Here is a 144,179-nt window from a genome sequence, read left to right as displayed (position 1 = left end):
GAGGTCAGATTTGAACTCAGAGAGATGAATCTTCCTTTCTCCAGGCCTGAAGCTCTATCCACTGTGCCACCTAGCTGTCCTACACTTACAAGCACTCAACTTTATCTGTGCCCTTGCTGTTTTTTTATTGTTGCTGAATCATTTCAGTCTTCTTTAACTCCTCATGACCCTATTTGAGGTTTTCTTGGCAAAGATACTAAAGTGGTTTATCACTTCCTTCTCCACTTTGCCATTTTCTCCATATTGCCTCCTAGAAAGTCTGTAATTAGGCAGGTATTAAAAGTATCACTGGACCCTTATACTCCATGTGGCAGACCAGAAATATTTATTCATTATAATTATATACTGTATCACTCTCAGCAATACTTATTGCAAGCCCCAATCCCAACATCTAGTCACATATATGCCATATAAAGTGATGTATTTAGGGGAAATCTAGGAGTTAAAGCAGATATAGTTCTGGACTTGGAATCATGTGAACCTGAGTTCAAAGCCTATTTCATATGTTTTCTTCTTTTTAATTTATCTTTTATCTTTTAAATTTTTAAATTTCAAATCCTCTCCTTTCCTACCTCACCTTCCCCTTAATTGAGAAGGCAAGGATATATTTATATATATATATATATATACATATATATATATATATATATATAGAGAGAGAGAGAGAGAGAGAGAGAGAGATCTATATGTATATATATATATATATGTATGTGTATATATATATAGAGAGAGATTATAATTATATATATATATATATATACAGTCATGTAAAAACATTTTCTATATTAACCATGTTGCAAAAAACCTGCAGACCAAAAAAAAAAAAAAAAAGCCTCAAGAAAACAAAGAGAAAAAATGCTTCAATCTACATTCAGACTTTCAGACTCCATCAGTTCTTTCTTTGGAAGTAGATAGCATTTTTCATCATAAGTCCTTTAGAATTGTCTTGAATTATTGTATTGCTGAGAAGAGTTAAGTTATTCACAGTAGACCATCACAATATTATTATTACAGTGTACAATATTCTCTTGGCTTTGCTCACTGCACTTAGCAAAAATCCTAGATTCTTTTTTGAAGTGATTCTGCCTATTGTTTTTTTATAGTGTGGTTATATTCTATCACAATCATATATCATTATTTGTTTAGCCATTCTCCAATTGATGGGCATGCTCTCAATTTCCAATTCTTTGTCACTACAAAAAAAGTTGCTTTAAATATTATTGTATATTTAGGTTCTTTTATCTTTTATGTCTATAGGTTTTAAACCTAGTAGTACAATTGCTGGGTCAAAGGATATATATAATATCCTTTGGTTGGATCAGTTCACAACTTTACCAATAGTGTCACTGTGTTCCCATCTTCTCTCCAACATTTGTCATTTTCTTATCCAGTCATGCTAGACAAATTGGTAGGTGAAAGGTGGTATCTCAGAGTTGTTTCAATTTGTATTTCTTTAATCAATAGTGATTTAGAGATTTTTTTCATATAACTACAGATAGCTTTGATTTCTTCTGAAAACTGCTTATTCATATCCTTTTACCATTTATCAATTGGAGAATGACTTGAATTCTTTTAAATTTAACTCAGTTCTCATAATATTCAAGAAATGAAGCCTTTATCAGAGAAACTTGCTGAAAAGTTCCCCCACTTTCCTGCTTACTTTATAACCTTGGCTACATTGGTTTGGTTTGTGAGGGGGGAAATTTTTTTTAGTTTGATGTAATCAAAATATTTCATTTTACATTCTGTAATGCTATCTCTTGTTTGGTGACAAATTTTTTTCTTACACATAAATCTGAAAGGTAAAATATTCCATGCTCCCCTAATTTGCTTGTGATATCACCTTTTATGTCTAAATCATGTTCCCATTTTGACCCTATAGCAGTATATGGTGTGAAATGTTGGTTTCATATGCTTTCTGAGTATCTCTGGGCAAATCACTTACCCTTTGCCTGTCTTAGTTTCTTTATGTGTAAAATGGGGATAAAAACAGCATTTACCTGACAATTATGAAGATCAAATGAAATAACTATAAAAATAATTTTGAAAAATTTAAAGTGTTATATAAATGCTAGCTATTATCTGAGAACCTTAGAATAAGAGAAATTGTAATCATTGTGTGTCTGTGTAGGAGATGTGGTGCTTATTTTTGTTTTCACAAATGAGGAACCTGAAACCCAGGGAAATGAAGCGGCTTGATTAGGCAAAGACCACCCAGCAAGTTAAAGGAAGTGTTCTTCCCCAAGTCGTGCTCTCCCAACTCCCATTCCAGTACTCCTCCCATACACCACAATGCGTCTAACTTTACATACTGCTATCCTGTACTTTTAAATGTAATTGACACAAATGAAGGCCTCAGATGGTCACCCATCTGTGCAATTATGGAAAATTCCTTCTAAGAAGTAAGAGACTGAAGGTAGGGAAAAACCAAGCATGGGGGAGGTGAGCATCAGTGCTGTTCCAGCTGTCACTTTCACCACCTGCAGGCTATTAGTGAGAACACAAGGAACATTTGTTACTTAGAAGATGAGATGAAGAGAAAAGAGTGAGAGAAAAATAAAAGAGGAAAATGTGAAGGAGAAACAGGAATGACATTAAAGGAAAGACCAGGTCTACAGGATGAGGAAAATGACAAAGGCGACTGATGAGTTGTATTCATTCTCTCACACTGCTAATCCTTGATATTTTCATGGTATTTTTTGATTCAACAGAATTTTCCCATAAAGGAAGGCAATAGGCAGTCATCACTGTCTTCAGATGGAGAAATGAAAATATGAAAATTGGATATATTGATTTTCTCAGAATCCACAGACATCCAGTAATCGAATGAACAAAACTCAGATATTCTGACTCTTTTCATTCTCCTCTTTCAGGACTATGCTACCTTTTTCATTGTTAGTAATAAATGATTCCTTTTCTAGCAGCCAAGTAGGACATCCTTTTCATCTGCCCTCACTGGGCTGCAGAATGACATTTTCTATTGTTGTCCTGAACAAATCTTAATATAATACTCAGCTGCCATTATGTTTTATTAGAATCACACTGAAGCATCACAGAATCTCCAATACCAGAACCCTGGTAGTCATCTATACTAACCTGTATATATAACTGGCACATACCCAACAAGGGGACACACAGCTTCCAGTAAACAATTCCTATGAGGGATACCTACAAACAGCTCTGAGAGTTTGTATTTAGGAGTACTTCTAATTGCTGGAAAGATTTTCCCAACATCAAACCTCAATTTCCCTCTTTTCTCTGTCTTTATTTGAAGACCACTATAACATCCTCCCTGTGTCATCTCTTCTCCAGACTAAATATTCCCAATTCCTTTACCTAATTTTCATTAAGTCATAATCTTGGGACTTTTCATCATCCTGATTACCCTTACCTGGACCCACTCCAAATTCTTCTTAATCAATATTCTTCTTAAGCAATAGCACCAAGAATTGACCATAAAACTCCAGATTTGTTCTGATTAAGGTATAGTACAGAAAGTTTATCTTTCATCTTCTGAAAGCTACATCTATTTTGCTCCAATCCCAAATCACATAAAAAATAAGTTTTTCACTACTATAGTCATACTATCAACTCATATTGATAGTCTATATAAACTCCCAGATGTTTTTTTTTCTGATAAATTGTTATCTAATTGTCTTCTCAGTCTAGTACTTGTGAAGTCAAATTTTTGATCTAAGCATAAGATTTTACATCTTATGTTACATTTCATATTATTAAATCAGTTTCATGTTTTAACCTATCAAGGTTTTCTTGGATCCTGATATATCATATAAGTTATTGCTCCCAGTAGTACATCATCTGCAAATTTGGTCAGCATGGCATGCATTCCCTAAATATAAAAGCTTAAAACAACATAGGGTCAACCACAGATCTCTGGGATGCTCCACTGAAGACCTCCTGTCAAGTTGACATTGAATTATTAATAGTAAGATCCATCAATCAAATAGTTCCAAATTAAAGTAATTATATTATTGTCTTGTTCACATTTCTCCATCTTTTCCAAAGGAATAATACAAGTTACTTTTCCAGGTTAGATTTTCAGCATCACCCTAATTTATTAGCTTAGTAGACTACCATAGACCCCCCCCCCAGAAATTATGTCTTGTTGGTGGGGGTGCACAAGCTGAATCGAGACATTTTAGGCTATTTACACAAGGTCCCGAAAGGGTTCACCATAGAAAAATGCCTACTATGAATTACTGCATCTTATTGTTAGTCTATTTCAGCATTTGTACTGTTAACTATAAGGAATTCTGCATCAAGCAAAGCACAATGAAGCTTTCCATTCACCATGCTAAGAACAGCTGGACCAAATTAAATGTTAATCAATTTCATTTCATTTGATGCATGGTGGAAAGAATGTTCCAAATTAAGTCTCTCCACCCAGAGATGTTCCTGACCCTGGATGAGTGTGTCTTTACCTCCCTCCCTACCGCTCTTAGTCATGTGTACTAAGAGAGACCCTGCCAAATCTCTCAATATAATGTGGTGAAAAGAGCTAATCCCAATTTTTCTGCTACATGGGAAAGCAGCCGAGATAGAGGTCATTGTAACCTTTACTGTGCCAAAATACATGGGGAGTTGGATGTTTAATGAATGGGACTGCAGAAGATACCAAAGCTGAGTGATATTAACAGCCTGTAGTCACTCCAGCAATCTTTGTCCTCTCACTTACCTATAGTACTCACCTATCGCTTTGCTCTCTCCTCTTCAACTCTGAGTTTCCCAATCCATCAGCTACTCATTGACTTTCCCACAACTCTCAAATCATGCCATTTCCCCCCTTTCTGTCACTATATTCTTCTGATGACATGTCTGTGAGGAGTATTTTTAGGGTGGGGAAAGAGAGGTGGATCTGTGGCTGGAGACCTGAGTTTCTCAGATCCTGAAGGATAGATAGAGGCTGACTGGTATAATTGTGCCTGTCCAACCTGTGTTAGTAATGTGCAAGATATTTGTACAACCTCTGTATGTGTATGTGTGTGTGTGTGTAAGAGAGAGAGAAAGAGAGACAAAGACAGAGAAATGAGAGACACAGAGACAAAGACATAGAAAGAAAGAAAAACAGAGAGACTGAGACAGTGACAGAGAGGCAGATAGATGAGAGAGACAGAGAGATGAGAGAGACATACAGATAGACAGAGACACACAGAGAGAAACAAAGACAGAGAGAAACAAAGAGACAGAGATGGAGAGAGACAGAAATAGAGAGAGATTTGGACCCAGAGACAGAGCCTAAGAGACAAAGAGAAACAGAGAGACAGAGACAGAGAGGGAAAAAAGGAATTTCATCATAGAGAATTCCTAGATGAGAAAATTCCTTTCTACTAATGCAAACTAGCATGTTCTCTTCAATTTATAGCCCTAGCTAGTGTGTATCAGTCAGTCCTTAAATTAGAACTCTTTCCTTATCAACAAAGTGAATCCTTTTCTTCTTGACTCTAAAGTTGTGTCTCTATGCACTATTCCATGTTGCCTTTTATATATAAGTATAAATGACACACAGCCTTGGGGTTGGAAAGAACTCACACTAAAAGGCCTGTGTCTAGAGCCAATCCTGGGGATGGGGGAAGGGTAGCATGATCCCAAGGATCATTAGGCTTCTCTTGCACTCTTCTGGCTTCTTATACCCAGCCCCAATATTTAGGAGAAAATCTCTTAAAGATTTAGTTTGGCTCATGCATCTTGTGGAAAGGCAATACAGAATACAGAATAGAATAGACCAAATAGAGATTATTTATGCTATTTATTTGTTCACCCCAAAGGAAATGTAAAAAAAAATTATAAACATAAATTGACAAATGCTAAAATCAGATATGGTAACTCATCAAACATTTACTTTCCTGGGAGTTTGATAGTTAAATAGTTCAAACTATTCAATAAGCATGTCAATTTTTCATTGGCTTGGCACAGTCCATGCAACTCACTTCAGGTCTAGATCTTCTGTTGAACTTAGGAGGTTGGCTCCAGGAATAAAAACATCTATCTCAGAATCTATGTTTAATCAAGGTTCTGCATTTATTACAATGGATCATTCAGAGCCTGAGAGTTCAAATGAATATTCCCTTTAGTAAAACATATTCATATACCATTCTCCCCATCCCTCTGCACAAAAAACAGTTTTCAAAATAATTAGAAGCAGCCCAAGAAAATAAAAGCAAGTAAAAGTCACCAATAAGAAAATTAAAAGCAGTTAGCAAGGAGGTTCCCTAGGGTCTCAAGAGATTTCCACCAAATGACTAAAAGCCCCAAAGACCCACAGTTAGATCCTAAATCAATCCATCTCAGGACAAAGTTAATCTAAATTGCCATAGGCCTGTGCTATAACTTCATTCATAATACATCAAAATAGTATTATATGACTGTAGGACATTAACTCAAGTCTCCCTAATTTTATCTGTGTCCTGTCCCACAATGCCCCAGCACACACACACACACACACACACACACACCTTTTCTCTTTCCTTTTCCCTCTCCTTCTCCTTTTGCCTCTTCCTCTCCCTCTCCCTCCCTCCCTTTCTCCCTCCTCATCTCTCTCTTCATGCACTTATTATCTTTCTTTCTTCTTCTTCCTCTTCCTCCTCCTCCTCTTCTTCTTCTTCTTCTTCTTCTTCTTCTTCTTCTTCTTCTTCTTCTTCTTCTTCTTCTTCTTCTTCTTCTTCTTCTTCTTCTTCTTCTTCTTCTTTTCCCTTTCCCTCTGTCTTTCTCTGTTTTTCTCCTCTCTCCCTCTCTCTCTTTCTCTTTTTTTTCTTTTCTCTCCCTCTTTCTGTATCTGTTTGAATATCTCTATGTCTGTCTCTTCCTTATACACACACACACACACACACACACACACACACACAAGCTTCAAGATTTTCCTTTCACACATACTAACTGTGTAACTCTGTCATTTAATTTCTTTGAGGCTCAGTTTTCTCATCGATAAAATGGAATGGAATGAGTATTTATTAAGTACCTAGTATGTGCCAAGCATTGTGCTGAGTTCTTTATAAATACTTTCTCATTTGATCCCCATAGCAACCCTGAGAGATAAGTGCTGTTATCATCACCATTTTAAGTTGAGTAAACTGAGGCAGACAGCTGTTAAGTGACTTGCCCAGAGTCACATAGCCAGTGAGTATCTGAGGCTGGATTGAACTCAGGTCCCCCTTGCCTCCAGACCTTGCACTCTATCCATTGAAAAATGGGGATAACAAAAGTGCTTATCACACAGGGTCAATGAAAGGATCCAGGGAGATGATCTGTCTGTTCCTCTTACTAAGAACAGAATTGTCGATGCCCTATTTTCCCATCCCATGTATCGCTTGGATTCTCATGCTTTTTCAGGAGAAGGCTGAGACAGCATCCACAAGAGTTGTTTCGTAAGAGTTTATTTCACTTTCTAAAACACCATTGATCTTTAAAAAAAAAATAGCTTTTATAAGATGTGGGTCATTTCATTGCATTACAGATCTGTATGTCCTTGGTCCTAGTGCAGTGAAAGAGAGGTCATAGGTGGTAAGAAAGAACCAGTTTTAATACTGGAATATATGATTGTGCAAGGATCAGCAAGAATTAAAAATAAACAGAGAGACAGAGATTATCTTTCTAATCACAGGGACATCCTCAACTAGAGGAGCAAAATAAACAAAAGAGATTTTATTGATACATTTTGTATAACCTTCCCAAGCAAGAAATATAGATATGGATTTCCCTAGGGAGATAAGTCAAGAGTCCTTAAGAAAAGGGATTCATAGAAGAAAGAGAATACCCTTGCTGAGGCAGTCTTACCCATAATATACCATTCAAAGTTGGAAAGGATCAGGAAAAAGAGAAAGATGGCTGAAGAGAAGATCTGGTCTATGAGAAGGTGGGGACTAGTTAAGAGGGAATAATTAACTCTGCTCCCCACCATAACCTCTACCACAATACAACTGCTAAATATGTAAAACACTTTGAAAACCTTAAAACCCTACATAAATATGAACGGCTGCTGTTGCTGCTCTCAATGTCCCCAGGAAAAACTCTATAACTAGAAGCGACAGAACTCATTCCTTTCTCTTTCTTGGTAAAAGGGATATCCTTTCCAGGATAATAAAGTAATCCCTACACTGGGACCTAGAATGAAATCCCAGGACTAGACAAATTACACATAGAGACATACACACATATGTGAATATGTATAAATACATACATGTGTATGTACACATACATATTTATCCCCAGAGAGAGATTATACATACATACACAAATATATATATATATATATATATATATATATATATAATGAATACATGTGTATTACATGAGGCAGCTAGGTTGCACAGTGAAAAGAGTGCCAACCCTTTAGTAAGCATTAGTAAGATTTCTCTTCTTCAGTTCTATTCTGGTCTCAGACACTTCCTAGCTGTGTGACTCTGGGCAAGTCACTTAACCTGTTTGCCTCAGTTTCCCCATCTGTAAATTGAGTTGGAGAAGGAAATGGCAAATCAGTCTAGTATCTTTGCCAAGAAAACCCTGAATGAGGTCATAAAGAATCAGATTGAACAACAATTATATGTATGTATATCTGTATATACATGCATATACAGATATACATACATATGGATACCATATCCATCTAGTAATCATCTATCCATTTATATATCTATTTTTTTCATCAATCCATCTATCTGACACTTTTTGTCTTCAAGGAAATTATACTCTTTTTGGATACTAGTATGCAAACATCTTACTCTGGCTTTTTTTTTTCCTGAGGCAATTAGGGTTAAGTGACTTGTCCAGGGTCACACAGTTAGGAAGTGGTAAATGTCTGAGGTCAGATTTGAACTCAGGTCCTCCTGACTTCAGGGCTGATGTTTTAGCCACTGCGCCAGCTGCTCCAATCTGACTCTTTTAAAAATTTCAAAAGGAACAATATATAGATTAATTTGCTTCATGTACCTTATGGCTGTAATTCAATTAAACTGCCCCTCATTAGTCTTTGATAGTTCATGTCTTCATGGCTTTAGGGAAAGATCTCTCATAACTGGGCTCATTAATACCCAAGAAAAATACAAAAGCTACCTGTAGCTTTCCCAACTTAAAGAACCAACTCATGTACTCTGCTAATATCAGTTTGAGTAGAGGCCTTCCCTCCAAAGTCAAAACCTTTAGGGTTAATGGGGTTTGGGAAATATATGTTTATGATTCTGATTACTGCTGACTTTTACTCCACTGGGGACTTTGGATTTGGATGATGGGCTTATACTAACCATATCTAATTGTGGTATCACTCTCCTCAGACAGAGGCTGTTGATTATACATCTTCAAACTCTTATTTCTTTCTCTCTATAAGAAGCATTTTACAGTATACTGAATTGTTAAGTCATATCATCTCTGAGTAGGGAGTTACTGTACAATTCGTATCAGAAGAATGAATATCATTTATATCATCCTTATCAAAAAGATGTCCATCCTCTTCTTGAAAACTTCCATTGACAGAGGATACACTATTCTCCCACCATTCAGGCAGCCAGTTCTGCTGTTGGACTGAATTCTAATTATCACAAGTTTTTCCTCCTTTTGAATTTTAATCTACTTCTTCTTAGATGCCATCCATTGGTTCTAGTTTTATCAGGGCCAAGCAGAAAAAGATTAATCTCTTTTCTATATAAATTGAAATAAGGTTCCCCAGGATACTGTGAAAACATGATCCAAGAGAACAAAATAGACAATACTAGGTGAGATGAGCTTGCATTTTGTATATTCCAATATTTAGTGTATTGTATAGCCTATAAGAAAATGTTTTTCAGCTAAAGTAAGTTTACTGCCTTTTTCTTATTAAGGAATAAAAGCATAAGTATTATAAAGACAGAGACAAAGACAGAGAAAGACAGAGAGATACTCTTTGGCTTTGAACAAATATTCTCATTTTAATTCAATTACTGCACCCAAAAGGGAGGTGTACAGAACAATCTTAAAACATTGCTAAGAAATGATACAAAGTGGTCTCTTGTGCTAACTGCCTTTGAGAGTTTGTTTTACATTTTCCCATTTACCTCATCTACTTAGTTAAATATTCTGGAAAGCAGACTTATGCTTGTATGGTTTTCTTCAGTGATTCACACTCTTATTAGGTCACATTATTGGCTGGCCCTACCTCAATTGTTATTATGTGAAGTAGGATTGAGCAGGGGTTGAGAAAAACAGCCATGCATAGCTTTTCCAAGTATGTCAAGGGAGGGTCTGCATGCTGAGCCAAAGAACACCTCAGAACTTCTCATGTGGGAATAGGCTTTGACATTTCCCCCTTAGCACATTGATCTTTTTTGAAAATCCCATAGCAAATAAAGAATTGTATATGGTTGTAGAAGAATTCCAGAGTTCTCTGTAGTCACACAGATGCACAAACACAAATACAAAACAAATAAGGAAGAGACTTTTCCAAGTAATTTCATAAAGCAAAGAATTGTTCTCAGTAATAATAGTGATATTTATTGTCATTATTATCAATTATAATGTTACTTACAATTAACAATGATACTGTGCTTTATGATATGTAAAGAACTTTTATATAAAGACCATTCAAATGCAATTTAATTCAATAAATTTTTATTGAGCATTTACTATGTTCCAGGAACTAGTCTTAAGTACTGGGGGCACAAAGACTAAGACAGTCCCTTCCCTCAAGGAAATTTTATCTACCACAGAGGGAAAAAAGGGAAGTAGGAGGAGAAAACAGTTTAATGTATAACACAAATCCCAAATATGGACAAAATAGTTGTGGTTGGTTGTTGTCCTTTATTCTCAAAGAGGATCAAAATGGTATCACTATGTTAGAATCAAGTTAGTATATTTGACTGTGATTGATTAGCTATTATGAGCTCTGAATGCTCTGCCATAGGTTGCACACAAACAGTTCCTATGAATATTTGGGGCAGGTTCTCTAACTTTGCACATCTCATGTTTCTTCTGAACTAATTCAATTCTCTTTTGTTCATAGAACACAATATCTGCTCTGATGAGACCGCCGTGCTGGGTGGTCCTGTGCCAATGTCTCCCATGTCAAACAATTAATTCTAAAATTCTTAAAAGAGATATTGAGAGTGTCCTTGTATTGCTTTTTCTGACCACCTTGTGAATACTTACTCTGAGTTCTCCATAAAATAGTTTTTTTGGAAAGTGTACATTTGGATTCAAATTATGTGGCCAGCCCAATAGCTGTGCTCTCTGCAGTACAGTTGGAATGCTTGGCAGTTTAGTTTCAGAAAAGAACATAATGGATAGAGCACTGGGCCTGGAGTCAGGAAGATCAGAGTTCAAATCCAGCTTGAGAGACTTAACTATCCTTGTGATTTGAACAAATCACTTAACCTGTTTGCCTTAATCCACTGAAGAGTGAAGTGGCAAACCACACCAGTATCTTTGTCAAGAACATACATGGAAGTATGGTCCACAAGTTCATGAAAAGTCAGAAATGACTGGAAAACAATGAAATCTGTTAACTACACCATGAATTGTGTGATAGGTAACATACAACTGAAGAAATCAGGGAAGATGTCCTGTAAGGAGAAAGTGGAGTCATTATGAAACACTTTTGAGCTATGATGTGAAGGAAGCTAGGAACTCTATGAAGAAGACATATACTACGTGTAATGGGTATTTGATGCTTGTCTAGAGCATGAGAAGATGGAAGTCCCCATGTGGGAGATCCTAGGAACCTGCTTTTGAATAGCTGAAAGTAGTCTTTTGTCATTGTCTACATTGCTATACTACCCATGACTTTAAATCTGCTTGTCTCTTCCTACATTGTACAGAATCAAAGGACTGGTCACTCATCATGCTGTCAGCTGAAGCAATGGAGAAGAGCCTGAGAGCTAACTACTCCTCTCCTTGGGTTCTGTGGCCATAAGAGAAAGGCTTAAGGCTTTGGACTGTTTCATTTATCCTTGTCAGTTTTAGATGCAAGGTGTCGAATTCCTGTTCTGGGAAGCTTTCCCCCAGTTGCTACCCTGTATCTGTGAGAATGAAAATGTCCATTTCCTATGGGGATACCCAAATCCAATAAACATTTATTAAACACTTACAATGTGCCAGGCATTGTGCTAATGTCTGGGAATACAATTTATAAAGATAGTCCCTGCCCTCAAGGAGCTTACAGTCTAAAAGAGAAAGGCAATACACAAAAGGAGGGAAGAAAGGGGAAGGGGGAGATTCCAGGGGATATCTTGTTCTAAGGAGCTAAAACCAGACAGAGCAACAGATATTGCATAGAGTGAGCTCCAAAGTCCAGTGTCTGCCCTCTATAAAGGAAGGCTTTGGGAAAATTTGAGACTCTACCCTTTTTAATCATAGGGTAAAGGAGGCTGGGGGATGTTATATGAGTCCAGGCTTGAGTTAGAAGCATAGTGGTGAGATTGGAAGTAGCAAAAGGCATGTTATTCTTCAGGCAGAGCAGCTGCAGAATGGAGTGACCATCTCATTTCACCTCCATCTTGAAAGCCCTCATCTTGATGGCTCTGGACATCACACTTGTACTAGATGAGATGGAATAGCATCAGTGCTATATAGAACTAAAGAAGGAGATTAGATTGCCAAATTGCCAAAATACCCATTACATAAATATGGAGAACAGCCTATGCAAAGTTCAAGAAGTAGATGATAGAATGCTGAGTTTGGGTAGCATCAAATAGGATAGTTTAACTAGAATACGCATAAGGGAGAGTAGTGACAAGTCAGAGAAAATGGAGTCATTATGAAAGACTTTATATGCCAGGGAAGTTTTTATTTTAACACCAGAGATATAGGAATCATTGAAGTTTCCCAAGGAATTACATGAGCATTCTTGTGCCTTAGGAATATCAATTTTGCAGCCACAGAGGGGATATATTGAAAAGAGGAAATACTTGAGGAAGAGAGACCAATTTAGAAGGTTATGAAAATAATACAAGCAAGGGGGGAAGATGGTCTGACCTGGGGTGGTGCCTGTGTGAGTGGAGAGAAAGGAATGAATATGAGAAATGTTGTAAAGGTAGAATCAATCAACTTGACACTAATCCTAATACATTAGTAAAGTATTAGGATAATGCTAAGATTTTTAATCTGAATGACTAGAAAGATAATGGTATACTCAAAAATGGAAGTTAGCAAAAGGGATAATCTTTATGGCAAAAGATAATGAGTGTTTTGGACATTTTGAAATTGAGATGCCTATAGCATATATCACCATCTTTCTTGGCATGGAGTATCCAATGATGAATTTTCATCAATGAGGAAAGTCTTATGGAAATGAGCCTGAGTTTTGGGTTACATTCAGATAAGAAAACTGAGTAGACAAATAAGTTGCCTGAAGTCACAAAGCTAGTTTAGATTTGAGCCCAGGTCTTCAAACCTGCTTTCTTTATTCTACCAATTTGGCTTTAATGTTACCATAGTAATGCTTTGGGATTGTTCTGTTCTCATTCACTTTGGACTGTACTGGGCTGCAGACGACAACAACATTTAGTCCATTATTTTTTCCCCTCTGTTGTTAAAAATAAAAGGTAATAAATAAATGGATGCTTTTAAAAAAGTGAATAAAACAATAAATATTCAATATATGGGAGGGAACTATATCACATTATTGAGAACAAAGAAAATCTAAGAGAGTCATTTTCTATTTTGTATAGATTGTCATTTCCATTCTTTGTTCCCAGGTTATTACTTATATATTTATTATTACTTATATATGATTATTACTTGTGTTCTTTGAAATCTTAGCTATGACTCTCTCCTGTCTTCCCTCTTCTTACTGGACACAGAAAAGGTTTAGCCAGATTTTCGGATTTCAATGATTATCACGGAGGTCTCAAGTTACAAGCATATATGTATGTATGTCTATGTATGCATATGTAATATTCTATACATAGCATTATATGCTATATATGTCTGTATATACATGAGTATGTATATTTACATGTTAACTTATATATGTGTATTAAGCAGATTTTACAAAGATCCATGAATCTGAAATTAAGAATAAATGAAATGTGTTTTACCTATATTGGATTGCTTGCTGTCTTGGGGAGGGGGGAAAGAGAGAGAGGAAAATTTGGAAAATAAATTTTGTAAAGGTAAATGTTGAAATTTTTTTTTAAAATTGCATGTATTTGTAAAAATAAAATACTATTAAAATTAAAAAAGCAAAAAGAAATTGAATGAATGAGATTCTAGGAGTCCATCTGTACACAATATATACAAAGGAAATATCTTTATCCAAGCATGTATTGAGTACTTAATGTTACCTAAAATGTTGTAGATGATACAATGAAGTAAAAATTATGGTTCTTGTCCTCAAAGAACTTATGTGAGGAGAGAAAATATGCTACATTTCACAAGAGGATAATGGATTCAATTTAGCCTTTTCCTGAATCATCATTATGAACATCAATTACTATACTAAGATGAAACACAGTGCTACTTTCAGGAGCTAATGAGCTTAAAGGGATATTTTCCAGGACACTCAATGGCCTCAGATTGCTGTGTTCTTATTGGTTTTTATGTTTTCATTTAATAGTTTGCTGCTTCCTTCAGTCAGCTATCCTTTCTAGCTTATATCAAGGTACCTTCCTGTAGTGGCCCTTTTATTCCCCTAACTTGCTTCAGGTTTATGCACAATAGGTTTGAAAAGCAGAAAAACAAACATTGTTTAGAATAGTGTGCAAAGAAAAAACATGTAGATGCTGTGTGAGGCTCTGTTAGGTTCTTCTTTGAGTTGTGAGGTTGAGGTTTAGCATGAGTAAGATGTATTTTTGAGGATTTTTTGCTTCCTTCCTATTTCTCCACTGTATTCAGATAGGTGAGGATTATAGAGCTTGACTTCCAGATGGATGAAATGTTACTGTAATTCACAATTTTTCCCAGTACCTACCCTGGCAAAGACCCACACCCATCTTTTCACATCTTTTCACTCAGGACCAATATTTTTTCATTTTAAATCCACAGCAAATATTCACTGGTCCACATAACTTGATTACCAAATACTGAACTTTACTTTCTCAAAACCCCCAAATTTTTAATCAATCTTTTCAAATAACAAAAACCCCATTTTCTCTACTTTTTAAACTCCCTTCTCCCCTGTGGGGAAAAAGAAAAAGAAAACTCTTCTAACAAATATACATAGTCAAAAATATTAACTTTTAAAAATACCAACTCTAAGTTTTCCTTTTTCCAACATCTTACTCCTTCCCCTCCTGGATCCTGGATCTTGGATCAGTGCTACTGTCAGAAGAAAAAACAGTAGAGAATACAGGCATAGAACAGTTTGAATTTTGAATCAACCTTAAGTCTTCCCTGTTCTAGTATTCTGTTCTTTCCCTCATGCATCCCAACTGTTTTTCAAAGCTACTGTCAAAAGGAAAACAGTAGAGAATGAAGGCATAAGATAGTTTGGAGCTTGAATGTTTCTCTGAGTTATCTCTGCTTCTGGAATAGCCCAACTTGTGCTAGACAGGGAGAGGTCAATTTAATACACACTTTTTTTTTTTTCTTTTGATCCAGACTAGTGAATTCATTGGTATCGAAAGCTCCCTCTCCCAATACAGACCAACAACTTTTCTGCAATTTAGTCTTAGACAGTTGCCTGGAGGTACTGGAAAGTTAGATGATTTCCCCAGAGTCACACAGCTAGTATGCATCTCAGGTAGAATTTAAACCTACATATTCCTGATTTCAAGGATGGTTTTCCCCTGCTACACCAAAACTGTCAAACATATGACCTATAGGTCATAGGTGGCCCATAACACTCCTGAATGTGATCTGAATCAGATTCAAATGTATTTGGGAAATACATGAGAAAATAAATAAAAATACAATAAAACATACATACTACTACATTTGAAAACTAAGATGGATACATACAGAGATTCTTATATATAGATTGTTGTTTAGTCATTCAGTCACATCTGTTCTACATGACAAAAATCCATGAGATTGGAGTAGTTTCCATTTCTTTTTCTAGATTGTCCCCATTTTACAGATGAAGAACATAGGAAATAAGTGATTTGTCCAGAATTACACAGTTGGTAAGTTTCTCAAGCTGGATTTGAACACAGATATTCTTGACTATTCGAATGTTGTGTTTTCTCCACTACACCATTCTACTGACTATAAAATACTGACTCCTTTTTATCTTTGAATCTGATACATTTACATCACACTATCCTGCCTTTCTTAGAGTTTTCATAGGGTTCTATATCTGTGATGTAAAAAAGACACTGCTTTTATCTGAATTCAAGTTCTAACTCAATAGGCTTGTCATGTAACCTCACAGACCCTTAGCTTCTTTGTCTATAGAATGGATAATAAAAATACTTTTCAACCTTGTTAAGTGGTAAGTGAAAGTGAGCATCAAATGAAATTAGCATTATACAAAATTACATTGCTGTATTTTTAATACCCATACACAGAGAACAATTCTCATATCAGTATAACTGTCCCCTGAATGGGCCAATATGTGAATCCCTCATCAGTAAATCCCTATTTGCCCAGGCTGGGAGTATTGGCCTGATTTTGATAATAAATGATGCTAATATCCATAATATCAACACTGGATATTTCTTTTTTATATATCATAATAACTTTTTATTCTTCAAAACACATGCAAAGATAGCTTTTTAACATTCATCCCTGCAAAACCCCATGTTCCAAATTTTCTTCCCTCTCTCCCCCTCCATTCTCCCTGTCCTAGACAGCAAATAATCCAATTTAAGACAGCTTAAAGATATGTAATTCTACTAAACATATTTCCACATTTATCATAATACACAAGAAAAATCAAACCAAAGGGAAAAATGAGAAAGAAAAAAAAGCAAACAACAACAACAGCAACAACAAAAGGTGAAATACTATGTTGTGATCAATATTCAATTCTTAAAATCCTCTCCCTGGATGCAGATATCTCTCTCCATCACAAGTCTATTGGAATTGGCCTGAATCACCTCATTGTTGAAAAGAGCCAAGTCCATTTCTGTTAATCATCATATAATCTCATTATTATATACCATGTTTTCTTAGTTCTACCACTTCACTTAGTATCAGTTCACGTAAGCTCTCCAGGCCTTCCTGAAATCATCCTGTTGATTGTTTCTTATAGAACAATAATATTCCATTTCATTCATATATCATGACTTATTCGGACATTCTCAAACTGATGGACATCCCCTCAGTTTCCACTTTTTTGCCACTACAAGAAGGGCTGCTATAAACATTTTTGGACATGTGGGTCCCTTTCCCTTTTTCAAGATCTCTTTGGGATATGACCCAATACCGAAACTGCTTAATCAAAGGGTATACACAGTTTGATAGCCCTTTGGCCACAGTTCTAACTGCTCTTTAGAATGGCTGGATTCGTTTACAACTCTACCAACAATGTATGTGTCCCAGTTTTCCCACATCCCCTCCAACATTTATCATTATCATTTCTTGTCATCTTAGCCAATCTGAGAGATGAGAAGTAGAGCTCAGAAAACTTCCTTTATTACTCATATTAGTCCTTTCAAAGAAATCTTGATTTTAAAAAATTGCCTCTAGCTTTGGGAGTGTCAGGCTGTACCCAATTATGCCACCTAGGTTCCCTTCCAAGTCCAGGAGTTTGAGGAACCTAAGCTCCAACAGGCAGAGGCAGAGCTGAAGAAGGTAGATAAAACTATTGCCCTGTTTGAGAAGGTGCTGTGAGATCTGGAAACAGCTCCCCAGCATCCCAACCTCCCATTATTGGGTGGAGGGTGGCACTGCATTAATAAAATAATTTGGCATGAACTTTAAAAAAATTTGTTTCTGAAAAAAATTAGCAAATCAATTTTTTGTTTAGTCATTTTTCAATTGTATCTCTCTCTGTGAATCCTTTTGGGGTTTTCTTGGCAAAGATACTGAAATGTTTTTCCTTCTCCAACTCATTTTACAGATGAGGAAACTGAGGCAAATAGGATTAAGTGACTTGCTCAGGGTCATATAGCTAGCTAGTAAGATCTGAACTCAGGAAAAGGTGTCTTCCTGACTCCAGGCCCAGCTGCATCACTTAATTGCTCCCAAATCAATCATTTAGTATTATCTTTAAGTAGCACCAAAACTTTCCCCAGTATCAGACTTCCTTGCTAGATAAGGATAGATAATGATTCAAGGAAAAAGATTAAAAGGAGATCAGAATCTATTGAAATTAAAATTGCATTATCAACTGATTATTACAATAGCTTTCTAATAGGTCTTCCTGTTTCTAATCTTTTCCAACTCCAGTACTTCCTTTCTACCCCACCAAGATAATCTTTCTCATGTCATAGATTTGGTCAGGTCATTACTATGTTCAAAAATCTCCAATGGATCCTTTTTGTCCCAAGTAAAGTTCAAGCTCATTTGTTTCATATTCAAAGTGCCCCATAACTTGATACCTCTCTGCTTTTCCAGCTTTATGTCATCTTATTTTCTGCAGTTTTTGAACTCAGCCAAACTGAACAAATTTGCCTCCTGAACATAATCTTCACTCTTCCTCTTCCATGCCTTTGTTCACATAGTTCCTGATGCTTTGAAAGATCTCTTTCCTTTCCTTTATTTAAGAAATACTCATTCCTTAAATATCAATTCAAAAACTCACTCTTTCCATGAAGGCTTTCCTGATCTTCCCAGCTGTTAAGAGCTTAACCCCAAAGATCTTACATATTTTTTGTTATTTTTGCCTTTATCTTAATGTTCAGCTTCTTAAAGAATGATTCATAACCTCATATGGGGTCTCATAACTGAATGTAGGGGTCTTAAAATTATGACTTATTATCAGCAATTGTTTGATTTATATATCTATTTTACATACCTATATACCCAAGGTCACAAAAAAATTTTTCAAGTGAAAAGGGAAAACAAGTGGAAAAAGTTTAAGAAGCCCTGAAATGCACTAACACTATAATCTTGTGTACTGCAGTAGTTTGTTTTGGGGATTTAGTTTCCAGCTTGTCTGTAAGCTCCTTGAGGGGAAGAACCACAATTCACCTAAACTTTTTATCTCCTCAGTTCTTAGTCAATTTCTTCATATCAGATAAATTTCTTGTTGTAAATTTGTATCTGACAATTCTTTTATTTCAAATAGCAATATAGCAAATGAGCACAGTAGGTCAGTAGGTGACTCTTTAAAAAATAGATTTTTGTAGGTATCTTAAGCTTTTATGTTGCCTGCATTTGCCCTAGACCCCTACTTTCTACCCCTCCCAAAAAGCCTTCCTTCTTAGAAGTAATTTTAAAAAAAGAAATCCAGGAAGAGAAAAAGTTCAGCAAAACTACTCAATATATATTTTTTTTAAATCTGACATTATATGCCATGTTCCACACCTGTGGACTCTTCATGTTTAAAAAGGAAGGAGTGAAGGAAGTAGTCTCCTCTTATCTCTTCTTTAGGACCAATTTTGCTATTTACAATTACAATTCTGCAACATTTATTTTTTCATAGTTTCATAATAGTTATTCTTTCTATTTAAATTGTAACCGTCATAGTGGATATTGTTTACTGGCTCTGATTACTTTTCATAGTGGATATTGTTTACTGGCTCTGATTACTTTACTTTGGATGAGTTCATGTAAGTCTTTTCATGTTTCTTTGTGATCAACTTTATTTGTCATTGCTTATAGAATAATTACATTCACATACTTTTCTATGTTTTGTTTGTCATTTTCCAATTGATGGTTATCAACTTTGTTTCCAAATAGTTGACCCTATTTGGGATTTTCTTGGCTAAGATCCTGGAGTAGTTTGTCATTTCCTTCTTCAGTTCATGTTAAGATGAGGAAAGTAAGATGTGAAAACTGAGGCAAACATGGTTAAATGACTTGCCCAGGGTTACACAACTAGTAAGTGTCTGAGATTAGAGCTAAGCTCAAGAAGATGAGTCTTTTGACTCCATGTCTGGCACCTTATTCATAATACCAGATAGCTACATGCATACACACACCCAGAGAGCAAATATTTTGGATTAAGGAAACTTTCTTTTAATCAATGACCTCCTTGAGGTATATGTCAAATAATGAAATATCTGAGTCAAAGTACATGGACATATTTATCTACATAATTTCAGATGATTTTCATAAATGAAAATAGCTTCAGCAGCGATGCATTACTGTGCCAGACTTCATTGCCTCTTCAATACCGATTATTCCTATCTTTTGTCATCTTTGTTACTTTTCTGCGTGTGAGGTAAAATCTCAAGGTTGTTTTGATTACCTTTCTCTTATTATTAGTAATTTGGAGCATTCTTCAATATGGTTGCTAATAGTGTTCATTTTCCCCCCAGAGAATCATTTGTTCATATCCCTTGTCCACTTATCCATGGTGAATGGCTTATTAGGAGACTATATTCAATGGGTAACTGTGCTATATGCAATAAATCAATAATAATGAGTAAAAGGCTTCTTTTGTAAAGAAAAGGCATTGAATCCTGGAAAATCCAGGGCTAAATTAGTTCAAAGAAACATTTTTCTTTACATCCTGTCTCATTAAGAGTTTGGTTTTATTCTGTGATTGCCCACTTCTACACCCAGATCTCTAGTACTTGGCTTTAAGTTCTTCACTTGAATTAATGCTCTGAGCCCCATCCCTTTTGTATCTTGTCCTCACAACCAGCTGCTACATTATTCACATGATATCCCATTGTAATGGGGTTGGGGGTGAGGCAGAAAACCAATTTACTTAAAATTGAAATGCAGCATAAAATGATAAAAAGACATTCATTATCTCAAACATTTTCAACAGTCCCAAACCAAACTACCTCCCATCTCCTACAGATAGGGATGTTTTAAGCCCAATCTTGAGGGCCATTGTCAACCTTCCCCTCCCCCTTCACTTTACCAGCTCAACATAGACTTTAAGGGAACAGGTCAACAATGAGTTAATAATTTACCCCCTCAGGTGCCTATGAAAGGTGCTATGTCTGGGTCACTGATTCTAATTACTGAAGGAATGTTGAGTTTTCAGGGTTCTGTTATTTCAACTGTACTTGGACCATATGGCTGATGGCTTGAAGGGCAGGATACCAGAGTCTGATATTCTGATATCAGCAGGCATGGGAAAGATATCAGTGTTTGCAAATTGAGATAATAGTGTCACAACCTCATTGATCAAAAGCCTGGGGAGGACAAAAAAGCGGGGAGGGAAGAAAGAAGAGAAGAATATTTCAATACCTACAAACCAAGGAAGTGATAGAGGGAGAATCCCAAATCCAGCAGTCATATTTTTTAATTCTTCCTCAGCTTCCTCAGAAGTCAGATATACTGTCCCCAGCAACCGCCCTGGGACAGAGAAAACCTTTTTGATGAGTTTACAGTATCATTCCTGGAAAATTGGAGCACAGTGAGAAAGATAGTATTGAAGTCATGTCACAAAGGGCCACTTAAAAAATCTCAAAACGTGGTATATAATTCACCTTGAAAAGAAAAAATTTTAAAGAAAAACTATCACCACTATCTTCAAGTATTTAAAGGGTTGTCATATATTATATTATTATGTAGCATTTTGCAGGTTAATAGGATCATACATTTAAAGTTAAAAGGGACCTCAGTCTGTGTAGTACAATCTCTTCATTTTATAGATGAAAAAAACTAAATGTCAAGGAAAGATAAAGAAATTGTCCAAGAGTAGTAGAGCAGCAAATGTAGACTCATTAGAAATAGGAGCTGAAGTCCTTTTTGTAGTGGCAAGGAACTGGAAACTGAGTGAATGCCCATCAGTTAGAGAATGGTTGAATAAGTTATATACTATAACTTATATATAATTAATGTTATGGAATATTATTGTTCTAGAAAAAACAATCAGCAGGATGATTTCAGAGGCCTGGAGAAACTTACTTAAATTGATGCTAAGTGAAGTGAGTAGAACCAGAGAATATTATACATAGCAACAGCAAGATTATATGATGATAAATTCTGATGAATGTCTTTTTTCAACAATGAGGTGATTCAGACCAGTTCCAACGGTCTTGTGATGAAGAGAGCCATCTGCATCCAGAGCGATAACTCTAGGGACTGAGTGTGGATCACAACATTGTATTTTCAGTTTTTTGTTGTTTTTTGCTTGCTTTTTTTCTCATTTTTTTCCTTTTTGATCTAATTTTTCTTGTGCAGCATGATAAGTGTGAAAATACATATATAAGAATTGCACATATTCAATATATATTAGATTACTCACTGTCTAGGAGAGGGGGTAGGGGAAAGGGACGACAAAAATTTGGAACACAAGGTTTTGCAAGGGTGAATGTTGAAAACTATGTTTAAATGCATTTTGTAAATGAAAGGCTATTGTTTAAAAAATAAAATAAATTTTTAAAAAGAAATGAGAGCCAAGAATGAGGATGAGATGATATAAGAGAAGAACTAGGACAGACTGGATTCCCTAGAGAGAGCCTTCTAAATGTATACAGCCTCTTAGAACAGAAAGAACCAAGGCATAGAGGAAAGCAACTGACTTCTTTCTCTGATGGTTCAGAGAGTTATGTGGATTGTACAGGTCCCTGGGAAAAGTCAACACTTGTACGAATTACTTCTGTTTCATTAATTAAATCTGTCCTATATTCAAGCTCATGATGGTTGAATGCTTACATAGCAGTTCAGGGACAATCATTTCCTTTTCCTTTTATTGGGGATTCTTAGGCACAAACCAAATTCTGATATTTTCTTATGAAATCTGGTTTTTAAATAATCTCATCCTAAAGAATAAATGGGTAAAGTAGCAAATCATAGATACAATTAATAATTTCATCCAAGAGAATGACAATGATGAGACAACATACCAAAATTTGTGGGTTGCAGTCAAAGCAGTAATAAGGGGAAATTTTATATCTCTAGAGACTTACTTGCATAAAACAGAGAAAGAGAAGATCAATGAATTGGGCTTAGCTAAAAAAGCTAGAAAAAGAGCAAATTAAAACCCCCCAATCAAATACTAAATTTGAGATTCTAAAAATAAAAGAAGATATTAATAAATTTGAAAGTAAAAAAAAAAACTATTGAATTAATAAATAAAACTAAGAGTTGGTTTTATGAAAAAACCAACAAAATAGATAAACCTCTGGTAAATTTGATTAGAAAAAGGAAAGAGGAAAATCAAATTGTTAGTCTTAAAAATGAAAAGGGAGAACTTTCCACTAATGAAGAGAAAATTAGAATAATAATTAGGAGTTATTTTGCCCAACTTTATGCCAATAAATCTGAGAACAAATCTAAATCTAGAAATCTAAATTTCTAAGTGAAATGGATGAATTACCTACAAAAATATAGGTTGCCCAGATTAACAGAGGAGGAAGTAAATTGCTTAAATAGTCCCATTTCAGAAAAAGAAATAGAACTAGTTATTAATCCCTAGGATCAGATGAATTTATATGTGAATTCTACCAAACATTTAAAGAACAATTAACCCCAATACTATATAAACCATTTGAAAAAATAGGGAATGAAGGACTGCTACCAAATTCCTTCTATGACACAGACATGGTACTGATAACTAAACCAGATAGGACAAAAACAGAGAAAGAAAATTATAGACCAATCTCCCTAATGAATATTGATGCAAAAGTCTTAAATAAAATATTAGCAAAGGAATTGCAGAAAATCATCCCCAGGAAAACATACCATGACCAAGTAGGATTTATACCAGGAATGCAGGACTGGTTCAATATTAGAAAAACTAGTAGCATAATTGACTATATCAACAACCAAATTAACAAAAACCATATAATCATCTCAATAGATGCAGAAAAAGCATTTGATAAAATCTAACACCCATTCTTATTAAAAACACTAACAAATATAGAAATAAATGGGCTTTTCCTTAAAATAGTCAGTAGCATTTATTTATAATCAGCAGTAAGCATCATATGTAATGGGGATAAACTGGAACCATTCTCAATGAGATCAGGAGTGAAACAAGGCTGCTCATTATCATCATTACTATTCAATATTGTATTAGAAATGCTATCCTTGGAAATAAGAGATGGAAAAGAGATTAAAGGAATTAGAGTAGGTAATGAGGAAATCAAATTATCACTCTTTGCAGATGATATGATGGTATACTTCAAAGAACCCCAGAAAATCTACTAAAAAACTATTAGAAATAATCCACAACTTTAGCAAAGTTGCAGGATACAAAATAAATCCACATAAATCATCAGCATTTTTATACATCACTAACAAAGTCCAACAGCAAGAGAAACAAGGAGAAGCTCCATTTAAAATAACTGCCAATAGTATAAAATATTTGGGAATCTATCTGTCAAATGAAAGTCAGGAACTATATGAGCAAAACTACAAAATACTTTCCAAACAAATAAAGTCAGATCTAAACAATTGGAAAAATATTGAATGCTCTTGGATAGGTCTAGCAAATATAATAAAGATGACAATAGTACCTAAACTAATCTATTTATTTAGTGTTATACCAATCAAACTCCCAAAAAACTATTTTACTGACCTAGAAAAAAATAACAACAAAATTCATCTGGAAGAACAAAAGGTCAAGAATTTCAAGGGAACTAATGAAAAAAAAAAATCAAATGAAGGTGGCCTAGCTGTACCAGACCTAAAACTGTATTATAAAGCAGTGGTCATCAGTGGCTAAGAAATAGACTAGTTTATCAGTGGAGTAGGTTAGGTTCATAGGACAAAATTGTCAATAACTATAGCAATTTAGTGTTTGACAAACCCAAAGACCCCTACATTTGGGATAAGAATTCACTATTTGACAAAAACTGCTGGGAAAATTGGAAACTAGTATGGCAGAAATTAGGCACTGACTCACACTTAACACCATATACCAAGATAATATCAAAATAGGTTCATGATTTAGGCATAAAGAATGAGCTTATAAATATATTAAAAGAGCATAGGATAGTTTACCTCTCAGACTTGTGAAGGAGGAAGGAATTTGTGATCAAAGAAGAACAAGAGATCATTATTGATCACAAAATAGAAAATTTTGATTATATTACGTTAAAAAGTTCTTGTATAAACAAAACTAATGCAGACAAGATTAGAAGAGAAGCAATAAACTGAGAAAACATTTTTACATTCAAAGGTTCTAATAAAAGCCTCATTTCCAAAATATATAGAGAATTGACTCTAATTTATAAGAAATTAAGCCATTCTCCAATTGATAAAGGCTCTAAGGATATGAACAGACATTTTTCAGATGAAGAAATTGAAAATATTTCCAGTCATATGAAAAGGTTCTCCAAATCATGATTGATCAGAGAAATGCAAAATTAAGACAACTCTGAGATACCACTACACATCTGTCAGATTGCCTAAGATTTCAGGAAAAGTTAATGATGAATGTTGGAGGGGATGTGGGAAAACTGGGACACTGATACATTGTTGGTGGAATTGTGAATGGATATAACCATTCTAGAGAGCAATTTGGAACTATGCTCAAAAAGTTATCAAACTGCATACCCTTTGATCCAGCAGTGTTTCTACTGGGCTTATATCCCAAACAGATCTTAAAGAAGGGAAAGAGACCTGTATGTGCAAAAATGTTTGTGGCAGCCCTTTTCATAGTGGTTAGAGATTGGAAATTGAATGGATGCCCACCAACTGGAGAATGGCTGAATAAATTATGGCATATGAACACTATGGAATACTATTGTTCTATAAGAAATGACCAGCAGAATGATTTCAGAGAAGCTTGGAGAGATCTACATGAACTGATGCTAAGTGAAATGAGCAGAACCAGGAGATTATTATACACGGCAACAAGAAGATTATACCACAATCAGCTCTGATGGATGTGGCTCTCTTCAACAATGAGATGATTCAAACCAGTTCCAATTGTTCAGTAATGAAGAGAATCAGCTACACCCAGAGAGAGAACTATGGGAAATGAGTGTGGAGCATAACATAGCATTTCTACTCTTTCTGTTATTGTTTGCTTACATTTTTGTTTTCCTTCTCAGATTTTTTTCTTTCTAGATCCAATTTTTCTTGTGCAACAAGATAATTGTATAAATATGTATACATGTGCTGGATTTAACATATACTTTAATATATTTAACATGTTTTGGAATACCTGCCATCTAGTGGAGGGGGTGGGTGGAAGGAGGGGAAAAGTTGGAACAGAAGGTTTTGCAAGGATCAATGTTGAAAAATTACCCATGCATATGTTTTGTAAATTTAAAAAATTAATTAAAAGAAAATGAAAAAAACCTGGTAAGAATAAAGTACAACTTAGTGAGAAGATTTCAGAGTGAATTCAGGTATCCTGGTGGAATGAAGAAGGAACTCTCTGAAGCCCTCCCAAATTCCCCTCCAGACAACTGGAAAACTGCCTTAGAATTGATCCAGGAATATGAAACCATCTTACTAGCCAGCAAGAAAGGTCTGGAGCAACGACAGTTCATAGCTGATGGCTTGCAGCAAAGCTCCAAGCCTGGGATAATCCACCAGTGAGGCCCCACCTTCCTGTAAACCAGCTTCCCCCTAGGCAAGTGAGCAATCTATGAAGCTCAGCAAGGCCATTCCCAGCATAAGCCACCAGTGACCCTATTGCTGACCAGTTGTAAAGCCCCATCCTGGTGCTGTCCAACAGAAAGACCTTCATTGGGGCTAATCAAAGAGAGAGGTCCTGTTTCCATAGGAACCAGCAGCAGGGCCCCACCCCTGGGACAGACCATCAACAAGATCCCTCTTCCAGGGTCAGCCACTAGAAAGACTTTCTTATCATGGCAACAAATCAGCAAGGATCCACCTCTGGAGCAGACCAGAAGCTATACCCTACATCCATGGGAGACCAGAATGGCCTCCCCCACCTTCCCTCAATCAAGGTAAAAGGGAAACCTGCCCTCCAGAAAAAGCAAACGGCTAATTCCTGAAGTTCAGTGAAAGTCATAAGTGAAGCCCAAAGCCTCAGAACAAAAAACTTGGGTCAGTGCAGGGCCAGAGCCCAACTCTTGCATAAAAACACCAAATCACACAAAAACCAAACAGAAAAATTAGTTAAAAGCAAAAAAGAACTTGATTATAGAAAGTTACTATGGTAATAAGGAGAAATAAAGCACAGGCTTAGAAGAGGATAATAGTGTCACAATCACTACATGTAAAGCCTCAAAGAAAAATGTAATTTAGTCTCAGGCCCAAAAAGAATTCTGAAAGAGTTGAAAAAGAATTTTAAAAAGCAAAAGAAGTAGAAGAATAATTGGGAAAAGAAATGAAAGTATGAAAGAGAATCATGAATGGGAAAATATAAATATAAAATATAAATAAAACTTTACTGAGGAAAATAGTTTTCTATAAAAACAGAATTGGCCAAATGGAAAAAAGAAATAAAAAAGCTCATTGGAGAAAATAATTCCTTAAAAATTAGAATTGAACAAGTGGAAACTAACAACTCTATGAGATATCAATATAATAAAAACAAAATAAAAAAGTAAAAAAAAATAGAAGAAATGTGAAATTTCTCATTGGAAAAAAAACTGACCTAGAAAATAAATCCAATGAAAATAATATAGCAAAATAAAGGGGTGAGAAAGAAAATTGCCCTGGAAGAAGAAGGGAAGTAGAATGAGATAAATTATTCCACATAAAAGAGCCATGAAAGAGTTATTATAATGGAGGGAAAAATGGAAGAGTGTGACAGGCAAAGTTTAAACCTTACTTTCATCAAAATTGGTTCAAAGAGGAAATAACATACAGATTAGTTGGATATAGAAATTTATTTTATAAAGAATATTGCCATAAGGTAATAAAAAGGAATGGGGATAATAGAAATGGGAGGGACAACTTATAAAAGGGAGGGTATATAGGGGAATGTGTTGATCAGAAGTAAAATTCCTGTGAGGAGGGGAAAAGTGGGGACCAAGAGAAAGAAAGAGAGAGAGAGAGAGAGAGAGAGAGAGAGAGAGAGATAAAAGAGAGAGAGAGAGAGACATAGAGATAAAGACAAGATAAAGGTAAGCAACTGGAGTGGAAGCACTTATGCTTCCGCTGAAGTAAAGAAAGCAGGAATAACAATCATGATCTCAGGAAAAGCAAAAGCAAAAACAGATCTAATCAAAAGAGATAAAGAAGAAAACTATATCTTGATAAAAAAAATACCATAGACAATGAAGTTATATCAATACTAAACATACATACACCAAATGGTATAGCATCTAAATTTTTGAAGAAATTGAATGAGTTACAGGAGGAAATAAATAATAAAACTATGTTGTGGGGGATTCAACTTCCCCCTCTATCTAAAAAATGAACAAGAAAGAATTTTTTTAAATTTTTAATAGCTTTTTATTACAAGTTATATGCATGGGTAATTTTACAGCATTGACAATTGCCAACCTTTTGTTCCAATTTTTCCCTCCTTCCCCCCCCCCCACTCCCCTAGATGGCAGAATGATCAATACATGTTAAATGTATTAAAGTATAAATTAAATACAAAGTAAGTATACATATCCAAATCATTATTTTGCTGTACAAAAAGAATTGGACTCTGAAATATTGTACAGTTAGCCTGTGAAGGAAATCAAAAAATGCGGTGGGCAAAAATATAGAGATTGGGAATTCAATGTAATGGTTCTTAGTCATCTCCCAGAGTTCTTTCGCTGGGTATAGCTGGTTCAGTTCATTACTGCTCCATTAGAACTGATTTGGTTCATCTCATTGCTGAAGATGACCAGGTTTATCAGAATTGATCATCATATAATATTGTTGTTGAAGTATATAATGATCTAGTCCTGCTCGTTTCACTCAGCATCAGTTTGTGTAAGTCTCTCCAGGCCTTTCTGAAATCATCCTGTTGATCATTTCTTACCGAACAATAAATAATATTCCATAATATTCATATACCACAATTTATTCAGCCATTCTCCAATTGATGGGCATCTACTCAGTTTCCATTTTCTGGCTTATAAATAAATTAGAGGAACATAGGATAGTTAATCTCTCAGACCTGTGGCTACAAACATTCTTGCACATACAGGTCCCTTTCCCTTCTTTAAGATCTCTTTGGGATATAAGCCCAGTAGTAGCACTGCTGGATCAAAGGGTATGCATAGTTTGATAGCTTTTTGAGCATAATTCTAAATTGCTCTCCAGAATGGTTGGATGTATTCACAATTCCACTAACAATGTATTAGTGTCCCTGTTTTCCCACATCCCCTCCAACATTCCGCATTATCTTTCCCTGTCATTCTAGCCAATCTGACAGGTGTGTAGTGGTATCTCAGAGTTGTCTTAATTTGCATTTCTCTCATTAATAATGACTTGGAGCTTCTTTTCATATGGCTAGAAATAGTTTCAATTTCTTCATCTGAAAATTGTCTGTTCATATCCTTTGACCATTTATCAATTGGAGAATGGCTTGATTTCTTATAAATTAGAGTCAATTCTCTATATATTTTGGAAATGAGGCCTTTATCAGAAACTTTGACTGTAAAAATGTTTTCCCAGTTTATTGCTTCCCTTTTAATTTTGTCTGCATTGGTTGTGTTTGTACAAAAACTTTTCAGTTTTATATAATCAAAATTTTCTATTTTGTGATCAGTAATGATCTCTAGTTCTTCTTTGGTCATAAATTCCTTCCTCTTCCACAGGTCTGAGAGGTAAACTATCCTGTGTTCCTCTAATTTATTTATAATCTTATTCTTTATGCCTAGGTCATGAACCCATTTGGACCTTTTAACAAGAAAGAATTTAAGGAGTGAATAAAATTCTGGAAACATTAGATATGAAAGATCTCTAGAGAAAATGGAATGGAAATAGAAAGGAATATACTTTTATCTCAGCAATATATGGCACCTACACAAAAGTGACCATCTATTGGGACATAAAAATCTCACAAACAAATGCAGAAAGGCAGAATTAGTAAACTTATCCTTTTAAGATTATAATGCAATAAAAATTACATTCAATAAAGGGCAGTGGAATGGTAGATTAAAAATCAATTTGAAATTAAATAATTTAATCCTAAAAACAAGTGGGCCAAAGAATAATTCATAGAAACAATCAAAATTTCATTTTTTAAAAAATGACAACAATGAAACAATATATCAAAATTTATTGGATATAGCCAAAGTGCTACTTAGGGGAAAATATATATTTGTAATTGCTTATATCAATAAAATAGAGAAATAGCAGATCAAAGAATTGGGCATGTAACTTTAAAAAACTTAGAAAATTAAATTAAATTTACACAATTAAACACCAAATTGGAAATTCTAAAAATCAAATGAGAAATTAATAAAATTGAAAGAAAACCATTGGACTAATAAATAAAACTACAGACTCCCAGAATTTGGAATAAAAATTCATTATTTGACAAAAACTGCTAGGAAAACTGGAAAGCAGTATGGCAGGAATTAGGTACAGACCAACATATCATACCATATACCATGATAAAGTCAAAATGGGTACATAATTTATACATAAAGAAGGATACCATAAGCAAATTAAGAGAGCATATAATAGTTTATTTGTCAGATTTATGGGTAAGGGAAGAATTTAGGACCAAAGGAGTATATTACAAAATATAAAATAGATAATTTTGATCATATAAAATTTAAAAGTTTTTTTGCACAAACAAAATCAAGGAAACAAAAGTTATAAGGAAAGCAAAAAACTGGGAGAAAATTCTTCAATAAGTATCTTTGAGAAGGCCTCATTTCTCAAATATCTAGAAAACTGACTTAAATTTATAAAAATATGATTTATTCCTCAATTCATAAATAGTCAAAAGACAGGAACAAGCAGTTTACAAACAAAGAAATCAAAATTTTCTATAGTCATAGGAAAAAATGCTCTAAATCATCATTGATCAGATAAAATAAAATTAAAACAATTCTGAAGTACTACCTCACATCTGTCATAGTGGCTAATATGACAAAAAGGAAAATATTGGATGTAGAAAGGAATGTGAGAAAGCTGGGACATTAATTACTTTGGTCCAGAAAAAAACACTGCTAGGAATCCTAAAGTCATCCCAAAAAAGGGGAGGAAGGATCTATTTGTACCAAAAAAAAAATATATATATATATATATAGCAGATCTTTTTGTGGTGCTAAGAAGTGGAAATGGAAGGAATGCATATCAATTAAAGAAAGACTAAACAAGCTATGGTATATATGATCGTAATGGAATATTGTTCTGCTATAAGAAAGGGCAAAGCAGGATAATTTCAGAAAAAACCAAAGACTTACATGAACTGATGCATGGCGAAGTGAGCAGAACCCGAAGAACACTGTATACAATGACAGCAATATTGTTTGATGAAGACCTGTGAATGACTTAATTACTCTCAGCAATACAATGATTCAAGACAATCCTAAAGGACTAATGATGAAGCATATTATCTGCCTGCAGAGAAAGAACTAATATTGTTTGAATACAGATTGGAACAAACTATTTTAAACTTTTTTTCTTTTAAATCTTCTTGTACAAAATGACTAATATGGAAATGTTTTACACAATTGTCCATGTATAATGTATATTGGATTGTTTACTGTCTCAAGAAATGGGGAGGGGAGGGAGAGAGGAAGGGATATATTGAATTTAAATCTCAAAAGTTTAAATAAAAATGTTAAAAAGAAATTAGGAGGGGGGGAAGAAGTGAGATCTCAATATATGGTATTTATTATATGGGCTTTCTTAAATGAAAATTTAGCTCCATATTTTGAATCCACTCTTATGCTGTGTATATGGCAATTATTTTTTCTTTTTCTATTTTGTACTTAAATCTTAAATAAATAAATAAATAAAGAAGGGAATTCAGACCATGTGAGCTCAAAGCTCTAGTTCTGAGTCATGGATTACACTTGCTTTATATATTTATAGATAGATACAGATTTTAAAGTACAAAAATGCAAAATTATGTAAATTTGCACTACTATTTATGCAAAATAATAGCTTTCCCCAGCCTTATTTGATACAATTCAATAATCTTAAATCAGTCTTCTGAATTCAATGTGTAAATGAGTGCAAATAATTTTCCAAGATGACTTTCCCTAAATGAACTGACTTAAAAACAACAATAATAGGTATAGATGAGACTGGAAATACATTTTTTAAAATGATAAACTTAATAACCAACAGCAAAAATAATCAAATATATATGCAAAATAAGGAACAAAATTATACATAAAACCCTTAATGCATTATGCTGAATAATTTAATAAAGTAGAACCAAACAACCTTTATAAAAATCTTATCTCCATGTCTATTAATAGTATGGACAGAACCCTGAAATGTGCATAATTAAAGCTCTGGCAAATTCTATCAAGCTGGTAAGAGTGAAAGAATGTTCTTTATCATAATAAAATGGTTCATAAACCATGTCACTGGTCAAGAGCAGAATTGCTAAGTACTAAGAGAAATCACTAGTAGGTGGCCTTTTATATGATGAATAAGGGTCATGGCAAAATAGCAAACCGAAAAAGAAGAAAGAAAAAGGACAAAATGGTCCTCAATCCCTTTCCCTTTTGCAATAGCAGAAGCCCAGAGTGATGCAAAAGAGAAATGAAGGTACTAAAAATTACATTGTTTTTAGACCATCTATAATCATTAACTTAATTGTTGGCAAATTCCTTGACCAGTGATGGGAGTGAGAACTAGTTGGCATAGGAGTTAGAGCATTGGTACTGGGGTCAGGAATACCTGAGTTAACATCTGGTCTCAAATACTTATTAGCTGTGTGAGCCTGAGAAAATCACTTAACTTCCACTTGACTCAGTTTCCTTAATAGTAAAATGTACACAACAATAACATCTATTTCCCAAAGTTGTTGTGAGGATCAAATGAGAAAATATTTCTTTTTAAAAAGTACTTATCATAGTATTGGCATGGAATAAATGATATATAAATACTGGCTATTATTATTTATTCTACAAGAACTGAATCATGTCAGTATTGACATTCTTGCTATAAACTGATTGAATAGAAATAAAATAGTTTCCACTGTATAGAAGGATGGTTCACAGGTTCTCCTTGGAGACACCAGTAAAAGAACTGGAAAAGTTGGCTTTGACTTGTGTCCAAAGGCAACAAGAAATATTTCTTGGGACAATAGCTCACGTCATCTTGCAGGGCTGATGCTGAGCATGAACAACAAGGCTACCATGAATCAATCAACAAGCATTGATCAATACCTATTTGTGATTAAGTTTTTATATACAAGACACACAGCAAATAATTGAAGCTTATGCATCAAATTCTAATGCAGATATAGCTAGAAAATACATAATTTCTTATCTGACAAAACAGGGTCAATTTTGTTTTTTTGTGAAATTTCTGAGTTTCTATGTCAAGTGTTTCCCTAGTGCCTTCTTAATAAAGTCTTCATGATATTCCTATCCAATACACCAAATCCATTGGTGGGGTAGGAATAATATGCACCAAAGCAGAGGACCGATGGTTTCTTCAATGTTCAACCCCAACCTAGAGAGAACTTATTCTGTCTGGTTAGCCAGAAGATAAGTTGTATGAATCACAATAATAACAATAATGTAGTAGTAGTAGTAGTAGTAGTAGTAGTAGTAGTAGTAGTAGTAGTAGTAAGAAGAGAAGGAGAGGAAGAGGAATAGGAGTAGTAGGAAGAAGAGTAAAAGAAGAAAGAGATGGATATGGAAGTAGTAGAATTTATATACATCTATATTTTTATAGAGTCTACATTTTCTACTTCGCTTGGGACTAAGAAAAACTTATTTCTTAGGAGAAATTCTTAGGGAATCACTTCCCAGAAGACTATGTCTTACTCCATATCATGGTGATAGCACCTAGTGAAAACTGATCTGGTGAAGGTTCTCTGCAACATGGGATGTTTAAAAAGTTGAGATTGCAAGAGCAGGGTGAGTATTGTCAGTACTAAGACCAGGGTCAGTAGTCATGGAAGAGACAGAGAGAATTACCTGTCTCAAGGAGGGGTAGCAAGTGATTCAGGTTTCACCATGAAATCCTAAACATCAGGATCTTGACTTTACAGCAGGAAGTACCTATTCCTAATTGCTATGAAAATGGAGCACAGACTCTAGCAGTCAACCAAGCCAAGATAGGAATACTTTCTAGATAAGGTGTTTACACTGAGGTACATGAACTTGTTTTTTTAAAAATATTTAATAACTCTATTTCAATATATTTGACTTCCATTATAATCCTAATATTGCATGCATTTAAATTTTTTTTCTGCTAAATATGTAGGTTTCACCAAACTGCCAAAGGGGTCCATAACACACACAAAAAATTAAGAAAACCCAGTGTTGACCACTGCACTGAGATTAAATGGGAAGTAAGTAGACAGAGAAGCTTTGAACTCTTAAGTTTCACCCTTATCTTTACTTGATTATCGTCTTCTCTTTCTGTGTTGAGGGCTAAAAAGGATGAAATAGAAAGCTGATGTGCACTCCCTGAAGTTGCGAGAAAGAGTAGCTATTTGTATAAGGGTATGTGGGGAAAGGTAGGGAAGGAGGATACAAACATTTATGAACTGCCTACTATATGCCAGGTATTTTGCTAAGTATTATATAAATATCATTGGTTATTACCTGACTCAAACCCTATTATTTACCTTGCTATCCTCTTTTAAATAAATGCCTTTCTGCTTTTGTATTAATGTATCATTTAGTATTACCTTGTTCAGAGATATATTAGTTGAAGCTTAATATGAGTATCTGAATAGATGATGATCCAAACAGTATTCCAAATCTAGATATAACCAAGAGGAGAGAAAATGACATATTTATAGGACCTGAAGTTAATAATAAAATAGGAACTATGTCTGTAATTTCAATGAAGAACACTAAGCTCCCAGTGAGCAACTCCCTCTACTAATAGAGGCAAACAGTTCTGCAACTTGAAGTCTTAGAGAGCTGCCTAGGGCATTGGTGTCAAACTCAAACAGAAACAGGGGCCATTAATCTGTCCATGGGGATTTCTTCTGCCTGTTGAATATTGACTTGATTTTTAAATGTAATGCTATCTATGTTTTTATTGTGGGCTTATTTATTTTGTCAAATACTTCCCAATTATAATTTAAACTGGTCTAGGTGCACTTAAGAATGGTCTCTATCTAGACAACTCTCTAAAACTGTCAGTTGCAGTCTTTATTGGTAGAAGAAATTCCCTATCCCAATGAAATAATGGGTCCAATCCAAATCAATCCAGTCTTGTATATTCAATAAAGGCCTGGCCAGTGAGGGTCCAGGGCTAGAATGACTGTGAATGCTCTGGATCATGACAAGTCTTTCCTATTCCACATTGCCCTACATTTCCAGAGGCCAGATTGATCAACCCAATAGGTAATGGCAATAGGAAGATCCTATCCTACATATTTTCAAGACTGGGACTGTCTTAAAGATAAAGAGAACTCACCTTGTCTGGCTTCTGGCTAGGCAAAGGGCAAATTGTTTGGGTCAAAATAATATTTGTGTACTCTTAGAAAATCATTTATAAATATATCTATCTATTTATATATCTATATCTGTAGATATAGATATATAAATTGGCTTGTAGGAGGGGGAAGAAGAAGGAAAGAAGAAAGAAAAGGAAAGAGAGTAAGAAATTGTGAAAGCTAACCAAGTTCTTTTCAATGTTGGTCATTCACTTTTGGTGTTCACTTTCACTCAACTCTCATCTGAGACTCCAAGAAGCTGTAGCATGTACCATAACCACACTCTGTGAAACCATCTCAGTAGATGAGCTAAATCAGGTTGAGAATAACTGACAGGCCTCAAATCTGTTGGTGAGTTAAGGGGATGTCTATCTTAAACATGAAAATTTTCCCTAACAGAATGGCTGAAACTGTTCCAACAGTCTTGATGGCAGCTAAAAGCAGGCACTACAGAGTGCTTAGAATTTGGTCAGATATAAAAGACAAATGCTAAAGACAAATGCTAAATGCATCCCTGGCCATTGCCAGTCACCTTGACTTTTGTCCTGCTATTGAACTTCGATGACTCTAGAAGAGAGAGTGAGACTGATGGCTTTGTGCAACTCTGCTTTTTTAAAATCCAATTCATACACTAATCAAGACATCACCAGCAACAGGATTGGTCTTCTTTAAAAACAAAGCACAAACAACAATAATATTTGAGTCCATGGACTCAATTTTTCCTGTTCTTTGGGACAAGAGAGACTTTCTCCGAGGGGAAATTCTTGGAGAATCCAAGGGACTCTTGAAACCCCTGTGGTCAATTCACATATATTATCTCCTATAAGGAACTAACTCACCTGTGACCAGAAATACCAAACTTTAGGCCAAAGTGACCACCCTAAATGAAAATAATGCAAGACTTCAAGCCAAGTTACATTCGGGAGCAAAGTGCTTATTGGATTCTCCCTCAGGAACACCTGTGTTCTGCTGTATATCTTTCTGGGTTTGTTGCCCATTTGAATATGCTCTCTGACCATTGGTCACATTAGAGTACTCAAGTACCTTCTTTGAGATCTTAGCTTGTAAGGACCACTTCTTAACTAATGGATAACCATCTCTCTTAACAAACTTTAAAAGCTTTCTAGGAGATTTTAAATAATTCATTTAAGATGTAAAGGGTCCGATAGAGGATCTGCTAGTTCCACCAGGGAAGTGGCTGAATTTCATAGGATTATATTCAATCACATGTGTGGAGTTTGAAGGGACCTTACAGGATCATCTTGTCTAGACCATATTTTTGTCTGTTTTTATTTTGAAAAATTTTTAAGTTAGTTTTTCTACTTAATAGTATTTTATTTCTTCCAATTATATATAAAGATAAATTTCAATATTTACTTTTATTAAGATTTTGATTTCAATTTTTTTCTTTCTCCCTTCATCCCTTTCTTCCTCCCTCCCCAAGGTGGCAAGCAATCTGACATATGTTATATATATACGAGCATATTAAACATATTGCCACATTAGTCATGTTGTAAAAGAACAATCAGAACAAAAGGGGGAAACCACATGGAAGAAAAAAACAACAAAAAAGTGAAAATAGTATGTTTTGGTTAGCATTCAGATTACATAATTTTTTTGTATGTGGATAGCATTCTCTGTTGTGAGTCTTTTGGAATTGTCTTAGATCACTATATTGCTGAGAATAGCAAACTATCAAAATTGATTATTGCACAATGTTGCTATTACTATATACAATGTTCTCCTGATTCTGCTCACTTCAGTCAGTATCAGTTCATGTAAGTCTTTCCAGCTTTTTCTGAAATCTGATTGATTGTCATTTCTTATAGAACAATGGTATTCCATTACATTCATATGCCACAATTTGCTCAGTCATTCCCCAATTGATGGGCATCCCCTCGGTTTCCAATTCTTTGTTACCAAAGAGACAAAGAGAGCTGCTATAAATATAGATTCTTCCCCTTTTTTTAATGATCTCTTTCACATTTTTAAAAGACGAGAAACTGAAGCTCAAAGAGAGAGAAGTATATATAGATACTCAGGATACTCAGTAACAAAGATATATATGTGCCCATGTGCCCAATCATAGATTGGTTCTGGGGAGGAAAGAGGAGAGAAAGCTTTTTTTTTTTTTTTTTTTTTTTTTTTTTTTTTTTTTTGCTGCAAGGCAGTTGGGATTAAGTAGTCACACAGCTATTAAGTATCAAGTGTCTGAGGTCAAATTTGAACTCAGATCTTCCTGAATCCAAGGCCCTATCCACAGTGCCATTTAGCTGCTCCCTATCTTTTTTTCTTTTATTCGTGCATAAATTGGATTTAAGTGAGGCAGAGTTGCATGAAGTGGTCAACCTCACTCTCTTTTCTAAAGTCACCACTGTCCAGTAATAGAACAAAGTCAAGATGGCTGGTGATGACAAGATGCAGTGGATGTCTTCCCGAGTCTAACTTAGCTCTAAGTGCTCCACAACATCTGCTTTCATGACCATTGGAACAATCTGACCATTCCATCAGGGAAAGTCTTTACATGCTTGGGATAGACACCTCCCTAACTCACCATATGGTTTGAAACCCTTTGGTTACCTTCAAACTGGTTTATCCCATTTGCTGAAATGGTTTATCATGATGTGGCCACTGTGCATGCTATGGCTTCTTGGAGCCAATGTACACTTGCAAAAAAACATTTTATGGAAAATCACACAAGGTAAACACTCAGCACATGGTCAGTAAAAGCCATACAAAGGCACTCGCCAGGTATCTTTTAAGCACTTTAGAATTGATTATATGACATAAAAGACACTGGCATAGGACCATCCAGCGTGGCACGCCCTCAACAGAGAAGGTGCAGTGTGCTATGAGCAAAAGAGAATTGAATTAGTTTAGAAGAAATGTGAGATGTGCAAAGTTAGAGAATCCACCCCAGATGTTCATAGGGACTATTGTGTTCAACCTGTGGTAGAGCGTTCTGAGATCGTACTAGTCTGATCAATCAGACACACTGTAACTTGACTCACATGGTGACATCATTTTGGTCCTCTTCAATAATGAATAACAACAACCAATCACAACTATTTTGTCCATACTATGGATTTATCTTATACATTTATCTGTATACACTTTGTTCTCCCCTCCTATTTTCCTCTCTTCCTTCTGCAGTAAACATGATTTCCTTGGGATTGTTAAAGTTAGATGGGACTAATAGATTTTTTTTATAATTGAGGAACTATCTTTTGCCAGAGAGATAAAATGGTTTGTTTGATACATTAGAGATAGCAAATGGCAGAGGAGGGATTTATCTCAGGTCTCCTCAAAAAGTCCCTAATCTCATATGTAGGCAATCTCCAGGCACCCTCTCCCCACCCTAGAACATCTCAGGGTGTCCCAATAGGGAAGATAGATAAGTAAATGAATCTCTTTTACAGGGTTTTCTCCTGGGATATGAATTTAATAGGTGCATGAATTTAGAACGGAAGGGAACAGCATTTGTTTCTCAGAACCATACAAAGAATAAACATGAGCCCATTTAATGCAGGGTCAATATTTTCTTCACTTAAACCATGGGACCAGCTGCATAAGGAAAACAGATATGTGAGTGGAGGATCAGGGGCAATACACCATAACCAGATTTGAGAGAGAAACAAATGGAAGTGTCTTTTCAGCTCTAATAGAGAATAGTGCCATGTGGAGTGGGCAAGCCCTCCCCGCATGGGCTCGTCAGTTTGCATGGATTCAATTGCATGAACTTTTTTTTTTCAAACATTGATTTGATTATTCTTAAAAGTTTTATTGATGCATCCTGTTTTTATTTTTTATAATAGTCACTTCCAATATACTGCACTTTTCCAAGTGAACCCTCTCTTATAATAAAAAGTTATGTAAAATTGACCAATTTCTCTGAATGTGTTAGATTGAAGAATAGTAGTAGATAGTACTAGACTTAGGACCAAGAAGTTTGAAACCAGACTCAGAAATCTACTAGCTATGTTATACTGGATAAGTTACTTAATTTCTGCTTCGGTTTTCCTCATCTATAAAAGTGAAGATAATAATAGTACCTACCTCTCAGTGTTGTTGTGAAAATAAAATGAGATATTTGTAAAGTGCTTTGCCATCCTTAAAATGCTATATAAATACTAACTAGCCAGTAGAAATGGTAGAGGTAATAGTAGAAATATCAACAATTGCTTCAATAGCATTATGACTTGCTTTTGGGTTTCCAGATACTTTTGGTAAAAGTTCTCTGACAAACACTAGTCGCCAGTGCCTTCTCCAGTACCTTTTCTCTGCTCATAAAGCTACAGAAATGCAAGCTAGGTTAAGAGCTCATGAGGATTCCAATGGATCAGGAAAGGTATAGATAGATGATTGAGAGTAGAGGAGAGTTATACACAATCACAAAGAATCCCTGATTTATAGGATTCCTCAACTTCTATCCCACTTTATTTCTCCATTCTGAACACAATCCTAGCATAGACCCTGGCTCATAGAAAGCACTCAAAAATTACATTAACTAATTGATAATCCTCATCACTCTCTGGTACCCAGAGACTTTTTCATCTAATCCCTGCCCTAAGAAGGTTTATAGGGAATTAAAAAGGAAATATAGCAGAGTTCCAATAGTAATATACTCAGACTCACCAAAGCCTTTTGTTTGGAAACCTATGAATTTAGGAAAAGAGGGACTTTTCTCTCTCAAGCTAGCTCTTCTCCTGACCTGGGTTCAAATCACACAACTAACATTTATTAGCTGTGTAATCATGGGCAAGTCTTTTGCAAGACCTTTAACCTACTTGAGTTAGCAATTCTCAAGGACTCTATGATGAGGTTATAGTTGAACTGCAGTTTGCTTCAGATGAAGGGCCTCCTCACCACCACAGAATCATATTCACAGCTAGCAAAATAAAACAATAAGAACAAAAAACCCTACAAAATTTAGTAAAAAGAAATTCCAAGAAGTAAAAATTACCAAAATAATCATGTTTGACCCATTAATCCCACTGCTGGAAACATACCCCAAAAGAGTTGGCTTCCTTTAAATTCTTCTAAAATCTCATCCTCCACAAAAACCCAGTCCTTATTAAATCTGGTGACTTTTCCTCTGTTGATTATTTTCAATTTATGCTGTATATATCTTGTCTGTACATAATTGTTTGCATGTTGTTTCCCTCATTAGACTGAGCGCTTTGGAAAAAGAGATTGTCATTTACCTTTTTTTGCATATCCTCAGTACTTACCACAGAGCATGGCACATAGTAAGAACTTAATGAAAGTCTGTGACAGACAAAATAAAAAGACAAATTTTATGCTGAGAAATTTGCATAGCAACATTATATTAATTACATTTTTAAAAAACTGGAAATAACCTGGGTCCAATAACAGAAGAATGGTTAAACAATTCATATTAATGTAACAACGCCAAAATGCAATCAAGACTAACAAGCATGAGGAAAACAGAGCTACCTGGAAAGATTTTTGTAAAATTATGCAAAGTGGAAAAATTGGGGGGGGGGGGAAATGTAGTACATACTAATTAGAAGTATGTAAGGGAGAAAGCAAATGACAATTAATAAACAAAGACTTCTAATGATGATTTAGAGAGAGTGATTCCCAAAGTATATGGTTACTTTATGCACCAAAACTAATTTCATGTACTAGTAAATTAACTAAGATTCAATAATTAGTAATCATTGACTAAGTTTTTGTTGCTGTTGAGTTGCTTCAGTCATGTCTGACTCTATGAATTTGAGGGTTTTCTTGGCAAAGATACTGGAGTGGTTTGCCACTTCTTTCTCTCAGATGAGGAAACTGAGGAAACTGCATTAAGTAACTTGTCCAGGGTCACACAGCTAAACTAGTATGTGTCTGAGGTAGAATTTTAACTACTGCAGACCTGGCTCTTTATTCATTGTCACCTAGATGTTCTTGATTAAATTTAAATTGATTGTGCTGATGAGCAATATTAAATTTCTAATAAAGTCAATTAAAAAAAAAAAGAAATGCTTATATTCTTTGGTGCTATGGGAACAGTAAATACAATTTAAAGCATAGTCCCTACCCTCAAAGAGTTTATAATCTACAGTTGAGGATACACTACTCAACACAACACAATAAACAAGAGTAAAAATATTTTTCTAAAATATATGCTAATTCTGATAAAGAAGATAGATGCAGTAGTGCTCAGATAAAGAAAATCAAGATGGATTATAAGCAGCTGGTAGGATTTAGATAGGAAAAGGGGAAAGAGTCATTTTGAGCATGGGAGTGGGGAATAAAAATGAAAGTATAGAGATATAAGGTAGCATAATAGGTTTAAAAGCTTAAGTTTAGGCCCACATCTAGAGTTTTTCCAGAAGAGGGAAATAGGAAGTACATTTTATTCAATATAAAATACGAATCAGGTATGATGCAGGCATTTATTTCCTACTCATGAAGGAAATAATAAAATACAAAAGATAGGACTTAATCAGGAGAAGTTTAGCATAACAAAAATAGAGGTATATGCTGGGGAGTAGTAGAAAATTAAGTTGGATAAGTAAAGTGGGACAAGAAATGGAGGCTCTAAAACAGAGAGTTTCAATGTGGGATGATGATGATGATGATGATGATGATGATGATGATGATGATGATAAAAATGATAATGATAATAACAGCTAATATTTATACGGTACTTTCTCTGTGCCAAGTATTGTGCTAAGTGCTTTACAAATATTATGTCATTTGATCCTCACAACAACCCTGTGAAATATGTACTATTATTATCTCCATTTTGCATTTGAGGAAACTAAGGTAAATGAAAGTTTAATGTCTTGTCCAGGGTCACATTTCTATTACTAAGCCTCAAATTTTCCTGATTCCAGACCCAGTGTGCCAGCTACTTGCCTCAATCAATGAAAATAGAGACACACTGAAGGTTTTTGAGAGGGAGGGTTAAGGAGCAAGGAATTGTTATTTAGGAAGGATTAAACTGCTGAGCTCTGCTGTTCAGTATGGATTACAGAAGGAAGAATCTGGGAAGAAGACTTGCAAAAATTCAGGTATAAGGGAATGAAGATTTATATTTAGATATTGGACAAGGAGAACAAAGGAGAGACAAGAGAAATAGTTCAAGGGAAATATTAACAGGACATGTAGGATGAAGGACAGAGAGAAGTCAAAAATGAATCAAAGATTTTGACTTTTGGAAGACTGAAGAAATGTTTATGTCATTAACAAAAAAAGTTAGAGGCAAAGCAATAAGCATTTATTAGGCATTGCTAAGGGCTGGGATGTGGGAGGTGGGAAATGACAAGCAAAAAGATATTCCCTGCCCTCAGAGGACTTATAGTCTAATGAAACAAGACAACACACAAGAGGAAGCCATAAGCAGAGGTGGGGTGAGGGGAAGGAGGTACTGAGTGAAAGTATGGTGTCCAAGTCTACAAAGTCAGGAGCAAAGCCAGGATGGGAATTAAGATTAGCTAGTCTGAGTTCCTCCCAAAATGGAAGCTTCCCAACTGCTTCAGTACCTCTTGTGGCTCAGAAATCAGATTCATAGCTTTAGTACCATTTTCATTCTTGTTGTTTAGTCATTTCAAGGTCTTCATGACCCATGTGAGATTTTCTTGACAAAGATACTAGAATGATTTAACATTTCCTTCTCCAATTCATTTGATAAATGAGGAAATAGAGGCAAATGGGGTTAATTGACTTGCCGAAGGCCAGTTTGTGTGAGGAACCAATCTAGTTAGACAAAGAGAATGGGTCTGTAACAGAAGGGCCTTTTAAGAGAAGTGGGTACAGTGTCCTACTCTATTTGGTCCTGAAGTGGTTTATTATTGCTGGACTTTATATATGCAAAGTGCTTTGTTGTTTGTCCTTCGTTTTCAAAGAAAGACCTATTACAATACCATGGTGATATCTTGATTTCTTTGTGTGTGTATTGGATTCAAGTGAGGTAAAGTGCACAAAATCATCACCTCATTCTCTCCTTGAGAGTCAACACACACTAGTGACAAGACAAAAGTCAAGATGGCTAAGATGGCCTTGGAAGCCTGGTTACGGACAGAATGCTAAATTTGACAGGTAAGTAGTACAGTTTATAGAGAATCATGTCTAGTGAATAGAGAATCCTGTTTGGAGTCAAAAAGATCCAACTTCAAGTGCTCCCCTCTGAATCTGAACAAGTAAATCAATTAATCCCTACAGTTTCTTCACCTGAAAAATGGGGATAATAAGTATGGACAGATAACAGTTATATTGAAATTTCCATGCTTATTTCATTAGATGCAAGACAACTCCATGAGTTAAGTAATGAGGAATATCATTATTTCCTTTCTACAGATAAAGAAGCTCAGATTCTTAGAAGTGACTTGTATAAAGTCATATAGTTAGGAAGGAAATAGAACTAGAATGAAGCCAAATCTTTTTCCTTATTGTTCCTTTTCCAATCTTCCTTGCTATTTACAATGCTGTCTATACACTGGGTAGACTTTATCATTAAGATGATGATCTCATGAACTGATATTATCTTAAAAGTGAGAGAATATTGTGAAGCAGAAAAGGCAGAGAATTAAAGACTGAATGTGAGGAAAAACCAGTGAAAAGATAATGGGATAAAGAGGAGTCACTAAAGAAAGAAACCAAGAAGTAATAGTAGGAAAATTAGGATAATATGGCATCATGGAAATCAAAAGAATAGAGTTTTCCAAAATGAATGTATCGTCTACAGTGACAAACTCATTGTGAAGTCTTTCCTTAGCATCCCAACTAAAATCATCCTCCTTTGAATTCTCATTTTTTTTTCATCCAAAAAACATTTTTTATTGGATATCTACCTAGAATATTTATTATCATAGTATTCAGATGACACTTATACATGACCTTGTATTGTATACACATATCTCTTTCTCCAGATTGTAAACTTTAAAAGGTCAAGGACTGCTTTATTCTGGTGTTTTTCCTCCTCCATCCCAGGCTTTACCATGCAATAAATGTCTGTTGATTAACTGACAATTCAATGTAACTAAGAGGTGCAAGAGAATGAGAACTGGATAGTGAAATCATCACTACCTTTAAGAGAGCAGTTTCAGGAACACAATGGAAGCAGATTGCAGGATGTTCAGGAGGAAGAAGAAACAGGAAACTGGTTGAGAGGTTTTAACAGGGAAAATTATGTATACAGTACTAAATGTGACAGCGGGGCCAAGTGAGGGTTTTGTTGTTGTTTAAATACAGGAGAATACCTTGCAAAGCAAAGGAAAAAGAGCTCCACCTCTCTGGTGGAGAGGAGCTATGGAAGATGCTGGAGGGGTTGGCATAATAGAGGAAACAGAATCCTCTCAGGAGCCAGAAGGGCATAGGCTTAAGGGCACAAGTAGATAGTTGTATTACTGAGTAGGAGGGAGGGACACAGCACTTTCTGAAACTGGACGGAATGGTTAAGATGAGTTGAGATGGTGATGAGTTAAATGTTAAAGCTCTTACAAAATGGTATAGTAAGTATAGTAGGAGAGATTTTCACCTTTTCCTCAATTAAAGGAGAGAAATGATTCTCCAGTTATCCCCCAAACTAGCTACAGAGCTCTCCTCCCGCTTTCCATTCCCTCACCTCTCCCTCTCTCTCTTCAGTCCATTTTCAGAGGCACCTCCCTCCCAAGCCCCACTGCAGAGGCCCCTCTCCCACTTTGGCCCCAGCTGCAGAGAAACCTCTTCTCTCCCTCCCTCAATCGTTCCCCGAAGTCGAGAAGCACCACTTCTCCCCTTCCAAAGGCTACTTACTCTCCCTGTCCCCTCCCCGCTGCCTAGGTTTCCAGTACCCTCGGGTACCGCCCACCTGGCTGCCTCTGCGGGCGCCCCGGGATGGGGGAGCTAGGTTGCAGCAGGAGGCTCCGGAGTGGGTGGGAGGAGGATATAGAGGAAGAAGGGTTTCTCAGCTTCGGGTCCCCTTTTCCCCACCTTTCCTCCCCTCCTTTCCTTTGTTGCCCTTAGCAGCACCCTCACCCACCCACGCAGGAGTCTCTTTTGGGGTTCGGGAGCTTGAGGGATGGGGATGAGTTGGGTTAGGGCAGGGAATGAGACAGGAGAACGAAGGGGTAAGCGACGGAATCACTGAAGCTGAGCGGGGGAAGAGGAGGAGGCAAAGAAGGAGAGGGAGCCGAGAGCTGTGGGGGCAGCTGATGCTGATGGGGGGAGGAGGATGGGGAGGAGCTCCGCGGGGTGGCAGTCAGGAAGGGAGGGGTCTTAATGGGGAGGCGGAGGGTGGAAGAGTTTCTCCTCCCCTGGAGCCCCGATCAGATTTCCTCTAGAGGCAGAAGAAAAAGCAAAGATCCCACCTTCACTTCCCTCTGCCTGGCCCGAGTGGGCTCGCCTTCTGCCTCTCTGTTCTGCGCCGTCCGTCCGGGACCCTAGGAGCCCCAGGATGGTGAGGGAACTGGCGGGGCTCCGACCTCACGGCCGGCCCGCCCAGGGTTCTGGGGTGGCTGGGCTCAGGGGAGCTCCGGGAGAGGAGAAAGGACAGGAAAGGGGCAGCGGGAGGAAGTTTGCAGAGTGGGGATTGGTGTGTGTGTGTGTGTGTGTGTGTGTGTGTGTGTGTGTGTGAGTTGGGGGGAGAGCTGCATTTCTTTTTCTCTCTACCCCCACCCCACTACACACCAGTCTCCCCATGATGCGTTCTCTTTCGCAGATCTGGAAAAGCCTGCCGGTGCTCGCCTTGGTGGCCGTCGCCTGGGTCCACGCTGAGGTATGTGAACTGCCCCCCAGTCCGGCGGAGCCACTGGAGCCGCTGCAGCTGGGTCATTCCTGCGGCTGGCTGCGCCGCCCCGGGCTAACCCTAAAGCTGCAGCAGACTCCGTAGAAGTGAGGTGGGAGGGAGGGGGGAGAGGAGGATTGAACGAGCGGCCCCTCTAGGCTGCGTGTGCCTCCTGCTCTTGGGAAAGTTTAGTATGAACCCTAAATTGGCAAAAGTCGGCCGGACAGAGGAAGACGGGCACTCGAGCGCGCACACATAGCATTAACATGGAGGGAGAGGGAGAGAATCACCAGAATCCAAAAGAGAGCGGAGGAGGTGTCCCACATGCCGCCGAGCTCCAAAAGGCATCTTGAACTGCCCTCTCAATGGGGAAGCCTTCCTTCTCCATTCCCCGCCTCCCCCATTCCTAACCGCCCGCCAATATTATCTGCCCACAAAGAAAAAGCTAGGCTGAAATGAAAGAAAATGCCTCTCTTCTTTTTCCGGAGGTGAAAAAGTTCTTTCTGAAGTGAGTTAGATTTCCTTGAGATTGTTTCCCTTCCTGCTCATTGTGCAGGAGTGCTCGTTCCCTTTCTTCAGTTTAGTATTCACGTCTCAGATATTTACAGGGGCAGACTTACACCCTCCCAAATACCAGAATGAAAGTGATCCCTTAAAAGCATTGACTGCATGAATGTTAGTGATATATCTCTTGTATTCACTTTGGGGGCTCCAGGATTATCAGTGAAAGTGTTTCGGAACTTTTCTTTTTGCAAATGTTTCCTTTTGAACTTTGAGGCCCCTTTCCTGTCATTAGGAACCGACAGACCCTGCCCCCAGGAGCCCCTTCACTCATCCCTCATGAACTCTAAGGTTTATTTTCCGAAAATAAACAATATTCCCGGGGGGCTCTGGCGTCCAAGAACAAGTGAAGTCAGAAGCCAAGTATTTGACAATTACTACAGAAAATGTGGAAGGAATTAAAAAGCACGAACCCAGTTACATGAGGGAGAGAAAATGGAATGTGCATTACAAAAGTAGGTCCCTGGTGGGTATTTCTTTTTCCTTCATGTTACAGCTTTGCTCCACCCTTCTTCAAATCATTTCTTGACTCTGCCCAGAAAATCATAAGCACAGATGATTTGCTTAAGACAGAAAAGTCTTCAAACTCGTTCTTAACCTCTTCTCAGTTATCTCGTTGATTGAACTAGAAAAGAAAATGAACAATGCAAGGCATAATCACTGATTTGTAGTGCTTGACCCAAAGTAGCCAGTGGCTTGAGGTCACATATGAGTGACCACTTCTGATTCCACTGTCTGTAATAGAAGAATCCCCGATTTTCCGACAAAACCTGGTGATTTCTTGGGGACTTTGAAAACAAAAGCAACTGTTGCCAAGAAGCAGATGTGTTTAAATTAGTTTTTCACCAAGCTTAAAAATTATTATAATGGATCTCTGCATTTTCTGGCAAATTCTTAGGATCATAGATTTAAAGCAGGAAGTCTGTCTCTGCTATGTCGCTCCACCCACCCTCTCTGTGTTCCTTTTGAGAAATATAGAACTATTTATGCTGTCCAGGCTGCTTGTTCTGTAATTATTATGCTATTCAGAAAATCTGAACTGTTCTCCCAGAGTGGCAGTTTCCTGACAGAGCTGAAAAAGCATGGAGAATTGTTAAGTCTTACATATTGTCATTGTTGAGTTGTGTCTAACTCTTCATCACTCCAGTTAGGGTTTTCTTGGCAAAGGAACTGGAATGATTTGCCATTTCCTTTTCTAGGTCATTTTACAGATAAGGCAAACAGGGTTAAGTGTCAGGCAGTAAGTGTCTGGGGCTAGATTTGAATTCAAGTATTCCTGATTCTTGGCTTCTCTCTATCCACAGCACCACCTAGCTGCCCTAAGTCTTACAGAAGTCATTCTTAAAATGCTTGGGGGTAAAAAGGAAGTAAAAAGAAGAGATATTATGAAAAAAGAAGCTAAGACTTGAAAAGTGAGGGTGGTTGCATAAGAGTGAGGCTCTTAGTGAAATGTATATGAAAATAGGTAAGAGGTCGAGTAAGAAGTAGTGACAAAAGATATAATTTTATAAGCCTGTGCTTATCCCTCTTATCCATCAGTCAATTTCTTAAAGTGTCAAGTACTGAATGACATTAGTGCAGATCACTTCTAAGGATGCCTTTACTAGGATGGACTTGAAATTAAAAAGACAAATATGTTTTTGTTTTTATCCATGTTCTTAATGATAATGAATCATATCTCTTTCATGCAACAGATCAGTTGTCTCCATGTGGCATCGATTTGTTTAATGCACCTTATAGTTATTGGCTGTCATGATAGAGGGGCAAAGAGGTTGAGTCAATAGAGAACCCTTCTTAAAAGGAGGAAAACCTTAGTTCAGGTCCCACCAATGATATTGACTCTGGCCAAGTCATTTAATGATCCAGGGAAACTCTCCCAAATTCTGAATTAGAAAAAATATTTTTAGTATTTTGATAATGTGTTTCTGTGCTTAATTTTTTTTTTCTGAGAAGAGGTTCATAGATTTGACAAGATTGGCAAAATTGTCCGTAACACAAAAAAGAGTTTTTAAAGCTTTGGAAAGTCACAAAAACTTTTTTTCCCCATTAACTAACATAGGAGTGATGTTTTAGAATGTTTTCTTGGGAAATATAGGCTGTGGGTTTTTTGAATGGGTTGTTTGCTCCCTGTCTTTGTCTTACCTCTGAAAAGTTTGAAAGATATTGCCTTGTGAAGACTAAGTTAGCACCCTGGATACCTTAGAATCAGCCAGAGTCAGGATAAGCAAAAGTCCTTGATCTTTATTCTTGATCTTTTGGGATAGCAGTCAGGGGAATGGACACAAGAATTTCCCCACCTCCTTTCTCTCTCCCCACTGCCAAAAAGTAACTCTTGCTTGTCTTACTCCACCTCTAATCCCCTCTTACGATTCTCTGTCTATACCTACCAATCAAGCCAGCACCGAATAGTAGGGTGGGCCATTTTCCAAGCATATGCTAATAGAGTATTGTCCAATAAGTAATTAGCCTTAGGTGCTCGGTTGTCCAAGGGCATCTGTTCCCTTTCAGCCCTTTACATTGTCTGACCAAGGTGAAAATATATTAATTTAAAAGGTATATCATAGGATCATAGATTTGAGGACATAAGGAACCTTAAAAGATATTTTCTGCAAAATGGTACGTCTTTACAATTTTGCAGATGATTGAATGAAAGCTGAATTCTTTCCCCAAGGTCATGCAGGCAGCTAGTAGAGCCAAGATTCAAATCCATGGCTTCTGGCTCCAAATTTAAGGTTCATTCTGCAATACTATGCTGCATTCTTAAATCCTAAAGCAGGGCTATATAGTGGTTAGAGTCAGGAATTCGATGTAATATTTACTGGCTATGTGTTCTCAGGCAGCCAGAGCCTTAACATGGGCCAGACAACTCTCTAGGATCATAAGTTTGAATATGGAAGACCTTCCAAGTCCTCTGATTCAACTCTTTGATTTTACTGTTGAAGATAGTGAATCCCAAAGAGGTTAGGTGATTTTCCTAAAATCATACAATTATTAAATGTCTGAGCCATAATTTGAACTTATGTCCTTGTTCACTGACGGAATGACTTTGGTTCAATTCTTCCTTAGTTTCTAGCTATCAAGTCATAAATGAGTTATGCTCTTGTGGTGGGAGTTCCCATACTGGGAATTCCTGGCCATGGCAAAATCCCAGGAGGAAAAAAAGGCTATTAGCCAGTTGTGAAAAAACAGGAAGATGGTTTACTTTCAAAACTAGAAAAGATCTCCAGGTCTGGGAAGGGTGATAACTAGGTTTGATCATTAGAACTTAAAAGTGCTCTAATGATACACACATTAAATTCTGATACTTTATCCTAGGGTTTTGCACATTGTTTTTGTTCAGTCATTTCAGTTGTGTTTAACTCTTCACCATTCCATTTAGGCTTTTCTTGGCAAAGATACTGGAGTGATTTGCCATCCTGCTCCAGCTTATTTTACAGATGAGAAAATTGAGGCAAACAAATGACTTATTAAGGTCACACATATAGTTAGTGTTTGAGGTTAGATTTGAATTCAGGGCTTCCTGACTTTCCAAGCCCAGCTATCTATCCACTGTATCAGCAAGCTGCTATGTTTTGCACATAGTAGATATTTAATAAATTATTTAATTAATGAATCAATTGGCTATAAAAACTGTAGCTCACAAAAAGTTTTTGAGGAAGAAAAAGATTTGGGAGGGGTAAGGGAAATGATACTATTTCGTATTCTTAGCCTCTTTTTCACAAGGCCCCAGTGGATTTCTGCTGATTACACAACTCATTTTCTGTAATTCATTCCAATAATGTACTTAACCCCACCTAGCTTCCAGCTGATCTATCAATTCCTATATACTTTCTATTGCCCAGCAAATCATACACCCTTGGAACTCTTTAGAATGTGTGTCTGTTCTCTGGTGATTAATCATCAAAGAGGAAATATTCCATAATATTGTGGAAACAGGGTTGGATTTGGAGTTAGCTAACCTAGGCTTACATCCTGGTTCTGGGGCTGAGTGACTGTGAGCAAGTCATTCTCTCCTCATCTCCAAAATGAAGGGATTGGATTAAAGTGATTTCCAAATTTAAATCTGTGATCCTAGGTAGCAAGCTGAAGTAGCTGCTTCTAGTAAAACTGCCAGTTGTAATGAGTACAGCCTGACTGAAGGACATGTCAACCTTGGTGAGTGTCATTAGTTATTAGCTGCCCTGAAGGGTTTTGTGGTTACATCTGCTCTAGGATAAATTCTCAGTCTCAGTCTTCTTGAAACTCAATTTTATCAACTCACCTAAAATGGAAGGGTTTTACAATAAATTTATAATCCATAAGTGGCTGATTTAAAATTCAAGAATATAATAAATATATTAATTTTCAGTGAGACTTGACCTAAGAATCAAAATTTTAACACAGCTCCCTCTGCACTCCTTATAAATTACCCTTTCTTTTTCCAATACTTTATACAGTACCTGGAATATAATAGGCAGTTAATAAATGCTAGTTGACTGACTTTATTCCCTTTTTTGCTCTCTCCCCTCATGGTAAACAAGTTTTAACAGAAAATCAGATGAAAGACTTGAAGATTTCTTGCTAAGAATTAAATCTGATAAAAGGGAAATGAATTATTTTTAAGACCTATTTGTAGGGCAATCAATTTATTAGCAGATATTCTGAAGCCAGAGCCTGTACTAGGTACTGAGGATAGAAATATAGATGCAGACAGTCCTTTCTCTCAAGGAGATTAACTCTATTAGGCATATATATGCTTACAGATAAGTAAATATTTATATAGAAAATAGATACAAAATGATTTGGAAAGGGGCAATAACAACTGAGAAATCAGGCAAGGTTTCTTGAAGAAGATGATACTTGGTTTGAACTCGGAGGAGCTTCAAGAGATGGACACAAGGAAAAAGGGCATTCCAGGCGTGAGGGACATCCTCTGCAAAGGCATAGAGGAGTATAGGAAACTTTAAATTGGCCATTGAAGCTAGTATATAGAAATAGGCTACTGTAGCTAGCATATAGAATGTATGAGGGGGAATAAGATGTATTCAGCCTAGAAAGGTAGGCTTTGACCAGTTTGAGAAAGATTTCTAATGCCAAACAGAAGAGTTTATATTTTGTCCTAAAATCAGGAAGGAATCTTGAAAGCTTCTTGAGTAAAGGAGTAGCATCTATACATTAGAAATGTCCATTTTGAAGCTGTATGGAGAATAGTTTATAGAGGAGAGAGACTGGATGCAGGGAGACCAAATAGAAGATTATTAGAATAATTTAGGTGATGGGGTGATAAAGGCCTGGACTGGGGTGATTACTATGGTATGAGAATAGAGGAGGAAAGATGCAAGAGATGTTGAAGGAGTAGATGAGACTTGTCAAGTTATTGAGGAAAAGGAAAGAATTTAGGATGATCCCAAAGCTACAAACTTGGCTTACTGGAAGAATGGTGATTCTTGCTTTAAAAATAGTGAAAGTAGAAAAAGAAGTGGGATTAAGGAGAAAGACAGAATTAGCAGAGTTGGAGGTAGCTATACTATGCCTGTAGATATTTGGAAATGTGTATCTGGAGTTCAGGACAAATTAAAGTTATTTAAGAAGATGACAGTTGAATAGGTAGGAACTGAAGAAAGGAGGAGAGGCCCCAGGATAGGGGCCAGGAATATAGCAATGCCATACATGAGTGATGTGCCTACAAAGGTGTGGGAGAAGTTTCTGTCAAAAAGGTATAAAGTACATTACCACAGAGCAATGTCCAAAAGTGCAATGAAGTTAAGAAGGATGAGGATTGAGAAAATACTACTGGATTTTGTAATAATGAGATCATTGGTTACCCAGGAGAAAGCAGTTTTGATTGTTTGTCAACCCAAAAACCATTTTGTAGGGGAATTAATTGAAAAATGAGGGAAGGTGCAAAAGTAGGGACAATGAATGCAGACTACTTCCTCCCTCCCCCAAGGAGTTTAACTGTGAAAGGAAAGAGAATCCGGGCAATATTTTGAGTCTGATGAGTCAAGTGAAAGTTTCTAAGAGCATAGATTTAGGGCCAGAAGACATCTCAGAGTACAACCCTCTCATTTTACAAATGAGGAAACTAAGGCAAAATATCTTACCCAAGGTTTCATAGTACTGTATAGCAAAACTTTGGTTTGATTTGAAATACACTGACTCCGTATCTAGTACTTCCTATGTGCTATTCTGTGCCCCACCCTGTGTGTGTGTGTGTGTGTGTGTGTGTGTGTGTGTGTGTGTTTGTCTTAAAGAATGGGGACAGAAATATATTCTTCTTAATATTTAACAACAGGCTCTCCAAAATTTTTGACATACTTTTAAGTTTAACCTGCATCATTAACATTTTCTCCATCACTTTTAAAAATCTATACAATTAACAAAACTACAAATCAAGCCCTGATTTGTAGGTTTTTTGATTTCCAAGGTATAAATGCTCACATTGAAAATTTAATAATTAACTTTGGAGCCAGTATGAGCTGACTCCAGAAAATATTTAGAGGTTGCTGGCAAAACTGATACTCTTCAGCAGCATAGAAACAACTGAACTTAGTACCTAATGAGTTATAATTCAGGATAAAACATGTGAAAGGCAGCCTGAAATAGTGGATAAAGAGCCAGTGTTGAAATCAATAAGACTTGGAATCAATTTTTACCTTTCCTATATATTAACTGAATGATCTTGGGCAAGTCAGTAGATCAGGCAGACCTAGACATGTTTGTAAACAGAAAGGAAAGGAACCCATTGATAGGAAGAATTTGAAAATCCTGGAGAAAGAAAACAGTCAGAGCTGAAATCCAGAGGAGATGGAAATGGATTAGTATTAGCAAGGAGAAGAATCATCTTATTCTGAGGAAAAAAGATTGGCAAAGGCAGTAGTATATTGTTGAGGTCTAGAAAAAAAATGATAAGAAAATGGAACGAAGAATACAAGGGTCAAGGACAGTGTTAAGAGCCAGTAGGTTGTATCAGGGGCCACTAAATGGCAAAGTGGATAGAGTACTGGGACTGAAACTTTACTTCCTGAGTTCAAATCTGGCCTCAGACACTAACTAGCTGTGTGACCCTGGACAAGTCACTTAATCTTATTTGCCTCACTTTCCCTGTCTATCCAAAAAGCTAGAAAAGGAAATGGAAAAACACTCCAATATTTTTTCCAAGAAAACCCCAAATGGAGTCACGGAGAGTCAGACATGGCTGAATAACAACAATAGTAGTTATATTAGAAAAAGCTGAAAGATTAGAGTCAGAGGACCTGAATTTGAATCCTGGATCTGCTCCTTACTGTCTTACCTTGAAAAAGTGATTTCAAAGCTCTGAATCTCAGCTTCCTCATGAGTTCTGTCCAGGGAAAGGAAACCACCATTAGGAAATTGCTTATTTTAACTCGAAGCCTGAATGAGTGAAAAAATATTTATTAAGTGCTTACCACATACTAACTAGAAACATATGTTCTATGTAGCAAACTAGCAAGATAGAGTCTGCCATCAAAGAGCTTACATTCTGATGGGAAGAGAAGATAATAATAGGGAATCTCAATGGGGACCTGGTGGAAAGAGGATGACCCAAGTGCAGGCAGGAGAGTTGGGAAGTGACCAAGAAGTAAAGTAGAGCAAGATAAGGCTTACCTAGCTAGGGTCCCAAGGGTAGAGTCTAGGATCCAGTAAGAACATGGTAAAGAAGATGACTTCCAGAAAAAGCATCTATTTCTACTAATGCAGGTGGGTATCTTCTGGACTTCTTGATCTTAGAGTTTTCTTGGGGCATTGAGACATTGTTTCTTTCCTAGGCAGCTAGTATGTAGGAGAGGTGAAAATTTATTCTAGATCTTACTAACTATAACACTGCTTCTCTATCTCTTATCTTATTCAGGCTGCTTTTCATGGCTTTTATACTGAATCCTTTTTTGGGGGGGTGGGGGGGAGAGGGGGCAAAGCAATTGAAGTTAAGTGACTAATCCAGGTCATACAGCTAAGAAGTGTTAATTGTCTGAATCCAAATTTAGACTCAGGTCCCCCTGACTCCAGTTGGTGCTCTATCCACTGTGCCATCTAGCTTCCCCTTTATTCCAAATTCTTGGTGCTAAATTCTGCTATTTCTATGTGTCTAAAGAATGTCAGTTTTACCAGTTTATTGCCTTGGGGTAAATTTTCAGTCACTCCACCCTAGTTAGGACTTCACTTGGCTGATCTCTGTGGTCCTTCCCAGTTCTAAAATCTATGATTCATTTCAGCCATTTAAAAATTTCAGAAAGTTGCCCCTTCATCATTTTAGGGCAATGGAAGTTAAAGTATAAGGACAAAGAGAAGAAATGCAAGAAATGCTGATGGGGTGGAAAGACTTGCCAATTTATTGGACATGGTATTGAGGAAAAGGAAAGAATTTAAGATGATTCCAAAGGTACAAATCTGGATGGGTGAAAGACTGGTAATTCTTTATACTATCTTTTATCTTTAAAATATAAAGATTATCTTTACAATATAAAGCCATTCACCCACTAGGGGGGAAATCATTCTAGGGCTATACACAAATTTTAAAAAGCAATTTCACTGAACCGGGCAGGGGAGGATAGAGAAAGCACTTTAAACATTTAACTCACCATTTAATTTGAGAAGATGGAACATAAAATGGTTTTATTGTTTGTTGCCTTTACTAAATACACTTCAGTTCCATATTATGGGTAGTTAAGGGAAAAGAATGGCAGAGAAAGAAATAGAGAAAGGGGGAGAGGGGTGGAGTAGTGGAGGGAGATGAAAGAGCTAGGAGGGGAAGAGGGACAGCTGAGAAAGGCAGAGCTAGGATGCTGTGCACAGAACACTAGTCTGAGAAAGGAAGAAGCCTGGGTTTTCGTCCAGCTCTGTCTCTTTCACTGACAGGGACCTAAACTGCAGGATCTAGTTCTCTACAAACCCCTCCTCTTTGCAGATATAATATGGCTCTTTCAGGGTATGTTGATTCTGAGCCCCTGTTGCCTCCCTGGGGGAAACTAGAGAAGGGAACTATCTTATTTAATTAGACAAATATCTTCTTCAAAGAGGAAGTCAGATGAATAAATGTCTTGGTCATTCACTACCTTCCCTTACTGCCTCCCCCTGACAACACATGAGTGTGCATGTGCACACTTATACACACACATTCATGCAGAGGCAGATGTATTTTATCCTGCAAGACTTTCTGACTTCTTCCCTGTTTTCTTTATCACTCAGTGACAGTCATGTTCAAGATCAGTCTAAGGGAAAGGGATGATCTTAATGAGAGTCTGGCCTTGGGACTTCCTAGTAGTCCTTTTGGAGAGGTGGATTGCAGTTTAACAAACCATCATTAAGACTAAAGCAAATTCCAATTTCTCTTTTTCCAATTCTTTATTCCAGAATACTAAAAACCTTTTCAACCATGAAGAAAATAATTCTTCACATATTTCCTGTTTTCTGTCTACTATTCACTTTTAAAAGGTTGAGTTTTATACCAAATATAGATGACCCTTCTGCAGAGAGCCCTTTCTGGAAGACCATTATAGAGCTGCCCAATAGCTACAGGCTGCTGAATATGTAAATCAGGTAATCAGTCAACAAGTATTAAGTTCCTACTGTATGCTAGGTATTAGAGAATTTTGAAATAACTTATCTCTGCTCTCAAAGAACTTAAATTCTATCAATGGGAAATAAATGCAATTGGACTTTGGGGAAATGGAAGGGCCCTTACTATTGGAAGAATCAGTAAAGGCTTTTTGTCAAAGTTGGAGCTTATCTGTGCCTTCAGGCACAATAGGGATTCTAAGAGGCAGGTTATAGAAGGAGGTCATTTCAGGCACTGTATAGTGACTCAGGTGTGAAGAAACAGGAAGGAAGCTAATGTGGCTGGATCACAGTAAGGACAATGTGGGAAGCATAGTAGTAAGATGACTGGAAATGCAGGAAGAATCCAGATTAGAAAAGACTTTGAATGCTTTATGAAGGGTTTTATATTTAATCCTATAGATAATAGGGAGCTACTACTGTTTATTGAGAAGTGAAATGGCATGTTCAGACTTGTGTTGTAGGAAAATCACTTTGGTCGAAGTGTGGAAGATTTATTAGACTAGAGAGAGACTTGAGGCAGAAAAGCCAATTAAGAAACTATTTTAATAGTCTAGGTAAGAAATGATAAAAGCCTGGCCAGGCTATAGCAGAGTTTTATTATTTAATGACTCTTGGTCAGTCATTTCAATAGTGTTTTCTTGGCAAAGACACTGGAGTGCTTCACCATTTTCTTGTCTAATTCATTTTATGGATGAGGAAACAAAGACAAACAGAATTAAATGACTTACTCAAGATCACACAACTAAAAAGTGTCTGGAGCCAGATTTGAATTCAGGAAGATGAGTCTTCCTGACTCCAGGCCCCACACTCAGTCCTCTATCTAGAATATCAAGAATACTTATTAACAAACAGACTAGTAATAATTTCTCCTCAATTTCAAGTTATAAAACTGCATTTCTAAACTTTTATTCCTAAAATCAGGATTATTATGTTCCCTGAATCTTCAATGATCTCATTCTTAAAAATGCCTTCCTTTTTCTATTCTTCATGCTACTAGCCCCTAAGAGGCCACATTCTAGAATTAAGAGATGACTGTAGCTTGGACAATATGAAATGATTGGCTGCTTGTATAGGCATGATTCTACAAGAGGTTCAAACCAAATTACATAGATCTGTTTGTATTTTATGGTAAAGATTTTCTCAGCAAAGAATCTAAGATCATTATAACCTAGAAGACAAGGAATATCAGAATTTCACAACTCTCTCTGTGTTTTGGCTTTTAATTCTTGTGTCCACACTTCTAATTTATCCAGTTCTCTTTTATTTCCACATTTCCTTTCCAGATGTGTCTTATATCCTTTTTCCTGGCCACCAGGAATCTTTGGAAACAGAGAAAAAGTTAAGCAAAACTAACAAAAAGACTGTATCTAATCTACCAAACATTCTATACTGTGTCCCTGTGTACTCCCATCTCTCTATCACAACATAATCTCCTGACCAAGACTGCTCATTCCTTTATTTATCATTCAACTTCCTTTTAATTTGTTGTTGTTGTTGTTTAGTCATTAGACATGTATATTTTTCTATTGATTCTACTTACTCCCCCCAGCTTATAGGCATTTTCCTGTGCTTCTCTGAATATCTTTTATTTTCATTTTTATAATATTTTAATACACTACTAAATTCATCACAAAATTTGTTCAACTATTTTTGAATAACTTAGAACCTACTTGGTTTCCATTTTTGTTATTGCAAAAAAGGTGAAGTTTTAAATATATTGGTTTATATGAGGCTCTTCTTTCTGTTTTTGACCACCCTGGGGATACATATTTAGTAACTCAATCACTGTATCCAAGAGTGGTGATTGATTGGTGTCTTTTTATCACATAACTCTAAATTGCTTTCCAGAATAGTTGTACTAATTTCTGCCTGATCCCATCCAGGCTTTCCATCTTCTTACATCTTACTTTTTCTTAGACTCTATCAATAACAAGTTGGGCAATTCTAACAACAGTATATTAATAAGCCCATCTTTCCATAGTCTCTCCAACATTGAAGTATTTCCATCTTTTTGTCATCTTTGTCAGTTTGCTACTTATGAGGTCAATAAGCAATAAATATTTATTAAGTGCATACTATATTTCAAGATATTGTACCAAAAGCTGAGGATACAAATAAGAAAAAAGACTGCTTCTACCTTCAAGGAGCTTACAATCTAATAGAGAAGATAATATTCATTTGGAGCTGAAAAGAGGTAGCAGGGGGCTTGCCAGAGGGTACCCCATGATGAAGTAGAAATTAAGCAGAGCAGCTGATAGAAAAAAAAGTTAGTTGGAACATCTGGAATCCTCTATAAAGGAAGGCTTTGGAGGAATTTGTTGCTCTGCTCTCCATTTAGAAGGTCTTCTTCAACCATAATATGCTTTGATTCTCTGGAGTCAAAAGGAGAATCAGTTCACTATCATATAATACCAGAACAGAAGCAATTAGGACCAAGTAGCTGTAGTGGGCAGAACCCACAGCTCTCTCCAAAAACCCTTGGACCAACGGAAGTTATGGTCCTCTTGGAAGCTAAAATAGATTTTCATTCTAATTATTCCTTGTGGTTCACTGGGAGCGAACTGCCCAAAAGCAGTCTTAAATTTCAGTTATCTGAACCCTCTAGTGGTCAGTGAATGTTTTAAAATGATATGCCTATACAGTTTCAGAATTGGATTGCCTTTCTCTCCTTGAATTGATTTAAAGAAATTGTAATACATCCCTTCATTCTCAGGTGTACAAAAATTAAGCAACAAAAAGAGCTGGTATTATTCTAGGTCAGCTGTTAAATATTTAACTATAGAATCACGGACAACTAGGCACTCTCACCTATTCTACTTTGCTTTTCTTTAAAGTTTTTTTCCTTACTGACCCATTCTATTTTAAATTGAATCCTTCTAAATAACAAAGAAAAAAAATTAAGCAGAATCAACTAACAAAGTTATCACATCTGAGGGTATATGCAGTATTCTGCAAATGTAGTCATCCACCTCTTCACTGAAAGAAGGAAGGTTTGTTTAATCTGTTGTTTACATGTCCCACTTTTCTTATAGTGAAGATCAGAGGAAACTGTAGGATTTAGAACTGGAAAGGTTGTTTGATATAACACATATGAAATTATTTGTAAATAATAAAGCATCATACAGATAGGAAGTGATATTATAATTGTCATAAATATTTTTATTATGAGTTCTGTTGTAAGTTAATAATATCTAACTTATAATCAAATCATGAATTTTAAAAATAGTGTTAATATATGAAGTAATATATCAATACATTAAAATAATGTGATTCAGCAATAATAATAGCATTTGAGGATGGTTAGAAATTTCTACTTCCTGTTTCAGTTTCTCCTTAGACTCCTGGTTCACCAAACAGCTAGAGCCTACTCCGCCCCCCCAAAAAAAGACCTGCATATTAATTTTGCATTTATTCTGTATACAGTATACAGTATGCAATATATTCTGTATACAGTATACTTATGTATTCATACTGTCTCCACCAAAAAATATGAAGTCCTTGATAGCAGAAACTCTCATTTTTGTCTCACATCACCAGTGTCCTGCACAGTATTGGTCATGTATTAATAGAAACTTAATAAATGTTGTTGATTGATTGACCTCTGTTTTCAAGGCTTTCATTACTATATTCTACATATCTCTTCCTTTATTAAATTCATCATAAGTTTTAATTTGCATTTCTCTTCTTATCAGTGATTTTAAGGCATTATGATAGAGTGAAAATAACCCTGCAATAGCAGTCAGAAATACTGGAGTCTATCCCTTTTGCCATTGCTAACATTATGTGGGACACATTTTCTAAACTTTTGATTGCTCATATATCTGATGAAGGGGCTTAGCTAAGTCATTTCTAAAGTTGCCTTCAGCCAAACCCTAACAAGTTCATTCAAACTGGAAAGACTTCAAATAGGTCCTGGTGATGGACTGTATGCTTGTCATCCAACCCCTAGCTGGGTTTGGAGAGATTCCTTAACAGAATGGCCAAAAAAAGATCCATTTTTTTTTTTGTCCACAGCAGCTCTCAAAGACCATTGAGTCACAGAGGGTTTCAATCCATGTTTGTGGAAGGAATTCTGATGTGGCAAAATCATAGGTCCTTGAAATATTGAAGTCTAAAAAGAAAAGCCAATGTTCTTTCTTTAATACCATCTACATTTTAGGGAGAACAGTGAATAGAGGGTCTTAAACTTCAAATGTTCAAATGCTGCCTCAGATACTTAAGCTGTATGTCACTAATCAAGTTATTTAACCTTTATCTGCCTCAATTGTCTCACTGCTAAAAATGGGGATAATAATAGCACCTTGGGATTGTGAGTTGAAGCTGATAGAGGAAATTGCTTACTGGGAACTCCTTCTAGCAAAAATAAATCAATAAAATCAAAACAGGGACTTTTGGCACCACATTTAGCATATGCTGAGGACTTAAAAAATAATGGCTGACTGACAAAACAAAGATTGTATTAACTACTTCTCTGTTGTTGTTTGGAAAATATCTTGAAAGTTTTATGGTATACATAAATGTCAGCTATTATTATCAACAGGGCAGCCGGGTGAGAGAGCAAATAGAGCATCAGACTTGTAATCAGGAAGACCCGAGTTCAAGGCACTTACTAGCTATGTGACCCTGCACAAGCCTGTGTGCTTCAGTTTCTTTATAAAAATAGCTGGAGAAGGTAAATAGTAAATCAATATCTTTGCCAATAAAGCCCCAAATGAGGACATGAAGAGCCAGGCATGACTAAAATGAATAAACAACAACAAAATTATTATTCCTATTTAAGTGATGACTATGGTCAGAGTGCCCAGATAGACAGTAAGTTTTCTCTTCTCCTCCAGCTCCACATAAAGCAATAACCTTCCTAGTTTCTAGAGCAGTTTGAAGTAATAGACACCTTTGCAATATTTTATGCACAACAATCAATACTCTGGGTCAAATATTTATAACAAACCACTTATGACTGTATCTTTTATTAGGTTGGAAAGCTGCCTTTGGACCTAGGCTACTTGTTTGGACCAGAATTTATATAGAACTTTAATATTTGCAAAATAATAATGCTGGCATTTATACAGCATTTACTATGTTCCAGGCACTGTGATTACTCTACAATTGTCTCATTTGTCCCTCAAAACAACCCAGGAAGATGGATGTTATTTTTGTCCCCATTTTTCAGATGAGACAACCTAGGCTGAGAGTGGTTAAGTAATTTTCCTGGAGGCACACAGCTAGGAAATCTTTGCAGGGGGATTTGAACTCAAGTTTTTCTGACTTTAAGTCCAACACTAAGGGTCCTCTCAAAACAAACAATGGCTGCTGACTGCATAAACTAATAGGAGGATCTCTGATTCTACCAGCTCTGTACAGATACCAACAGGATTTGGATATAAGCCTGAAAAAAAGTAGCTGGAATGAACAGAGTTAGTGGACTTTATGCTGCTAGTCCACAGAATAATTACTTTTAGGCAAGGATCCTATCTTCCAAACGTGGGGCATTTGGGAGCCAGAATACTTTGCTTCCAAGTCACACTTCAGATCTGGGAAGCTCATTAGAGAAATTGCTTCCATTAAATGTGCTCCACCTTGGCTGGTCTTGTTCCTCATTTTCTCTCACATTTTCCTGATACCCAGGATACTGGCACTCCATAGAAACTGTTGGCTTTTTTTTTTCCAAGCAGAGCTGGAAGTTGTGAGAGTTTTTCAACATGTCTGCTTTGCTGATATAATAGAGTTAAGACTCTTATCTCCTCTTCCAGACCCAGACTCAGAAAATTCCACAGAGAGATTCTGAATATGCCTTTGCCTCCAACTCAAGTCTTTGTGGCTCCAAGGCAGGCTCGCTATCCATTGTGCTCCACTGCCTTGTGAATAAGTTATCAACATCCATAGTAATAATAGCTACCATTTACTTTAAGGTTTGCAAAGTGCTTTATAAATATTCTTTCCTTCTATATTGAGAACAACCCAAGCAGTAGGTTAAAAAACTGAGGCTGGTCAAGTGACACATGCAAAGTCACGTAGCTAGTTAGTAAGTATCTTAGGCTAGTTTTGCCTTCAAACTATTCTAATATCTGGTCCAGCCCTTCATCCTTTGTACCACCTAGTTGCCAATATACAGTATATAATGAGAATCAAAAAAAGTGTGTGTGTGTGTGTGTGTGTGTGTGTGTGTGTGTGTGTGTGAGTGAATGAATGAATATCCATCCAGGAATAATGCCAATGAATGCTATGTAGGTGCTGGAATTGCTAGAAAAGGATTAATCCCACAGCTATTAAAAAATCAAATCATGAATGAAGATGAAAAGGAGATCTGAAATTCTGGTTATATATGACCTTTCCTTTGAATCTTCAACCTTGTTATCCTTCCTCTAAGGATCATAAAGAGTTTCTGGCATTTAAAATAAAAAAGAGCATTAGAAGACTTATGTTACTTTCTTTCATGCTCCAAAAGATTTATGACTTCATCAGTCTAGTTATTTTCTCCACTGAGACAGACAACCATCCCTACCCTTGTTACCTAGTAAGAATGTCTTTATGAGTTGCTTAGGCCAGCAAGGAGAAGCTAGGTGATGCAATAGATAGAGTACCAGGCTATGGCCAGAACTATAAAGACTCATATTCTGGAATTCAAATTTGCCCTCAGACATATTAATTCACTATGTGAATCTGGGCAAGTCACTTATCTCTGCTTCAGTTTCCTCATCTGTAAAATGAACTGAAGAAGCAAATAGCAAATCATTCCAGCATCTTTGCCAAGAAAACCCCAAATGGCGTCATAACTGAACAACAAAAGGTCAGAAAAATTCATGATTTAATAATTAATCTTCAGGGCAGGGAATATTTCCACATTTAACTAAACTGGTCCTCAAATCACAAATATAATTTGTTGTTGATCCCATATTTAGAACTCATTTCCGCTTAGGTGGCCAGATGGCTTGTGGATATAGCATTGAATTCAGATGGTATTCCATTCTCTTTCCAGAGATTGGAATTTATCAGAGGGTCTTGTAGTGCCTTGAGAAAAGTGAGTTCTTTGTTCAGATAGAAGTCTTTTGGCTTATTATTGACTCACCACCTTAATCCTTTCATTAAGTCATCAACAAATATTTATTAAGTCCTTCCTATATATCCAGAATTGTGTTAAGTACTTGGAATACAAATATAAGCAGGAAAAAATATATCATTCCTGCCCTCAAGAAGGTTGCATTCTAATAGAGAAAGCCAACACCTAAAAGGAAGTTGAACAAAAGGTTGGATTGGGGAACAGGAAAAGATGAAGGCACTCTCCATGGAGGAATGATAGAGAATGTCTAGAAGGAGAGAGAGGAGTATAGTATGAAAACTAATGAAGGTATGACTGACTTGGGAGCCCTCCTTTAAATGGAGGATCTTAGAAAAGCCAGCCAGTCAGAGGAAGGGGCCACAGGTTTGGAGAGTCTGGAGGATTGGAAATCCAATGGTGCAGAGTGAACTTCCAGATTGAAGAAGTTTCTTTGACATATAGAGAAAGTCCAGGGGAGAATCACCAGTGCAGGAGAAGGAGAAAAGTCCTAGCTAGGCAGTAAAATTCACCGAAATCCTTTGATACTCAGAGCATGTGTTGAGTACTTTGGAAAATTATACAGGAAGCAGCTAGGGAGGAGGAAGGGGCAGCAAGGTGGCTCAGTGGATAGAATGTCTGTCTTGGAATCTGTAACATCATCTTCCTAATTTGAAATCTGGCCCCAGACATTTATTGGTTGTATGATCCTGGGCAAGTCACTTAACTTTGTTTGCCTCAGTTTCCTCATCTATAAAATGACCTGGAGAAGGAAATGACAAACCATTCCACTATCTTTGCCAAGAAAATCCCAAATGGAGTCATGAAGAATTGGACATAACTGAAAATGACTGAAAAATAGTAGATGAAACAAAAGACCTGATCTGCATATCCAAATTATTTAAAATTTAGCAGAGTATTATTTGTCTTTAAAATATTTGTTATTACAGTGATAAGCTATTGGTATATTTACAAAATTAACTTTTTTCTTTGTGGTCATTTATTTTTCCATAGGACTTTCCTTTCTTTCAGTAGTGAAACACTGTGAGCCAGCTTGAGAAGCTGATTATTTTATGCATTATGCAACCCTTTTACTTCTCATCTGTTTAAATTCTACACTTTGTCTTTTGTCAGCTCATTGGTCTTGATAGTACATGCCAGAGGCTGAAGAACAAATGAGGTAAAGGAAAAACCCAAATCAGTCCATTTTACAATTTAGCAGTCAGTCAGTCCCAAGTATACAATAGACCCACTATAAGACAGGCACTGTGCTAAGTCTGGGGATAAAAAGAAAGTCAAAAGAAAGGCAATTTATCCATTATGCTGCGTAGTAGGGATTGTTTTAAAAAATAGGGATGACCTTGGAAAAGTGAAGAAAATGTATTGCATTTCTTTTCCTCTCATGATATAGAGCCCTGGTTCTAAAACTGTGGTTTGCAGCTCCACGTGGGCTCTTGTAACTGAATGTGGAGGCTGAAAAATTATGATTTATTATCAGTAAATGTTTGAGTTATATACCTATTTTATAAATATAGGTACCTGGGGTCATGTAAAAAAATTTTTAGGGGAAAAGGGGTTGCAAGTAGAAAAAGTAGGACTGTGGGTGTGAAATATTGCACATGTGGTCAGTTCATTTAATGTGTTGGTTGGATTTGCTTCCCATCCATATTTTGGGTTGTTTTAATGCTTGCTGCAGAGGATGGTTCATAGGGTAAAAAGTGGAGGGGTATGTATATTTAGAAAAGAAAGTGATATAAGAAGATATCAATGATTTTTATGCTAATTTAGTAGAGGAGAAAGTTTGAAATTAAAATGAGACTTAAAGATGTGTAGATTTCAGTTTTTTCTTCCCTGTCTTCTCTCTGAGGTTCCTCCCCTATAAATTATGGTTAATTGAGAGCTAGTCTCCTCTGTAGTCCTCTTCCTGCTTCTGAGTATGTATATGTTCCAAGATTTTGTTCTGGGCCTTCTCCTTTCTTTTCTCCTTTGGCGACCTCATTTACTCCCATAAATTCAGTTATCACTTTGAAGTTGACTCCCAAATCTACATATCCAGCTCTAATTTTTGCTCCGATCTCCAGCCTCACATCTTCAGGGGCCTGCTGGACATCTTCACCTAGATGTCCCACTAGAACCTCAAGCTCCGCACATCTGGTTGAACTTATAAATTCCTTCACAATCTGGCTTAGATTCTTTTTCCTAATTTATTTCATATGATTCTTCATCACATACTCTATATTCTAGACAAAATAGACTACCCGCCCTTCTCTGTACAGGATGTCCCATCCTGGTACATTCTCTATGTCTGGATTGCCTTCCTTTCTCACTTCTATTCATGGATGTGCTTGGAAAATTTTAGCAACCAGTTCTTCAAATTGGGACAGTACATTCTGAAGTGTAATTTGCGTTATTTTTTTGGTGACGCAGTTGGGGTTAAGTAATTTGTCCAGGGTCATGTAATTTGCAGTATTAACATTTTATCCATCACTTTCTTATGTCTAAACAATCAAAAAATAATCAATTAAGCCCTGGTCTGTAGCATTTGCCAGTGGTGGAAGTATAAATACTTACACTGAAAACTAGTTGACTTTCCTGAGCCACCGTTGTGAGCGGACTCCAGAACAGCCACTTCTATCTCTGGCAGTGTCAACTCCCTTATAGTTTAGGTCAAGCATCATCTCTTTTTTGATATTCATTATTCCCTATTTTATTTTATACACTTAAAAATATTTAGAAAAGGGGTCCATAGAATTCACCAGATAGTTAAGGGGACCCATAATCAATTAAAAAAACAGAAGAAGAGAACAGTTGCCCCATAGCTATCCTAATGATTAGCAGACACTGAATTTGAATTTTAGTATTTCTGGATTTGGAAGCACCAGTTCTTTTGTTTTTTACTGACTAGTAGTCACTACCCACTCCTAAATTATTTTAGAGATACTTTATATTCACTTACCCGTATATCAGTCTTCCCTTCCTGGGCAGTTAGGTGGTATAGTAGATAGAGGACCTGGGCATGGAGTCAGGAAGATTCACCCTCCTGACTTCAAATCTAGCTTCAGACATTTACTGTGTTACCCTAGACAAGTCACTTAGCCCTGTTTGCCTCAGTTTCCTCATCTATAAAATGAACTGAAGAAAGAACGGGCAGACCACTCCAGCATTTTTTCCAAGAAAATCCCAAATGTATCATGAAGAGTCAGAGGTGACTATAAAGTGACTGAACAATAATTTCTCCTCCTTTCTCCAGTATGCAAACTCAAAGAGGGCAAAGCTTTTTTAAAATTTTTGTCTTTATTTCCCCCATGCCTAACACATAGTAATTGTTTAATTAAGGTTTATTAATTCGAATTGAATAATGAGATGTAGCTTATTCTTTTTAGAGAGAGTAATCACTCTACACAGAGGGACACACACACATCCTCTAACTGCCCCCCTTCAAGATTCCTGTAAGCTGCCATTAACACACATAATGGCTTTTATATTGGCAGCACAGTCATGGCAAGGCTCTCTTGGGGAGCTAGCTCAAGAGAGTTATCCAATAAATCTCCATCCACTGACGGGGTTGGAGGCTTCCATGTCATCTCTTCCCACACTCTTTATATGCTAATTTAGCAGCCATCACCAATATGCTGTTCTGGGGATTAAGCCTGAATTTATGGGCTATAATATGTTCCCTGAATAATAGTGGACACCATTTAGGACAGCATTCTTGCCAAAAAACAAGCCATGTGATATGGGGCATCAAACAAGACACTTTGCGGGACCCAGTCTCCTTTATGTAAGCCCTGTAGTGGAGTGTTCCTTAAGGTTGTTTAAGAGAAAAGTGTCTCTGACTCTCTGTTATTTATTGCTCCAAGATTTAAGACTTCAGAGAGTGAGAGAGACTTATTCTCTGTTTCTTCCCACAAGAGTAATCACATAGTAGCATTTGTTGTGCATTACTTGTGTTCTGAATGCCCTATTAGCCACTATTGGAAAGAGAGAGGAAGTAGAGGATAACTGTTTCTAATGGCACTTCCATTATCATAGCCAGTGCTGATTTTTCAGCTTTCTTGGAAGTAGATAAGCAGGCAATATTCATGAAGAGTTCTGAGCTTTTCCTGCCCAGTATTTGGTCGGCTTTTGGTGACCTCATCTTGGGTTCACTCCAGGACTTTTGTAGCTGCTATGATATGAAAGTGTAATCTGAAAATTGATTTGGGCCGATTCAGGGAGGATCAGGCTTCTACATCAGAAATTACCAAAAATTCCCATGATGCTTAGCCATTCGGTAGCTTTATCAGGAGTATGATGACATATAGTATGTTAACTAGAACAGGGTGAAAGATGAAATATCCCTTGCCAACTTGAAAGTCTGATGGCTACCACTGCCTGACATCCTCTTCTCTGGAACTAAATGATCCTTTCCAAAAACTCAGGGCTATATCAGCAGGATAATGATTATAGTCTCAGAGCCTTAGGAAAGCTCTTTGGACCTAGGGTTATAATAATAGACAACTAAGTAGTCCAGTGGACATAGTATCGCATTTGAATCAGGAATACTTGAGGTCATTATCTCAGTCACTTGCCAGTTTGTGATCCTGTGTACGTTATTTTACTTGTCTCAGCCTCATTTTCCTCATCTGGTTCTCAAGTCAGTGGACCTGTGTTCAAATTCCACTGTGGCTCATAAATTTAGAGCTAAAAAAGGATCTTTGAGGACATCAAGCCCAACTCCTATAAAAATGGAGGTAACAGTAGCACCTATCTCACAAGGTTGTTGTGGATATAAAATGAGAATATATATATATATATATATATATATATATATATATATATATATATAATATTACTTTGAAAACTCAAAACCACATAGGAAAGCTATTTATTATTAAGAGATATCATTTCGGGGCAGCTAGGTGGCATAGTGAATAGAGCACCAGCCCTGAAGTCAGGAGGACCTGAGTTAAAATTTGTCCTCAGACACTTAATACTTCCTAGCTGTATGACCCTAGGCAAATCACTTAACCCCAAATTGCCTCAGCAAAAAAAAAAAAATTATATATATATATATGTCATTTCTATGGATAAGTATGGCAAAGTAGACGGAAAATTAGTCTCAAAATTAGAAAGACTAGGATTTTAGTCTCATCTCTAAAATTATCCTAATTTTGTGACCCTGAACAAGTAAAGTAATTTCTCAGTGCCTGCTACCAATTCTAAGACTATCATGTTGCAGAAAAATGGCTTATCTGCATTGGGAGTTCTCAATATCAATGAAATCACAGATATTTGTATATATGTATATTTATGACCCTTTTGTTGTTTTCTTGGCAAAGAATGGTGTACCATTTGTTGCTGTCACTCATTTTATAGAAGAGGAAACTGAGGCAAACAGGATTAAGTGAGTTGCCCAGGGTCACATAGCTAGTAAATGTTTGAGGATAGGTTTGGACTCAGGGAGAGGTGTCTTCCTTACTCCAGATCCCAGTACTCTATTCTCTAAGCCATTTAGCTGCTACTCCAAGAAAGAGAGATACAAAGACAGATTTATGTATAATTGATATGTATATATCTCTTTAAAGTTTGCCCAATGCTTTACATATGTTATTTTATTTGATCCTCACAACAATCCTATGAAACATATGCTATTATAATTCCCTTTTTACAGATGAGAAAACTAAGGCTGAGAGTAAAGTAATTTTCCAAGGTTACATAGTAAGTGTCTGGAGCAGAAACTGAACCTGAGGATTACTGATTCCCAAGTCTTTTCCTACTCTATTACACTAGAGGGATACACCATGTGATTTTTAATTTGTCTAGTCAGTCACCAGCTAAAGTGCATTCCTTAATATTTAACACCAAAATGGCGTTATTTTCCTTCATCTTTATGCATTCAAGATTCAAAAAGCATTTCTTGAGTGACTCTTAGGCGCTGAGAATACAAAGATAAAATGAAGTATCTGTCCCTGCCTTCAAGAAGCTTATATTCTACACCTTGTGCCCATCTCTATCTTCAATATTCCTTTCTCAGTTTACTTAAACTTGTTAACTGGTTTCTTCCTTTTCTTGTGTCCCCTTCTGAGGTCTTCCTGTTTTATCTCTATCTGTTAACAAAAAGCAATTAAAATTTTATTAATGCTTTTCCCTAGAAAAAGCTTCTGCTTAGAGCAGTGTTTTCTAAATGTAGACTGTAAAGGACCCCAGAAATGGAATTATTCCAATCATCATTGCCAATTCTAAGATTCTCATTAATTTATGGAGGGCTATTTACTCAGATTCTAAAGCCTTATCAAACACTGGTTTATCCAGGGCTTAACTTCATTCAACTTATAGGAATTCTACACTCTCTGAATGATTGATTCAATTTATTGTATTCCAGCCACAGAATTGAATTATTCCAATGAGGTATCATGATGGAAAGAGCATTGTAGAGTTCAAATACTCTCAGACACTTACTAAATGTATGATTTGCAAGCCTTCTAAACTCTCTATGCCTTGGTATTCCTGTTTCTTAAATGGGGATAACACATGAGAATTAAATGAGATGATAGAAGTGAAGTATTTTATAAATCTTAAAATCTTTTATAAATGCTGCCTACTATTATTATTATGCATGTTCGTATGTATCTTTAGCAACTCTCTGCCTCATTTCATCTTCCATAAAATGAGGATAATGATAGAATAAGATTATTGTAAAGATCAAACTAGGGCAACTTAGGTGGCACAATAGATAGAGGATTGGACCTAAAGTCAGGAGACTTTCCTGAGTTCAAATCCAGCCTTAGATACTTACTACCTGTGTGACCCTGGACAAGAGACTCAACCCTATTTGCTTCAGTTTCCTCATCTATAAAATGAATTAGAGCAGAAAATGGAAAACCACTCCAGTATCTTCACCAGACAACTCTAAATGGGGACCTAAATGAGGTCACAAAAATCAGACATAATTGAAAAATCAAATTATATAAACATAATTATAACAAATATAACAAATTATATAAACATATAAACATAATAAGGATCAAATTATATAAAGTGTGTGAAGAGCTTTGCTATCGTTATCATTATTATTATTTTAAAAACTATAAAAGGCAGAGGAAGAGAGCAAGCTTGAATCAGAAAAAGCTCCAAAAATATTATCTTCCAACTGCCCTCTCTTTTTTTTTTTTTTTTTTGGCTCTCTCCATATCTATAAATTCTAACCAAATTACAGGAGATTGAGAGGTATTTAGTTTATAAACAACAAAGGATAAGTGGATCCTTTTTGAAATCTCGTCTTGATGGTCCCAAATTTTTACCTATGTATTTTTTCCACCAAACCAGTATCTTCTCTAAATTTCTCCCTATATATGAGTTCAATCCTGATTCCTCCAATTAATGTATCAGTGAATGTTACTAAGCATCTATTCTGCCACAAGCCCCTGATGTGCTAGTCAGCAGTGGCATCTTCTGAAGATGGAGAATCATGGGAGAAGAAGCAAAGTGAGGAAAATTATAATAAGAATTTATGAAACATCTCTATAATTCTTTCCTATTTTGTTTTTGTCTTTTGTTCACTTCAATTTCCTCTGCATTTTGTATAGAGAGCCTTTTACCTTCATTGGCATAAAGCCAAGATTTGCTCAAGGGCAGGCCAGGAAATAGTCCTGAAAATTGCTGAGGATTTCAGCTTATACTGGAGGCTGTTCCTATTTCTCTTAATACATACCACCCACGGTTCTTTGCTGAATGTGAACTCCAGGAAGTGTATTCCTTCCTTGTGTTTGCCAATGTATATGTAGTAGCTATTTCACAGGACAAGGAGTTAAAAGACAATAAGATTTAGTGGAAATGACTTTGGCTCTTATCAATGAACTTGGGTTCAAATCCCACCTTGAGTCATAGATTTAGACCTGGAAATGAGGCCCTTAATTCCAACTCCTTAATTTTCCTCATGAGGAAACTGTAGTTTGACTCAAGTTAAGTGACTTGCTCAGAATCTCAGAGGCAAGATTACTACTTGGGTGTTTTTGAATCCAGGCCCCCACCATGTGTATATATGATACTACCTGTATGAATCTGGGCTTCAGTTTCCCCATTTGTAATGTGAAAAAGTTGACCTAAATAGTCCGTGAGGTCGTTTTTTATTTTATATCTATGTTATAGTTATGCTTTATAGACTCTTTTTCCTTATTCTTTTCTTCCTTTTTTATTTTACTGTTTCTTCTCTTGTCTTTTGTTGTTCTCTATAATCTCCTCCTCTCTTTTCCTGTTTCAAAGTAAAATCACTGTGATGTTGACTTGTCTTGTACTGCTGCAAGGATGGCAATCCATGAGCTAAACTACATTCACACTCAACATAGAAGCTTGGATTTTAGGAGATATGATCTGGAGTTATACAAGTGGGGAAAACCTTGAGTTAGCGCTCATCCTTAGTTCTTATTTTTACTTACCCATTTGAAGTAAAGGACATTTTTTCAAATTAGAAGTAGTGACTTTGCAAGCAATTGGAGAAGACTATTCACAAGAAAGAAGGAAATAAGCATTTATTAAGCACTTTCGCTAAAGTGACAGGCATTTTACAAATTTATCTCATTGGATCCTCACAAAACCCTGAATTTATAATTATTGCCATTACTATTCCCATTTTACATATAAGGAAACTGAGACAAACAGAAGTTAACTAATATATTCAAATTACATTTCTAGAAAGTGTCTGAAGCTAGATTTGAACTCAGATCTTCCTGACTCCAGGCCCAGCACATTCTCTACTGAGCTACCAGCTGTCTCCAAAAATGTATAATAAAATATGATAGACTATAATAGAATAGAAATATAGAATAGAATATAGAAAATTTATAACAGAATAGAATATTAACATGTGGTTTTCCAAATATTGCAAAGAGAATCCTTATAGTGACTGCTGTTTCTATTTGAGTTTAACATCACTGACCAGAATGATCAGCTGATGGAATGATGGGAAATTTGATTACTTTAGTCATCTTCATCAGTGATTTGGTTTAACTTTGGAACCCAGAGCACTTCCCTTCTAATTGCTTGACAAAATGGATCCACTGGAAGAGGAAATGGTCAAACAATCCAGTATCTTTGCCAAGAAACCCCAAATGGAGTCACAAAGAATTGGACATGGCTGAACAAATAAACAAATCTCCCAAAGCTAAAATACATAATAATTACATATGGTGGGATAGTGGCCTGGAGTCAGGAAGCTTTATCTTCCTGAGTTCAAATCTGGCCTCAGACATTTACTAGCTGTGTGACACTAGATAAACCCTGTTCACTTCAATTTCCTCATCCGTAAAATGAGCTGGAGAAGGAAATGGTAAACCATTCCAGTATCTTTGTCAAGAAAACCTCAAAAGGGGTCACAAAAAGTCAGACTGACTGAAAAACAACTGAACAACCAGATGTAGATTTGCTCTGCCACTCACTGACTATGTGACTGCAAGTTACTTGGTCTAATTGCTAGTTTCTTATTTGGAGCACAGAACTAATGGAACATATATCTAGAGTTACAAGAAATTCCAAAGACCATATGGTCCAGTCCTTTCATTTACAGATGAGAAAACTCAGACCCAGGTTGATAAAGTGATTTTCCTCAGGTCACACAGGTAGTAAGTACATCAGAGGTGGGATTATAGTCATGGATAGGGCAGATCGATTGGGATAATGGATGTGAGAATACTCTGCAAACTATGTAATAATATTCCACCACTTAAAGGAACCATTAAACATATGTTGGTTATTTTTCAGTCTTTGGGAATACATACTCTAGGAAGTAGGACTTATTCAAGAATTCAGAAAGGAAGTTCCAGATTCCAGTAATTAGATAAAATATAGTGGACACTTAATTTGGAGCCAGGCAGCCTGGGTTTAAGTTTTGGATCTCTTATTTAACTATCTATATGATTTCAGGCAAGTCATTGAGTCAGTCTCATCATCAAAAAATTAGGAGATTGAACTGGATAGTCTCTAAGGTCCTCTCCCTTCCAGCCTTACATTTTATTATCTTTTCTTTCTGATCTATGAGCAGATTCTTCACTTAACTCCAACAGCTAAATTCCAGCTCCGAAGAATATTTTCACCAATGAACCCTTTGCCCTGAGGCTTAAAAAGTTATGTCATGTGTTTGTATTAGCTGAACAAAAACCAAGCATGTTTCCTGGCTGGTCGGGTTCCCTCTTCCCTGATCTCTACTCCTTTGGGAGAGGCCAGTTATAAAGTCTAGACAGTGTCTGCTTGGCAATATATCCCTCCAGTTCAACCAGCATAGTTAATGCTCTCTGAATTTAGTTATTTTCCTGTTGCTTGTTTCTTCAACACTGTTAGCTGTGCTGGAGATACCTCATGGGATTGGCAGGGGTTGTACTCTGTAGAGGCAGGTGGAGTTAATTTATGATGCTCTGTGAATTCAGTAAGCCCTAAGAAGTATGAAGTTTAAAAAATAGCAGCAATGCTAGCTGGGACTGTTGTTGAGTTTACAGAGATCCCTGATGTGAGCTGGCTTCAAATAAGCCTCTGTTTGTCAGCAGGAGAAGGGCTGAGCTAATAAGCCAGGGGACAAAGTGTTGAGAAGCTTCAGTGTGGTGTGGTAGAAAGTCTTTAGTTAAATTCAATTCAGCAGACATTTAATTAAGTACCTACTATGTGGTACCCTATGAGCAGCTAGTGCATATAATGTCAGGCCTAAAGTCTTCCTGAATTCAAGTCTATCCTCAGATGCTAGCTGTGTAAATCACTTAACCCTGTTTGCCTCAGTTTAATCATCTGTGAAATGAAGGTTTTCAGCTAGATAGTCTCTTAAGATTTCTTCCAGTCTGTGATTTTGTGTTCTGCTAGTGCACTAATGTGGATGGGAATCTGAAGCCTTGAATTCTGGCATCTGCTCTGGCATTTGGGGATCTTGGAAGTCTTTTCATTTCTCCAAGCCTCAGTATTCTCATTTGTAAAATAAGAATTGGCTAGATCTTAGAATGGCCTCCTAGAGCTAAAGGGACTTTAAAGGTTTTGTATTTCAGTTCCTTGCTGAATCAGAAACCCCTCTGCAATTTTCAGCCTCCAGTGCCTTCTGAGGTGGTCTCTTCCATGTTGAGATAGCTTTAATTGGTAAGAAGCTTTTCCTTACATTAAGCAGAAATTGGTCTCTATGTGATGAATTCCTTTTGTTCTTAATTCTGCCCTCTGGGGCCAAGCATAGCAAATTTATTTCTTTTTTTTCATATAATAGCTTTTTTAATACCTAAAGACAACATTTAGGCTCCCATCTCACTCAAGAATTCCATTCTCTGGATTAAATTATCCTAAATTCTTTTAAAATTTATCTTCATATGGCTTCACATTTTATTTTCCCTCCCCTGAATGCCTTCTAGTTTGTCAACATCCTTCCTAAGATGTGTCATTCAAAATTAAACAGTATATTCCAAATGGGTACTGACCAAGGCAGGGTACAGTAGGACTGTCACCTCTTTTGTTCAATATATTTTGGGAAAGTGTGTCCATGGTGTGTGGTTAAGGAACCATGAATTGGCATTAGCATTTTGACTGATGTGTCATGTTATTTTTCATTCAAGCCTGCCTCTTCTTGACCCCATTTGCAGTTTTCTGGGCAAAAATAACAGGGTGGTTTGCCATTTCCTTCTCCAGTTCATTTTACAGATGAAGAAACTGATATAAAGAGGGTTGAATGTCTTGCTCAGGGTCTCACTCAGCTAATAAATGTCTGCAGTCATATTTGAACTCAGATGAGTCTTCCTTAATCCATGGCCAGCACTCCTTCCACCATGCCATTTAGCTGCCTCCATTCTATGTCATACTTTTGATTTAAATTGAGGGCTTTTATGTAAATAAATTGTTGGGTAACGCTTCTCTACCAGTACAGTTGTTTTTTGTTTTTTTTTTTTTAATCCAAGTGTAGGTCTTTATATTTATGTTTATTAAATTTGATCTAATTACATTTGATCCAACAGTTTAATCTGCTGAAGATTTTTGAAGTTTCCTATTTTGTCATCTAATATGTTAATCATCCCATCCAACCTTGTGTTATCTCAGATTTAAACAGCATGCAAAAATCTATGTCTTCCTTCAAGTCATTTATTTAGATATTAAATGAAAATGGAACAATAGTAGAGCTCCATAATATTGCTTCAGAGATAACTTTCCAAGTTACAAAATCATAGTTTTAGAATTGAAAGAGGAATGTTAGAAGTAATCTAGTCTGGAAGTATAAAACTAGTGACTCACAAAATTCCCCAGTGCTGCTAAACCAGATTAAAATGGAATTATAAAATGTTTAATAAAATAAATAAAAATATAATACAACACGAATAATGTTAATGTGTGGTTTTCTAAGTCAATATGCAGCAGCAGGGATCTGTTTCTATTTGAATTTGATACTACTGATGTAGTCCAAACTCTTTTTGCAAATCTGGAAACTGAGACTTAGAGAGAATAAGTGATTTATCCAATCACATATATTACTAGTACCAGAGGTGGAGTTTGAATTCAGTGGACTTCAATGCTCAGTTAAATCACCAAGGACTTATTTAGCACTTATTATATGTCAAACACTATGTTAAATGCTGGAAATACAAAGGAAAGCAAAAATAGTATCCTCTGAAGGTCACGTTTTAATGCTAGTTCTGTTTCTACAGTACCAGTTAAAAATGGATTCATTGATTATCACTCTTACAGCACCAGAGTGCCTGATACATAGTAGCTGCATAATAATAATAACTAGTATTCATATAGAGCTCACTATGTGCCAGATACTGTAATAAGCACTTTACAAATATTATCTCATTTTATCCTTGCAACTCAGGTGGATAGGTGTTATTATCCCCATTTTCCAGTTGAGGAAACTGAAACAGACAGATGTTAAGTCATTTGTCCAGAGTTGGACAGGTAGTAAGTTTCTAATTCAAGTCTTCTAGACTCCATATCCAACACTTTATCCACTGTACCATCTAGTTGCCTGATAAGTGTTTATTGATTAAATGGATTGAAGTCTGCTTGCTGAACCCATTTTAAATCCACCTTAACTGCATCATCACTCAGACTATATCCTTCCATGTGTATGCAGGGACATCATGAAAGATTTTACCAAAAGCCTTTTAGAAATCCAGATATAAAGTATCTCATCCTTTATAAAGTGGAGGAATCAACAGGGGGAAACTATTCTGTGTCTGATGCTCACCCAAAAAAAGAAAAATTGGCTGTTGAGGTGGAAATTATAAGAACCTTGGGGAAAAGGGACCATTCTATCTTGGAATTTGTAATAGAAAAGGAAAATTAAAGGAGAGGAAAGGCAAGAATAGTCTGGCATTCATCCTACTTTTAGGGAGAACAGAATTCAAAGGGTTCAGAGGAAATATAGGTAGTATCTTATGAAGTAAAATTTCATAGGGAGAGAAATTCTAGGGAGTATGGAAATCTTTTAAGAGTAAAATTCTGAAGACATAAAGAGAAATAATTCTGATGAGGAATTTAAAAAGCACTGTCTAAAAAGACCTATGGATGCACAGAGACCTTAGGAACAAACTTAGATTTTACAAAGGGACGTACAAAAGAGGGAGTAAAAAGCAGATCATTAAAGAGGAATACAAAAGCATGGAACGGTCTCATAAGAATAGTATCAGAATAACTGAAGTTCAGAATGAGTCTGAGAAAGCTAAAGATAACCAAAAAATGGGTTTTTAAAATACTATATTGGGGAAAAAAGAGGAAGGTAAAAGAATTTAGACCATTTCTGGAAGTAGATGGGATCACGATAACTGACAATTAAGGAAAGACACAGTGGTTCATCTCTTAATTTATTTTCTTTGTTAAAGGGAATAATTTTAAGGATAAAAAGATAGAACTGGATAATGGGGAATTTGTTACCCAAAGTAAGAAAAAAAAAAAGGTAGTAAGAAAGGATCTAGATGCTCTTGATTAGTTCAGGCCTGGCAAGGGTATGAAATTACCCAGCTGATATTATTTGCTGAATCATATTCATTTATCTTTGAAAGCAGAGAGCTGAATATGTAAAGGGCAAGCATTATCTTGATTAAACAAAGAAAGAGTCACAGAGACAGAAAGGGACAGAAAGAGTGATAGAGAAGAGGGAAAAGAAGAGATGGGAGAGAGAAAAAGGAGAAGAGGGAGATAGAAGGGGAAAGGATGGGAAGAGAAAGAGAGAGGCAGTCAAGAGAGACAGAAAAAAAAATGGGGGCAAGAGATAATGGAATCTGTAACCTATAGATTAAGGAACTGAATTTAATTCTTGGAGAGGGAGGGAAACTAGGATTTATTATTAAAAAGATGGTTAGTTGACATATAGAAAAGGGAGCAATGATCATAAATGATTTCACTAGGGGCAAATCATTCCAGATTAATCTTGTTTTCTTTTTTGGATATAATATTTGAATTGAGAGATCCGAAAAAGGCTATTGATCTGGTATAATTAGATTTTAGCTGAACATTTGATTAAGTCTGTCATGTTATAGCTGTGGAGAAATGTGGGCTTCATGATAGGATAAATCAGGTGGATTTGAAACTGATTAAGTGGTGGGAACCAGAATTCTCAATCATTTTGTATTCATCTATTTTTTTCACATTTTTATCATATATTTAAATGAAAGAATAGAAGGCATATTTATCAGGTGCAGAGAAGAAGAAATGCAAGAGATCCTAAGATGAGAAAATTATGGTATACTTACCAGGTTTGCAGATGCCATAAGAGAGGATTTAAATAGTGATGAGAAAGTAAACAAATGAATAAAACTTTTATCTAGCTATGTGATATTAGTTGAGCCATTTCATTTATATTTTATGTAAAATGGAGAAGAGACTAAATGACCTCTAAGGTCTTGATCATCTCTGACATTCTCTGATTCTGTGGTACAGTATCTATGATTACCTCTGTTTAAAACTAACAATCCAAAGAGAAGCAACTAAAAGTAGTTCTGACCCAAACTGAGGTTCGAGAGTGGGGGTCAAAGCAGCAAACAGTCTATGTCTATTCCCTAGAACTTAGTATATCTATGAGGTGATTATATGGAGAATATATCCATAGAGACTCCTACTCTGTCACTTATTCTCCTCTCCCCTCCTCCCCTATCAATACCTTATCATCTCCAAGATGAAATATAAAATCTTCTGTTTAGTGTTCAAAGTCCTTCCCAACTTACCCCTTCCTACCTTTCCAATCTTCCTATACATTAGACCCTCTCACCCAGCCCAATCTTCACTATAATTTGTATTCCAGTGTCAACGGCCCACCTTCCTGCTGTTCCTTGAACAAGATCTCCCATTTCCCAATTGTACATTTTTCCTGTCCCATATTCCTGAAACACTCTTCCTCCTCATCTCTCAGTTACTAAATGAATGCCCCCATCTCTTTAGGCTCAGGAAAATATTAACATCTTTTACCCAACAGAAAGGTTTTAAAAGAAATAACACAAGCAAAACATATTCTCATAGAAACCACAGAAAAGAATGTGGTCTTTAGATTTCTTTTTCAAATCACTGTCAAATTATTTGGTCTACTTCTTGATTTCCATCTCACTACCCTGTTTTGTTGTTATTTCCATAACAGGCATATAGAGCAAGGCTTATTTTCATCACTGTAATATTATTCTAATAATATTTTGAAACTGATTTATGCATTTTTTTTTAGAAATATGACAAAGCAGAGGCAATCCTGTCGACCAGAATTTATTTGAATAGGTTAAGTATATTGTAAAACTAAAGAGAAGCAATTAAGTCTATGGCATAATCAGTTTATATAGTAAAATTAAATGGTCATTACCTTAAAAAGAAGTAGCCAGAGAGACTCCTGATCAGCCCAGATGTGCCCAATTAATCTCATCTCTAATGTAACTTTAAAAAAAATTACCTTTTGTTTCTTCCAAGCAGTTCCCAGATCATCCCACTTAAATTCCCCTTCCCTACTACCCCACCATCAGAATGAAATCTCCCTTGTAACAAAGAATTTAAGGGAAAAAAATCTGACAATATGCTTTATTCTGTCCTAGTAATCCTCCTGTTGCACTATTATGTCCTCCTCTTCTCTCCTTCTGATCTATTCATCCCTTTGTTTCCAGGGAATTCATATATTTTCTCTTGTCTAAAACCATCATTGGTTTGTTCATGAAACAGGATTTAGCTCCCTCTTAATTCAGTTTTCATTTACAGTTCATGTACAGTTATACCTCATTATACATATTTTACTCTGCATCAATCCATGTAATTTTCCCCATGTTTCTTGAATTCCTCATATTTATCTCTACATTTCTCCTATTCTTAATGCAAAATTAATACACCTAGTAATAATTATCATGTTCACCATTGCTCCTGATCATGGCCTAATTTCCTATTTTTATAAGAATCACAAAAATAAGGGGTACTTTTCTTAGATTGTTAATGCTTTCTTTTGTGTATTGGTTCACAACTGCCTTTGCTGCTTGTTTGAGATTCTGTACTCATTTACAAGAATTTCTCTACATTCAACTTCTTTATGAATGTCACCTTTCAAGAGTTTATGTAGAAAATACAGTTCCTGTGTCTCCCATTAAATTGTAAACTCTTTGAGGGGAGATAATGTCTTTTGCCCCTTTTTTCATTCCCAGCTATTAGCATAGTGCCTGGCACATGGTTGATGCTTAATAAATGTTGATTAGTTGATTAGCACAGTGTCTGACATCCGGGAAGCATGTAATTAATGCTTGTTAATAGAATGATTGATTATTTAGGGGACAGAGAATGATAGATTCAGAAACAAAATATACACATGAGTTTTTATCTGAGGATCTTGGAATTTATTGAAGAAATGTTTGGAGTTTTTGTTTCCTTCTTTTCTTCCACACTCTCAATTTTTTTAGGTTCTTTCTCTTCTTTTATGTATCCTTGACCTCAAATACAGCCACATACTGAGAAGTTCTTCTCTTAATTTAGTTTTTCATTTTTAAGGTTAAGGCCTCTCCTCAAGGCTGTAGTCGTAACCAATATAGCATTCAATAGCAAACTCCCATCCAACATTAGCCAAAGAGTCTGGCTGATGTTCAATGTAAACTGACTCACTTGGAAAGACCCACATTAGGTGTAAGCACACCTTTGATTCTATGATTTTCTTTCTTGATTGCCTTAGAGGAGAAACTAAAAAGCAGGACTCAGGGTAAAGAGAGGGGAGTAAAGAAGCCTGGAAAGATTTTTGTGTGTGTTGATTTGCACTGAAAATTAACTGGGCCTTCAAATTAAGGTTGGCCTGGTGATGTAGATGAACTGTAACCTTTTTGTATTCATTATACACAAACTTTTTGGTGGAGATTTTTGTGTTGTTTTTTTTTTTTAATTTTTTAAAGCTTTTTTTATTTTCAAAACATATGTGTAGATAGTTTTCAATATTCACTGTAGCAAAATCTTGTATTCCAAATTTTTTTCCCTCCCTTCTCCCACCTCTTCCCCTACATGGCAAGTAATCCAATATATGTTAGACATGTGCAATTCTTCTATATATATTTCCACAATTATCATACTGCACAAGAAAAACCAAATCAAAAAGGGAAAAAATGAGAGGAAAAAAAGCAAGCAAACAACAACAAAAAGTTGAAAATACTAGGCTATGATCCATACTCAGTCCCTGTAGTCATCTCTGTGGGTGCAGATGGCTCTCTATATCACAAATCAATTGGAAGTGGTCTGGACCATCTCATTGTTGAAAAGATCCACATCCATCAGAATTGATCATCGTATATTCTTGTTGTTACCATGTACAATGATCTCTTGGTTCTGCTCATTTCACTCAGCATCAGTTTATGTAAGTCTCTCCAGGCCTTTCTGAAATCTTCCTGCTGGTTGTTCCTTATAGAACAATAATATTCCATAACATTCATATACCATAACTTATTCAACCATTTTCCAGTTAATGGGCATCCACTCAGTTTTCAGTTTCTGGCCAATACAAACAGGGCTGCCACAAACATTTTGCCCATGTGGGTCCCTTTCCCTCCTTATCTTTGGGATATAAGCCCAGTAGAGACACTGCTGGATCAAAGGGTAAGCCCTTTGGGCATAGTTCCATATTGCTTTCCAGAATAGTTGAATCAGTTCACAATTCCACCAACAATGTTATTGCTGTTCCAGTTTTTCCACATTCCCTCCAACATTCATCATTATCTTTTCCTGTCTTCTTAGTCAATCTGAGAAGTGTGTAGTGATTTAATGGAGATTTTAAGATATTTCTGTGCCCTTCAGTTTAAAAGTTGAAAGGTTATGCTAAGGACCCCCATTATAGGCCATCTCCTGTTTCAGACAAAATATGAAAATCATGATGATGTTATCATATAGATAAAAGTAAAAACGGCTTTTTTGAAATAGAGATTATTAACATGAGTGACTTCATCATATTCCAACTTAGAAAATTGCATCCTACTTCATATCTTTTTGGTATTTCAATCAAATAAATGAAGCTTTATCTCCTGTCCTAAAGTTGATGCACATTATTATTTTTAAGACTGGAGAACAACTGTGCTCCTCCTCTCTGATGGCTGCACTTCAGGAACAGATGCCTCTTCATCCTGTTACAACCTTCTATGCAATGTAAATTGAATGTATGGTTTATTGGGCTCCATTATAGTATGGTCCATAGTTATTGCAATATCTTGAGGGGAAGAGACTTGCTCATTCTCCATTGATTTACTGTTTCATTCTAGGTAAAAAGCCTTTTCCTCTGCCAGACTAGATTAGAGAGCTGTGTGTGTGTGTGTGTGTGTGTGTGTGTGTGTGTGTGTGTGTGAGAGAGAGAGAGGGGGAGAGAGAGAGAGAGAGAGGGAGAGAGAAAGAGAGAGAGAGGTGTATGTGTATATATTGGGGTAACACATACTCAAATATGACAATGGCAATTCTCAAGGGAATCATTGACATTATCTCTGGAGGAGAGGAAAAAGTCAGAGATTAAAAGTCAGTGGTATTCAGACTAGGTAGTGAAGCATATTAAAATAGTTCTGAGCTTAAAAGTAGGTTAGAATAGGACATATGAGGAATAAAATTAGTTTTTAAAAGTTGGTAGGGATGGTCCATAGGGATCAGCATATCACAGTTTTATAGCTGGACTAGACCTTAGAGATTGTCTAGTCTGACCTCCTTATTTTGGTTTTTAACTTTTAATATTTTGATTTTTTTTACATTAATAATTTCCACAATCATTCATTGTGCTTTCTTGATTTATTTTGGTTTTGTTTTTTGGAAACCATTTAGAAACCTGACACTAAAAATGGAGAGCCAAAAGCAAACGCCAACTGCAGCCCCAGTAGTCAGTCTCTGGGCAGTTAGGTGGCACAGTGGATAGAATGCTAGGCCTAGAGTCAAGAGAAATTTGTCCTCAGATATTTTTTAACTATATGACCCTGGGCAAATCACTTTATCCTGCTTGCCTCAGTTTCCTCATCTGTAAAATGGGCTGGAGAAGGAAATGGCAAATCACTACAGTATCTTTGCAAAGAAAAACACCAAAAGTGGTCACAAAGAGTCAGACGTGATTGAAGCAACTGAATAACAACAGCACCAATAGTCTGGTAAGGGGCAAATAATACCTAAGAGAGTAATTTAGATATTCTGAGGACAAGCTGATAACATCTGCATTCAACATACAACCAGGCAGTGAGTGATCTTTTAAAACTGAGTTTATGTGTCACCCAGATCTCTAATTAAAAAGAAAATATTGTCTAGTCATTAGTCCCCGCTGTGAGCTTCCAAGAAACCTCATTGATTCCTTGATCCATTTCTGCCTATCCACTAAAGTGCACCAAAAATTTTACTTTGAATTTCTTAGAATTCTCTTACCCTTGAAGATTAATCTGGAGCCATATTGACCCTCCTGGAAGAGCCCTGGATTAGATCATAAGTTTGTGCCTCCCTGACCAGCATCTCAAGGGAGTTGCTTAGTTCTTGGGGATACAAGGTTGGAAGAAAAGCACTAAAATAATAGCACTAGTTGTATTCCCTAAAATCTTTTTTTTTTTCTAATTCTCATTTTTTTTTTTTGAGAGAAAGCACACACTTTCTCTTTTTCTATGTTAAGTTATACAAAACATTTTTCCATATTAGCCATGTTATAAAAACAAAAACAAAAAAGCAAGGAAAATAAAGTGAAAAAATGACATTCAATCTGCACTCAGAGTTCATCAGTTCTCTCTCTCTCTCTCTGGAAGTAGGAAGCATTTTTTATCATGAGTCCTTTGGAATTATTTTGAATCATTGTCTTGATCAGAGTAGCTAAGTCTTTCAAGGTTGACCATTGTTACAATATTACAAAAAAAAAGTACAGTGTTTTCCTGGTTCTGTTTGTTTCACTCTACATCAATTCACATAAGGCTTTCCAAGTTTTTCCTTCTTCTTTATCACTTCTTATAGTCCAATAGTATTCAATCACAATCATATACCATAATTTGTTCAGGCTTTCCCCAACTGATAGGCATCCCCTCAATTTCCAATTCTTCACCACCACAAAGAACTGCTATAAATAATTTTGGACAGATAGATTCTTTTCCTTTTTCCTTTGATCTCTTTCTAATATAGTAATGGCATTGCTATAAATCAAAAGTATGCCCAGTTTGATAGCCCTTTGGGTCTAGTTTCAAAATGTTCTTTGGAATGCTTAGACTACTTCACAAACCCTCCAACAGTGCATTAGTGTTTTTCCACATCTCCTCTAGCATTTTCCTCCTAATCTTCCTTCAGGCAGCTCTTGTAACAGTCTTCTTTTGGCTACAAGAATAGAATCAGACAGGTTGTAATCTTCCCCCCCTCTCTTTTACATCTCAACTCTAAACAAGCGCTCTAATAATGCTGGGCTGCTTCCGTCAGACTCCTCCATATTCTGATACTCTCAGCTCCAAGCCAATTTGTAAATGGCCTCAAGATTGACAGAATGGTAAAAATATCTTTGCTCTTTTCCTCTACAGTTGGCATTTCTGTCCTAATTGGGCACCCCTCCCGACTTAAGCATCTGCACTAGATGGACGATACATTTTACTGTCTGTTCCCATATAAAACTAATTTCTCGTCTATCTCTCACCTGTCCAATCTATCCAAAAATTGTTTTATTGCCTCAGCATGAAATGTTAATGATTACACTACACTGTCAGTTGCTAAGTCTAGAGAAAGCAGAAGCACTTAGAAACGTGAAAGCAATCTTCAATCCTGCTTGCCAGGTATCAATCAAACAAAAATTCTCAATCACATTGTCATTTTTCCTGCCCACTCTATCATCCTGGCAGTCTTATCTCTAAGTCACTTCTATAGCAATGGTGGCTAAGGGATAACCCAGTCTTATTAGTTTAAATTAGAGGAATAAGACACTAGTACTGAGCTTTGATTTGACATATAAAATGTCCACTAGCCAAGGTAGATATCAAAAATCTTCTAGAGAAAGAGTTAAGTTAAAAGTAAATGAATGAGAATATAACTAGATGGTGCAGTGGATAGAGCACTGGCCCTGGAGTCAAAAGGATCTGACTTCACATGCAGCCTCAGATGCTTGATACTTACTAGTTGTGTGACTCTAGGCAAGTCATTTAGCCCTATCTGCCTCAGTTTCCTCACCTGTAAAATGAGTGAGAGAAGAAATTACAAACCACTCAGCATCTTTTCCAAGAAGACCCTTAATAGGGCCATGAAGAGGCAGACATGACTGGAAAACTGAACAATAAATTCTGCCTTGATAAAAATGATTATGTCATTTTTATTTTAAGTAAAACCACACATACACACACACACACACACACACACACACATATGCAAACTTGGCTTCAGAAAAGAATTGAGATAATATACCTTCTTCCCTTTTTTTGTAGAGTTTAGTGAACTATAGTGTAGAATAATGTCTATACTATCATACAGTTGATAATGTTTCTTGGTTTTTTTTTTGAACTGCGTTTATTCTCTTTTTTATAGTTGATTACAAGAGATGGCTCAAGTAGAAGGAAATGGTTCGGAATATATTCAAAATAAACTAATAAAACATAAGTAAAAATATATATATTTTAAAAGCCCTCTCTTGAAGAGCTTAGTTACTAATTTAAGGGTTCTTAGTCCTTTTTATGTGTCAGAAAGAACCCCTTTGGTTATCTAGTGAAACCTATGAACCCTTCACTCAGAATAATGTTTTTAAATGCAAAAATTATAGCATAAAAATTACAAAAGAAATCAATTATATTGAAATGCTGTTGCCAATTTTTTTTTTTAAAAGTTCATGGTCCTCTGATTATCTGAGCTTACTATTACTAATAGGCTCATTCCCCAAACTCTCTGTCTCTGCTACATAAACCAAAGGGTAAAGTGAATATAGTTATCCCTTCCACATCATGAATTTCCCATAATGGTTTCAGCATAACACAGATTGGCAGAAGAAATTAAATGGGAATTTTGGGGGACTTTTGAGGAAGCCATAAGTGAAATGCAAAGACCAGCAGATAATACATAAAAAGTTTAGAAACTCAGGAATGCATGAAGTATACATATAGTATCAGTATATTTTATCTTTTAATATCACAAGTACATACAATTTCTTTTTTAAAGTTAAAATAAGATCAAATGTTAATTCTTTATGTAAAAATAAACAAGCACATCCATCTTTATTATGTAAAATTTGTTTTCATCTTTAACAAATAGTAAAAATTATATATACCAAAGAATTTCTTTATGATTTATTATAAAAATTAAAATAAGTAACAAGTTAAAGTTTTCAAAAAAATAATTCAAAAGCCAGCAGATAATACACAAACGTAGCATTTTTACCTAACATTGACCTGCTCACATATAGACTATGACCAGATACTTAATCCCAATTTTACAATTAAATAGTATAAGCACTCCATAAGAGAAAAAAAAATTAGACTTCTTCTCTAGTAGGAAGGGAAAGGGTCAAAAAATTTTATAAGAATTTTTGGATCATGGGGGTACCCTTAATCCCCAAAATGTGAAAGGGATTATTATAGCATAATGTGATGATTGCATTAACTGTGACTCTCCCTTATTTCACCATGCACCATAGAATCCTAAACTTGAGAGAGGTGCTAGAGATCAATGTGCTTGATTCTCTTATTTTACAAATGAGGAAACTGAGGCTGGTAGAGAAGAATGATTTGCTCAAGGTCACACAGCTCAATCAGCTGAGAGTAGAATCTAGGTCTCTTGTCTGGTGCTTATTATGTTACTTTATATTTCCTCCCAAAGGAAGCTTGTCCCAAGAGGAAATAGTACAGTCTTCTATTATATATAATACTCCTTTATCTAATTAGCAAAGAGATGGAAACTTCCAGAATGAAAAATGCTTCTATATAAGTACTTTACTGTGTTTTTAAACTCTTATAACCTTTTTCTTAGTGATCATTTAAGGTAGTTTATCCCTAAAAATCAGTGTGTAGGATCTCCATTATATTCCTTGGGAGCCACGACAAAAAGAAAAAAAAAAAAAAGAAAAGAAAATTCTTTACATTTTGGTGGGTTCTGTTTGAGGGAGTCTCAGGGGATTTTGGTGCTTTGTAAAAGCAGAAACTTAGACTATAAAAGTCCAGAGTACCTGGCAGTTTCTCATTGGTGGACCTTTTGGCAAGTGAAGTCTGATTGGCCAGCACAGTTTGTTTTCCAGCCCTTTTCCCCCAGCTGTGACTTCACAGCTGCTGCAAAGAAAGAATGTGGGCTGAGAATATCCTAAGAGAAGAAAATGCACTTGATTCAACTGACTTTGATTTTTCAAACCACCAAAAATGTGTGTAGGTGATGCTGAAAATAAGAGACAGAGACAAATAATCAGTTGTCTAAAAAAAGGGGGGGGGGGGAAACTTTATGGAATATGTATTTACTTGGCCAATTTTTTTCAGGGATTTCTGTGCCAGAAAAAAATCAAAACATTAGTAATAATATGTAGTAATTGTTGTTCAGTCATGTCTAACTTTCTGTGATCCCATTTTGGGATTTTCTTGACAAAAAAATACTACCTGATTTGCATTTTCTTCTCTAGTTCATTTTACAGATGAGGAAACTGAGGCAAACAGGGATGAGTGTTTTGCCCAGGGTCACATATCTAGTAAGTATCTGAGGCTGGATTCTAACTTGGGAAGATGAGTTTTTCCAACTCCAGGCCTGGTGCTCTACCTATTGTATCATCTAGCTGTCTATACTATTGGTTCAGGTGAACTCAGAAAACATTTCTGTAGGGCCTACAATGGTAGCCCTCCTCTCAAGAAGTTAATGGGGAAGTATGTGTAAAAGGTAAGGGGGAAATAATAGAAAACTATGCTACAAAGGAGAATGAATCAAATATAAAGAAGAGATTCAGATCACTACTATGCAAACTTTGAAGAGGAAAAACTCACTTTTACTGATGAGATTATGGAAACCCTCATGGAATAAGTGACATTTGAATTGAGTCCTGAAGGAAAGTATTTCAACAAACTGAGATTAAGGGAACAGAGAAGTCTACTGTAGGCATGGGAGATGACATAAACAAAGGTACAAGGATGGAGAGTGGGAGAGTTTACCCAAAACACAGAAGAAATTAAGAGGTTTATCTAAGGCTGGGTATTTACTTGCCAAATAGACTATGACCAGATACTTAATCCCAATTTTACAATTAAATAGTATAAACACTCCATAAGAGGAAAAAAGCGAATCTAGGATCAAAACTGTATTCTTGTCAGACATAGTGGCACATGCCTATAATCTGTGCTAGGAAAGCTGAAACTGGTGGATTGCTTGAATTCATGGTTCTGAATTGCACTAAGACTGAATCTGGGTGCTTACCTTAAGACTGGTGCTAATATGTTGAGCTCTGGGAACAGAAAGCCTCTAGGCTGGTTAGTAAGAGGAAAAGTGGTCCAAGTTGGAATAGCTGGGACTTCCCTATTGATCAGTGGAATTAGGCCCTGTGTGAGGTAGACCCAGAAAGAAAGGAAGAAGAAAGGAAAAAGGGAGGGAAAGAAGGAATGATGGAAGGAAGGAAGCTAGAAATGAAGGGAGGAAAGAAGAAAGAAAAAAAGAGGAAGAGAAAAAGGGGGAGAGAGAGAGAGAGAGAGAGAGAGAGAGAGAGAGAGAGAGAGAGAGAGCAAAGAGGAAGAGAGAGAGAAAGAAAGAAACCAGAGAGGAAGAGAAGAAAGGAAGGGGGAAGGGAAGAGGAAAGATGAAAAGAAAATAAATTCTTCTGTTTCAGTGGATAATGATCTATTCATTATTTTTCAATAGGGGAGTATGATATCATCATAATAGTACATTAGAAATATCACTTGTGCAGTAAAGTTGAGGTTAAATAGATGGGGGAAATTGGAGGCAAGGAAACCAAATAGGAAACTATTACCAAAATATAACTGAGAAAAGGACCAGGATTTGAATTGGGAGATGGGAGTAGAAAGGAAGATCTGAATGTGAGAGACCCTTTGCAGGTCAGAATTTGTCACTGAATTGCTATGAGGATTGAGGAAAGGGAAGTCAAAAATGACCCAAAGGTTATCAGTCTCAGACACTGGAAAGTTGTTGATGCCAGAAATAGAGGCTCTACAAATGGCAAGTTTAGTGGCTGATGGGATAACTAGATGGAGCTTTCCAACAAGAAATTAGATCTACCCTCAAGAAGGGTTTTTACATTAGGAATTATCTGAATACTACTAATAATAAAATCTCTGTGATTATCTTACTCTGTGACTGGGGTCAAGGTTCTTCATCTCTCCAGACCTGTTACTTCATCAGGAAAAGGAAAGAGTTAGATTAGGTGACTGATCTCTAAGGTCCTATCAGGCTTCAACATTCTATATTCTGATTCCAATGCTTCATCTTAGTTGTGTTTATATATGCTCTCTCCAAAACATTCTGTTCCATAACTTACTGGGGGTGGGTGGGATGAGGGGAAGAAACATCAATCTCTCAATACTTAAATAAGATCCTTAAGAGGCTTGGGCTAGACCTAAAGAAGGGAATGGAATAACCATTTATTAAGCACCTACTATGTGTCAGGCACGTTATAAATATTATCTCATTTGAAACTCAACATAACTCTTTCTATTATTATCCTTATTTTGTAGGAAACAAAACTGAGGTAGAAGTTAACTAAGTGGCTTGCCCAGAATCACATAACTAATAAGTGTCTGAGACTGGGCTGAAGCCTTTTCTTGACTGGAGGTTCAGTCACCTTAAGATAGGCTACTTGCAAGAAAGGTATTGAATAAAAATGGAAAAGTCCAACCACTCTACTTGTACTTCATTTCTTGGACTTGTATTGGTGTTCATTGCCACCAAATGAATAATCTATGACTGTGGGTGAGAATATAGGGAAAATGGAAACCCATTTCTAGGAATGATTTATATGAGTTTGTTGGTTTAAAATATTAGCATATTGAATGATTTCTTTCTCTAGAGGGAATGTCTCTCTATGGTAAGCCCTTGGAGAACAGGATAGTTCAAGTAAATAATAAACATTCCTACTTACTCCCATTGGTCAAGCAAAAAGCTCACACAGTCAGATAGTTTTGGTTAGATCTCTGTCTCCACTGTTATTTACCCCTTATGCTCATAGGCATGTCAGTAGGGTTGTTTCCAATACCACTCCAAGTTCATACATCCACTCAGTGAATTATTTTTCAAAAAGTCATAGTTTTAGAGGGAAGACATGTTTAGAAATTTTTAACCTTAAATAAGATAAGGCAATAGAATCAGAGATTCATAGATCATAGAATTGTTGGGACTGGGAAGGAACTCAGAGGTCATGCATTCATACTTCCACACTTTATAAATGAGGAAGCTAAGCTTGGAAGAAAAGAAAAGTGATTTGCCCTATGTCACAGATGGGATTAAAGTTAAAGAGCACGAACAAGTTATTGGGGTAGCACCAAATAGAGACCTCAGACACTTACTATCTAGGTGACCCTGATCAAGTCGTTAATCCTGTTTGCCTCAGTTTATTTATCTATCAAATGAATTGGAGAATAAAATGGCAAATGACTCCAGTATCTTAGCTTAAAAAAAACTCAAATGGGGTCACAAAGAGTTTGAAATAAAACAACCAAATGAACAAAGTGCTGACTCAAATCTGTGTTCTGCAAGGTGCTACTTGGTATATCTCCAAGCATTGCGGCCATGTGTTATGTAAGAATGTGTCTGTAGCATAGTGAGAAGATGGAGCAGGGTGGAAAAGAAGCAATGCTCTGGAAATATTTTTGGTGAGGAGATCAGACTTATGATTTTAATTGGTATAGTGAACTCTCAATTAAGAAAACCCTCAGGAGTCAGTCTATTGTTGTTGTTCAGTCATTTTCAATCATGCTCAATCTTTATGAGCCCATTTGGGGTTTTCTTGGCAAAGATACTAGAGTGTTTTGCCTTTTCCTTCTCATATTACAGATGAGGAAACTAAGGCAAACAGAGTTAAGTGATTTGACCAGCATCATACAGCTAGTAAATCCAGATTTAAACTCAGGAATCTATACATGTTAACAAATATTCAGCAATTCACTAAATGTGTAGAAATACAGAAAATATTTATTAAGTTTTGTTCTCGGTATTAAAAATACAAAACAAAATAAGACACTTTTCTAAGATAGGAATGAATAATATAAAGCAGAACTAGCTTCTAGAGTACTTTTTGCCATTAAGTTACTGTGTAACCTAAGTTTATTGTGATTATCAATAATAATAATTAGTTTTCTAACCTATTAAGATTTGCAAAGTGTTATACAAATATTGTCCTATTTAATTCTCACAACAACCCTAGGGAAGGAGGGCTAAATGCTATGTTATCCCCATTTTATAGATGAAAAAGCTGAATCTAGGAAATATTAAGTGACTGGCTTCATATCACACAGCTAGTAAGTATCTGAGGCCATATTTGAATTCAGATCTTCCTGACCCAGCTATCTACTGGACCACCTATTTGTCCATAGTCAGACTTTAAAACCAGCTATGTAATACTTTAACATATTTAACATGTATTGGACTACGTGCCATCTGGGGGAGGAGGTGGAGGGAAGAAGGGAAAAAGTTGAAATAGAAGATTTTGCAAGGGTCAATGTTGAAAAACTACCCATGCATATGCTTTGTAAATAAAAAGCTCTAATTTTAAAAAGAAACAGCTATGTAAATTTCAGTTGTTAATGTATACTCCAAACCTCAGATGCAAACTAGAATAATTAGAACCAGAAATCTCCAAGACACAAGACAAAGAAGGTATATTTTGTGTGTTCTATTCAACACACTTGCTCGCTTGTCCTATAACAGCTGACTCAGCCAGAATCCCACCTCCTTTAGCAAAATCTCAGCCGGGGGCCCTCCTACTGAATAGGACCAGCCCTATAGGTACACAAGAGCTGGCAAGCTAAAGGAACAAGACCCCCATCTGTGAAACTTAAACCTACTGCAGTCTTTTATTGTTCAGCCATCCACTGGCATCTCCTTGGAAGATTGTAATCTTTGGATTTCAAGTCCTCCCCCCCACCATTTTCTCCTGACCATCAGTTGCCATAGTAACGCACTGTATGAGAACATCTAATTACATCTGTCTGCTTCCTCTCGAACCCTACTGAGCAACACATGGAGTCTTCATTTTTACCAGGGCCTCCATGCAGGGTTTTAATATTTCTGGATTCCATGTGGTAGAAAGTGTGATTGCTTCATGGTTTATTTATTTAACAAAGGTTAGCCAAACACCTACTATGTACAACTTAATGTAAAACACAAGGATGACTTCCTCAAAGTCAACCATAACTTTCTTTATCATCTCTCTTCCTAGAAAATCAGTTAAGTCTGGTCACTTCCACATACATGCCCTTTGAATGATCTCCCTCTCTCTACTTCTATAATTATCACCCTGAGTTCAGCCCCCTTATTACTTTTTCTCTGGACTATTGCAACAGATTCTTAATTAGTTTTCTTATTTTCAGTATCCTCCCTCCCAAATTTATCCTTGAAACAGCTGCCACAATGTTCTTCCTGAAACACTGGTCAGACCACATTACTACCCTCCTCAAAAATTTATGATGGCTTCCTATTGCTACTAGGATAAAATGTAAATTTGACTTGTCTCATATTTTCACCCACTCTATGTTCCAGGAAACCTCTATTTGATGTTTCCCCAACTCAGCATTTATTCTCCCACTTCTATGGCTCTTCCCAGGCTATCCCAGACACCTCTTTCCTTACTTCCTTCTCTTAGAATCTTTAGCTTTCAATCAAGGCTCAACTAAAGTTTCACTGTCCAGAGGAAACTTCCTGGTCCTGTTAGTAGCTCAAATTGGGACAACGAGGTGTTTCAGGGTAGAGTTCTGAGTTCAAATATGACCTTAGCTATGTGACTCTGGGCAAGTGACTTTACTCTGTTTGCCTCAGTTTCTTTATCTGTCAAATGAGCTGGAGAAGGAAATGGCAAATTACTACAGTATCTTTGCCAACATAAGCCTAGGTGGGATCATGAAGAGTTGGATAGGACTGAAAAATACTTGAACAGCAATGAACTCCTCTTTAAATTACCTTACATTTTACTTCACCTATAAAAGCAAAACAGCAAAATCAGAATGAAAACTTCTTTGAGGACAGAAACAGATTTTAAATTTTGTTTTTGTCCCTACAAGTTAATGCTAAACACTGTAAGAAAAAAAATGTATAATGCATTTACATTCCTGCACTGAATCAGTTTGCAACATTGTAAGGAGTAATAATACACTACACGAGAATTTTTGAATGGATAAAGAATGAATAACAGTTTACTCTCTTTCTAGTAAAACACTCCATAGATTTAGAGTGGCAAAGATGGGAGAGTTTATTTTGTCCAACCCTCTGACTTTAAGAAACTGAGATGCCAGGAGAATTTCATAGGAGCGATGTCTGTTTATGGATTACCTGAGTTGTGTATATGGCTTTCTGGAAGGGAAAAGAGGAATAGGCTGCTCACTTACTCCTGTGGAAATCTTAAACTAATTTTAGTGACTGAATTCATAATTTAGTGTCTGCATTCATTCAATACAATAGGATAAGATCCTAGGTTTTTGTAATAGGCATAATGTGACAGGGCCCCAGTCAAGGACTTGCTAATTTGACTTTTGATAGCAATAGTTGGGACTCCTGCCTTAGTCTCCCCCCCTGGACCCCACCACTGGACAATATCCTTATGAATCTACTTGGAGACCATTATTTTCTTCTGAAGAATTTGAGGCCTCTGTGTTAAGCAAGCCCAGAACTGTGATTAAAGTTTTCTTCAGGTAGAGCTACAGGAGATGGTAAATGGTTCTTCAGACTTGATGTTCCCCAGCAGGAGACATTTCTAAAAATCAGCTATCTGGAGACCATATTTTGAAATACCCCTTGAAATGCACTACTTAACTGCTTCTTTCCTTCCCCCCATCTTGGTCCAGAGGATAGGATTTGGGATGTCTGTCTTTCTTTCCACACACACACACTTTTAATCAGTGTGTTCTCCTTGAGCCACATGTGGAAATAATTAGAGAAAGAATTGCTGTGTAAATGTGAACCCTGGCAACCCTTAACATAGTTTAATGACAGTTTCTTGGCAAGAATGAAAGATTGTAGATCATTTGCCTGAGAATCTCATTTGAATTTCCACTAACCATTTTCTTACCGTTCTTTTCTCACTTTTTTTTTCTTGTAATTCTAAGACAAGTACTATAAAGCCAGCATTGTTAGCATATTGGGGTGGGGTAGGGTGGATGAGATGCAGGGGATTCCATCAAGTTAAGTATAAGTGAACTCATGTAGGTTTAGTCTCCCTTTTAATGCATGTAAATTACTTTTACATTTTTAAAAGGCTTGTGAGTCAGAGCTAACTTCCCTTTCTTTCCACAGAAACTTTTCAATCCACCAAAAGACTCACAGTGATAGTTTTATTTAAGCATATAAACCAATCTATTGGTATTTTAGATTCAAGTTAGCTTCTTTGGATGAATTGGAGACTTGTATCCAGGAATATCTGAAGTGGTGATTTCTTGATCTTTTTGTACTGCTGAAAAGACTTGGATAACACAGCTTTTATTTTGCCTACAGCAAGTAGAAAGGATGATGTATTCTAATTCCCTTCTCCTTACTATCTGTCTGAATTCCAGCTTGTCTGTCACTAATTCCCTGAGGCCTCAGTTTCCCCACCTGTATAATGAGGGGCTTGAACTAAATGACTTCAGGGCATCATCCTCATGTCTCTCACACCAGAAATACTTCAAGCAAATATTTTATTTGTTGTCTTTCCTAAAGAGAAAGTAAACTCCTTGGATCTCCATTGCTTTATGTCTACCATGTCAGTGTACAATAAATGTTCTATCTGTCTGCTCTTTTCTCTTTCTCTTTCCTTTGGCCACTTTCTTCTTATTCTCTCTCTTCCTTTCCCTCTTTTTCTCTTATTATATTTTTAATTACATTTTAAATTCCAAATTGCCTTCTTCTCTCCCTCTCTCCTCACCCCACACTAGAGAAGGCTACTATGTGACACAGATTTATAAATATATGCAAAACCATACTCTGCTTACTTCTATTTATCAATTTTCTCTGGAAGTAAATAGCATCTTCCTTCAGAGGTCCTTTATAATTCATCTGAGTATTTATAATATACTATAGTATATGGAGTCTTTTGATTCCAAATCCTTTCTGTGATCCTATACTACTTTAATAAAATTAAAAATGGCACCTGTAGGTATCATCTCCCCATTGTCAACTTTGATACCGTAGTAATTTTTGTTGTCATATTTTAAAACCCAAGTAATTATGACTCAGAAAACAGGCTCCTTTGGGCCTATCAGTTGTTAGGGAGGTTCAAACTGAGTTTTCATAAAGACTTTGAAAGGTATATTGGGTTTTTTTTTCCTCCATATATATTTGCTGAGCCATTCAGAACTCAATTCCATATTCAGACCCTTGAACTAGTCCATTTAACCATTAATTAACAAGGGAATTTGAAATCTGATGCCACTGGGCCAACTTCCTTAATGTTTAGTTTCCTTCATTCCCTTGATATTTTTTACCTCTTGTTCCTCCAGATAAATTTTGTTACATTTTCTAGCTTTATAAGAAAATTTGATTGATGTGGTATTGAATGCATAGGTTAATTTAGATAGGTTTTTTTTAAACTATATTCCCTTCTTTTTACAGATAAGGAAATTAAGGCCAAGATAGGTTAAATGACTTGTCAAGAGTCATAGAGGTGCAAAATTGGATTAAAACTTAGGTACTCTGACCCAATTTGAGCACTTTTCCTTGACAATTATGGGTTTCAGCTCAAATAAAAACTCAAATCTAGAACTTTTTCCTCTAGGTTTTTACCCAATACCTTCAAGCTTGGGTATTGCTTATCTCTCCTTTAATTCATTTCTCAATGACTTCCTAGGATTCCCTCCCCAATCATTAGTTCCAATTTTACCATATTCTTCATCTTCCATCTCTTCTTCATCTTTCTCCACCTACTAACCTCATGCGCATTTTACAAAGAAGAATAAAATGTCATGAACTCACTCATATACCTTTGTCTTCTCAACAAATCCCTAAATTTTCCATTTTGTCTTCCTTCCAGTTGCAGTGGAAGAATTTTCACTCCTCCCTAATGCAATCCTTAGTGTGTCTGCTTTGGACCCCTTCTTTTTTCACCTTGTCTTGTGGGTTCTCAATTCCATAATATTCCTTTCTTCTCTAGCATCTTTCATCCCTCTTTCCTTATTCCCTCTTTCCCTCCTATTCCTTTTAAAGGGATAGCTCTTTAAAGTCTCCCTGCCCTTAAAAATATATGCCTGATCTTTGTCCTTCTAGCTACTGAATAATCTCCCTCCTCTTCCTTCCCAGTATCTCTATACTCCTTTGCCTTCCTTTCTCTACCTACCTGCTCCCTTCTTAATCATCTGCAATTCAGTTTCCATTGCAACCACCAGAGTGAAATGGCTAGCATTGACCCTCCTCTTGTCAAATTAAATAATCTTTTCTCAACTTTGATCTTTTTCATCTTATCCATAGCATTTGGTTCTGTTGATCATCCACTTGTTGAAATTCCCTCCACTGGGTTCCATGACACTGAACTTCCCTGGTCTTGTTTCTGTGACTTAAATGGGACTTATCTAGCTCACTTCCTGGCTCCTAGCTTCCTCTTCTCAGCCGTCACAACAGACTCACATACCGACTCTCTCATTTCCAAATCCTACTATGTCAGCTTGTTCTCACACTTTCTGTTTTCTTTTGTTTTCTGTTCCTGGGACCTAACTGCTGTATCAACTCAGAGACAATATCTCTCCAGATTTTGTTATCAAAGTTCTGTTTATTTTTGTAGAATTTGCTTTAGATTTAGGACTATTACTTAGTCTAAATACACAGGCAAGGCTTCATTCTGAAGTCACCCTGTTCTACATACATCTTTGTGCTCCCAAAGAACCAGGCTCACCAGCTAAATCTGGGATCTCCTGCTACTAGGATTTCTGAGCCAGATCCTGGCTCAGGCATATTCATCTGAGCCCATAGAAACATATCCCACATCCCCAATACTCAGAGCCCAATGCTCCATAAAACTTTATTGGATGGCTATTGCAGATGGACAATGAAATGGGCACAGAATTGAATAAAAAGGGGAGTGAACCGGATTGTGTTGCTTTAGAGAAATTGTGCAACATTGTTAATGATCCCCACGTTTCTCCCTTAAACAAATGGAGTTTTTAAATATCAATATTTTTTAACATCAATATTTACTGGTGATGTATGTTGCTGTTGTTTAATTGTTGTCAGTTGTATCCAACTCTTCATGATCTTTTGCAGTTTTCTTAGCAAAGATACCAGAGTGGTTTGTTATTTCCTTCTCCAGCTCATAAGGAAACTGAGACAGAGTTAAGTCACTTGCCCAAGGTCACCCAGCTAATGTCTAAGACTGATTTAGAATTCAGATATTCCTGACTCCAGACCTAGCACCCTATGTTACCTAGTTGTCCCTTTTTGCTTTGTAATGATGATAATAGTGGTATATGACTATTAATAATAATAATTAACATTTATATGTAGTGCTTACTATGTGCTAGGCACTGTGCTAAACCTTTTATGATTGTTTTCTCATTTAATCCTCACAATGACCCAGGAGGTGGGGACTATTACTATCCCCATTTTATTAATGAAGAAACTGAAGTTAAATGATTTGCTCAGGGTCACACAATCAGGAAGTATCTGAGGCCATATTCAAATCCCAGTGTTCCCAGTTCTAAGCTAGATAGTCGATCCCCTTAGCTGCCCTATTTTGCTTTGTAATCATAAAGTGCGTTTAAAGTGTAAGCTATTCTTGTTGTTGGGTAGAAGGAGGGATGCTGGAAGTCTGATGCTATGGGAAATGACCTTTTTTTTTTATTTGGGAAGAAAAACAAGATGATGGTGATAGCATTAACCTTGAAATGCAGTGTGGGCTATAAACATGCATAATGGGGAAGACTCCATCTCTGCAGCAGCCATACAAATTACCTGCCACTGGCATCAGGCTGATTGCAACAACTCATTACTTGTCGTTCCCCACCTGCTTTCTGAGAGGGCATACAGCACACCAACGCAACTTCCACCAGAGAACCTGAATTAAAGAGACATACAGTTGAACAAGATTAAAAATGAATACTCTCAATGCATTTGAGACAACATCATTCCTAGTCTCCAAAGTTGTTCAGGTTGATTGTTTTCCCATCCCTTCCATCATCCAGAGTCCTGTTATTTAGCCGGTCCCCTCTCCTCCAGGCTGCCAGCAGCCCCTCTCTGGGTGTGGCCTGGCCTCCCAGGCTCATAGAACATGCTATTCACTGCAGTGCAGCCCCACCCTCCAGAGAAGTCTCTCCGGCTTTCACAGTCCTTTGGATTCCTTTGTTCTCAGGCTGCATAGCGTTCTGTCTGGTGAGGGGTGGGGGGGTGGGGGGGGGGGGGGGGGGGGGGGGCCCGAGCTGGTCTGGTCGCTCCATGAAGTTTCCATTACTAATTTTGGCAAGGAAAAGAAAACCATTCTCCTCTTAGAATTCTGTTGCAGAATTGCTTTTGCAAATTGAGCCAAAATCTCATACCGGCATAAAAAGGGCTGTTGAAATGGAAAGTTGGGAAGGAAGAAAAGGATCAGGGATAAGGTCTAACCAATCTACTTTGGGGAGGTCGATGATATTTTAAGCTGATAGTTTTATGGCTTTGCTGTGTAACTTCCTCCCCAGCCAGAGCTCATGGTCTTCCTGTTCATTCTTCACTGCCAAAGACATAGGTTCATAATCTTTGTAACATCTCATTCTTATATCCAGACTATAGATTTGGGTGGGCTAAAATATATCAAACTTAACCGTACCTATCCTGGTCATTTGCAATTATCTCCATTCTGGTATTCTTGCAAGGAAAAAAAATCTCTGTGAAGAAGGAGGAGTAGGAGAAGAAAGAAGAAAAGAAGGAGCAGGAATAGGAGGAGGGGGAAGGAGAGAACAAAAGTAAAGAAGAAAAAGGAGGATAAGAACAAAAAAGGAGGAAGAAGAGGAGGAAGACAAGGAGAAGGAAAAGATGAAGAAAGAGGAGGAAGGGGAGAAGAAGGAGAAGGAAGAGAGGGAGAAGGAAAAGGAGAAGGAGGAGAGGGAGAAGAAGGAAAAGGAGAAGGAGGAGAAGGAGAAAGAGAGAAGAAAAAAATGAGTGATGTCACTCTTGGGGTTGACATCAAAAGAAGTTCATCAGAAAATTAAGTGATGATTTTTTTTTCAACTGAGTAATTTACCAGCACCATAGGATAGAGAATACTATCACAGATGCTTCAAATATTTCAGTTGGAATTCCTAGAAGGCCACTGTCTCATTTGGTAGAATCCCAATGGTTCCTTAACCTATCATTTCAAATACATATAAACTTACAGATTCTGTATATTTAAGACTTGAAAGTCTTTAGGTTTATTGTTGTTTAGTCATTTTCATCATATCTGACTCTTTGTGATCGACCCCTTTGGGGATTTTCTTGGTAGAGATACTAGAGTGTTTTGCCTTTAACTTCTCCAGGTAGGAGATGAGGAAACTAAGGTACACAGGGTTAAGTGACTTGTTCAGGGCCATACAGCTAATAAGTACCTGAAATCACATTTGAACTCAGGGCTTCCTGAGTCTAGGTCCAATTTCCTATCTACTGTGCCACCTAGCTATCCCTTAGGTTTATTACCCCATACATATTCCATTATACCTACATGAAAACTCATGTGGTAAGGTCATTCTGAACCCTGAGCTCTACTAATTGTGTATTTCTTTTTTATTTGGAAAGGGAAATAAGTTGAAGCATATCTCCCACTTAACAAGCCTTTCCCTCTTAATTCAGAAGGCATATTATCATGGACTGAGAATGAAATAGAATGCCCTCTCCCTTTCTCCCTGCCTTTCCAAATCCTCCATGCCTCTTAAGAGCTACTTTAATTCATGGATCTAAAACTGGGAGAAAAATAAGTCATTTGGTCCTCCCCCACTCATAATATAGATGAAGAAACTGAGGGTCAGGGATCTTACCCAAGATCATCCAAAGAATAAGTGTCAGGGACAGGATAGGAACCCAGATGAAGCCAGGTCCCCAGACTCCAGAGTAGAACACATTCTGTGGTACCATTCTGCCTTCCTCCTTCGTTCTTCAATATTTTCCCGACCACTCCAGTCAGTAGTGAGCTCTATCTTCCTTGTACAGCTGCAGCATTTATTGTTTGTACCATTTACTTGGGCATTTAGTCATGGGCGGCCTCAAGGTATCTATTTCCTAGGTGTATGGCTTTACATTCTTCAACTAGATTATAAGCTTTTTAATAACAAGGATGATGTGAGCTAGATGATCTCTAAAATCCCCTCCAGCTACAAATTCTATTTGGCTCATATTCTTTTGGTATGTCTATGATATAATGGCACCTCCTAATAGAGCTCTCTTAATACCATATCAGCCCAAATATATGCCACCTTCTGAAAATAAGACTTATTTAAATGTAGTATATATAATATATATATATATATATATATATAGGCAGCAAGGTGAGTCTAGATCAAACACAGGACTGGAAATCCAAAAGACTCTTTTTCCTGAGTTCAAATCTGGCTTCAGATACTTACTATCTGTGTTACTATGGACAAGTATTTTAACCCTCTTTGCCTCAGTTTCCTTGAATGTCAAACAAGCTAGAAAAGGAATCATTGCTAAGAAAACCCCAAAATAGGGTCAAGAATAGCTGGAGAAGACTGAAATGATTGAATAGCAACAACAAAAGATATATAAAAACTGGACTTGTGTCTTCATTGATATGGAGAACTCAGAGAAGAGGAAAGTTCCTCTATCAAAGCAGATTGACACCTTTTCTTTAATTCACAGGCTAAGAGACTCGTCTAAAAAAATATGTGTGTATGTATTTACAAATAAATAAATAAATATATATATGCATATAAATACACCCATACTGGGTATCCTAAAAGTTATATATGATGTATGTATGTGTATGCATATATGTGTTTGTGTGTGTATATATATATATACATATATGTGTAAGCATATTTGTGTATATAGCTAAGGATATAAAAATATAAAATCTATAAAATCCATGTACATGCATGTATGCATGTATACACACACTCACACTTTTGGGAAACCCTTTGTAGATATGCATGTATGCATATCTTAAAAACTTAAAACTTCACTGATTTTAGAGGTATCCCACATACACATACATATGTATGTATATTATATTTTTACAGTTAAATGAATATTATTTTTTAAATATTTTTCTAGTTCACTATAGATGCTTAATTCATTTTTGCCATTACTGATTTCATTATCTCTGACTTTTTTTGTTGTTCATAAACTAAGAGTATGATTATATCACCCTCATGTTTCATACAAGCCAGATTTGGAGGGCAAGTGAAGCCTACATTGGGGCTAGTACAGATTGTTGAATTAAATGGTATAAAGTGGATTTTTTAGGACTTGGCATTATAACTAAAAGAAAAAAAAAACTTTTCAATCATCTTAATACTCTTTATAAGTATACAGTTACATAAACACTTGGTATACTAGTTATGTTTTATTTATTAATTTAAGCATGTCCCCTAAGGCGATAAAACTTTATTAGCCTAGTTTAAGCTATCACATTTAAAAGAAAAGCACATTAGAGCTAGAAATAACCTTGAGAGATTACACTAAGAAAATGACATTAGTTTTACAATGTTCTGTAATTTAGATTTTCATTAATTTATATGTGCCAATTTGCTCACATTGTTGAGGCTTTACTATATCTAAGCAAACTCTGGTATACAAACAACATATTTAAGAAGTCTGTTTTTAACTAGAGGCAAGCATGTTTCCATAGAAACGATGTTATTATCAAACAAGCAATCAACCAACAAGCATTCATTAATTATCCTTGGTAAGCATTGTACTAAGTACTGATAATACAGAGACTAAAAGGGAACCAACCACCTCTGCCTTCAAGGATAGGTAGCTTGTACTAGATAGATAGGTGACAAAGATTAATTAAACCTAAGTTCAAATCCTGCCTCTGATGCTTACTTGTTATGTGACCCTAGGCAATGATGTGTAACTTATTTCTAAAATGAACTCTTTGACCTCTAAAATCCCTTTTACATTTAAATTGATGGTCCTATTAAAGATAAATTTTGGAAGAAGATGATGGTACTAGCAGATGGTACTACAATAAAACATTTCATGGAGAAGGTACTTGGGCATCATGGAACCCAAAATCTTATTATTGTTAAAAAAAAAAAAAAAAATTTGTCTAGGGTTCTCAAAGTTAGTAGATGCCGGGATGCTGCCGCTGCTGGTGGTAGTGGTGAGCCCTGTAAAACCCTTCATCATTTGATTTGGGGTTTTCTTGGCAAAAATCCTGGGATTGTTTCCCATTTCCTTCTCCAACTCATTTTACAGATGAAGAAATAGAGGCAAATAGAATTAATTGGGTTGCCCAGGGTTATGCAGCTGGGAAGTGGCTGAATCTGGATTTGAATTTATGTTTTCTGGACTCCAGGGAACTATCTAATACACCACCTAGCTGCCCTTATAGATTCCTATATTTAATTAATTAATGGTTTATTTATAACTAATATACCAACTGATTATATATATACTTTTTTGATAATATTTAATTTCTCCTTTCCCAGTTACATATAAAACTACTTCTTAATATTTTGGGGAGGTTTTGTTTTAGTTTTGAGTTCCTCATTCTATCCTTCTCTCTCTTCCCTCCCTTCTTCCTGGGATAGTAAGCAATCTAATTATAGGTGATACACGTACAATCATGTCAAACTTTTCCATATTAGTCATTTTGCAATGCAAAATGTGATACCACAAAAAGAATTACTATAAATATTTTAGTACAAATAGGTTCTGCTCCCCACCTGACCTTTTTTTTTAATTATTTTTTTTTATTTTTTTAAATTAATTAATTAATTTATTTATTTTTAATAGCCTTTTATTTACAGGATATATGCATGGGTAACTTTACAGCATTAACAATTGCCAAACCTCTTGTTCCAATTTTTCACCTCTTACCCCCCCACCCCCTCCCCTAGATGGCAGGATGACCAGTAGATGTTAAATATATTAAAATATAAATTAGATACACAATAAGTATACATGACCAAAACGTTATTTTGCTGTACAAAAAGAATCAGACTCTGAAATATTGTACAATTAGCTTGTGAAGGAAATCAAAAATGCAGGTGTGCATAAATATAGGGATTGGGAATTCAATGTAATGGTTTTTAGTCATCTCCCAGAGTTCTTTTTCTGGGCATAGCTGGTTCAGTTCATTACTGCTCCATTGGAAATGATTTGGTTGATCTCGTTGCTGAGGATGGCCTGGTCCATCAGAACTGGTCATCATATAGTATTGTTGTTGAAGTATATAATGATCTCCTGGTCCTGCTCATTTCACTCAGCATCAGTTCGTGTAAGTCTCTCCAGGTCTTTCTGAAATTATCCTGTTGGTCATTTCTTACAGAACAGTAATATTCCATAATATTCATATACCATAATTTATTCAGCCATTCTCCAACTGATGGACATCATCTGACCTTTTTTTGTAATTTCTTTGGGATACGGGTCTAGCAGTGGTATTGCTAGATCAATGGGTATGCACAGTTTTATAGTCCTTTGGGCATAGTTCCAAATTGTTCTCCAGAATGGATCAATTCACAATTCCATCAATAGTGCATTAGTATTCTAGTTTCCCCACATTACCTTCAATATTTATCATTTTCCATTTTTGTCATATTAGCCAATCTGATATATGTGAGATAGTACCTCAGAGTTCTTTTGATTTGCAGTTTTCAAATCAGTAGTGGCTTAGAGCATTTTTTCACATGTTCTTTGTCTGAAAACTGCCTGAGTATATCCTTTGACCATTTATCAATTGGGGAATGACTCATATTCTTATAAATTTGACTCACTTTTCAGTTACAGTTGACTCATAATAAATATGTATTTCTGAAATTTGTGACTTGGGCAGAGTCATGAAAGAAAGAAGGGATTCTAAAAGTAGAGGTGACATAGGAGTATAGTTCCAGGCAAACTCTCAAGCAAAAGACATGATAGAAAGTGTAGTAGAGGGCTGTATATGAAGAAGAACAAGAAAGCCCAGTTGTGCTGGGGTTTTAGAATTCAGGAATGACAAAACTATGTTATAGATTTGGGAAGGAGGCTGAACCCTGATTGTGTGGGCTTTTTAAAGTTAGAAAGTGGAGTTTGATGGTGAAAAGGAAAGATGCAGGACCACCTATATCTTAAATAAAAGTCAGATCAATGGAGGATATTTTTCAGTATGGGGAAATGTTGAGCATGTTTGTAGTCAGAAAGAAAAAAATGATAAGACAAGGAGAAAGCAAAGATTAGAAAGGGAAGAAAGGGGAGGATTGTAGGAACAGTTCATTAGAAAAGATAGAAGGGGACTGAGTCAAAGGCATGTGGAGAGAGGTTGGCCTTGTGAGAAGAGCCACCATATCTCCATCAGAAATTGGGCCAAGAGAAGAGAGAATAAGAAATGATGCCAGGAGTTTTTTGGATTTAGAAAAAAAAGAAGAAAAAACTCACTATGAATGGTCTTTAATTTCTCAATTAAACATATGGAAGAGAAATTGGTGTGGAAAATGAGAAAAAAAAAAAAAAAAGAAGTTCTTGAATAGCCTCTGTGAAGAGTAAGCTAAAGAAAGCGGTACAGGTGAATTTGGATGTTGGCTAGTCCACAAAAGGCTCAAAATGATCCTGTTTTAACAATTATTACTCTCTCACAATTACATCTAAACACCATGTCTAATGTATTTTCTTTGGTATTTTCTATATTGGGATTGGAGACTTCTAAAATTTAGAAAATATCTCATTTTTATCCCCTTTCTTCCCATGTCTCTTTCTAAATTTTTTTCCTCTCCATGTTATTCTTTACCTACACCTCCAACCCCCAGAGAATGTAAGCTTCTCAAGGTCAAGGAGTAAACTTCTTTTTCGTGTTTGGATCACAGAGTAAACACTTGATAAAAGCTTGTTGATTTTTCATAGGTTTGCTTTGAGGAACAAATACATAATGGTAATGAGCTGAAGAAATAGTTGTTAGGTTAAATGTCACCAAACTTGCCAGAAAACTATTAAGTATTACTATAGAAGTAAGCAACTATACCCCTCCCATAACCCTTAGCTCATCAATAGAATCCTTTAACTCATTAACTCTTTATATTTGCACAAGACAATGCCATTCTCTAAATTGACCCTTCCTACATGTTCCTACAAATGAAGGTTTGATTGAAGGGGTAGGGTTTAGTGGTATCTCTGGAGAAAGTGAAAAAGAAAAAATAACAAATATTTATTAGATATCTATTATAAGCCATGCACAGTGCTAAATGCTTTGCAAGTATGTCATTTCATTGAAACTTAGACTTCCTAAATAGTGTAACCGATCTTTAGATCTTGGATTATGTAAAGAAAATGCCTAAATAACTTATCCCTTTCCCTTTTTTCTTTGTTATAGTAAAGGCCCATCAAGGGTTCTTAACCTGATGTAAGTAAACTTTAAAAAAAAAAAAAAAAAATATATATATATATATATATATATATATATGTATTTTAGTATAATTGGTTTCCTTTATAAAGTTACGGATTTTAGTTTGTGCTTTTACAGACTTAATTCCAAGAAGGGGACCATAAGCTTTAACAGACTGTCAAAAGGGTCTATATACCAAAAAAAAAAAAAAAAAAAAGACTTAAGGATCCCTGGTTTATATAATGTTTTGATGGGTCAATTTATATAGAAGAATATAATTTTAAAAATATTGATAGTAGAATTATCAAGTTTGTCTTTCCATTTTACAAGTGTGGAAACTAAAACCCTCAGCCATATTGAAGTATAGCTCTTGGGGGCTACGAAGAAAAGATATCCTGTCACCAGTACTCCCAAAAGTAGGTACTGAGTATGGATTCTACTGTCTCAAAGAGAAGAGATGTCTTTAAGAGGACATATAAGTTTTTCTATCTCATAGTCAGGATTTCACTGTCTTTTCAGGAACAATTTCTTCAGATTTGGAGATTGCTTAATTTTATTTATTTTTTTTTGGAAAGCAATTGGGGTTAAGTGACTTGCTTAGTATTAAGTACCTGAAGTCATATTTGAACTCAGGTCCTCCTGACTTGAGCACTAGTGCTCTATCCTCTGAATAAATTAACTGCTCCAACTTGCTTGACTTTAAAATGCTACTTTAAGATCCTACATTTTCTACTGCGGTTGAAAAATTAGCCCTTTGTCTTCTAATATATCTTGGACTTCACCAGAATAAATTTGAAATTATTATTGTGGATAAGTATTTATTGGGTACCTTTTATGTTATATTGAGGGATACTTCAACAATTCAGTGAATCTGCCACTGATGTATATACTTCCTCTATTGGTATGTATTGCAACCCATCTATCATCATGGATTTATTAAGTGACTACTAAGTGAATTAAGAATAGTACTAGGCAGTATCCATACCTTTTTATTTCATTCTGAGATATGGAAGCACACATGGAGATAACACATGCTGACAGATTTTCCTAAAAGATTGGATACAAAAAAAAGAGGTAATAAAGCTAACATTTATATATACCTACTATGTGCCAAGCATATGCTAAGTATTTTACAAATATTATCTCATGACAAACAACAAACCAGAGAGTTAGGAGCTGTCATTATAGCCATATTACATTTGAGTAAACTGAAGTAAATAGGTTAAGTAATTTGCCCAGGTTATCTGGCTAGTAACGAACTATCTGAGGCCAGATTTGAGGTGGAGTACTCCATCCACTGTACTTCCTAGCTCCCTTGAAAATAAAATAGCCTATCACTTGAGTGATGATAAGGTCCACTGAGGATTTTTTCAATATTGGGGAGACTTGAGCATGTTTGTAATCATCAGAGAAAGAACAGTAGATCCTGGGAGACAAAAAGAACAGTAAGGTACTTCTTTCCCTTAAAGGCAACCTGAGTGATCCTAGGCTTTTCCCTTCTTAGAAAATGCAAGAAAGGAATTGGAAGGGATTCAGATAACCAAAGGACCTCCTCTGGAGCATGCTGTTTAGGATCACTGAAGTGAGACCTGAAGGAGACCTTGGAGAGCTCTAGCATACATCCTTCATTCTATATATCATTATCATTGTGGATTTGTGTTTCAGAGGATGCCAGGGAAAAAGAAAGAGAAATAGAGATATTGGGTCTTGTTAGTGAAATTGAGATGTTCTTTTTCCAAATTAGCAAACATCCAAATTTGATATCTACTGCCAAGTCTGTATTGTGTAATGCCTATTGATGTTCCCCACTTCTTAAACCTCAGCTTAGTAAAAGTGCAAGTTAATCTGATCTCTGTATGAAGAAAGGTAGAGACTTCTGCATTGCAGGCTTCTGGGAGTGTTGAGAAAAAGAGAGAGATTGCCACCTACTGTCAGACATATCACTTGCCTGCCCATTTACTCACTTGAAAGCTAAGGCTCAGATTTTTTCTTTTTCTACCTAAGATACAACCAAATGATCTCTTATATTCAGCAATATGATGTTTAAAATTCTTCCTCCTTTCACCCTCTCCATCTACAATCTCCCAGCACTCTTACCCTTGTACCTGATAATCTGTCTATTTTAAATGTGAGCACCCATATGCGTTTGTGTATTTATATTTCAAGAATTTTTAATCTGAGGTCTGTGAACTTGTTTTCACATATGTATATATGTACATATATAATGCATATATGTGTTTCAATATAATTGTTTTCTTTTGTAATCTTATATATCTCATTTTATGTATTTAATGGCATTTTTCTGAAATGGGATCCATAGGTTATACCAAATTGCCAAAGAGGTCCAGGACCCAAAAAAAGTTGAAAGCCCATGGTGGGGAAAGCCAGGGGAAATCCAATATATTTTAATAATATTTATATTTAATACATGTATTTAATAATAATACATGTAAAGATAGTTTTCAATATTCATTTTTGTAAAATTTTGCATTATAAATTTTCCTCCTCCCCTTCCCTACTTCCCCTATACCCCTCCCCAAGACAGCAAGCAATCTCATATAGGTTAAATTTGTGTAATCCTTTTAAACATATTTCCATATTTGTTATGTCATGCAAGAAAAATCATACCAAAAGAAAAAAACATGAGAAAGAAAACAAACCAAAAAAGGTGAAAATAATACACTTTAATATGTATACAGTGTCCACAGCTCTCTCTGGATGTGATTGGCATTTCTACCCCAAGTCTGTTGGAATTGCCTTGAATCACCATATTGTTGAAAAGAGTCAAGTCCATCACAGTTGATCATCACAAAGTCTTATTGTTGCTGTGTACAATGTTCTCTGGTTCTGCTCATTTCACTTAGCATCAATTCATGTAGGTCTTTCCAGATTTTTCTGAATTCAGCCTGCTCATCATTTCTTATAGAACAATTATATTCCATTACCTTCATATACCATAACTCATTCAGCCATTCCCCAATTGATGGGCATCCACTCAATTTCTAGTTCCTTTTGGCCTATCATTTAGATATAACCAAAGAAGCAGTCTGTGTTCAGAGTAGTTGCATCTATCAGCATAAGTGCATAGATACTTGAAAAAATAAGATCTTGTTGTAGCTATCACTCCTTCAAAGTTATCCTTCCCAAAGTCAAATCTTCAAAATAGTTTAAAACTATATTTTTTAATTTAAAACCCAGAAGCTTCGATTTTTCAAAGTTAAAACTGCAGTTCTAGAGGGTTCTAAAAGTCTCCAAGAACTATCTTGGGGTATATTAAAGATTGTAATAACTGATGTCTGAGAATTGCAAAGCTCTTTAGAGACATTATCTCATTTAATCCTCATAACGACCCTGTGAAGTAAGTGCTACAGATATATTGTTGTCTGTAAGACTGTACAGTAGGGAGTGATCCACAGAATGATAGTACAAGAATATTCTTGTACTAACTACCAGACATCTGGCTGTCCACCACTACAGCTGAGTCTCAAGTCTATACCTTCCTTAGAAAAACACTGAGTGTGTTTTTCTTTGTTTGTATGTGAGACTGGGTGAATATCAGGGCTATATGGAAACACAACATCAGTGGATTCATGTGGGCATGGGCATTTTTAAGCCAAGTATTCTGAGCCTTTTAGACCCCTTCCTAGACCCTTTTGGCAATTTGGAGAAACCTATGAGCCCCTTCTCAGGATACTGCTTTTAAACACACAAGATAAAATGTATAGGATTACAAAGAAAACCAATTATACTGAAATGCATCAAAATATTATATTTTATTTATTCACTTGTATTATATAGATTTTCCCATGTCTTAATTTACTTTCAATTTTAGTAGTTAAATATTATTTACAACTTGTATTTCTTAAATTTATTTTTTTTAAGTTTGCAGACCCCAGGTTAAGGAACCTTGGTTCTTAAATAATGATATAACCAGGAATTTTTTCACTCTTCATGAAAAACAGTCCTGCAGAGCCCTCTCTTAATATGTACTATGACAGAGAAGGGAATGTGGAGATGGAAAAGGAGAAAGAGAACTGAGGTATTTCAGTATCTTAGAATCTCCCAGATGTAGGCTGAGTTGCTTCAGGTAGAAGAAACTTCTTTGTAAACTAAGAACTGTTGCAGAGAGAAGGCTGAACTCTAAGAAACAGAGGATGTTTTGGAGACAAGATGTGCTTCTGTGGTCACAAGATGTGCTTCTTCTTATTGGGGAAGGAGGAATTCCAACAATAGGGGACATGCTTTTCTGGGCAGTGGAGCCGATTCTTTCCACCAGGGGCTTTTGTTAATTCCTTGAGAGAAGGGACTACATTTTGCCATTATTTGTGTCTCTGTCACTTAAGATAGTTTTTGATACATTGTTGTTCAGTTTTAGTTGTGTCCAATTCCTTGTGACCCCATTTAGGTTTTCTTGGAAAAACTGTAAGGATGGGGTAAGGCATTGTCTAGCACAAGAGGGAGCAAAGGGCATATAGTGCAGTATCTGAACAAAATGAGGAAGACTCCAAAGCACCAAATCCTAGCTTACTATGTCTCCTAGGAATAGTTTTACAAAAACAGGGGACAACTTTCCTTACTTCCTTGCCCATCCTCTCCTGATTTGAGATTACTTCTTTAGTCTTTCCTAGAACACACCTTCCTCTTCAATACATATGAAGCAGTTGGGGGGGACTGCTGAGGAAGAAAAACTATGCCCTCCTTCAGTTGTTGGCATATGAAGTAAAACTCCATTCATCCTAAATTAGTTAGAGCTATTTATGCTGTTAAGGTGTATATGGGAAAACACTACCCATCTGTATGGACTGAATTCAAGAATCAGAAGCTTTGTAATATACTAGTAAGTATTAGCTCAAGAGATAGTTAGGTGGCACAACAGAATGTCAAGACTACTGTCATGAAAATCTGAGTCCAAATCTGCCCTTAGATACTTACTAGCCATGTGACCCTGAACAAGTCACTTAATTCCATTTGCCTCAGTGTCCTCATCTGTAAAATGAACTAACGATGGAAATAGTAAACCACTCCACTATCCTTACCATGAAACCCCCTGAAAAGTCATGAAGTATCAAATACTGCTGAAAACAACTGAACAACAAAATACTATCTCAGAACCAAGTCATTTTCCCCTTTTTTGGGTCTCCATCATCCTGATAAATAAAAGAAGAGGAGGAGAGAAAGCATAGTATAATGGAAAAAGCAATAGATTTAAAGCCAGAGTTCTTGCAGGCTTCCCTACCTATTACTTATGTGATTGTGAGCAAGTCTTGTAACCTCTTCGGGTCTCAGTTTCCTTATCTGTGAAATGAGGGATTAAATGATTTTTTAAATCTTTGATCCTTTTTCTAGACATTTATATAAGCCTCAAGTTTTATAAAGCTCATTTTGAGATGAGGAAACTTGAGGTAAACAGAGTTAAGTGATTTGTCCAGGATCACCCAGCTAGTAAGTGTCTGAGGCCAGATTTGAACTTGAGATGGGCCTTCTGCCTGGTGTGTCCTTTAGCTGCCCATAGTGGGCACTAAATGAATGATATTCATTATTTTCCTTGTTCTTCCCAACACAACATTGAACCAAGTGCTATTAATTATCCCCATTTTAGAGATGAAGAAACTAAGGCTCAAGGTCACTAAGTATCCAAGACAGAGTCTGAGCTCTATATTCCTTGGCTTTAACTGATTCCACAGTGCCTCTCAGAATGATCTGAGACTCTATGATTCTGTGAGGTAATAATTCCTGTTTCACCTATGGCTAAGAACCAAGGATACAGAGAACATTCTGTAATTGCAGCATGCTTTAAAATATAAACAATGACTTCCTCTGTATATTTGGGAGTTATATGTACGTTGCATCTGCAGACAAATCGCTTAACAATGTACAGATTTGCCAGTGAATGTTTAGAGATGTTGCTATGTCTGACCTTGGTATTTGATGAACATATGTGAGAGAGAGAGACAAAGATATAGACAGACGACGGGGGGGGGGGGGGGGGGGGGGGGGGGGGGGAGAGGGAGAGGGGATAAGAAGAGAAAAAGAAAGATGAAAGAGAGATAATGAGGGAGACAGAGAGAGAGAAAAAGATGAGAGAAGGGGAGAAAGAGCACGTAGACATTTTCTTTTCATCGATTTTTAACTCTGGGATGCGAAATACTCCCCCACCCCTTCCCCGCAACATTACTTAAGCCTTATATTCTTGGTCCTGTTCCCAGGGAAGAGTGACCCTGCTGGGAAGGCTGTTTATTCTTATTTTTCCCCATTTCTCCCCCCTTGTTCGGGAAGCAGAAGTTGCTAGCCTCCATCCTCCTTTCTTCTCCTCCCCATTAACCTTATTGGGTCCTTTCCTTTAGCAAGAGCTAAAAGGCCTAGGCAGTCATTGGTTCAGCAAAAAAAAAAAAAAAAAAAAAAAATCAATGATCCAATGAATGCAAGCTTGGAGGTTGTTGCTAAACCAATGGGAATCTTAGATGTCAAGGACAAAGAAATGAGCTTTTCCAAGAGTTGAAGCAGAGAATTCAGAAAACGGGCAGCAGATGGCAGCAGATCAAGCTGCATTGATGGCAGCCTGTCAGCTTCCAATTGCCCGCATTGGGTGGGGATGGGGATGGGAATGAGGATGGGGGTGGGGTGGGGCAGGGAGAAGGATAGAAGGATACATGTTATCTGTTAGTTCTCCCTTGATATAAAGTAACTGAATCTTGTATCTCAGTGTTGCAGATTTTGGGAATTGGAAATAAAGTACATAAGAATTTGTGTTTAATTTGAGTTTCTGCAAGTTTGAATCTGTTGCCCCGTCTGTGGCTGCGGCCACTATTTTTCCATTATCCATTTCTCACCCCCCACCCCATGCAAGGTTGTTGCACACTATAAATTAAAACAATCTATTGAAACAATGAAGCTTTGCTATTCCAGCACCGCCATCTCATTACCCTTACTCAAAGAGGGAGGGATCAGCATTCTGTTATGGAAAAAGTAGTGACTTCCTTGGAATTAAAATCTGGATGTAGTCATTATCCTTGTTGCACTCATCATCATCAGTAATATTTATATATTACTTTAAGGTTTGCAAAATGCTTGACAAACGTTTTCTCATTTGAGCCTCATAAGAACCACAGAAGGTAGACATTATTATTATAGAGACCGAGGCAGATAAAGGTTAAGTAATTGGCCTTGAATCATATGGCTAGTAAGTGTTTAAGGATCTTAAGTCTATCTGATGCAAGTGCTAGCACTCAATCCACTGCACCACCTAGCTTCCTAGTAAGAATAATCATCTTATTGTTGTTGAATCATTTCAACAATGTCCCAGTTCTTTGTGACCCATCTAAGGCTTTCTTGACAAAGTTTGCCATTTCCTTCTCCAGCTCATTTTACAAATTCTATCCACTTTCTCACCTACCCATCTCAAAATGCTAATGATAATAACTGCCATTTATACAATCCAGGAGGGTTGCAAACCGTTTTACATACTTATCTCATTAGGGAATTAATTTTTACCTCCCTGAGTCTTTCCCTGATTCCTGTTCCCCACTTCATCCCCACCTTGTCCCCAGTTGAAAGCTTGATGTAATAGAAAATGGCCAATAATCATAACTATCCAAAAAATGAAATGAGGTGGTTTGAGAAGTGTGTTTTCTATATTCCTTGGAACCATTCTAGCAAAACTTTAATGACCATTGGGACAACTAGGTGGCATAGTGGATGGAGTGCCATGCCTGGAGTCAGGAAGACTCATTTCCTGAGTTCAGATCCAGCTTCAGTCACTCAGCTGTGTGACCCTGGACAAGTCACTTAATTCTGTTTTCCTCAGTTTCCTCATCTGTAAAACTGAAGACAGAAATGGCAAATGATTCCAGGATCTTTGTTAAGAAAAATTCAAATAGGGTCTGGCAACTAAAACTATTAAACAACAAAGTGATCATTTTTCAGTTATACTTAAAGATTCATATTCAGGTTGGATTAGATGATCTCCTCATCCAATCAGAAATCTACCGTCTGTAATTCACCCCCAAATTTTTCATGACACTTTGCCTGGATTTCTACTTGGAATTTATCTTACTTTTCTTTGTTCCAAATTTATTTTCTTACTTCCCTACATCCATAGGTGCTAAACTCCTTAAAAGTAATGTCTGCAAGCTAGGTGGTATAGTGAATAGAGCATCAACTCTGGATTCAAAAGAACCTGAGTTCAAATGTGGCTCAGACACCTGCCACTTATGAGCTGTATGACCCTGAACAAGCCACTTGATCCTATTGCCTCCCTCTATCCCCCTTCTTCCCCTGAAAAATTAACCTCAGAAACAAAACAAACAACAACAAAAAAACAACAGCTGCATTCTATGATGGATCATCTATCTTTGTATCCCTAATGCCTCACTTGGCACCTTCTTGTGTTTCTTTTGTTTATCCACATCTGTGATTTCATTTGTGTTACAGAAATTCCCTTACACACATCATTATATACCAACAACTCCTCTGTGACTATGATCTAAGACAAATGCTTGGGAACACCCTTACCTATAGTTACATATCTAGTATGTTTTAGAGCAGGGGTCCTCAAACTACAGCCTGTGGGCCAGATGCGGCAGCTGAGGACGATTATCCCCCTCACCCAGGGCTATGAAGTTTCTTTATTTAAAGGCCCACAAAACAAAGTTTTTGTTTTTAACTATAGTCTGGCCCTCCAACAGCCTGAGGGACAGTGAACTGGCCCCCTACTTAAAAAGTTTGAGGACCCCTGTTTTAGAGGGAGGATTTGAATAGAGCTCTGATTCCAAAACCTGACTTCTATTCACAGCTCCATGCTGCTTCTCTTCTAATATATAGTTGGTGCCTAAATATTACTGGAATTTAGTGGAATTTAGGAGATTTTCCCAAGTCTTCAAACTAGAGTAATAGAATATTAGGATTGAAAATGACTTAGACATCATTTAATCCAGTCCCATAATTTTATAGATGAAGAAAAGCAGCTTTAATATCATAAACCAAGTTTATGACCAGATTGATTACTTCTGCTATCCATGTGTTTGGAGAGGGATACATTTAATAATGTACTAATTTTGTATCTGGAGGTAGAATTCAACAATTGGGGACTGCTGACCAGATGCTACCAAATTGGGTAATAACAGTAACCATGACTACACAGTGCCCAGCTCATGAAAGGCACTGAGTAAACATCTGATAAAAGGAATTTAATTTCCAAGCTTGGAATTTTAAAGAATGCTCAATGTGGTTCGGAACTGCCTTAAGAAACATCCCTCCCCTGTCATCCTCCCCCTACCACCTTTATCGTGCGATTTAGTCAACCATCAACACTAGCTCTTTCAGATGCTGACTTTTCAGGAAATGGTTTCTAGTATTGACCTACTGTCCCAAGGTAGTGATTGGGTAGGGAGTGCTGTGCTTTGTAACTACTGAAGGAAAGAAATACTGGATTTGATATCAGAACATTCACATTTAAATTTTGGTTCTGGCACTTGCTATCCTAGACAGGTCACTTTCTCTAGGACTCAGTTTCTTTCTTGACAGAGTGATGAACTTCAATTAGGTGTTCCTTAAGGATCTTTTCAGATTTCACCTACTAAGATTCTATAATAGTGAAAGCTGATGATCTCTGATGATTAAGAATGTTACTATGTCCTTATAGACCTGTGATCCAGAATTTTAAATTAACAGCTAAATCTAGTTCAAAGAGCAAGACCTGAAAAAACTTAATGAGAATATTGTATCATCTGTAATTCACCCCAAATTGCCCCCATATGGGATCTTTCTTGGTCACCTTGTATCTGTTTCTTTTCTATTTTAGGAAGAACAAAAAAGCAAATCCAAAGTTTGTGCCAATGTGTTTTGTGGTGCAGGCCGGGAATGTGCAGTGACTGAGAAAGGAGAACCAACCTGTCTTTGTATTGAGGTAAGTTATTCAGAAAAAAAGGGTAGCTTCAGAAATGGCATGTGGCTGTTTTGTTAAGGGTTGGCTTTTACCAGGATACTGTAATGTGTGTGTGTGTGTGTGTATCTATGTATATACATACATGTGTATATAGAGAGAGAAAATGGAAGAGAGACAGACAGAGACAGAGACAGAGAGAGAAGGATAAACGCTGTACCACACTGCTATCCACATTAATTTAAAAATGAAAGAGAATAGCCCTTCATCTGTTTCAGTGACCTCAGGAATTTTTTCATTCTGGAGTAAAAACAAATCCTAAATGATTCACTGTAGTTATAAATGCATTTTCTGAAGACTCATACTTGGGGAATCAGAATAAGAATTAGAGAAATATCATATTTACTTCCTTGTAAGAGACTTGCAAATAAATCTCTACTCCTGATATGAATTACCATAGGAAAGCTGTCTTGTAGGCCTTTGTCCAGAACTCCTGAATTAGGAGTATGCCAATAATGTTCAGACTCAGAACCATCATGAGACGTGTGGTAATGGTGCCGGATATGGAATGAGAAAGCCTGGGTACAGCTCCCTACTTGGCAACTTATTACCAATCAAAAGGTCAAGTTATTTAAACTCTTTGGTCTCAGTTTCTTCATCAGTAAAATAAAAAAAAAAATTGGAGTATATTACCTTTAAGTTCTATTCCAGCTTTAAATCTATCATTCTATGCCTTTCCTTCTGATTAAACATTTCCGTAGTCTGTTCATTATCAAAAAACCACATTATAGCCTGAAGAAAAATCAGAAAACTTTTCAGTGAATTACAAATGAAATTATAGAAATAAAGTTAAACTATAATAAAGACTTCATGTGCAGTAGACAGGTAATAATACAACAGTGGTAAAAAAAAAAAAAAAGACTCACTATTTAATAAATATTTCAAGGGAAGGGTAATTGAGATGTATATGAATGGAGAAGAATTAACTTGAATCCATATACCTCACACTATACATAGCAATAAATTCAAGATGTGTTAGTTCTAAACATAAAAATAAAACAGCCTACTTAACAAAATAACAACAAAAGAAAATTTAAGAGCATATTTATGACAACTGTGGAAGGGAAATGGACTCTTGGCTATTGAAGGAGTGACTATTTCCATAAAAGACAAGATGCAGATATTCAGTTTTATTAAAAAAATAAAAATAAAAAATATGCACAATGAAGCACAATAAAGTAAATATCTCAGGGAAAGCAACATATAAGGAGGAAATAAATGTAAAAAATGGCTAAAAGCTTAGTTTTCCAAATATTGAAAGAATTGACATATGTATTATGCATTTATATGTATATTTGTATTCAATATCAGAGTTCACTTAGTAAGTGGTTAAAGGAGATGATCACATAGAATAATAGTGATAATAATAATGATAATGACAATAATTACTGAGATTTATAAATAACTTTAAGGCTTACAAAGGGCTCTACATATATTATTTAATTTAAAGTGCCTACCTTTGTTAACAATTACAAAATGCAAATTAAAACAACTCCAAGATGCCACTGTATACCTATTAAACTAGCAAAAGCAAATTGGAATTATAAAAACCTCAATATTGAAGGATTATATATGGGAAGGGGTAGTCTAAAACATTGCTAGTGACCATAGACATCTATCCATCTAGTCCTTCTGGGTGGTAAGCTGTCAAGATGTAGAAGAAGATATACCAAGCTGTTCATACTCTTTAACCTGGTAATTCTTCTTTGGAAAGTATATTTTGATACCCATGATTACACCCATATGGGTATTTCCTCTATTCCTTTTCATGTCTTAGTAATAAAAATCATATCTAGCATTTACATAGCAGAGTGCTTTTTAAATATCTCATTTGATCAATCAATAAACATTAAGTGCTACCATGCACCAGGTATTTGCACAAAAAAAGAGGCAAAAGATGATCTCTTCTATTAAAGAGCTTACAATCTAATTGAGAAGATCAGGAAATAAATATGTAAAAACAAACTCTATTATCCATATCTGATTCTTCTTGAGATTTCCTTGGCAAAGACACTAGAATGGTTTGCCATTTCCTCCTTTGGTTCATTTGACAGATGAGGAAATTGAGGCAAACAGGGTGAAGTGACTTGCCCAAGAACACATAGCAAGAGGCAAATTGAACTCAGTGCTTCTTGGCTCTAACTACAGCACTTAATCCGCCATACCACACTACAAGGAGAAACCTTATCCATCTAAGGGGGAAGTTCACCGATGAGCTGGTTGGTGCCCGTGTCAGAGGCTATAGGAACATTGTATTTATTCTTGGATCTGTTCCAGCAATGCAAACCTCACAAGAGGCCTGTGTGTGGCAGTAATGGGAAGACTTACCTCAACCACTGTGAGCTGCACCGTGATGCGTGTCTCACTGGATCCAAAATCCAGGTGGACCATGATGGACACTGCAAAGGTAAATTGTGTCCACATAGTCTGTGACCTTGAATTGGGCTCAGAGGTATGGGTGCTAGACCAGTTGAACAGATTAAAAAAAGAATAGATTCACTGGACTTTGCCAATTCTTCCCCATTCCCTTCTAGCTCCTACCCAAATCCTCATTAAGCATTGGCCTTCTTCCTAGAGATGATGCTAGTTTATCTAGATCTCTGACCATTGCTGCCAGACTGTCAAATTCTCTACAAAAGTCTTTTGACCTTATCTCCAACTGGGTAATAGGCTGGACTCATAGGACCATAGATTAACAATTAGGAGGGACCTCCCAGATCATTGAGTCCAGCCCTGTCATTTTGTAGATTAAAAGACTAAGATCACTTAGTAAATATCTGAGGCTGTCATGGAACCTAGGTTTTCTTGATCCTAAGTATATTCTTTCCCTTATATCGCATTTGTGGAGCCCCTACCTGATTTCTATATGTTATTATAAAATTCTCCCTGTCTATCCTTCTGAATAAAACATGAGGGAATTTGGGAACACTTCAGCACATTCTGTTACCTTGGTTTTATGCCTTAACTATCTCCCTTTTAGATGAAAAGACCTTTGACCCCATCCTGTACTCTTTTCATATTACTAGAATAGAATAGGTATCATGGGCCTTGGATGCTCAATGAATTAGGACCTGGGCAAGCTAATAAAATGCTGGGGATCCAGTTAGCTTCTTTCTGGAGATTGGTTTCATTGAAATGAACGGAGAGTTAAAGTAGAAAATAATAATAGTGCTGCATATATCTCAACTGCCTCCCAGGAGAGGACTAACCATAATAATGAAATGATCTCATTTTCTACTTTGACAACTCACACAATTTCCCATTTCCTTTGGCAGAGAAGAAACCACCAAGTCCTTCTGCAAGCCCAGGTGAGTATCTGCCTTTCCTACAGCCCACATCCTGGAAAACACTTCCTAATGCTTGACATCAGGTTTGTGTCATTATCAGTAGTGACTTCAATGGATATGGCACGGAAATGGGCATTGATCCAAAAAGGTCAAGTCTGCATTTTACACATCAAATTGAACCAGTGGGTTATATTGATGTGAGCAAGATTTAAACTTTAGAGGAAATGTAATTGAGTTTCCCATTTCTCCTTCACTTATCTGCTGAGTCCTATGGTTGTTGATCCTGAAAAATCAGATAACCAGCACAGTTAAATCATACACTTAAATCCTATTAAATAACATGTATATAGAGCTTTGAAACTTACTAATTGCTCTCCTTACAACAAACCTGTAAGGTGATTAGTACAAGTATGTTTATTTCCCTTTTATAGTTGAGAAAACTGAGGCTGAGAAAGATTAACTCACACCAAAGTCATACAGTTAGTATTCAGAGCTGTAATGGCTGGAAATTCCATTAAACTTACTTGTATTTTTTTCATGACTTTCCACCTTTGAGTATTTCAGGTCTCCTCTCATCCTATTTTTCCCACTCTGGTTTCCCAATCACTACTTCCTCAACCTGAATGTGATGTCTGGTAACTATCCTATAACATTTTTAAAAATAGTGATGCATTCAGGGCTTGAATGAAATCATGGATATAAAACACTTTGCAAAACTTCAAAGTGCTATATAAAAGCCAATTATTATTATTATTATGATGATGATGATGATGTTGTTGTTGTTGTTAACCTACAGTCACTAGCCATAGAGTCTGGTGAAGACTTCCTTCTCCAAGCATTCTACTGTGCTTTTGCTGAGCTTAAGCAATGTTTATAAAGCAAAATAGGGGTGGGTCGGTAAATGTTTAACCGGATTTCTATTTAAAAAACTATATGCACCTACATTTTAAAATTTAATCTGTATTATCAACACTTGCTTAAATCTACACAATCAACAAAACAATAAATCAAGCCCTGATATAGGGCAGTTGCCAATTTCTGAATGTAAATGGTCCCACTGAGAATTTAATTATCAGCTTGAGCCAGTTAGAACCAAATGTAAAGCTTACTTGGGAATATTTAATGGCAGTTTATATTAAAACAATATCAAATGATATATAGAGGAGCTAGGTAGTACAGTAGATAAAATGCTAAACCTGGAGTTAGGAAGCCTGAATTCAAATCTGGCCTCAGACTCTTATTAGCTGTGAAAACGGGCAAATCACTTAATCCTATTTGCCTCATTTTCCTCATTTTTAAAGTGAGATGGAGAAGGAAGTGGTAAACTAATCCAGTATTTGCCAATAAAACCCCAAATAGGGTCATGAAAAGTCATCTTAAAGAACTAAATAACTACAACAGGTTTATAAGTTGATAAGGATGAGAAACCTGCAGAATATTACTTTATATGATGAGATAGAATATTCACATTAAAGACCCAGAATCAGGTGGATTGAACAGTTGTAATAGTAAAATTGACATTTTATTTGTGAACTGCTTCAACATAGCAGTTGGCCAGGATAGGATCATTTTTTTTTTTCATTTTAGCTTGCTAATATCTATCTGTAACACAAGAAATAAACAATAAACAATGCTTGGACCTACCTAGCATTTTTTCCCTTTATCTTGTAATCAAAACATTTGTTCCTGTAAAAATCCTATAAATAAAGATTAATGAAAAGTTCTTTTAAATATTTTTTCTTTCCTGCATTTCTCTTACCTATGTTGCATGCTATCTTTCTTTCTCTACTTATTTCTGATTTTTCCTGTATCCTCCCTATCATATGCCCTCCTTTTTTAAAAATTTTTTTTAATCTTTCTTCTATAGTTGTCTGCTATCAATCTGACCGTGATGAGCTCCGGAAGCGCATCATCCAGTGGCTAGAGGCTGAGATCATACCTGATGGCTGGTTCTCTAAGGGAAGCAACTACAGCGAAATCTTAGACAAATATTTTAAGGTAAGAAATGTTGTTGTTGAATTGTTCAATCATATTCAACTCTTCATGACCCTTTTTGGGCATTCTAGGCAGAAATACTGGAGAAATGATTTGCTATTTCTTTTTTCAGTGTGTTTCCATTTTACAGATAAGGAACTATAGCAAATAGGGGTTTATTGACTTGCTCAGAGTCACACAGTCACTAAGTGTCTAAGATAGAATTTGAACTTAGGATTTTCTGATTGCAGGCTTTGTGGGAAGATCACTGCATGTTTATTTACTTTAAAATCATTATATGTGAAGCGCGTGCCTGCACACACACACACACACACACACACACACACACACACATTGGATTCAAGAGTAGGAGGGCCACATCTTTAGAACCTCTGGGTTTTTTCTTATGTCTTATTCTAGCTTTGGGGTATAATTTTAGCTTTTGGAATTGCTATAAATTAGGAAAAGAAAACAAGTTAGTCTTTAGCTCCTCCCCAAATTAATAAACATGCTTTCTGCTCTCATTTTCCAATTGAAGAAACAATATGTCCTTGGAGTGCACTTTACCAGGGAGGCTGAGACTATTGGATTACTTGAGTTCAACAGCGCTGAGTGCAGTTAGCTAAGTTGATCCCATATCTCCCCTATCTAACTCTAATATGTGTGAGTTCCTGAAGTGAGGGTTCCTGAGATACCCCAAAAGAATAAGAAACTGGCACATGTGAAAACTAGAGAAGGTAAAAGCTTCCATACTAATCTTAGTAGGACTGGGTCTGTGAATAGCTTCTGAAGGAGATGAGAGAGGGAGTCTCTGCCTTTTAAAAAAAAAATGTATTTTGGCAACTAAGTGGTGCAGTGAATAGAGCACCAGCCAGAGGAGAACTTGAGTTCAAATCTGGCCTCAGATATTTCCTAGCTGTGGAACCCTGGGCAAGTCACTTAACCCCAATTGCCTCAGCAAAAAAAAAAAAAAAAAAAGTACTCACAAGATATCTATAGTATAAATAGAAAGCAATCTCAGTGGGAAGGTACTAACAAGTGAAAGGAAAGGGGATCTCAGGGAATAAAGGCACATGCCCACAGACATATACAAATACCTAATAAATTTATATCCACCAGATACAGACATACCTAAACATAAATCACAAAGGCAAATGGACAGAAAAACTGTTTCTTTTAGATATGAAGAGATATAAACACACAAAGACCACTGCATATGTTTGCATTTACATTATTGGGCACTCTGAGGTATGTCCCAATATAAATACACATGCACAGAGATAAACCATCACAGGTACATACAACTGTGAATGACAATTATCCTCCTTTAGATACACAGACAACTACAGTGAATGACAATTAGGCATCCCTCAGAGATTGCCTAGAGGAGTGTTACTTAAGAAGCAGAGCAGTAGCAGCAGGCTCCTAGTGCTCTCTGGAAATATGCAAGATAGAAAGAGGAGAAAGAAAAGGTGTAGGAGACTTAAATAATTCAATACCTGTCAATATTTGCTTATCAGGAACTGCCCCTGGTCCTTTTGTTCCCTGCAGTCTCCACCTGAAATAAGTGTCACCAATTTTCTATTCTCACCTAGAGGACCAGAAGCACCTGGGCTGGGCTTAGCCACAAAGGAAAATTGTTTCTGTAAGGGAGCCTTTGTTTTTACATCACTTTTTGTTTTTATTTACAATTGCCTGGTCTTTTTTCAACTTACATAGGGTCACTGACTCCTTCCTGACTACTTTGCTGACCTAATGTCCAGAGCCCTAACCAGGACAAGGCAACTGGGACCTTACCCCAGAGTGCTAAAGTGGTATCACTTGCCAGTGCCTAATTAGCAAGAATACGCCTCTCCCAAACCTCTTGTCTCCTAATCACAGAATGCTATTCTGACCAACATTTCCCCTACTCCCCAAAATAAGAGTATATTTGTGCCATTTTCCCTGAGTGAAGAAATTCCTACTTATGGCTTGACTTGTGTCTTAACCCATTCTTGTTGAAATAACTCCTTGCTAATTAAAGGCATAATTCTGGAACCTGGCAGTGAAGGCAGAGCTCACAATGTGGCCAGCCAGGCATTAAATAGGTTAAGACAGAGCAGGGGTCAAAGTTAGGCAAGTCTCCAGAGACAAAGAGACCTTGGAAGTAAGAGAAGGCTTGCCTTAGAGAAGAAAACTTTCATATTCTTCCTTAATAAATGCTTGTTCTCTTCCCCTCTTTCTGTCACTGGAGGGATACAGAGCCAGATAGGACCGAGTGATTTAGGCTGCTCCAGAGTAACCAAACCCAGTAGCTACTGCCAAAAGTGACATCTCGGCAGTTTATCAAAGTGTTGAAACAAAATACTCAACTTCATTTTGATCAAAGATTCAATAATCAATTTTATTTAACTGTCCTAAAGATGCAAACTTCTAAGGACAGTTCTTTCTCAAATATGTTCATAGAAAAACAGATCTGCACTTACTCCATTGCTCAGCACACCAATGACCTCCCTTCCTGGCAGGGAAAGCATGTCAAAGAACAAGGACAGAAATAAAAGGTGGAGAGAGAAAGAAACTTGGACAAGACACTTGATAACAAGATAAATCACCCTTGACAGGAGTTTGTTAGTAACACAGGCATTTCTATGGTAATTACAGCACCAGGGAGCTCTGAGACCCAGACCTCTCCACAAGGAGGGGTTTGTAACTTTGTAGTGTTAATAATGGGCCTTTGGTGACATGAAGCCTCAGGTATTAGAGACACCTACAATTAGATTTGATTACTGGGTACCTGTATCACACTCCCATCATCTACCCCTCATCTACAAATCTATACTGAAACAGCTCTCATCTTAAAAAAGCTCCCTCGAGAAAAAAATCTATGCTAAAAGGTCTTCTCCCACTTCCATCATTGAATTTCTCTTCTTGATTTGTGAACCAAATGCTCTGGGAACTCCACTGAGTTGATTGGAGGACTTCTCTTTCCATTTTCAGCTGACCCAATTAAGAGATTATTATCATTGATACCAATGTTGATTTAAGATGGGACTCTCATCTACAGGTCTTAAGCACCTGTCAGTTGGTGATGGATTCAAGTGGCTCAAAGTGACAAAGTCTAAATTTATAAAACAAAGATAGAAGTTTCATCTCCTACTTTTCAGTCACTACAACATCAGTGAAACATCTTCTTGGCATGTTTACAGGAAGGATTTGACAATGACGGCATTTTTTTTTTCTTGCAATCACTGGGGTTACAGTATCCAAAGCTCAATCCAAATCCAAACTAAGAAGGCAGATCACAAAGTCATAAAGATCTTTTTAAATAAATAATCTATATCTAATTAGTTATAATAACAGATAGCCTGAAGGACATATACCTAGACTCTTACTTCTTATCTCTGTTTTCTTAGTGTTAAATTATTCTCTGACCCCAGCTATAGCCTGAAGTGGTCCTTAACTTGGTGAGCAATGCCATTCACTTATGAATATGGAGGCCTGACTCTTCATTCAAAAACCTCTAAACTTGTACTTGGTACTAATGCTAAGAGACTTCTCTTCCTTCCTTCCCTTCCTTCCCAATCCAAGTCCAAGGATACTTCTTTGCATGTTTCTATTTTCTAAGCTGTAAACTATGGAGAAAGAATATTTTCCAGCTTCCCCTGGCACAAGGTTATAATGAAAAAAGATGTTTATCAAGAGATCCATTTTGGATACTCTTGTTGAACCTCTTGAGAATGACTCTCCATGACTCCATTTGAGATTTCCTTGGCAAAGATACTTTAGTGATTTGCCATTTCCTTCTCTAGCTCATTTTACAGATGGGGAAAAAATGTTACTCTAGTTTACACTCACTTAGAAATCAATCCCCTTCGTTATTCAAAACTATATCCCTAGGAAGTGCCTGATGTAATAATCCTCCCCCATCAAACTATCATTTATAGCTCAAGAAAGTTTGATACTATGAGAATCACATCTTTAGGAGATCACCTAATCCAAACTCTTGATTTTACAAGTGAAGAAACTAAGTTTCAGAAAATAAATTACCTTCTCAAAGTCATAGTGGTGGTAACTAACAGAGTCAGAAATAAAATTCAGGTTTTATGAGTCAGAGTTCAGAGATCTCTTTATTACATCATGCTGTTTCCTATCCTTCCAGCTTTAAGGTACAACATCATATGATGTTCTATAATTTACAAAGGGCTTTTTTCACAAAAGCCCTGTAAGATAGGCAGTACAAGTGTCATTAGCACACTTTTACAGATGAGCAGTTTGGGACTCAGAAAACGTCAATGACTTTCTCACAATCACCTAATTAATAAGGGTTAGAGCTAGGGCTCAAACATGGATATTTTGAATTTCAAATCCAACACTCTTTCCACATTATAATGCCTTCCCAAAAATAATAATCCTTTACGTTGGCAAATACTGCCTTTATAATTTACAAAATACTTTCATCCAAATATGTTACCTATAATTATTAACAAGTTTAATTCTAAAAACAACCCTATAAGATAATACAAGTATTATTATCACCTTTGGAGAAATGAAACAGAATTGTTAGGTGACTCATCTCAAGAATTAATCAAATTAAGTCACACTTATTGTATAGGATAACTTAAAGTCCTTTCCAGTAAGATCAGGGACAAAGCAAAGATGTCCATTATTTACCACTGCTATTTGATATGGTGCTATTAATGCTAGTTGTTAACTATAAGATAAAATAAGATTGATAAATAGACTGTCTAAAAGTTACCTTATGAGGCTAGGTAATCCCTATCCCTGAAAGTCTTCAAGCAAAGGCTGGACTTAAGCTCCTGGAAGGCAGGAGCTTTTTTCAATCAATTATGTACCAAGCACTGTGCTAAATGTTGGAGATAATAAAAAGAGGCAAAAGACACTCTCTGCCTTCAAAGAGTTTACAATTTAATGGAGGAAACAACATGCAAATGAATACATAAAAATCAAGTTATATTTGGGTAAATTGAAAAAATTAACAGAGGAAAAGCACAACAATTAAGAAAAGTTATAGAAGGCTTCCTGCAGAAAATGGGATTTTAGTTGGGACAAAAAGGAAATTGGGGGAGATCAGTAGTTAGAACAGAGAAGATCTTTCCAGGCATAGGGTCCTACCAGAGAAGATGTCTGGAGATGAAAGATGGAATATATTGTTCCTGGAACAGTTAGGAAGACAATACCACTCAATAGAAGAGTATGTAATGGGGAATAAGATATAAGAAAGGGTAGATGGGAGCTAGATTATAAAGAGCTTTGAACACTAAACAGAGTACTTTGTAGCTACTAGAGTTTATTGAATAGATGGATGACATGATCAGACCTATATTTTAGGGAAAATCACATTAATGGCTGAAAGGAGGATGGATTGAGACTTGAAGCAATCAGACCTACCAGCAGGTGTGATATTGCAATAATTCAGGTGTGAGGTGATGAGGGCCTGTACTAGAGTGGGAATAGTGCCAGAGGAGAGAAGGAAACATAAGGAAGCACATTCAAGGAATGTTGCAAAATGGTGAAATGAAGAGGCCTTGGTAACAGATTGGATATGAGAGGATGAGAAATAGTGAGAAATCCAAGATAACTTCTAGATTATGAACCAGAAGGACAGGGAGGGTGATATTGCCATCTATAGTAATAAGGAATGTTGGCAGGGGGAGAAACTTTTAGGAGAAAAGAGAATGGGTTCTGTCTTAGACGTTCACCTTCATCTCACACTTTAGCATCATGTAAGAGGGACCATAAAAAATTGGTCCATGGTCTTCAAAAAAGTATGACAGTTGAAAGCAAGAAGCCTTATGCTTTATATGCTTTATTTATTTATGCTCTATATGCAAAATATATAACATAAGTATGATGTAGTATATATCTAATACACACATAATGTATACAATATTTATATATTTGATATATATTTATTTATGATTTATATGTGATATATAAGATATGTTATTGCATATTTGCATACTTACTTATGCTTTATAGCAAAAGAAATATTTTGGGACATGGTATAATGTGGTAGAAAAGGCGATGAGCTTGAAGCTACAGGGCAGGTGTTCAGATCAAGCTCTACCATCTTACTACTTGTGTAACTTTGGACAAGACCCCTTCATCTTTCTGAGTCTTTTTTAGTTTCCTCTCATATAAAGAAGGAAGTAGAAGGGTTGGCTTTTAAGTTTCCTTCTAGTTCCATGTCTATGATCTTGTGATCCAGTCATCGAATTGACACTTTGTTCAAAGCAGTGAAATTTATCACCTACTTCTTCCATGTGGTGCCGTAGCCTCTTTAATGTTCACAGATAGATCAGGTTTCACTTTAATGTCTTATAGGAAAGTAGCAGCAGCAGTGTCCACTGCATTGTTCATCTACCTAGACAGATTTTGCTGGAGCTGAAATTGCAAATAGGTCATCCAGGGATTTGTATTGACAGTTCTTCAGGATGGCTTGTGATATACACAACAATTCTGATGAACTTTGTGCTGCTTAGAGCCTACAGGCCATTAATTTGTAACCTTTCCCTTTTCAGCTTATTATCAGAAACCATCTCCCCAAGGTCGAGGAGGAGGAGATGACTAGGTTAGAGCTGTTTGGCCTGAAACAGCAAGTCATGCTGAGAATTGTGTTTGTCTTGAGATGTAACAGATGGTTCATGAAGAGTTAAATATTGACTGCAAGGCAAAGAGTATGATAGAACAGGCTAGGTCAGTCTTTGTTGAGTCCAGATGTCAAGTCAAGAGCAAAGAAATTTAGTTTTAATTGTGATTTCAATGGTCAAAGTTGGTGAAACATGCAGAGAGGTGATGGGCTATTGGTATAGAATGGGGCATGTATTGTCCGATATACCCTGTGTACTGTTTTGTCTTGTTTAGTGATATTTGTTTTGAGAGGGGATTTTGAGATGAGAGAGCAAAAGAAGGGGAAAATAGTAACTGAGAAATAAAAAATCTGTTGTTTTTAAAGAGTATCAAAACATTTTAATAGCAATTTAATTACTCTCAGAAAAGATTGATCTGCTGTTTTTGTTGCAGATTTTCTTTTTTCCTTTTTATTCTCACATTGGCTAGGGAGGGAAGGAGAAAGGATATATTTTAAAATGAAGATGTAAAAACAAAAAATGTATCAAGTTGGACATGGCTCTCTTCAACAATGAGAGGATCCAAATCAGTTCCAATTGATCTGTAATGAACAGAACCAGCTACACCCAGAGAAAGAACACTGGGAAACGAGTATGGACCACAACATAACATTTACACTCTTTCTGTTATTGTTTGCTTGCATTTTTGTTTTTCTTCTCAGGTTATTTTTACCTTCCTTCTAAATCCGATCTTTGTTGTGCAACAAGATAACTATAAATATGTAAACATACATTGTATTTAACATATACTTTAACATATTTAACATGTAGGGGACTACCTGCCATCTAGGGGAGGGGGTAGAGGGAAGGAGGGGAAAAGTTGAAATAAAAGTTTTTCAAGAGTCAGTGTTGAAAAATTACCCATGCATATGTTTTGTATATAAAAAGCTATAATAAAAAAAGTATCAAGAAGAATTAAAGGGAAAAAGGAAAGGGGAAAAAAGAGGCTTGGTCATCCATTGAAAGCACCATAGTAGAGTTCAGAGAAACAATTGGACACTGTCGGGAGATTGAGGTTGTAGTAGCATAGAGCTAGGAGAGAGTTCAGAGATTAGCAAACTGCACCCCCTCCTCTTACAAATGAACAAACTGAGGCCTGCATATGGTCACATAGGAAATATCTGAGACAGAATTTATATTCATTTCTTTCTGAATTCAAACCCAGGTCTCCCTCCATTGACCAGTCCTTTTTTGGATATAAAAGTGCTTCAGTGATCTGTGAGCAGTCCAGATCCATGATAGCAGTTTCTCCTGTAGCTGCTCCAGAACGTCTTCTGCCTTATTCATTCCTGGTTCTACTGCTTAATCATTATATAACTTTCTCTTCCCAGGGCTTTAGTGTCCTCTTCTATAAAGTAGGAGTAATGGGGAATTACTGAGGACCCTTTTAGCACTTCCATGATTCTCTAAAGCAGTTCTACCCTATCTACTCAGCCCCTTCTTGGATTCAATGGTACTTCAGTGGTATCTGAGCAAGCTTTCTCCTCAATGGCATTCTATTTCATCTTGTGTGAATAGATAGAGGAATCCGGAGAGCTAGCTGAATGTCTCACTGATTTGTAGTATTACACCTATCATCCTCTGAGTGTCTAGTAGGGGTGAAAAGATGAATATATTTAGATTTCATTAAAAGAAATAATTAGGGAAACTATTTTGCTAAAAGATACCATGGACAATGAAGTAATTTCTTTGATATCATCTTCTGAGTGTCTACTGTAGGTGAAAAGATGAATATATTTAGGCAATTGAAAGAAATGATTAGGGAAACTAGATTTGCAAAAAAAAAAGTATCATGGATAATGAAGTAATGTCTTTGATAAAGATCTTATTTCTCAGATATAGAGTATTGAACTGAGCCAAATTTATAAAAATAAGAGCCATTCCCCAATTGAAAAATGATCAAAGGATATGAACAGAAGAAATCAAAGCTATTTATAATCATATAGAAATGTTCTAAAACATTATTGATCAGAGAAATGCAAATTAAAATAACTCTGAAGTACCACTCCAGTGAAAGGGATGAAGGAAGAATAGGTATATAAATGAACTGCTGGTGGGTTAGTTAGCTAATCCAGTCATTCTGAAGAACAATTTGGAACTATGCCCAAAGGTCTATAAAAACTCTGCATACTCTTTGAACTCAGCAATACCACTACTAAGTCTGTATTCCAGAGATCAAAGGAAAAGGAAAATGACCTATGTGTATAAAAATATTTATACTGGCTTTTTTGTGGTGACAAAGAACTGAAAATTAAGGGGATGCCCATCAATTGGGGAATGACCGAGCAACTTGTAGTATATAATTGTGATATAATACTATTGTGGTATAAGAAATGATGAGGGGATAGTTTCAGATAAATGTAGCAAGAACTATATGAACTGATGCAAAATAAAATGAGAAGAAATTGGAGATCATTGTCCACAGTACCAGCAATGTTGTAATGATAAAAGATTTTGCTATTATAATCAATATGATGATCCAAGACAATTCCAAAGGTCTTATGATGAAATAATGCTATCCACCCCTAGAGTAAGAACTGATTAACTGAATGCAAATTGAAATGCAATTTTCTCACTTTATTTTTCTTGCTTTAAAAAACCATGGCTAATATGGAAATATGTTTTGCATGATTTCACATATATAATTGTTATATTGATTGCCTTCTTAGTGCTTATGGGAAGGGGAGGAGAGAGAATTTGGAACTTAAAATTTGAAAAGAATATTAAAAATAAATAGCAAAATATTTTTAAAGATGAATTTATTTAGTCAGACTATAGAAGAAAAGATGAAATCACCATTGTCTAACATTTGCTTAAATGTGCATTTCATCCTTTTTTCCCCTAGAGTTATGATGATGGAGACTCCGGATTGGATTCCAATGAGTTCTTGAAATTTGTGGAACAGAATGAAACCGCAATCAACATCACCACTTATGTCAACCAAGAGACTAACAAGCTGCTTAGGTAGGAAGGTTGGATGGGAGAATGGGAGTAGGATTCCTTTCTTTGGTCAAAAGAACCATTTCTTTTTTTTATTATAGCTTTTTATTTACAAGATATATGCATAGGTAATTTTTCAGCATTGACAATTGCAAAAGCCTTTGTTCCAATTTTTCCCTTCCCCTCTACCCCCTCTCCCAGATGGCAGGTTGACCAATACATGTTAAACATGTTAAAGCATAAGCAAAAGAACTATTTCTACAGGGATATGAGACACACTAACAGTTTTATTTATTGTTCTCTAATTTATTATTGTTGTGGGTTTTTCCAGTGTTTCACATTTACAGTTTACAGAGCATTTCACTTAAAATAACTCTGTGAGCAATTTGGAACTATGCTCAAAAAGTTATCAAACTGTGCATACGCTTTGATCCAGCAGCGCTACTACTGGGCTTATATCCCAAAGAGATCATAAAGAAGGGAAAGGGACCTGTATGTGCACGAATGTTTGTGGCAGCCCTTTTTGTAGTGGTTAGAAACTGGAAACTGAATGGATGCCCATCAGTTGGAGAATGGCTGAATAAATTGTGGTATATGAATATTATGGAATATTATTATTCTGTTAGAAATAACCAACAGGAAGATTTCAGGAAAGCCTGGAGAGACTTACACGAACTGATGCTGAGTGAAATGAGCAGGGCCAAGAGATCATTATATACTTCAACAACAATACTAGATGATGACCAATTCTGATGGACCTGGCCATCCTCAGCAACGAGATCAACCAAATAATTTCCAATGGAGCAGTAATGAACTGAACCAGCTACACCCAGCGAAAGAACTCTGGGAGATGACTAAAAACCATTACATTGAATTCCCAATCCCTATATTTTTGCCCAACTGCATTTTTTATTTCCTTCACAGGCTAATCGTACAATACTTCAGAGTCTGATTCTATTTGTACAGCAAAATAATGGTTTGGCCATGTATACTTATTGTGTATCTAATTTATATTTTAACATATTTAACATCTAGTGGTTGTCCTGCCATCTGGGGGAGGGAGTGGGGGGTAGGAGGGAAGGATTGGAACAAGAGGTTTGGTAATTGTTGGTGCTGTAAAGTTACCCATGCATGTAACCTGTAAATAAAAGGCTATTAAATAAAATTTAAAAAAAATAACTCTGTGAAATAGGTAGTATAATTATCCTGATTCTCATTTTACTTGAGGAAGCAGACACCAAAAGGTTATGATTTGTTCAATGTCATGCAGATAACAGAGAATAGAACTGGGATTTGAACTTGATCATCCTCCTCCTAAATCCAGCGTTCTTTCTACTATATATTGGTTAGATCAGATCATATTTTCAGTTATTAAATGACAACATGGAGTAATGATAACCAACATTTATATAGCATATTAGTAGATTGAACTTTAGGTCTAGAGTCAGGAAGATTCATCTTTCTGAGTCGAATATGGCCTCAGATACTTACTAGCTGTGTGACTCCGGGCAAGTCACTCAACTAATGTGTCTCACTTTCCTCATCTGCGATGAAGATTGAACTCATTGCTCTCAAGGTCCCTTCTAGTTCAAACAATACCATTTCATGTTTTGGTTATTACTTTCAGAGTTCACCTTTAGATTTTAGTTTCTATAATTGGCATTTCTGGTTTGACTGACTTCATTCAGAAGACTATGTCTTCTTTAAGACATAGTGGAAAAGAATACTGCTAAAGGTAGATTTGCAAGGACAGGAGCATCTGTTGGCCAAAATGGAAAAATCATTCAGAAAACATGATATGGTATATAAGAACATTTAGACAGCCCAAAGAATCTGACATCCATTAATAGGTTAATTCATGGATTTATATTTATATTATCATGAGATTTAGAGCTGGAAGGAACCTAAGAGATCAAATGATCCAAATCATTTCATAGATATTGAGCCTTAGAAATGTAAAGTGACTTGAAATGGTAAAGATGACTATTACTTGACAGGTATAAAGGGCTTCACAGAGATTGAGTACACAGTAGAAATGAAGGAATTCAATTCTTATTGGCTATTTTCTCATGCCAGGGCTAATAACTTTGGGGAGGGGGTTGAGGTCTTCCTGCTAACTTTGTCCTTCCCTGTCTTTTGTTTCAGGGGACTCTGCATCGATGCTCTCATTGAGCTCTCTGATGAAAATGCTGATTGGAAACTCAGTTTTCATGAATTCCTCAAGTGCCTCAACCCTTCTTTCAACCCTCCTGAGAAGAGTAAGCTTTCCTAACTTATATTTTGGAGTTTACTAGATAGATTTCTCTCTTTGATTCTCATTGATTGGCTACCAAAAAGTCCCAGGCCAAGTGCCATTTGGTCATTGTTTGGGTCCTGGTTGATTTAGATTGAATATAAATAGCAACCATTTCTGCTTTGGTCAGAAATCCTGAAGGTTTTCCCCTCCCAGATTGATTTATTTATTTAGGATTTTTTTGTTGGTGTTTTTGACTAAGTGAAAAAGGAGAGTCTTTGCCTCAATTGCTACCTCATCTGAATCACTGAATAGATGTAGCCTCAGACAAACTGAGACCTGTTGAAGACTTTAGCTTAGAAAGGCCAAAGTCTCCCACTGCATCCAGGGCCATTTCCAATCTCTTGATCTATATCTGGCATCTGGACCCAGATGGCTCTGGAGAGGAAAGTGAGGCAGATGACTTTGCACAGCTTCTCTCACTTAAATCCAGTTTACTTGCATGTCATGGTATCATCTCCCTGATCTGATAGTCTTCTTCAAGAATAAAGGACAAACATGTATACTTATTGTGTATCTAAGTTATATTTTAATATATTTTAACATCTACTGGTCATCCTGACATTTAGGGGAGGGGGTGGGGGGGCAAGAGGTGAAAAATTGGAACAAGAGGTTTGGCAATTGTTAATGCTGTAAAGTTACCTATGTATATATCCTGTAAATAAAAGGCTATTAAATAAAAAAAAAATAATAGTACAGTATTACCATTATACAGATTACACAGAAGTCTCTATTAAATATAATTCTTGTTTATAAAAAAAAAAAGAATAAAGGACAAAAACATTGAGAGAGACTTTTATAGAACTGAGGGATACTGGGATCCACAATAAAGTTCAGTAAGCATTTGTGGAGTACCTACTATGTAGCAGGTACTGCTGTTCTCCTGGAAGGTTAGGCTATAAAGGCCAGACCTCTGGGGCTTACATTCTCTTTACCTCTATTTTGTCGATAAAAATTCCTTCATTTATTCATTACATTCTTATAGAATGTAAGCTGCTTGAGATTAGGCACTGTTTCATTTTTATTTTTCTCTATTACCTAACCCTGTAGGAAAGATTGACTCTAGAGAAGTCAAAGGACCTACTTTTGATACTAGCCTTGTGACCATAGTTAGGTCTTTTACCTTCTATAAAATTTCAATTTTCACAACTATAAAATAAAACAATTAGACTAGATGGCCTCTGAGGTCCCTTCCAACTCTAGATCTACATCCATTATACATAGGAGGTCTAGTAATCAATAGTATTTTTTTTAAGGCAATTGGGGTTAAGTAATTTTCCCAGAATTACATAGCTAGGAGGTGTTAAGTGTCTAAGGCTGCATTTGAACTCGGGTTCACCTGACTCCAGGACTAGTGCTCTATCCATGGCACCATTTACCTGCCTTAATAGTACTTTCTAATTGAATTAAGTTCTTATTTTATGTAGAGCCTTTTAGGAGATATAAAGACACAATGTCCTCTTGATTCATGCAAAAGGAAGAATGGAAAATCCTAAAGAAAAGTCAAGTTCCAAACTGTCTACTAAAACCATTGCCCCCATTTTTTTTTGCCCTAATAGAATGTGCCCTGGAAGATGAAACCTATGAAGATGGAGCTGAGACCCAAGTGGAATGTAATCGCTGTGTCTGTGCCTGTGGGAACTGGGTCTGCACTGCCATGACCTGCGAGGGTAAGTTTTGACCTCAAGTGCAAGAAAGAAGATAGGTTCCTTCATATAATTAGTAGCCATCCTTCAGTCAGGGGAGGTAATTATTAAAACACAGAGAGAAAATGGATTACACTTGTGTGATCACACTTTTGTATGGAAGAGTACTGAGAGTCTCATCCCAGTAATGCTGAGTTCAGAATACATATGACGCCTGGATTTTGGGGAAAAGGAGTTGACAGGACCTTTAGCAATAATCAAAAGTTTGATAGTACTAAGGTTAAGGGATTAGGTGGATGTGCTGCAGGTGAAAAGTATACAGGTGTGTTTGGAAGCCAAAGAATAAAAGAATAAATAGTCCAGGTCCTTCAGGTACGAACAAACACTGGCAAACCCTGTGAAGGTGTGATTAGCTGGGAGGTATAAACATGGAAGGTTAGAATATAAAGGGAACTGTTGAGGTCATGTGGCCAAAATTCTAGATGAGAATGGAGAATGGTGGACTAGTAAAATAGGACCATTAGAAAAGAATGAAAGTACCAGACAAAGATTAAGATTGATGGCAAGAAAAGTAAATGATCTGAGCTGGTAGAATTTAGAATCAGTGTGATATAGTTCAGAGGTCTCAAAGTATGGTCTGGAGGTCCCTGAAACCTTTTCAGAAGGTCTTTAAAATCAAAACTATTTTCATAATAATACTAAGACATTTTAATATCTAATATAGAAATTATTGACAGCTATGAGTCACATAAATAGAAGTTCTTTGGAGGGAGGCAATTGGAGAAATGAATTGACTATGGTTTTGAAGAGTATAAAAGGAGCCTAAAATCAGAAAGTTTGAGTATTAATGATATATTGGGCAGGATATTTGTAATCAGGAGTACCTGGGCTTTAATGCTAACCTTAGTCACTCATTAGTTATTTGATCCTGGATAAGTCAAATAATATCTATGTACCTCAGTTCCCCCATCTGAAAATGGGAAGAGGGGAAGAAGTTAGACTTGGCCACTGAGATCTCTTCTCACTCTAAATGGATAATCTTATGAATATATAGAACTTGAAGGCCAAATGGGAGTAATGATTTTTTTTTTAAAAAGTAGTTGACAGCAGGAACTCAGGATATTTCATAATTTAGAAGTCAAGAGAAGTGAATGAAGGCTACACAGATATTCAAGTCACACTAGTCCTTAGGTGGTAATAGGGTGGACGTGGCCAAGAAAGGACCAAGTATCATAAATCAGGTGGGCCAGAAGTCAAATCCTAACATGTAGCTAATTCTTAGGAAAAATAGGCAAGTACTGTAAGTCAGACAACCATGGAATGAAATGTAGAAATATCAGTCAAGACAAGGACCAGGAACCCAAAGTAGAGGCATCAAAGACTTGGAGAAAAGGTCTGAGGAGATATAGGTAAGGTATCTAAGTAATGATCAGTATACCATTAGCAATTCTAACACTGTTCTCAGATTAGCTGAGTCAGAAGCTAGATTCACTAGGATAGTGTGAGAAATAATAGGTGAAAAGGAAAGAGAAGTTCCTCATAGCACAGATCTGTAAGCACAAAGAAAAAAGAAAAGAGACTCTTGCAATAACTAACTTTCTAAGATATGATCTCCATGGGCCTAAAGACTCAAAGGATGCTTCTGGGTGTGTTGTTCATTTGCCAGATTCTGTGCTGCTCTTATATGAGTAGCCCTCAGATTTTAAAAGTCAATAAAAAATTTTAATATATTAATTTTTAATTTAAATTTAAAAATTAATTTAAAATATTAATTAATCAAAATATTGTGAATTTGTAACAGGGGATTACTTCTACTTATGCAAATAGTGCCTTAATAGGCATGATTAGTTTTCTGGCATGAATCTCTTCCAACTTAACTAAATCAGTCCTTAGAGAGCAGGCATAAAATGCATAACTGGGTCCAATGTGAAAATTTAATTGTTTCATGGAAATAATGACAATCTCTGCAATAACAGACTTTATAACATAAACCAAACAAGAACCAAATACCAAGAATGAGTGGGGAAAATAGTTCTTCCCTAGACACAAAGCCTAATCTTCCATCCTAGTTACAAGACAATGATGACCAGAATACTATTTGGATGCTTCATCATGATGTGGAGGTGACCTTGGGTTATAGAATAATAGTAAGACACAAGTCCTGGCAGATCCTAGAGTAATGGAAAGGTTTCACATATGAGCCCAGTTGTGAATTCTGTGTCTGCCCTCCATGGACCGGTCTAGTAAAGTTGGAAGAGCTCTTCAGCAAAACACTATCCAGACCTACCAAAGCACTATTTGCATAAGTGAAAGTAATCCCATGTCACCAAATTCACAATATTTTCTCATATTAAGTTTTTATAAACTTATATCTTTATCAGTATAAGGAAGAATTTCCTTTCTAGTGAATCATTGAATTAATCAGTAAACATTTATTTAATGCCTACTATGTGCCAGACACCATGCTAAGTGCTAAATCAACTCAACAATTTAGAATGAGAAACTTGTCTAAGGCACTGAGCAAGTAAGTGCTTTGCTTAGGGTTGTGCAACCTGTGTATATCAGAGATGGGATCAGAATTTAGACCTTCCTGACTTTTAAAAGAGTAGGAGCTCTCTTTACCCATCACTGTATATTGTCTTCTCTTGAAAATTGTTTGGTATAACATTATGTTGCTTCACACTTTGAAGGCAATGAATGGAATGTGACATCAGTTGTCTTCAGATTCAGAGAAATAGAGTTATAGCTAAAGAACCTCTTCTTTCATATCATGTACTTATTTCTTGAAATAAACTTTTTTCATATCTTTTGTTTTTAATCACCTACATTTCGCAGTGTATCCCTTCCCCTACTCTCTTCCTCCCATGAATAAAAACAATGAAATCAGCTTACCAATAGAAACTTGCCAACATGAAAAAGTCTGACATTTGAAGTTTTTCTCCCCTTTAATCTCTAACCTCTGCAAAGAAGAGAGGAAGGTACAATTTCATATCTCTTCTTTTCGGCCAAGATTGGACATTTATAACATTAGTTTTCAGTTTTGTTATTCTTCTTATGTCCTTGTACATTGATGTAATTGCCATGTATTCTTTCTTTTTTCTGTTACATCATTCCATATAGGTCTTCTCTTGCTTTTCTATTCATTCTATCATTTCTTCAGTAATATTTTACTAAATTCACGACCCAACACTTCTTTAGTCATTCCACAATCAACAAAACCTACTTTGTTTCTTATAAGCCAAACACCAAGAATGGGGGAAAAAACAGCTCTTCCTTTAGACACAAAGCCTGATCTTCTGTCCTACTTATAGGGATCAGACAGAGATAGAAAGATACAGAGAGACAAACAGAGAGAGAGAAAGAAACCATATCATGTACTTGTATAGATAAATCCATGAAGACACTAATGATCTCTGTGAGATCTCAATCCAATAACTCTTCTTAGGGAGTTGGTTAATAGCTTGTTCTATTTCTTTTTTCTAAAATGGGGCTGTTTAGGATATTTACTTCTTCCTCTGTTAATCTGGGCAAGCTATATTTTTGAAGGTATTCTTCTATTTCATTTAAGTTGTCGAATTTATTGGCATAAAGTTGGGCAAAGTAATTCCTAATTATTGCTCTAATTTCCTCTTCATTAGTGGCGAGTTCTCCCTTTTCATTTTTAAGACTAACAATTTGATTTTCCTCTTTCCTTTTTTTAATCAGATTTACTAAGGGTTTGTCTATTTTGTTGGTTTTTTCATAGAACCAACTCTTAGTGATTCCCAAACCAGTTAATTGCTTCCACTATTCTCTGAACCTGACTTTTTTTTTCTTTCAGGAAAGAATCAGAAAGGGCAGCAGCCTAATGAGGATCTGACTGAAGAGGAGCTGGCCAGATATGTCCAAGAACTACAGAAGCATCAGGTGAATAGAAGCCTTTCATTTTGTCCAAGTTAGCCCCAAGACCAACAATTTAATTTACATCTCTTACTCTGCTGCCCTAGAATGCCCAAGTGATCTGTCCTCTTAAAAACATTAACTGGATTGACTCAAAGACATGGGAACTCAACTGATGCTGCCATGTTAAAAGTCATTAGATTCAGATTCTGTCCTAGCTGACTTTTTGATTGATTTGTTTTTATCCATGATGGCAGCTTGCAGCATGGTAGAAAACGGTGTTAATTCAGAATAATGGATCATAGAATAAATACTGCTATGATCAGAAGGCCAGTAGTTTATAATAGGAAAAATCTAGGGCAAGTGATAGAGAAGGATGGAGTATACCTCAAAGGATCAGAGATTGCTTAATGATAGTAGCAAAGATGAGTCAGGAAGTATTGAGCAAAGAGTATTTCTACTCTTTTTTCCTGGTCTCATGTGTTAGCATAAAAAAAGAACAGCTCAGCTGGAAAAAAAAGTGACTGAAGAATCATAGGATCATAAATCTAGAGTGGGAAAGAACTTTAGTCCCATTTAATCATTTTATGGATGAGGACATTTTGGGTCAGAGAAGTTAACCTATCTTGTTCAGGGCCACCCAGGAAGTAAGAAACAGTGTCCAGATTCCAATCCAGGTACTTTGATACCAAATCTGGTATACTCTACTATTTTATTGTTGTTCATTCACTTCCATTATTATGACTTTTTATGATCCCATTTGGGTTTTTCTTAGCAAAGATATTGGAGTGTTTTGCCATTCCTTTCTCTAGCTCATTTTATAGGTGAGAAAACTGAGGCAAAGTGAAGTGACTTGTACAGGATCATACAGCTAGTGAGTGCCTAAAACTGGATTTGAAATAAGGAATATGAGTTTTCCTGATTTCAAGTCTAGCACTTTATCCACTATCGCATCTTGCTGCACCATTCTTCATTATAGTGGGCTTCTATTGAATAGTATCAGAGGAAGGAGGAGACTTCATCTTGGCAGACAGCCAACTCCAAATCACAGGGAGAAGAGGAGGAGGAGGTGAAAGAAGATTTCTTCTGGTTGGCATCTGATGATTTTATGAACTATTGATGAGGAAAGGGAGCATCTTGTCTTTCAGGAGCAATTGCAGCCTTCCCACATGTCAGCTTTGTGCATTTAAGCGAGGCTGAGTTTTTAAAATGTGTCCATTGTAGCTTTAAGGGGGGAAAAAAGGATGACTACAATGGAAATTACTTGACAGCATTCTCTAAAATTGCTCCGTTTTTCCTCTTCCTTTTTAAAGGAGACAGCAGAAAAGAACAAAAAGTCAAGCACCAAAGAGATATAATAGAAGCTTCCAGCTCTTGAAGAAGGAACCCAGGGATTCTGCCTCTTGGCAGGCTCAGCCTGTGCCCATTTACTTCAGTGCTAAATTCCATATACACAAGTGTCTGCTGAATTTTCCAAATCACCAATATTTACATTGTATAATGAGTTTTTTTTTCATTTATTTTTTATAATAAAGGAAGAGGTGGGAGAAGAGAGGGGGTGGGGCCATAACCTTCATTTTTAGGAAAGTTTTAAGGGAAACTGGAACTGGCATTTGGGAGGGCTCACCAAGAAGGCTGCTTCCCAATTACTGGAGGAGCCCACATGGATCAGAACCACAGCACAGTCCTATACAGCTCTCAGGTGAGCTAGAGGAAATGCAATAATAGAATGCCAGAGAAATCTGTTAATAGGAGGATGGATGGGTGGTGGCCATTCTGGGTTGTGGGAAGAGGAGGGCAGAAGAAGATTATATAAGAGTTAATAGATCCCGGCCCCAGAGAAGGTACTGGGGGCAGGAAAACCATACTGTAACTTGTCTTCTAAGAACCTAAACCCTCTCAGTTTGTGCTCTCCCATTTTATCCAGGCTAACTCACTGCAGCTTTCCATTGGCCAGTTGTCTGTCAGCATGATCTGAATTTTGTACCTCTACTTGTGACCCTGGCAACCTGCTAGTAACCATACATCCTCCAGACCAACACCTTCTCTTAGCAAAGAGCCCTGGGAGTCTCACATCCAGGTCTTCTCCACCACCCCCTACTCCATTGGGCACATTCTTTCATTTGTTTTAATTTTTTTATTTTTCACAAAGGTGCTATCTTTTCTTGAAACACTTTTTGACAAGTTGATTCTTTTTTTTTTTCATTTATTGTTATTACCATTGCCTGTTGTTCATGAATATTTTATTTTCTGGACTAGGAATTGAGTTTTTATATTTTTCAGTACTTTTTAGACTTTGGAGGGGAGGGAAGAATTTATTATTATTTAATGTCTAATTCCATGCATGGCCTCATCATGCCTGCAGCCCAGACTACATACTACATTGCACACTGGATGGTCAGGGTTTTCTTCCATCATTTCCAAGGACATTGATATCTGTGAGTGGGAATAAGGACTGCCTCAAAGAAAAGCCAATGGAAGAAGAAAGATTGTCATAGGAAATTGTGTAGGAAGATTTGATTCCATGGGGATGATTTTGAGGGCTCCAAAAAGATATCTGTATCAGAATTCAGATATTAAAGAAGGTCAGAGGTTTTTTTAAAAAGTACAACAATATAGCTCTTTCTATAGAGATTGGGTTTGGGAGATTATAACAAAAGGATGGATAGCAAGTGATACAAATGGATAGGGTAAACTTCCAAGAAGGAGAGATTACTCAATGATGGCCACAGAGGCAAGGTCTGACATAGTGTTGAGAGTCAAGGAGGGAAATTACATCTTTTTCTGACCCAGATTGTCAGAAATGGGGAATGAGAGAGGGAACACATTGTACTAGAGAGATAGTGGCCAGAGGTACAGACTTATGAAGGGAGCCGAGTTTCCATGAGTGTAGGAAGACTTGTCTACTCTTAATCCTTTGAAATTTCTTCAAACTCTGAGTGTCTTTGAGTTTATGACTCAGATCCATGTGATTTTAATTTCCTTCCACAAAATGAAGTCCTGTTATAATCCCCCAAGATTGGCAGCAAGGGGGTAAATTTAATGCTGATGGTAGATTATGCTAAAAAGCAATGGAGGCAACAGACAATAGGGGGAGATATATCTGATTTGTTTTGAGGGTGTTTTTTTTTCTCAATTCGTTAGATTTGTTATTCTTTGAAACAAAAATAAAATATCTTCAATAGCAATTTATGGGTAGGATATCAATCAACAAGCATTTCTTAAACACCTACTATTTACCAGGCATTCATTCTGTATAAAAGAAAATCACCCAGAATGGGTAGGCATGGATGAACTGAAATCTGTTTCATTGAAAGGAATACCCACTTATAAAAGATCATAGAACCATTAGAGAGTGGAATTAAAATTTGACTTCTAATTTCAACAGAGAAAAAAGACAACTCTGGCACTATCTGGCTTGGGAAAAAAAAATTTGAGAAAAGACACTTTCTGTTTTTGAGAATTTCAATTCTAACTTTCCTTTTCTGGCACTACATCTATTTCAGACCAATACACAGGACCATAGGTATTCCATCTAGCATAATTCTCGCATGGTAAATATTTGTTGATTGGCTAATAGAACAAACAAGTTTCTGTGTGTAAAAGACAGACAAGGATCCATCTTTTCTTCAAAATTAAATGATTTGGGTTGTAATGCATGAGCAATGATGAAAAGCTGTTTAAATTGGAATTTTCCCTAAATAGATTTCTTTTTTCCCTTTCATTGAAAAAGTATGCAATTTCAGATCAGACACTCCAACTCTGAAAGATCCATTTTGCATAGAATTCTAATCCTTCTCCTATCTTTAGTCTAAGGCATTGTTAACTCCCTTGTTCATTCCTGAAATCTAAGCATCTCCTTGATCAAGTGCCTTACAGAACCTCACAGCCAGTCTTAATCAAACCATAAGTTTTCACTTGCAGAAAATGGATTCCTTTTCCCATCTCAGAATCCTTGAGGAGAGAAGGAAGGTCAGAGTCTGGCCGTGAGGTTAGAAGGAAATTGCCAATGCAATGACCCATCAGCCAATTCCACCATCACACTTAATTAGTGATACAATTCAAAATTACCATCACCATATGAAATCATAGATTTAGAGCTGAAAAGGATCTCAGATGTAAAATTTAACCTCCTCATTTTACAGATGAGGACATTGTCATCCCCAAAATGTTAAATGACTTGGCTAGGATCACACAGCTACCAAATGGTTGAAGCAAGATTTAAATCAAAGTCTGACTTAAATTCTATTTCCCTATTCCCCAACACCATCTCTCAGAGCACAGGGGCAACTTGGGTCTAAAAGATGAAATGTAAAATCAGCCTGGCCTTGATTGTAAACTGAGAGTAACTCTAATCAGTTCTATCAAGGTACTGCTTATGAGCAGCCCAAAAGCTCATGGAAGGGACTTTGTGGCTTAAGCTTGGGGGTCGTGGAGAAAACTCTGCACAATAAATGGAAGAGGATTTCATAAAGGTACAATTATGTCCTTTTGGGAAAGGGGCAATATGGCAAGCTTCTTTCCTCATCTCCACTATGGTCTTATAAGCCTATGTTCATGTGTTAAAATAAGTTAAAAACAATTATCCATGGAGATGTTAGAATTATCCCCTGCCTGATCATTTTCCAAGAGCAGATGAGTATTCTCCTTACTAATTAGCCTCACTTCCATCATCCACCAAGTTCTCAGTAGCCGTCTCAGAGAAAGGACTGCAGGGACATTTTCTCTTATGCGTATTTTTTGCATACAAAAAAAAACTAAAAAAAATCTTGTTTCTTGTGCATGTGAGAATGTGTTGGTGAAAGGTCTCTGTAGTCAATAGTAGGTTTTCATATTGCATTTATTTTAATTCTTTTTGTAATTCCTGATAGGTTCATTTCTTTTTCCTTTGGAGATATAAATGCCAAATAAAGAAATTAAAACAATGATTTCATTGTTGTTTTTTCTTTTCTTAAGTATGACCAAATAAAATTCTACTCTGGAGCACTATCTGATCTCACAAAAGTCGCACTATGAAAATATAAGACTGGGGTCTGCAGAACCTTGAGAAGAGACTTTAGCGACCCATGAAAGATTCAGAACCTTGAAGAGAAAACAGGATTTCTATAGGAACTTGGAATTGCTGTCTCCCTCATCTGCCAAGGTTCAGTGTTTATGAAAAGAGAATAGTAAAGCACAGCAGGAAAGAGGAGCAATATTACTTCATATTTCCTGGATTGCAACAAAAGGAATGCTATTACTAAGAACATGGAATAAGCCAAAGCAGAGACTTCTCATTAGAAGGGCAGTCAATAAGAAATGTTTTTTGTTTACCTCAGCCTCTCATTTAAGAAAGAGGAACTATCATTTTCATTGATGGAGAGTGTGCCCATTCCATTAAAATTGCACATTTTTGAAATTCTGGAGTTGAGAGTTAAGGATCAAGACTTGGAATGTGCAATACAGCCATTTCTTTCTGTCTCAACCCCCTAATGCTAACATACATTCAGAATAAGGATATAATCACCACGTAGCTGAAAAAATTAATAATACCCATCCTCTAAAGTCCCTATTTTTTTTTAAGTTTAGCCAATCTGGAAATACTGTGTTTCATTAACAGAGAGAAGCTTTAAGTACACAAAAAGGCAGAATTTTGTGAAGAAAAATGTTAAAAAGCTAAAAATCCAAGATCAGTCCTTCAAAAGCATAAAATAGCCCCAAAAATGTTATAGCAAGATTTTTTTTTTGGGGGGGGGGCCAGGCCTAAGATTTCATAAGGAAGGAATATCCCTTACTACCATTGAAATAGATTGGCAATCCAACTCTAAGTTATAATGTTAGAGAATTGCTTCTCTATAATTAGTAGAACTAATTGTAGAGATTAAATGATTTAAGAGGCAGTCATGGTACAGTAGAAAGATGGCTTGATTTAGGGTCATTCTCCTTTGTTGAACCAGCCACTATATTCTATTCCTTTAATTTGGGGCCCAAGGTTCTGTCCTGAGTCATGAACTTTCTGCTTTCTATATTCTATTTCTGTTTTAAATTTTGAGTTCAAAATTCTCTATGTATGTTCCTCCTAATCCCTCCCTTCGACACACACATTCCCTGAGAAGGCAAGAAATACGTCAACTAGACATGTGAAATCATGCAAAACATAAGCCCATATTAGCCATTTCACCAAAAAGCAAGAAAATTAAAGCAAAAATTTATATTTCAATTTGCATGCAGAAAGCACATTCTCTCTCTGAAGGTGGAATGTGTGAATAGCACATTGCTGTTACTGTGCACAATTATTTCCCAGTTCTTCTCACATTACTTTGTATCAGTACATGTTGGTCTTGCCATGTTTCTCTAAAACCACCTTTTTGTCATTTCTTATAGCATAAGTTCCATTTTTTTCTTTTCTCTCTCCTCTCCCCTCTCCA

At 36.4% G+C, this 144,179-nt stretch overlaps 1 protein-coding gene and 1 long non-coding RNA gene across 3 annotated transcripts; one reads left to right on the top strand and one right to left on the bottom strand.

Annotated features, from left to right (window-relative positions):
• The first annotated feature begins 45,527 nt into the window (after positions 1–45,527).
• On the top strand, positions 45,528–142,579 carry FSTL1 (follistatin like 1). Its single transcript, XM_023499045.2, is given in 12 exon segments — positions 45,528–45,582; positions 45,584–45,740; positions 46,002–46,058; positions 114,984–115,088; positions 117,402–117,531; positions 118,400–118,432; positions 120,279–120,409; positions 129,860–129,978; positions 132,100–132,212; positions 133,807–133,917; positions 137,714–137,799; positions 139,086–142,579. Coding segments are annotated over 12 exon segments (1,107 nt in total). The 5' UTR covers positions 45,528–45,562; the 3' UTR covers positions 139,131–142,579.
• LOC116422377 lies at positions 46,826–88,967 on the bottom strand. Of its 2 annotated transcripts, none has more exons than XR_004232991.1 (3): positions 88,872–88,967; positions 53,902–54,002; positions 46,826–47,253 (listed from the first exon to the last, which is right to left on the bottom strand). It is a non-coding gene; the product is annotated as an uncharacterized LOC116422377 (long non-coding RNA). The 2 variants fall into 2 exon arrangements; XR_004232990.1 differs by having other exon boundaries at positions 53,902–53,949.
• Positions 142,580–144,179: the final 1,600 nt, after the last annotated feature.

The sequence above is a fragment of the Sarcophilus harrisii genome, chromosome 3, assembly GCF_902635505.1.
Source record: "Sarcophilus harrisii chromosome 3, mSarHar1.11, whole genome shotgun sequence".
Taxonomy (NCBI): Eukaryota; Metazoa; Chordata; class Mammalia; order Dasyuromorphia; family Dasyuridae; genus Sarcophilus; species Sarcophilus harrisii.
The sequence above is the reverse complement of the archived record's forward strand: the minus strand, read 5'-3'. Positions and strand labels throughout refer to the sequence as shown.